Here is a 144179-nt window from a genome sequence, read left to right on the forward strand (position 1 = left end):
CTGCAAACCACCACAGGCCCCTCACCCAGGCCGTCCCATGCCCCAAGGGAACCCCCACCCTGATCTGGGACACCCTTCAGGGCAAACCAGCTGGCTCCCACCCATGCACCAGGCCTCTATCCTATCTAATAAAAGAGTAATATGCAGATTGACCATCACTCCAACACACAAGATGGCTGCCCCCATGTGGTCAAAGATCCTGCTCCCATGTGGACACAAGATGGCCACCACAAGATGGCCAGCAGGGGAGGGCAGTTGGGAGGGACCAGACCTGCAAGAGAGGGCAGTTGGGGGCGATCAGGCTAGCAGGGGAGGGCAGTTAGGGGTGACCAGGCTGGAAGAGGAGGAAAGTTGGGGGCAAACAGGCTGGCAGGGCAGCAGTTAGACATCAATCAGGCTGGCAGGGGAGTGGTTAGGGGGTGATCAGGCTGGCAGGCAGAAGTGGTTAAGGGCAATCAGGAAGGCAGGCAGGCGAGCAGTTGGGAGCCAGCAGTCCTGGATTGTGAGAGGGATGTCCAGCTGCCCGTTTAGGTGGGATCGGGCCTAAATGGGCAGTCGAACATCCCTCGAGGGGTCCCAGATTGGAGAGGGTGCAGGCTGGGCTGAGGGACACCCCGTGCCCTGTGCACGAATTTCGTGCACCGGGCCTCTAGTATATGTATAAAATCCTAAGCGACCGTTATGACTGAACAACTGGAACAACTGGGTGACCAGCTGGTAGCTATGACGCACACTGACCCAGACCTTGCTGTTGAGGCCCTGACAGACCCAAATCTGGTTCACCCACACCCCGGACCCAGACAGGAGGGAGGAGGGAGCCCAGTTCCTCACAGAATTGGCTGTTGGTTAGCTTGCTGCTGGGGCCCTAACAGCCCCGAATCTAGCTCACCTGCACCCCGGACCCAGACAGAAGGGCAGAGGGAGCCCAATTCCTTGTGGAATTGGCCGTGGGTTAGCTTGCTCTGGGGCCAACCTCCCACAGTCCCTCGCCCTGGCTGGCTGGCACCCCCATCAGCCCTGATCACCGGCCTGGCCGAGGGACCTCACCCGTGCACGAATTCGTGCACCAGGCCTCATATATATAACTTTATGCCTTTATGATTTGCTGTGTAAAACTTCTTGCCCTGCTACTTTAAGTAAGAAATTCACAGTAAAGATCTATATTCTGCTCTTTCCAATGTGGGAGTCAGTAGCCATATGTGGCTGTTGAGCCCTTAAAGTGTGGCTGGTTCATGAGATGTGTGGTAAGTGTATCATACACACTGGATTGCAAAGACTTGGTATGCACAGGAGAATGTAAAATATCTCACCAGTGATCGTATAAATTGAATACTCATTGAAACAATAATAATTTTAATATATTGGGTTAAAGTATATTAAAATTAATTTTACCTGTTCCTTTTTATTTAAAAAAAATGTGGTTACCAGAAAACTTAAAACTGCCAAGGTGGCTCACATTATGCTTCTATTGGACAGCACTGATCTGCACCATTCTTCAGGGCTTCTGGAGTTAGGTTTGTGTCTATTGTGGATTGATATGGGGGTGCCACAGGGTTGTGCAAGCAGACATACACAGCCATGTCTATTGATGGCCAAAATGGAAGGGAGGGTCAGACTTGATGTATCTCAGGCCCCAAAGTCTTGCCAGCAGCCTTTGGGAAGTATGCGTGTGTGCTGCAGACATTCAGAAAGATGCAGAATCAGAGAAACATCTGGGAGAAATGGTGCCTGGCTTAAATATATTAAAAGGAGACCAGGTCTTCCCGTAAGAAACCTTGGAGGGCAAGGATTGGAAACAAACAGTGAGGATCAGGAGACTGCAGCCTTCTCTTGGGCGTACCCACCCGGGTTATTATGCCTCAGTGAGAATGCCTGGGAGGGAGGAGAGAGAGGGAAAGAAGGCAAAAAAGAGGAGAATGGGAGAGAACGAAGGAAACACAGAACTAAATTGAGAAAAACAGCTTGGCAAGACTAGATATGGCTCATGTGGTTTCTAATAGATCTTGTGAGTTTGAAACAGCCTGAGAAATAACCCCTCCATGGAAAGAAATCCCCTATAAAAGCACCACAAGCTAAAGGAAAACTCGGCTTTCCTGAGTGTCCAGTAGCAGCAGTCTCGAGTTTCCTTTTTTTGAAGCTGCCCTACTCTTGGTTAAGACGGGATTGAGGAGACAGGAGCATTTGCATACGTGATGAGATAAAGTGGCTCAGGAGGTCCTCAAGGTCTGGACATTTCCTTTCGCCCTCTTCATCGCAGGTCAGGGTGTCTGGTCTGAAGGCATCCCTGGCTACATCCCCGGTATGGTATTGTTATTCAGAATTGTAAGTAACTTAACTATCCAGAGCATAATTGGGCCCTTGCACTAACCAGAATAGCATCCTTCATTTCACTTTAAGGCAAGAAAAGACACACATTCTAAAGTTAATAGAAACACGTAGAACCCTTGAACAGAGTTCGGCCTCTGCACTGAGTCTGAGCAAATTCAGTGCAGTTTCTTATCCTGTAACTCCTGTGCCTATGGAACTGGGCAACGAAACGAATGTTCTGAAAAATGACCTGAGGCACCGCAAGGGTTTGAAGTGCCTCACAAATCATCAAAGAGAGATTAAATTATGTCCCGTCCTTCCCAAAGCCAAAAAGTGAACTAATCATATCTTCTAGAAATAGTTGCTCCGGGAGCTAAAACTAAAAACATGGCAGTGTTTAACCCCACATCCACGTAACCAAAAGGCCCCGCTCTTAAAGTTTTTCAGTTCGGTGAGGGTTCTTTTGCTTGTGTGTGTGAGATATCCTCTGAGGCAAAAGTTAACTCACACCAGCGGCATTGGTCTACCTGGGACTAACTAGAAATGCAAATTCTCAGGTTCCACCCCAAACCCACTGAAAGGAATCACATTTTAGCAATATCTCCAGGGCATTCATGGGCACAGTGAAGTTTGAAGCACTGGCCTAGGGGAGTGACAATCTCTTGGAAAAGGAGGAACCCCTTTTCCCTGAACAAGACCTCTGCGCACCACAACAATTTCTTCAATACGTATTTTATGTTCTAGGCCAGGGGTGGGGAACGTGGGTCCTGCAGGTTATATAAGGCCCTCAGGCTGGATGTTCCTCACCCCTGCAAGAGCTTTACATTAACATCTCATTTAATAGTCCCACGGAGGCAGAATAAAAATTAATCCCATTTTACAGATATGGAAACTGAGATACAAAACCATTAAGCAATTTGCCCAAACCCACGAACACTACGTAGTTAAACTAGGATTCACATTTAGGCTGCCATTTGCTGGCCTTATGTGACAGGACATTATTTAGCCTTTCATACTGAGGTGTTGAGGTCTGACCACCATGAGTTTTCTTTATCTTCTCTAGAAGGCCTGGAGTTTCCTGCTTGAAATTCCCACAGAATCTAGATGGTGAATTGACTTCCCAAAGTCACTCTAATAGCAGAGTCCTGGCTGGAGTACAGGCCTTCTGACATTTCACCTTATGTGTTACAATAAAAAGAAAATACCAGAAAGAAAACGGAGGTTATAAAGTTGATCTGAAATGCCATCTTTCAGAAGTAATCTATATGAAATCAGGAGGTTTACTCTTTAAAAAAAAAAAAAAAAAATATATATATATATATATATATATATATATATATATATATATATATATATATTGATTTCAGAGAGCAAGGGAGAGGGAGAGAGAGAGAGAAACATCAATGATGAGAGAATCATTGATCTGCTGCCTCCTGCAAACACCCTACTGGGGATCAAGCCTGCAATCCAGGCATGTGCCTTTGACCGGAATTGAATCCTGGACTCTTCAGTATGCAGGCCGACACTCCATCCATTGAGCCAAATCAGCTACAGCATGAAGTTTACTATTATATGATTCAGGATAGCTCAACTAAAGGTGGGGAGAGGAGGGATACAGTGACATGCCTCCTTCCACCCATCAGAGTCTCACATTACACCCATTCTCTGTTCTGTTCTTTTCCTTTCCACGGATGAGGATCTCTCTGCTTGCAGGGAATAAAAATGGCCACTCCAGTCCTGATTTGATAACATCCTTCAGTTCACACGTCAACAATCATGTGAGCATGGTTTGTATCTCTTACTTCCAATTCTCTAGTCCGAGAAATACAGGCTATTAACTGGCTCCTCACATCAATCAGCCAAAATCAAGTTGTAATTAATACAGCCAGAAAGTCCCCCTTTTTGGTAGTGATTATGGGTGAGTTAATTCCATATAATGGATTGTGTACTAGGCAACCATGTCCAAATGTGTCTTCTACAATTTTTAATATAAAAATGAGATCATCCCTCCTGTAACTATTTTTTTCCACTTAATATTTTGCCAATATACTTCCCTATCTATAAACACTACTGTACCTCATCATTGTAGTACCCATTGTATGCATCTGCCTGTTTGCTCAACCATTTATTATTGCTGGTTATTCTTTCCTCCGGGTATTAGACAATATGGTCGATGTTGTTATAAGCAGCCTTGTCATAAATCTGTGCCCAGTCTTAATCATTTTTTAGGATAGATTCTTAAAAAGCAAAATTGTTTGGTTAAGGAGCTTGAACATTGTTAAAGCTTTAGAAATATATACCTTCTGGAAAAGCTGTACCTGTTCATACTCCTACCAGCAATGTAAAGTGCTTGTCTTCCCACACCCTCCCCAGACCTGGGAGTTATTCTTTCTTATCTTTATCAATTTGATAGGCAAAACCCAAGCCTATTGTTCTTTTAATTTCTATTCTTTTACTGAGGTAGAAGAATTTTTCATGTTCATTGGCCTTTTGTATTTCTTCTTGTGCAACATACTTCTTTTTAAAAACTCAACTGAACTTTACACGTGAAAAATATTTCAGCATTTGTCATTAGTTGTCTACTTGATCCTTACTTTAGTTGCAACTTGTGACTTATTTTATTTGATTACCCCCACATAAAGATAAACCCCATTACATTGTCTCCCTTAGGATACTATTATTTGAGTCTTTTGTTTGTTTTTTAAAATCTTTATTGTTGAAAGTATTACATATGTCCCCCTTCTTCCCCCCGTTGACCCCTTCTAGCCTGTCTCCTTCCCCTTCCCCAGGTTTTCACCACCCTATTGTCTATGTCCATGGGTTATGTATATATGAATACAATTTCTTTGGTTAATCTCTTCCCACCCATGCATCCATCCCCACCTTCCCTCTGAGATTCCTCAATCTGTTCCATGCTTCTGTGTTATTTGAGTCTTAAAACAACACATAAGGATAAGCCTTTAGTTTGTTATACATCACTGTCCCATCAAATCTTTGTAGGGATATTCTAGAAGTGGGGAATTGATCTTCCAAGTGGTGTGATAAAATGCCTGGACACCCATGTAGGTTGGAATGGTGGTGTTGGGGTGAAGTGAGAGTGTGAGAGGTGTCAAGTTGATCCACTCCCAAGGCAGCTGAAGTTCTTAAAGGAAGAGAGTTTTTCTTACCACCCTGGTCTCAGGAAAAGGGAGAGAAATCTGTATGGGAAGTTGACTGCTTCTTTTTAATCCTTGCTTTACATCTAGCATTGAAAGGATGGACCCCTGTCTCCTGTTAAAGTTGAAGTGTGGGTAATTTTGAGTCTCCTCACAATTATTTCCTGAGATTTTTAAGTGATTCCAGATAGAAGACTCCCCAGATATCAGGTTGAGGAGAGATTAGGCTCACGGAGAATCACAGGCGGAAGCATTTTGAGGAATGCACGGTGGTAGAGCTTGGCTGCACAGTGCAGATGCCCTTCTGTGTAGGCGGTAGCCTCTGTGATTTGCTTCAGTGGGGTTTCCCAGGCTCCTCTTATGATAAAGACCATCTGATGCATTTACTAAAAATAGACATTCTCGTGCTCCACTTCATCCAAGACCCACTAATTTAGACTCTTCAGGAGAGGGTCTGATGATTCTACACCAGGGAAGTTTGGAAAATACCAATTTAAAAGGTCTGTGGGAAGGCCTCTTATAGGAGTCAGCTTTTAGGATGTCCATGCAGCCTATAAGATCCTCACCAACACAACTCTCCACCCCTAGGTAGGACCCTAGCATTGATGTGTGAACTATGTCACCCCTAAGTCCTTGGCCATGCTGGGAGCCAGGCTGTACCAGTCAGATGATCTCTCCACAAACTAAAAAAACAATAACAAACAAACAAAAATACACTACACTTTACTAGACCCTTTAGGTCAAAGGTCAATTGAAGTTAACAGGTCTTCTATTTTTAAAATGCAAATTCTTCTGGAAAGATTAAGGCTATCAAACATTTATAACAATATAAATTACTTCAACCCGATTGGTGCAAACTGAGGGAATAGTAGTATTATTTGTAGGGAAAATTTGGTCAGTGGACTGAGTCACAGTAATGGTTTTAGAGACCAATCGGGGAGTGAGAAGATTGGATGTTATTTCTATGTGATATGTACACGTTTTCTCCTTGCGATAGTGAGTGTGCAAGCATTTTCTATTTCAGCTGATCTGTCCACCATCTGTGACATAGCGTGGATGTCAACATGGCATTTAGGATCTGTCAGATTGTTTTTGTTGCTGTAAATAATACCTGATTAGGATTCTGGAATCAAAGTTTAAAAGCATGGATGGGTTATTTGAAGATAACTCCATGTACTCAGTTGATCGATACAGTGTTCATTCACCTAGTTAATACATTGAACATTATATGTTTAGGCCTTGTTCATCACACAAGGACAAGACAAATTCCTCCACAGAGATTTGGCAACGGTTCCCTAACTCTTAGGGCTGCATGCATATCTCATCTGTGTATCTTGATCCTTTGTCCCTTTTTGTTCATGATTAAAGGGCTTATGGACTCTTCCAGGAAGTTGTCTCAGTGTTCCATTATTATCACAATTTCTAGACTTTCCTACAGAGTCAAAAAGTTATTAAAAGCTTACCTTTTGGTTCCTGAAATTTCTCTTCTGCCTTCTAGACATTTAGTCCTTTTTGACTTTATTATCTTTGTTTCCCTCACTCTTCTCCTCTTTATTACTTCACTAGAGGCCCGGTGCATGAAATTTGTGCAAGGGAGGGGGGTCCCTCAGCCCGGCCTGCACCCTCTCGCAATTTGGGACCCCTCGGGAGATGTCTGACTGCTGGTTTAGGCCTGCAGAATTGGGCCTAAACTGGCAGTCAGACATCCCTCCCGCAATCCGGGACTGCTGGCTCCTAACCGCTCACCTACCTGCCTGCCTGATCACCCCTAACAACTCACCTGACTGCCTGATTGTCCCTAACTGCTTGCCTGCCTGCCTGATCACCCCTAACCACTCACCTGCCTGCTTGATCACCCCTAACCCCTCTGCCTGCCTGCCTGATTGCCCCTAACCACTCACCTGCCTGCTTGATTGCCTCTAACTGCTCACCTGCCTGCCTGATAGCCCCTAGCCACTCGCCTGCCTGCCTGATTGCCCCTAACTGCCTCTATGTTGGCCCCTGCTGTGGTGACTTCATCCAGAAGGTCGTTTGGCTGTCTGATCTAATTAGCATATTACACTTTTATTATTATAGATATGTGAAGCATGTGAGAGGGGAGATTTTATTATCTCCCAGGAAGGCTTGCTATTGAACAGGGAAATACCTGACTTCCCAGAAAAAGGTTCTTTACATTGCTCTTCTTTAAAGAAAGCCTGAAAAACTTAGAAGGAGTTGAAGCCACTGAACTTTGAAGATGTTGGCAAACCTTTTAGGATCTGATACATCCCTGCCTTTAACCTTTTATTGCCATGTCAATGATTCATTTCATCATTTTAAGGGCTTCCCTTCCTGTGCCAGGGAGATAATTTTGAATTTCACTCTAAAATCCCCCAGAAAGCTAAAAGTATGAGCTTAGTCTGGGTTGTTTGATGCAATTACCATTTTGTTGGACGATCTGTGTGATACATTTAGAAAAGGAATGTCTGAGGGCTGGTCTTGGAAGCCCACTCCTAGATCCCTGGCTGAGTTTACAGGGAAAACACACTGCAAGGAGGACATGGCTAATCTCTTGGAGCCAAAAGGACCCCGAGGCTGCGTTTGGCCTGAGAATGGCTGGCTGTGGGCCCCTGACACTGAGTGGTTCTTCTGCTGTGGCTTGGGAAGGCATGTGAAAATGAAACTTAGAAAATCTGTGCTTCATGATACCTTCTTGATGTGGGGTGAACATATGCAGAGATTTGCATGTATAATAAATTCCTTTTTAGTAACCCCATGTAGATTTTCAGGATATTTTGCAGATGTGAACTCCCAATTCTCACTACATCTGTGCATTATTTTTCTAATAGATGGCTGGGCGAACATAAAGAGAGGCAATGACTTGTCTGAGATCACCAAGTTAGTGCAGTAGGCAGAGCTGACAGACTGATTAACCGTGCCCCATCCCTTGCCCAGCCAGTCTACCCCCACACTTTATCTTCCATGACAACTGCCATTCATAGTTCCTGAGGATAGCGGAAATTCAAATGCAGATGAAGGAAAAAGAAATCGTTTCAATCCAGTGTTCTCTTAACATTTAATTCCAAACCTATGCTGTTGGATTAGCAGCACCCTCGTGATTTAATAGCGTCATGATTAAATCAAGTCTAAAGACAAAAAGGATATGTACAGCATAGTAACACTAATGCATATTTGGGGAGAAAACTACCGACTCAAGTGCAATATACATTTATTTCAGCCACATGAACTATAGTGGCTGCTATTTGTTTCTTTCTGTTCACTCGGGGATTAAATTGAGTTTAAGCAGCCTGGAACAGTTTGATGACTCATTTTTCAGCCACGGAAGGTGCCAGGTGTCCTGCCTTCAGAATCTGACAGCCTATCTGTGAATCCACAACTGAGATACTTTGGCTCTTTTCAGGCCAATCTACAGACTGATTTATGCTAGACTTGGCAGTGACTTGAGAATCAGAATGATGCAGAGCTAAGAACATGAGCTTTGGAGTCAAATGGTCTTAGGTTCCAAATCTGCCACTTCATAATGGTGTGATTGGGAACTCCCTGCGCAGTCTCTTTCAGGTGATGATTAAACAGCATATGACAGGTGGATAATAATAATGATAGTAGTAATAATGATAATTATTAAAGCAGCTATCATTAAGTGAGTGCCTGCTACACACCAACCACTGTGCCAAGTGTTCTCACTTAATCTTTGCAACAGTAGGAGGGAGGTACTACTAATTGATGTATACCTAACCAACATCAGTTGCTTTCTTCCTTGGCTGAGCAAGGATTTACTGAGTGCTGGTTACATGCAGACATTGTACTAGGTGCTGGTGATTCACGGTCAGATAGGCCATAATCCTAGGGGGATGGGGAGAGAAGACAAAGGAAATACAAAGACAATGGCTATCCAGAGCATGATGGCAGCAAATGGAGAAGAGACTATAAAACAGACTGGAGTCAGGAAATGCTGAATCCCTGCGTAGCCAGACTCTGAGTTCAAGTCCAGTGCCCTCTACTAACCCCTGCTTCCTGGAAGGGTATCTTCCTAAGACAAGGCTCTGTGAAGCTTCTTCCCAAGAAAAGGATTACTTTAAGAAAAAAACACAACATGTTGATGGTGAAAGTTTTCAGATTCATAAAAAAACTGAAAATAGAACAATAGACCCCTTTGCCAATCCCCCAGAGCTGACAGTTACCCACATTTTGCCACATGAGCTATGTGAAAAGGACACTGTCATTGGGGGGGACACATACATGGGATCCTCTCCTCTCTCTTTGTCATAGTGACACTCCCTGATTCTAACAGGGGTGTGAGTAGATCCTGTGATCCAACCTCCATCACTGCTGGAGTAAAACAGCCCATACATATGCTGGAGGAGCATCTCCTTTTGAACCAAAAGAAAGCATTCTTAGCGCTGTAATCAGATTTGCATTCTACATATATGGTGCCTTTTTTTTTTTTTTACATTGTTCGTAATGCCTGGTTTGGTGAACAATGCCTTAAATCATCATGTGGTCAGTGTAGTATGGACAGCTTTAACAAATGGATTAGACACAATGGGCATCTTAGTTAAGATGCTGGCCCTCATCAGGTAACTGTTGTCACCCACATCTATTGCTTGATAACCATCTGGTGAATGCTAGATCTGATTGTGAAAATAGATATAGACTTTGTCTTTTTTCTCTCCTTTTTCTCCTTCAGTCTCCATCCCAGGAGAGGAGTCTGTGTCAGATAGCATGCCCTGAGTGGTGATTCTGAAGGCAGGGGGAAAAATAATAGTGCTTAGACTACTAAACCATGGAATTTATTTGTGATGCATTTTTTAATTTTTTTTTTTTTTGGATTACAAAAGATTTGATTGAGTTTATGAAACAAGAGTAAGTCATTTCTGGAAGGGAAATCCTTTTTAGCATTCAGTAAAGAGATCTACTGAAGTTTACTAGGATTAGATAGAATAGGGCTGCTTTTGTTAAAAAAGAAGTGACAGGAGGAAGCGTTTTGGATTGTCAGACAGGAGTCTTAAGTTCAAGTCCCAGGCTATACTTTTGATGAGCTAGGCATTTGGCAAGGCATTTTACTTATACCGCCGAATCTCTGTTTCCTTACTTATAAAATATGCAAGATCTTTTAGTCTCTGATATTTTGTGATTTTTAAGAGGCTTTAATGCAATGCAGTGGTTAAAAGCAGAGTCTTTTAAAATCATATAAAGCTGGGTTTTAGGCCTGTGTCAGCTGCTTGTTAGCTGTGTGATCTTGCAAAACTCAGGCTTTCTGTTCTCCATTTTTGTCATCTGTAAAACTAGTACAACAGTAATAGCTGCAGCCCAAACTTCTTGTAAGATTAGCATAATGACTGGCACATTTATACTCTCGATAAATGGCATCTATTATAAGTATGTCTTCTTGTTACCCTTAATACCATATTCTACCTAAGCAAATAGAGATACTGGCAGAAAAACAAAGCTTTTGACAAAATTTTATAGAAAAAATGAAGCAAAATACTGGTCCTCAGGTAACATTATTTTCAAAAGTGCTTTGCTCTGATGTCATGCTAACATACATGAGGAAACGATGCATTAATAGCTCAGTGCCAAGTCTATGGTTTATTTCTAATTTCATTCAGCATTCACTGAATGTCTTCTGGGTTCTTGACATTCTACTGGCTTCGAAGATAACAAGGCAAATATGACATCTTTCTTGCTATTACAGGGCTTACAGTAGAGAGGGCAGAAGTGGACTTAAACCGTATTGTCACATTACCTTGTTCACCAGGTCTTTCTTTCCTTGTGCTTTGTGGAAATCTACTCAAATTTGGAACTCAGAGGCTGGTGCCAGTTTTTAAGGTTGCCCCAAAGTCAGATTTCTCTGTGATCGCCTTTGGTTCAGATGTGTCACTGCTTATATTCTCAGTCCACACAACTTCAGATCTCCCGTGTTGAAGTTTAAAATTGGTAGAATTGTTCTCTTTCAAATAAAGAGTTTATTTGAAAAAGTATTTGGGATAAACTGGGGGAATGTGCAGATGTTTGTACAGTTTTTTGAAACAAGCATGCAAACAAACAAAAGGAGAGGGAGCCATTGGGTTCCACTTTAAAAAATAAAATCTGGTTAAGTAATACTGAGCACTCACTATGTGTAAAAATCAATTAATCCTCACAACAGCCATAGTAAGTGGATTCTAGGATCATTTTGCTGGTGAGGAAAACCAAGGGACAGATAGGTTGAGTAATTTGCCAGTCAGACAGCCAGTACATGGCTAAATTGGGATTTAATCTCTTGCAATCTGACCAGAATCAGGCTCATATCCAGTAGTTTCTGAATGGCGTGAGATACTGGTAGGCTCTTGCCAGGTAGCTCAGTTGATTAGAACATCATCCTGATACACGAAAGTTTCAGGTTCAATCCCCGGTCAGGTCACATACAAGAAGCAACCAATGAATGAATAAATAAGTGGAATAACAAATTATTGCTTCTCTCTTCTCTCTCTCTTTTTCATTCTTTCTCTCTCTCTCTAAAATCAATTAAAAAGATACTTGTAATAATTTTCTATTGTTTTATTAAATATTGAACTCAAGAAAATTAAATCACAGCAGACTGCAAATATAATTCAAACTTTTATTAAATGTCAGAATATTGGATCATTGGATGCATTTCTCTTCTGGGCAATTATCCAGGTTTGAAGCATATATTTTCGTATTTGCTGCTATGATTATTGCAGTGAGTTATAGTGACAAATCAGATTACACAGTGAGAAGAATCTCATTACTGACACACACTCTGAGGAGGACACCTTTTGATCTTGGTATGTGAGTTCAGATGTTGCCTTATAACCAGCAGGCCTTCTCCAAGCCTGAGTATTTCTTTTGAACTACCTGCTCTGTTGAGAGAGCTGTCATTTCACTTGGAACTGGTGAGTCCTGAAAGGGAAATTTATCCTTTTTTCCTTCACCAAGGTGCATGCCCACTGTAAATAAATGCTCTTGGTTTGTGAGTAAACCTGTAGATCCTATCTGAACAATTTTCTGTTTAGTTTGGAAAACCTAAAATTGCTAATTATTCCACCATTTTTTCTTCTGGTCCCGGACTTAGTCTCGGGCAGAGGTCAGAGCTATTGGGGTCGACAAATTGGGGCGCCCACCAGGTGGGAACGTCGTAGTGAGGCCTTGACAAAGGTTGCCCAGGGTTGCGGGGAGTCGGGAAGTAAAAGCTCTTTTTTCTGTTGGTCTTACTATATTACAAAGAGTAGTCTTTAAGTCTTTGTCTCCCCCAAGACATCCACACCACTTACTTCTTGTACCTCTCTTTCTTCTCCTGACGTTGTCCTCCCTGACTCCTTAAAGCTGGATTTTAAATGGTCCCAATTCCCACCTCACGTTCACTTCACTTCCAAAATCAATTCTGGCAGGAAGTGTATCAGCCTCGCTTTGAAATTAGTTCACACCTCCAGTCTGGGTGTCCAGGGACAGGCCACAAAGGCTAGGCTCTGGTGTCGGCTCTGAGTGCTTCCTCATCGCCCAGTACCAAGCAGCAACCTCCTGCCTGACATCACCGCTGAGCCTGCCCTAGGAATCTCTTGCTACTGGGTTCCTCCCTTTGGGCTGGAGTTCCACGTGGCCACAAACTCTGACCTGTGCCTGACTTCATTATGGCCTTGGGTGATTATGCCTCAAGACTGACTCTCACTGCCGAGAGCCAAGGGCCAAGTGTACCCGTAAGCTGGGAAGGTTGGGCTGGATGCTCTGTTGCCTTTGGGAGAAGTTACAGGAGTGAGTTCTGAAGTCAGGCTCGAGGGACCACGATGCTCACAATTCTAGAAAAGTAGTTTAAGCATCACCAAATGAGGGAGAAGAAATGCCATCAGCCTAGAGGTGAAGGGGTGGGTTGCTGTACAAAAGAACAGGTGCCCAGAGGTGCCCAGATTGAAACTGGGGCTGAAATGAATGGTTGGCGAGCACAGAAGACAGTTAGAGATCTGGCAGGAGGAAGGGAGGGGTGGGGTGGGGTGGGGTAGGGTGGAGATGAGTGGGAAGAGTGAATCTTGCAGGCCTTTGACCCTTTACATGTGGGCAAGTGTGCACCTGTCAGCCTGGACTCAGGATCGTCACGTTTGCAGCTGGCCCTGCTTGTACTCTGGCTCACGATGCCCATTCCTGCCTGCCCTTTGCTGCCAAGGTCTCAGCGAGCCTCTTGCCTGCCAGAGTCTGGGCTCTGTCCCATTTTCAGTTTAATAGAATTGATGTTACCCAGTGCTCCCAGGACACATGGCATTGCTGTGTTTGGCTCTGGCCCTGATTTCAACAGCAGGGAAAAAGAAAAGAGGGCTGCCAACACGGCCATTTCCTTCGACCGTAAGTCCCACTGAGCCTCCTGCTGCTTAGGAGCGACAAGCCTGAAAAGATTCTGAGTAGGATTTCTGAATTAAAATGTTTTGTTTTATGTTGTCTATCAGAGAACGTAGGTAGCAGAGGGATGAGATGATCTTTAATTGAATTCAGCAAGTGTTTATTAAATGTCTAGTATTTATCTGAATTACTTACATCTATAACCCTATTAGAGAAGTCACAGAGGCAAAAATAATATAAAATGTGGTTCCAAACTTCAAGGGTATACCCAAAAGTCATTATAACTTACAATCATCTAATGCATATGAAATGTAACTCGTATTTCAATATGGTTCAAAGATGTTGGTATACCATGACTCCAGTTTTGCCAACTGAAAAGAAACCACACAGAGAACCTTTTATATATTTTTTGTATGAATTTTTTTCTTTCTTTATTGATTAACGTATTACATATGTGTCCTTATTCCCCCATTGCCTCCCCCTCCTCTCATGCCCTCACCCTGCTGGTGTCTGTGTGAGAACCTTTGTTTTAGTCTTACTTTCCAGCATCAGTCTTTACAAGAACTCTAACTTTAAGCTCTAAAGTTCAATGATTCCTTACACACACACACACACACACACACACACACACACACACACACACACACTTCTAATAAGTCGTATCGGCCATAAAGCTGGCCAATGAATAGCTACTGACTAGCTGGATGATCAGGCCATACATTGCTTGGCAAATTGGATCAAGTCACAGAAAAGTGGTCTCCGATAAAGCGAATGATTGAACATAATTTACTTTCTCATAGTGAGAGGCTCTATTTAATTTTCACACCCCTGTGTCTGATGTCTTTTCATGAAGTATTGTAGCCTACTTTTCAAAACTTCCCTGCTGGTGAAAGACATGCCTTTATTTTTTAATACATTCTTAATTTCCGATCTATTGGAATAAACCAGGCCTGTGGGAAAGAAATGCATCGCATGGATACACTTTGTGAAGGTAAACACACAGAGGCATTCTGCTTTCTGTTAATTAATGACAGCTATGCCAAGCTTTTATAGGAAACCAATTTTGCTTTGAACACCAGGGAGATCTCTGAACATAAGGAACATTTCAATTTAGAAAAACTATAGCAGGGCCAAAAGTCCAAACGTAACAGGTGAATTACAGTTGGTCTAGAAAACTGGATGCATCGGAACTAGCCCATGAATGTTCAGTAAATACAAATGGGCTCCTGAAAATATTTTCTTGAAGCTGAAGACTACTCCAGAAGTGGGGAATTGTTCCAGCATTTTCCCAGGCATTAGAGTTCAGACAAATAAGCTTGGACTGTGGAAGCTGAGAGGTTGGAGTTGGAGCAGCCCGCGGGGTAGAAGTGTGCCGTGGGCTGATGCGTGGTCGATATTCTCTGTCTCCAAATAGACTGAGTCTGACATTTTCGCAGAATGCGAGTTTTGTCTTCCTCTTCTTTTTATTCGTTAGAGAGTTACTTATGAATGCACACTAACTGTGACACGACCTCCGTGGTATATTTAAAGCAACCTAGGCTAGTGCTGTCAAAAGTTTCCTTGTACACACAGATGCCACAAGTCAGCAGGAATGCGGAGTTGGACAGGGTGAGAGGCAAACGATGTGAGGGCTGAGTCATTCTGCAGAGCCTGCTAGATAACCCCTCTTATGCAACGGGTTCTATTCTAGTGCCATTACCGACTCTGCACCATCTAGACTGCATCTGCCGTGGGCTTGTACATAATTGTCTGCCTGGAGGCGCAGTGGGTGGGAAAAGACTGATAAAAGTCAGGCAGGACAGTTTCTTAAAATGAAAACAAATGTCTGGGTTCTCTGAACCCTCCCAAAGGTATCTACCCTCTGACTTCCAGGAATCAATTCTACAGAAATGCTCAAACACGTGTCCACTAATACATAACAATGAAGTTAATTATCGCACCGCATATAAGAATGATAAATTGGAAACAACCTAAATGGGAGGGGGCCATAATGATGATTCATTCATGCAACGGAATATTATATAAATGGAAAAACAGCCAGACAGTTCTCCATAGATAAAGTTGTCCATCATAGATTGCTGAGGCAGAAACATTAAATTATGTATATAAAATATGATCCCATTCCTCTGTGATGAAAACTGTGTATGTAGCCTAGCTGGTGTTGCTTAGTGGTTGAGCATTGACCTATAAACCAGGCGGTGATGGTTCAATTCCTGGTCAGGGCACATGCCTGGGTTATGGGCTCGATCCCCAGTGTGGGGTGTGCAGGAGGCAGCCAATCGATGATTCTCTCTCATCATTGATGTTTCTATCTCTCCCTCCCTCTCCCTTCCTCTCTGACATCAATAAAATGTATTTTTTAAAAACTGTGTATGTAACAGTGCTACCTTTGGGGTTTGGAGTTGGGGAAGTTGAGGGAAGGATCTGGCTTTCCATGTTTATGTTACTGGGAAGTTTGCAATTAACATGTGTTACTTCTGTAGCTAAATATATATTTGCAAAAGGAGATAAAATAATTTAAACGCTTTCCAGTCAAGATTCCCACAGTAATTCTGGGATTACACAGTAGCCAAAAGGAATAAATCCATAATTACAAGCAGAGGTTCTCTAGGAGCTCTAGGCTATTGGATGAAACTTTTTTTCCAAGTATATTTCTAGGGTGTGTGTTCTGTCTTCTGAAAGAAAGTAGGACTATAAGTCAGAATTGTTTATCGGGGGCTCCTTTATTCTAGTGGCTTAATGATACGATTAATAATATACATTATTCATTTTCTATTTTGTAGTTTACAAAGCACTTTTTGCTTGAATCTTGAATAATACAACAAAGCTGTGAAGGGGTACTATTATCCTCATTTTCGGGAAAAGTAATTGAGGTTTAGGGAAATTAGTCGACGTGCTCTAAATCACACAACTAGTTGGGGCAGAACTGCAGTAGAAGGCAGATAGGGATTCCATCCCCAGTGAGCCATTAATTCTAGATAAATTACTGTTTTTCTAGGTCTCAGGATCCTCAACTATAAAAACTGGGATGGGGAAGTTTTCTAAGGATAAAAGTATGCAATTATTTAAATGAAACCTTTTAGGCACTTCCTATTCCCCCCTCTAACCCCCTCCCCCCCACTGAACTTTGGACCAATTCCATGATGTATTTAAAATGCTTACGTTGTCACTAAAAAAACAAACAAAACTTAGGTTGTAAAGACAGGGCAGACATTCTTTCTTTTAGCACATTTAGGTGTAAGGTAAGAGTCTGTATTTTTGTGGAGTGATTTAAAGGACAAATTATTGCAGATTGGTTGAAAGGAACCCAAGGTGATATGGTCACATCATTCCTGCGGTGGCACAGACAGGAAACCGGGAAGCTCCCGGACATTGTCCATCTGTACTAACTCGGGTGGCCATGGCCCACCAGAGGTGAACTGCGGTTCTTTTTTCCTGGCCTTGGTAGTTCAGCTTGCTTATATAAAGATTCCATTTTAATTAGAGAGATGGCTTTACGCAGATCTAGTTGGTACGTGGTAGATCTAAAACGTTTGCCAAATAGCTGAATTTGCAGTGTGAATATTTGGCAATGGGTAAATTGAGGAAAAAAAAAAAAAAGGCTTTTCTTATGACATCATGTAGGCCAGGCGTCCTCAAACTATGGCCCGAGGGCCACATGCGGGTGTTTTTGCCATTTTGTTTTTTTACTTCAAAATAAGATATGTGCAGTGTGCATAGGAATTTGTTCATAGTTTTTTTTTTAAACTATAGTCCGGCCCTCCAATGGTCTGAGGGACAGTGAACTGGCCCCCTGTTTAAAAAGTTTGAGGACCCCTGATAGGCTTTCTTAGTACCATCTCCCAAACAGCTAAATCCTAATCTTTAATCAACACAATTTTCTTGAACCTACACCCACAGAGCTGTGTTTCAGATGTTTAAGAGGTTTAGTTTGTATTCAGGTATGCTAAGGCCCATAGATCAAGACATGGCTGTCGTGGGAAAGATAGTTTGTTACTCACAGTTCCCAAGGGGAGGGCCCTGCCATGCCTTGGGGTGGATGTGGAGCATATAGGGCAGCACCAGGATCAGCCAGAAGCTAAAGGGAGCAAAGGGAAAACCTGGGCAAGAGTCCTTGTTGTGGTTTCCAGGAAAGACACAGGTGAGGCAGGGATACAAGTTTAGGATTGGCTAGTTTGAATAATACCAGTGGGTTCTGGGGAATAGGGACTGTCTATTGGGCGGTATATAGCTCTTAAAGCAGGGCGATGCGGGCTCAGGATGTGAAAGCTCAGTAAAGGACCGGGTTGGACTGGGATCCGGATTGGTTGGTTTGCATATGAAAGGTGTGCTCCCCGGAGAGTTCTGTACCATCTCTAGGAATTGATTAGCCATGGGAAGGGCAGTCAGCCCCTCCAGAGTCAAAGGCCCTAGATGTCAAAGCATCAGAATAAAAAGACATGCTTAATACTGGCGAATATAAACGCAGTTAGCCTTAAAAGAAAGCAAAGAATTGGCAAGCAGGAGAGTTAATAAAAATTGGATTGCCCTGACTGGTTTGGCTCAGTGGATAGAGCATCGGCCTGCAGATTCAAGGGTCCCAGGTTCGATTCCGGTCAAGGGCATGTACCTTGGTTGCGGGCACATCCCCAGTAGGGGGTGTGCAGGAGGCAGCTGGTCAGTGTTTTCTCTCTCATTGATGTTTCTAACTCTCTATCCTTCTCCCTTCCTCTCTGTAAAAAATTAATAAAATATATATATTTTTAAAAATTGGATATATAACCTATTAGTCTGTATAATATTATGTGAACTAACATATTAGACTTTCACTGCAGATCACTGGTTTGGCATTAATAAGTATGGGAACATTTATATGTCTTTTTTCCCTCCAAAATCACTAGATTACTTTATCATTTGAAACAGTTTATTTTATTTTTTTCGGTTTTCCTGAAATTAAGCTATACAATTACCAGGTGGCAGTGCGTTCTTAATGGTGGGATTTTCTAGCCCCTCCCATCATACCTTCATATGTATAAACATATATAAGTCACTTGTCCAGTTGAGAAGCAGTGTATATTTACAAATGTGTATAAATGGGTGCAAGTTTATGTAAACACTCAAGTTTCATTGCCTACCTTTCTTTAAGGGACAGAAAGATGCCATGGAATTTCAACAAAAACGCATCTTACAATTGAAAAAGATATATCACATTATTGCCCCTCCAACCCCACCCCATGCCTGCCCCTTCCCTTGTTTAGTTAGAGAGAAAAGGTCCCTGAAAAATGTCTTTCATTTTTTTCAGGAATGATTTATGTTAAGATATCATTGAGATCAATAGATTTGTTTGCTATACCTTAAGCAAGTTCCATCAAAAATTAGACAATTGAACATTGGTTTTGTTTTTACAATGAATGATGATTGATTGCCGTTGACTCTGTTCTCTTCTCTATACAAGTGCCTGGGTGGGGACATCCTCCTAACACCAGTGAGGCAGGGCAAGCTACAGGCTGCCACCAATGCTTTCTTCTTGGGCTGGACTCTACAAAGCACTAGGGCACTGAACTGCTTCTTGGCCTGTGTGCCAAGGATTTCCTTCCATGCAGGATGGGCAAGACAAGGCTTATATACAAAAACATTTTTTAATACCTATACCCATTTGCTTGTTCAACTTGAGAAGCAATAGGTCTCTCTGCTGAAAGGTTCCGAATTAACCCTTTATTTATTTCTGATACATTTTTATTGATTTCAGAGAGGAAGGAAGAGGGAGAGAGAGATAGAAACATCAATGATGAGAGAGAATCATTGATCAGCTGCCTCCTGCATGCTATCCCCTGTCATGACTTCCTGGTTCATAGGTCAATGCTCAACCATCTGAGCCACACATGCTGGCCCAAGTTAACCTTTAGACATAACTGATTTCTTTCTCTCATGACCTCATGCAATTCCTCCCAAACCCTACTCAGATCTCCTCTCAGAATGGTGTTAATTAGATACATGTAGTTCAACTTCTAAAAACTAATGTACTTTTTTCTTATCAGAACATCATTAACAAGGGGAATAAGACCCAATGCTGGGGCAACAGAGACTGGGGCAGGTGTAACTCAGCTTCAGTTGAACCCTCTATGTTCTATGCTTAAACCTCAATGGTGTTCTTGACACCTTTCACTTTTATGATCCTAAGAATATAAACATTCTTCAGTTTCTCCCTTTTGTGTGTGTTTGTTTTGGCTGTTTCTACATAAAGCATTCATGACTTCTCCACATTCCCCTAAATTTATTAACTTAGCTCCTTTTATTTCTACTAGTTAACCTTGATGTCTTTTTTTCCTCCTGTACAATAAATCCCTCCTCTGATCAATATGCTCACTCAGTATGTACCTGCCTTATAAGTAACTCTCAGAGAACTTGGTGTTGGTTTTTTTTGTCGGAGTCCATCTTCAGAGCCCAAAGGCGATCTCTAGGGCCTTGATAACTTGGGCTCAGGTAAGTAGGGCGATAGCTACATATGCTTCATTCTGTTAGCTGCCAGGTGGAAATTCATTCTGATTGAATTCAAAGTGAAGATGAGAGAAAAAAACACAGTCTTCTCAGCTCATTGTTACAGGAAACAGCTCCTGGTTCTGCACACATCTGAAGAACGCACGGAAGGCACCTTTCCTGTGACTGTAACAGACACAATCATTTGCACTCGGGCTTCTCTGTGGCTTCCTGGAGCATCCACCGCAGTCATTTCTATTCCTGGATGGCAGATAGAGTAGCACCTTGGGCGAGGGAAGAGTGCCCGGCTGAACTAAATGCCTTAAGAAAGAGAAAGCCTGGAGTTCAGGAGGATTGGCTCAGACATTCACTCTCCAGCTGTCAGGAATTTTAATTGTCATATCTTTTGGAACTCAGTAGACCCTTAGAGCATGATTAAAGAGGGAGGAGGGGAAGTAGTGGGGAGCTGTCTGGGAAAGGAAGCAGTTTAACCACTGTATTTGTTTCCGATTGTTGCTATAACAAATTACCACCACCTCAGGGACTTACAACAAGACAATTTATTATCTTATAGTTCTGTAGGTCAGAAGTTCAAAATTAGTCTCACTGGGCTAAAGCCAAGACATTGGCAGGGTTGAATTCCTTTCTAAAAGCTCTAGGGGAGAATCTGTTTCCTTGCCTTTTCTAGTTTCTAGAGGCTCCTGTATTCCTCAGCTTACTTCCTCTATTTTCAAAGCCAGCAACAGTGCATCTCTTTGTACACCTCTCTCTGACTATAGCCAGGGAGGTTCTCTATTTGATTTCCTTATATGTAGAATCTAATGAACAAAATAAACTGATGAACAAAATGGAACAGACTGACAGAGGTGGGGAGGTGGGGAGGTGGGGATGGGAGGGACTGAATAAAAGAAGGTGAAGAAATTAGCCAAAGAACATATATGCATAGCCCATGGACACAGACAACAGTGTGGTGATGGCCAGAGGGAGGGGGGGATGGGGTCTGGGTGGAGGTAGGTAAAGGGTGGGGGATGAGGGACATCTGTAATAGTGTCAACAATAAAATAATAATAAACAAACAAATAAATAAGTGCTTCAGATTAGATTGGACGTACATGGATAATCCAGTATAATCTCCTCATTTCAAAATTGTTAATCACATTTGCATAGTTCCTTTTGCCATTCTATATAATAAAATGCTAATATGCAAATTGACTGAACGGTGGAATGACCAGTCGCTATGATGTGCACTGACCACCAGGGGGCAGATGCTCAATGCAGGAGCTATCCCCTAGTGGTCAGTGTGCTCCCACAGGGGGCGTACCACTCAGCCAGAAGCTGGGCTCAAGGCTGGCAAGCACAGTGGCGGTGGCGGGAGCCTCTCCCGCCTCCACGGCAGCACTAAGGACTGGGAGAGGGCTGACGGACACCCCCCTCCACCGCCCCCCACCTCCCCACCCCACCACCACCAGTGTACAAATGTCATGCACTGGGCCTCTAGTATAAAATAACATTTTCACCAGTTGAGAAATTAGGGGAATTATTCTATCCTACCACAAGCACAAAGTTGATATCCTCACTGAGATAGAAAATAGAAACTTCTACATTTAGACCTATCTTTTTTGTTTCCCTCATATCTAACGAGATATTCATAGATTTTCTTTTTAATTGTCTATTTGACATCAAATCAGTCTGTGACAAATGAAATTTGATTAAAGGCAAATAATAACATTAATGATACCATAATTTTTCTTTATTCAAATTATTACTTTAATTTCAGTTTTAGGGGTAACTTTGGTCTTTTCTTCTCTGTGTCTCTTCTTCAAACATACATGAACTTCCTCTTTAAAAAAAATTTTTTTTTTTTATCTTCCTGACCTCTCTAGGTATAGAATGAGTCCTCTCCTTTATTTGACTGCCAAAGTTTTCAAGAAATTAATCAACATGTATTACCTTTTATCCCCCTCACCTTCTATTCATCCCTCAGACATTGGAAGTTTGATGTGTCCTAATCTCTCTATTGGCACTGACCTGCTGAAGGTCCCAGGGGTCATGTCACTGAGGCCCCATCTCTTCCTTCTGCTGCCAGTTGGATGTCCCTGTAATTCTCAGTACACTGACCAGGCCCATCTTAAAACTCCCCATTGCTGCCTTGTGTGGCTCTCCTGATTCACTCACAACATGCTGCCAGCCCCTGGTTCCCCATCCTCCTGGTAGCCCTGGCCTCCACACATGGCCTCTGCTCTTCTTTTCTACACTAACTTTCACAGACTTCTCTACATAGTTGCCTCTATGTGGATACCTACCAAATCTACTTTCCTAACTATCTGGTGTTAGCTTAAATTTACAAATTTGTCCACTCTTCTGATTTATTTACATACTTGCTTATATGAAGGTTATTTATTTATTTTATTTTTTTGTCAACAAATCCGCCATCATCTTAGTCATCTTGTCTGGATCTCCAGCATTTGTGTCTGACTCTTTTTTCCCCCTTTAGTTGACCTATTCACTATTTTCATTCAAACTGTTTCTGGCAGCTTTTCCTTTCCTTCCAATGCTGCCAACATGGCTCTCATCATCCAGGCCTGAGTGATCTGAAGTTCTCCTCACCAATTACCTTATCACCACTGCTAGATTAATTCCCAATCTCTCTTCTATTACGTCATTCTTCTTTTCTTCATTGCCTAAGACCCAATATTGTTTAAACTCTCTGCAGTCTGAATCAAATCAATATTTCCAAATTTATCCTAAACTTTTCAAACTCTCCGTGCTTACTGTCTTATGAACATGGCTTGTTCATTACTATCTCTGGGTTCACATGGTTTTCCATTCCTGAAATACTTTCTTTCTCTCTACCAATTTGCTCTCATAAATCTTTCAAAGCTCAAGTTCCAATTTCCCCAATCAATGCTTTTTGGCCATCTCTACTTATAAGATTTTTCCTTCCTTTGAACACATTAACATTTGCTGCACACATTATAAACTAGCAGAGAATTTCTAGAAGGTCCAGTCATCCACCCACCCAACTTCCTGCAACTGTCACAATTCCTCAATCCTTTCCACTGTTACTACAGAGAAACTCTGCCTAAGACAACTTCTCCTTTACCAGATCCCTTCGCTCTTGCCCATTCACAAAAGACCTCCACCTTGCTAAATTCAATGCTTAATTCTCATTTCTTACTTTGCTTGACCAATCAGAAACTTAGAGATCTTGATGACTCTCTCCTATTTGAAATCCTTTCTTCACTTGGCTTCTAGGACTCCCATCTCTCTGGCCACTCCCCCTCAACTTCTTTTGCTGGTTCCTACTCATCTCCTACATCTCAACTAGTAGCAGTTCCATGTCTCAGTCCTTGGCCCTCTTTTCTTTTCTACAAACAGTTACTCCCTGGGTGACAACATCCAGTCTCATCGTTTAAGTACCATTTATATGTAGATTCTGTTGGCTCTCAAATTTATACCTTTAGCCTGAACTTCTACCCTGCCCACTCAGCATCTCCACTTAAGATATACAATAGGCACTTTAAATCTAGAGCACCCCAACTGAGCTATTGTATTTTATAGAGCCTTCCCCCCATGAAAGATACTCTATCCAGACCCCTTTTTTCCTCTCTCACCACACATTGTACACATCAGAAAATCTTGTTGGCTCTACTTTTAATATCTATCCAGAATCCAAACCACTGTTGTCACTCCACTATTATCATCTGAGCTCTGCCATCTCTGTATAAATGATGCAAATAACAGTAAGAGTGTAGGCCCTGGAGTCACATCTTGTACGCTTCAATCCCCCATCTGACACTTCCTAAGAGTATAACCTTGGGCAAGTTACTTATCCTCTCTATGCTTCAGTTTCCTCATTTGTAAAATAATAATAATAATAATAATAATAATAATAATAATAATACCACTATGATTGTTACAAGGATTAAGTGAGAAAAACATAAAGAGCTTAGTAGAGTGCCTGGCAAAAGTATGTGATCAGCAGTAGAGTGCCTGGCAAAAGTACTCAGCAAATGTGATCAGCAAATGTTAGCCACATGCTATTATTCTATGAAGCTATAAAAACTCCATGATAATAGGTGGAAACTAGTAGACAAGAAGATCGGGGAAATGTGAAATGGCCATTCTCCTAAGCATAAGCCATCCAAATCTTTCAATACCCAAACCCACACTGAACCAGGTATGGAATTATCTTTCCAACCCATTCTGATTTGTGCCTACTGCTTACTATGTTGCTTATTTTGCACAGCTTTTACTTATAGATTTAGAGAATAATACAGTTGACCCTTGAAGAACCCAAGAGTTAGGGGCACCAACCCCTGAGCAGTCAAAAATTCACATATAACTTTTGACTCCCCCAAAAGTTAACTACAGTTATCCCTTGATATCAACCAGGGATTGGTTCTAGCACTCCTGTAGATACCAAAATCTGCAGGTGCTCAAGTCCCTTGTATAAAATGACATAGAACAATGCATACAGTTGATCCTCTTCATCCACAAACTCTTAACTGTGGATGCAAAATACTATTTTCAATTTGTGATTGGTTGAACCTGCAGGTGCAAGAACCAGGGATAAGGAAGGCCATCTGTATATTTATGGGGGAAAAAAATTCCCATTGTTTTCAAACTTGTATTGTTCAAGGGTCAACTATAGTGTAGCTCACATTTATTGATTATGTATTATTTGCTATTGTCACCTCTTTTTCCTTTGTCTTAGGAGTAATTTCTATAGCTCCTCTTCTCCAAACTTCCTTTCAAGTCCCAGGAACCTCAGACAGTCTTCTTCCTGATTCTGGCTATCTTCTGGGCTGACCTCCCGCTTTCAGGATTCTATATTGAGTTTGCTGTCATTGTTACAAATATAATATTTAAACGAGTGCTCTATAAACCCAGTTAACAATACTGGTGTGAGAGCTGTTTTAAGTTTTCACTTTATTGACACAAAGAAACTGAGTTTCTTGGCAAAAGTGGTTAATCTGGAATAGAAAAGGGTAAACTGCTGAGTGAGAATGGAAAAAGCAAGTAATTAAAACTATACCCTGCCCTGGCTGGTTTGGCTCAGTGGATAGAGTGTTAGCCCATGGACTAAAGGGTCTTGGGTTCAATTCTTGGTCAAGTGCACATACCTAGGTTGCAGGTTCAATCCCTGGCCCTGGTCAGGGCACAAATGGGAGGCAACCAATCAATGTTTCTCTCTCTCTCTCTCTCTCCCCTCCCTCCTACCTTACACACTCTCTGAAAGTCAATGGAAAAAATATCCTTACTCCTCAGGTGAGGAATTAAAAAAACACAACGTAAAACCATGCCCACAAAATGTAGGACAAAAAGAGTCAGACAGCTTCCAGAAAAGGAAATTGAGAAACTAAAGAATTTCCCTAAATATCCAGAAAGTAACCTCTTGAAATTAGGATGAAACGTCAATGTTTAAAACTCTGAGGATTTATTTAGGCTACATACAAGGATCCTTAGGAGAAAATCCCTGTTTGTTGTACTTTTGTTTCAGCAGGATTCATAAGGGCATATGGTGATCTGGTTGGAAAACACTAAGAGACATCTCCCCCACTGCCAGCCCCTTCTCTGACCAGCCACTCACATAATCTAAGGCTCTTGATCACATACAGATTGCAGACACCAGATAAATTAGGCAGATGGAACTCATACATCAAAGCCACCTACTTGGATTCCTTTTTGGCCATTGGTGCATTTCCTCTCTCTCTCTCTCTTTTAATTAGCCTCATAAATCTGACCCTGACAAGGTCCTACCTCTCCATACCAATAGTGGAGGTGAGATGGTAATTTGTCCTCAAGCTTTCATTTACTTCTCCACTTGAGTGGCTGTCAATGCCATGTGGCACCCATTCATTACAGGGGCTCAGGTGCAGCTGTGGGGAGGTGTGTGCCAAGTCCTGCCAAACTGGATACTCCTTCCAAAAGAGCAGGATGGTTCTCCAAGCACTGTGCACATCAGATGATCACACTCCACAGGGCCTGCTGAAATCCTGGCATGCTGAGAGCTGTAAACAACATAACACATTGTTATGTATTCTTCAGAGTATTGGACTTATATTGGCTATTCACATACTGATGAACGATTACCTGGACTCAAGTAATTTTTCAAGAGGTTTATCCAAATCAAGAATTAAAGATAAAAAACAGAGTTGTCCAGGTTGGGGGCCTTGCTGTGATGGGGGACCTGTGTTGAATTCATCATTTTTAGGGACATCTGACTCAATCTTTGTCTCCTGGTCTTGACAATGGGAATCTGGAATGTTGACCTAGCTCATGTGGGTAAAGTTGGGGTTTCTCATTATTCCTGGAGAGCTGCCTTCTATGTTCTAGTAGCTGCATCTTGGCTGAGTCTTGGGTCATTCCTGAGTCTTTCCCTTTTCTCCCTGCCCTTTTTCTTCTGTCCTGTAGATGCTGTCCACAGTTGGCTTAGCGTCCCCTTATCCTCTCAGGGCTTCCCCAACCCCTTGCACGGGGAGGACGGGGAGGGGAAGGTCAGGAACTCCCTATATCCCCCTAACAGGATTTGCATCCCCCAAAATGCAGTAACTATGAGCGGGCATTTTCTGCACAGGCTTTTCTATCTAGTCCATTTAAAGTCCTTGAGAAATGGAGATACCTCATCGCACTCTGACAGCTTATTTCGGCTATTCACAAAGCAGTATTAAACCTCTTTTTATGGGCTCCTAACAGCCTATTGAGAGAGCATAATGGTTTCTCATACTTTAGAATGCCCACCATTCCACCAATACTATAGACAATTTATGTTTTTAGGGGCCTGATGGTAGGCCTCCATGCTTTCATTAGGGCATAATTCTTGGGAGAATAATGTTTTGTACTGCACCTGAGATCATGGCTGGCACATATGAGCAGTCACCAGATATTGTTGGTGATGATAAATGACAGCAATGACAACAGCTGCCATTTATATATGGAGCACTTATATGCCAGCCTTTACGGTCACTCTGAGCTAAGTGCTCTACATTGATTCTCACAGAGACTTTAAGAAGGATATTATTGCTCTTATCCCCATTTCACAGACAAGAAAGCAGAGGCTTGGAGAGACTAAGTAAATCCCTCTCCCCACACTAAAATTTGAACCAAACTCTCTATGACTCCACATCCCAGACTTTATATTGTCTTGTCGCTGTCATTATTGCATATCATTAGACTCCCCTGTCCTGGCTTTGGGTACATGCATTTTCTTGGTTTTCCTCCTACCTTCCTTCCCAATCTCCTCTTAAGTACTTGAGTGCCTCAGAGCCTGCCTTGACCTGAACCTCTTCGTTTTCTAGCTACACTTTCCCCTAAGCAATCTCATCTAGTCCCGTGAATTTAAATATCAAGATACATATAACACCTTTACGCTGACATCTCTAAAATCTAATCTTCATTCCAGACTGCTTCCCTCCCTCTCAGTTTCATCAGTCCAATTGAGATTTCTAAATGGCATCTCAAAATTAAGTTCAAAACAGAGTTTCTTTTTTACTTCTCCTCCAAGCACGTTCCACTTGTCAGTGCATGATACCACCATGCAAGCACTCAGACCAGAAGTGTAGGCCTGGTTCTTCATTTCTCCTTTCCCTTAGGAGGTGAAGGCACAGTAGTTCTGATTTCGATCTCTACTCTTCTCTGTTTCTGCTGCAGGTTCTTTAGTCTAAACCAGTGCTCGGCAAACCGCGGCTCGCGAGCCACATGAGGCTCTTTGGCCCCTTGAGTGTGGCTCTTCCACAAAATTCCACGGCCTGGGGGAGTCTATTTTGAAGCAGTGGCATTAGAAGAAGTTTAAGTTTAAAAAATCTGGCTCTCAAAAGAAGTTTCAATCATTGTACTGTTGATATTTGGCCCTGTTGACTAATGAGTTTGCCGACCACTGGTCTAAACGATTAATACCCCTGTCTGGACTATTACAGCAGATCTCCTGACTGGTGTTCCTGCTTTCCACCCCTAGTCTCAATTCATTTTTCACATAGTCTTCTGAGTGACATTTAAAACATGACTCAACTCATTCCCTTCCCCTGCTTAAAACTCTTCAAAGGTTTTCTTTCGACTAAAGTCCAAACTCCATCAGATGGCCTTCAAGACCGTGTGTGATCTGGCCATTGGCTGACTCTGCCATGCAATCTCATACCACTTGCTGCCTCACTCACTGCTCTCTGCTTGTGGTGGCCTCTTTTCAGTTCCCAGTGGCACAAAGCTCTTCCATGTCTCAGGACCTTTGTCCTGGAGGTTTTCGCTGCCTGGAGTAGAACTCCCTGGCCCATGAGTGCTCAAAGGTTAGTTGAACAACTGAGAATAGTAGATTGCCTCTCCTTATATGAATAATATAAATAATAAGCACATTGAAAAATGTTATTATCTGCCGAAACCGGTTTGGCTCAGTGGATAGAGCGTCAGCCTGCAGACTGAAAGGTCCCAGGTTTGATTCCGGTCAAGGGCATGTACATTGGTTGCGGGCACATCCCCGGTAGGGGGTGTGCAGGAGGCAGCTGGTCGATGTTTCTCTCTCATCGATGTTTCTAGCTCTCTATCCCTCTCCCTTCCTCTCTCTAAAAAAATCAATAAAATATATATTTTAAAAAATGTCAAAAAAAAAGAAAAATGTTATCAACTTATTTAGCCATTTGTATTGATGACATTTAAATTATATGGGCTTAACATAATTAAGCAATGAGTTTTCTAAAGCACGTTTATATGTTTACATGAATGGAGTAGGGAAGAGAAGGGAGCAGGAGTGGGAATGGGAGGAAACATAATTAGCATGCGATAATCATGAATCATTAATCCTGTGAGACAGATGTTAATGTCCCTGTTCTTCAGAACCCAGGTGATTAGAAGAGGTTAGGTAAGTAACTGGCTGAGGGCGAGCAGGTCAGAGGCAATGGGTCTGGAATTTACAGGTGGTCTGACTCCAGCAAACAGGTGTGGTCCCCAAGTCCCGGTGCCTTGGAGCAGACCCAGCTGAGAGATGAGGTTTGAGGGTGAGAAAAAGGACCCATAGCTGGAAACACTGGCTTTTTTGTTCACATGGGAAGCATCACTGGCTGCTGTGAGTTGGAGAGACTGGACATCTTAGTTATATCCCGTTCTGCCTTGCTTGTCAAACATGGCCTGTAGGAGCTGAATCAGGTCCCAACTTCAAAACCCAGTATCCATACACACAGATAAGGTGGGAATACAGTGAGGTATGACAATTAATAAGCCGCCATCTGCTAAACATCACACTCTGAGTGGGACTTAACATGGTTATGGGTTTCTTTGAACATTTTTTTTTTTCACCATATGTGCTTGAAGTCTCTAAAAAGGAAACAGCTTAATCCAGGAATGTGAAAAAGAATGGTGACATTCTGTAGTGTGTCAGTGAAATGAGAAACTTATCAGGCACTGTCTATTTCGGGGGTTTTGTGGTATTTTATGGTTCCAGGCTTCCAGTTAGTGACAAAATGGCTCTGCCAAGATGACTGAGCACATGTGTGGGGTGGAGAAGAGCACTGTGGTAGGTGCTACTTCTAAAAGTTCCTTTTGGCTTTGCCCTGGACTGATTTTGACACACATCCAGAAAATGCCCCTTTTCCTCCAAAGCCTAACGGAAATAACATCTAATCTGCTTGGCTTACACACGTTCTTCCTGATGGATAGTATCTCTCTGTTGCATTGTGTTGGCACCTCTGTGCTAGCACTCATCCCAGGCCATCCCTCTTTTAGCCTCTTGCATTTCTACCTTCCTCCTCCACTAACCCACAGCTCCTGAGGGCACAAACCATGCTTTGTGTCATCTTTGCGTAATTCAGTGGGACTTAGCACAATCCCTTACACTGGAGGTGCTCAATATACTTTGTTGAATTAAAAAATAAAATTATTTTAGGAAAACAATTTAGAATCATGACTGTAACACAACATTCCTCAATTATTTATAGATATGACACTCTGTAGATCAAGAACATAATGGACTATATTTTTACCTTAAATGCTAAAAAAAAATTACCAAGAAAAAAAATCTCCACTCATTGTGAAAGCCAGTGGTTTAGGTTAAATTGCATTGAGTAAATTTTGTGGAATCCAAATGTTTGAAATAAAGAGTGATGTTGCTTTTGGTCTTGGTACTGGGGCAAAGGGTGAAAGCCTTTTAGAATATTCATAGTTAGCTTAGCATAGGTATGTCAATAAATCATGGCCATAGCTCTCTGATGATCAGATCTCTCTCTCTCTATCTCTCTCTCTCAACATTTTTATAGAGAAGTATTATTTAAAAACTTCCTGACTGTAAAGAGAAATACAATGAATGTCATAAAGCACCTATATATTATGGTAAGTGTGTTTAGAGCAGGCAGAGTGTTTTGTTTCCTAAATATTTAAACATAGCCAACACATTAGTTGGGATGTTAAAATGCTATGGGAATACTGACAGCAACAAAGAAGGACTTTGGAGCAAGATAGTAGATAATTCTCTCTAACCTAGAAAGGAGAGTGGAAGATGAGGGATTACATAATCAAAGTAACATTTGAAGAAGATGCATTTGGCCACAGTATACAGGATAACTGCACGCAGGGTTGCTCCTGGGAGGGTGGGGACCAAGGAGGAAGCTGCAATAGGAATGCAGATGTGAGGTGAGAGAGGCATAGTGACAGCAAGTAGTAGACACATAGAGGAAAATTTGGCCATTAACGACACGTCAAAGAAAACCCCCCCACGACTGTGAATGTGATAGATATTTCTAAAATAGTGAGTCTGAGTGACTTGAATGATTTGTCAGTACATAGGGAGGGGTAGCTGAACCACAGGGAAATATGAGTTTACTTTTGGACATGTTGAGTTCAATCATACAGTGAGACTCCTAAATGGAAATTCTCTGGCTCCATCCTGTCATTTTAGGACATTGTTGTTCTCGGAGGGATGCATGGGGGATATCAGATCTGGAGACGGCAAAGAGATATTTAAGACAACTGAAGGGCAAGCTAAGTTTGAAAACGTTGAGGTCACAGCACAGCCACAGCTGAGAGACATGCTACAGTGTTCTGGCTGGATATTTGATCTCACAGCATGCTGCCTCCCTGCCAGGCTAAAAGCCCTCGTACATTGACTGTATTCTCGCCTAGACTTCTGTTTCTACTCATCTATAAGTACTTAGCTTGTAGTCAGGCATTAGAACATGACAACTTTAGAATATTTTAAATGTAGGGGGGGAAAAATCCTTATTTTACAGTGGCCCAAAATATTGAAGCCTCCAAATTTGCGAGGTAGACATGTAAATCAAAGAGTTAATATTCTGACGTAATGACAATATGCCTGACCTAATCCTCCTGGTAAAGTTTAATTCATCCTTCAAGAACTCAAAGGTCTCTAAGCAACTGCTTGACACCCCCCAACAGTTAATTTTTTTCATTGTCCATAGTCCCACAACTCTTGGTTCTTATTTCTACTAGAGCACATAGAACAGTCTGTGTGTCTATGGGTTGCCACTAGACTGGGAGCATCCCGAAGATGGGAACTATTTATCTGTGTACTCCCCACTTCCCTCACACAGTGGGGGTTAGGGGGTGGCATTTCATTGTTGGAAATACCCAAAAGAGAAATCTTAAGGACACGGATGGAGCAATGTGCAGTTGCCGTAGCAAAGCCTGTGTACGCATCATATGTCACATCCCTGCTGATGGCGTTAATGCTGCACCAGCAGAGGCAGTGCGCTCATTACATGCTGCTGGCCCATATTTGTAATGTGTGACATTTTTTAATGAAATACTGTCAAGGGTAATTCATCATATAGTAACTTTTGGATTATATGCTGAGGCTGGTCTTACACATAGACAGACACGCTGAACTTCGAGGATAATGCTGTTTTCAAAGGAGGGTATGATCCAAAGGTTCTGGCTAGGAAAATGCGGCTGAACATTATGCTCTTTTAAGTTCATCAGATGTGCCTGAAAAAGAGGTTTCCTTTTGCCTACTCCAGTTCAAGACGGGGTCGTTGTGTAAAGAGAATCAGGTGACTCTGAAATGTGGCAGACTATTTCTCTCCTGCAGAACATCAGTGTTTGAAAAGGGAGTGAAGGCTTGCTGAAGGTTTGTAATCACTTTATCTCAAAAGACATTTTAAAAAAATGAAAGGACACATGACAACTTGAGTGAATTTCAGATGTCAACTGTTAAAGGTATTCTCTCTGCGTATCCACAAAGATCTAGGATTTTACACATATTATAGAGAATAAGTAAAAGGAAGTTTTAAGTCTCATCATTTTTGTGTTAAGTCCAGATAAGACGCCTTTGATGAGCTTAGCATTTCCTTTTAAGGGAGAGCTTATAGGTGAGAGGAGCACTAAAATTATAATTCTTTGTCTTCCTTAATTAGACTGGAGCTTACCACAGATCTTGCTGAAGCTGTGAGAAAATCCAAGCAATAATTCACATTGTCAGGTCAGCAGAAATGGGCACGGGGGTCCAATATGACTGAAAGATTTGCTTAAGTGATCTATCTATTAACTGCACAGCTCAGAAGGGGTACAAATCTTCATTGGAAATACACCCTCTGAGGGTACTGAGTACAAACAGCGATGAAAAAAAATCTGAGCAAGATTCTTATACCACCTTTGCAGATGTCATTCTAGAGGAACTATATAAATCACATTAATACCAATTGATGTGGGGGCACTAATTAATAAGCCCCATTAAATGGTGGAGTAATGACATTTAGCATCTAATGACTGCCTCATAATCTTTTGATCATTAATATTTCATAGCATAAGAACACAAGAATTGGCATCCCTGGGTTCACGCAGCACGGCTGCCCAGTCTCTGACATGGCCCCCAGGGGACTAAGTGGCACAAGGACTAAGGGTATCGCACCTCTGTCGTGAGAATGCACAACAGAAGCAATTAACTCTTTCAGTGCCCTGGGTCCTAACATTTCCTCATTTTAGAAACTGTGCATCTGCCTGCCAGTCTCAGAATTAACATCTGTGACTACTGCGTGCCCTGAAGACCAGGAGGGAGCTGACATGGGGGACTTGGGTGTGTAGCCTTGCTTTGTTGTTGACCCTCCCAGCTCATGCAAGACACCTGCACCGGAGAAAAAGCATTACTTGGATTTATTACCAGGGCTTTCTTTATTCAGAGGCAATAATCACCTCACAGAGCAGGTGCCATAGCAAGGGTTTATTGATCCGCTGCCCTCCTAGAAATTCCAGGAGGATGCCACTCTGGCAGGAGATGGAGATGGTTAAGGAAAAAGGAGTCCTTCTCTGAGCAGGCTGCAGTGAAGTGGAAGAAACTCTCTGGCCATGGGCTTACCACTCAGAAGAGGGGCTGGAGCAGAGAGAACTGGGAGCTTGCAATGGGCACGTGAGAGGGAAGGAGGAAGGCGACAGAGCTGCCACGGGCGGGAGAAAGGGTCTTCAGCTCCAGATCAAGCTTCCAAAGAGTTAAAGACTACCAAGCAGCCCGACCTGGGTGGGATTTGCTTCTGGGTATAAAGCAGGGAGGGCACTGATCAAAATCAAGTGGGACAAGTGACAAGGCTGAGTCTGATGTTGGTGGATGTCTTGGACAGGAGGCAGGCGGTGTGCTCAGCCAGTCCAGGGCAGGGACCAAAAGGGACGCGGAGCCGGCAAAAAAGAGGGACAGATGGGAGGAGAAAAGAGGGAAAGAGTTGAAGAAAAGTAAGGGGAAAGTAGGAACCGGGGTAAGGGGAGAGAGGAGGCTCTGAGAGAGCAACGTGAGGGCGGCGAGGAGGGATTAAGAAGGGAAGGGGGATCCCTGGAGAGAAGGGCCCACAGTTCGATCCGGAGGCGGGGAGAGGGGCGCGGGGCGCGAGCGCGGGGTGGGGCGGGGCGCGGAGAGTGAGAAGAGGGGCTGGGGGGGCGGGGGGAGGGCAAGAAAGTGCGATCGCACGGCGGGGGCAGGAGGGGGCGAGGATTCCGGGCCGGGAAGGGGCCGGGAGGCTGGCGGGGAGGAGAGAGAAGAAGGGGAAGAGGGGGACGCGGGGCCAGCAGCCGGGTGGGCGGGGAGGCGGCGGGAGGGAGCGCGGAGGAGAGCCGAGGCCAAGTGCATTGTGTCTGGCGGCGGCGCGCGAGCCCACCGGCGGCGGCGGCGGGGCTGCGGCGGGGCGGGAAGCCATGGAGCCGCGGGCGCTCGTCACGGCGCTCAGCCTCGGCCTCAGCCTCTGCTCCCTGGGGCTGCTCGTCACGGCCATCTTCACCGACCACTGGTACGAGACGGACCCCCGGCGCCACAAAGAGAGCTGCGAGCGCGGCCGCGCCGGCGCCGACCCCCCGGACCAGAAGAACCGCCTGATGCCGCTGTCGCACCTGCCGCTCCGGGACGCGCCCCCGCTGGGGCGCCGCCTGCTCCCGGGCCGCCCCGGGCGCGCGGACCCCGAGCCCTGGCGCTCGCTGCTGGGGCTCGGCGGGCTGGACGCCGAGTGCGGCCGGCCGCTCTTCGCCACCTACTCCGGCCTCTGGAGGAAGTGCTACTTCCTGGGCATCGACCGGGACATCGACACCCTCGTCCTGAAAGGTGAGCGCCGGGCGCGCCTCGCTCCCTGGGCGCGGGCAGTGGCGCCCGCGGCGGCTCCCCTGGGGCGCGCCGGCCCCCCGGGGCCACCTCCCTTCCGCGCCCCAGCCCCCGGGCTCCGCTCCCCGGCACCTTCCTTCCTCCTTCCCTGCCGCCTCCTCTCTCTGTCCTTTCCCCTGTCCTCCCCGTTTCTCCTGTCTTCTCCCACTCGCGCACTTCATTCTTCCCGCAACTCTCTTCTTTCCTCCCCCTCCTGTTCTTCCCTTTCCCCTTTCCCTCAAGTCCGTGCTTGAGCCCCCTCACCCCCCGCCTTTCTCCGCTGCTTTCCTTCCCTCGCCTCCCGAGTCCCCTCCCCCCCCCTCCTCCCTCTCCCGGGTCCTGCACACCTGCCTCACTTGGAACGCGTGTCCTTTGCCCTGAAGCCCCCCCCCCCCCCCCCCGGGCTCCCTGTAGGCTCCTTCCCTCAACTTGTGCTTCCCTTTCGGGAACGCTGTTGGAGGGAAAGTGGTGCAGACCTGGGAGGAGGGGGAGAGGGGCTCTTTCTGGTATGGAGCTGGTGCTGGTGGCAGAAGGAACTGATGTGGTAGCTGGCGGGCTCAGGGGGAGCAGAGGAGGCCTGAGGAACCTTCCCCCCAAACCCCCTTCAATTGCCGGGGTTCTTAGGGATTCGACCTCAAATAACATCCTCGAGGCACTGGTGGAACTCAGCCGAACGCAGATCGGACAGCTACTTTTCCCCCCCGCCTCGGTGGTGACACTGTACACCATCCTCAGTGTCTAGACGCACGCGGGTGAGGAGAGGAGAGGAGAGGACCTGCCCACACCCCCGAAAGTAGAGCTTCCAGGATCTGCGCGTGCAATCTCTGCAGCATCACTCTCTTTCACTTGCGTGCCAGCTTCGTAAGGCTGTGTCAGTCGCTGTTTTGTCATTTGGCCCCGAGTTGGAGAGCATCCGTTTGCTCCTCTGGCATCTATGCAACACCTGGGTCCTATGCATGGAGTCACATATTTTAAAAAATAATCTCATTTATTCAAGGTGACAATCCTATTGGGGAAGCTCATTTCCAATTTTCAGAGCTCCGGCCTTAATACATTTGTTAGAGATGCAATAAATAAGTAAATACATAAACCTTTCTCTTGGACTAGCAAAAAAAAAAAAAAAGAAAAGAAAAGAAAAGAAAAAGTCTAAAATCAGTACATGTTTGTATTTAGTAGCCATTCAGGAAAACAAATGAACAGACTAGTGTTGAATTCCACTTTGGAATGGAATTGCTTAGAACGGAGGAGGTTAATAATATTTTGGCCTTCTGAATCTTGTTAGTTGGCATAGTCTTCATTTCTCAAATGTGTTGACTTCCTGCTTCCCATGGCTAGCTCAGCTGGGGGCTGCCATCTGAAACCTGCCTGCTCCTGGAGGGACTCCAGCGCTTTGGGGGATCACACACAGTCACCTTCCTTTGGAAAGTGCTCCTCTTTCTTTCCTCTCCTAACTTGCATCCACATCTGATTTCTCCTCATGAAGATGCTGCATAATTAATTCTGATAGTAGCATAGCACATGAACAAACTGTAAGCGCTGGATTTGGAGGCTCAGCTACGGAATGCTCATTTAGGCAAGGCCATTTAGAAAGAGAATCAGTGTCGTCTGTCTTTGGAAATGACAGAGCTGCGTTTCCTCACACTCTTTCTGTGCCTAGAGTATTTGGTTGCAAGTAGATTGGATATAGAGTAATGCCTGTACCCTCAGGGCAGAGTCCAGCCCAACTGCAGGAGAGGGACCCCTCCAGGACCCGGCACAGTCCCCGCCTCTGCAGGGGCCCTGGCTCGCTGAGGTGCTTAGCTCCTGGGGAGTCCAGAATCAAATAATCCTAGAGACAGAGGGACTTTAGAGGTCATTGAATTCAACCTTCCATCCGTTGTTCAAACTCCCTTCCTCTACCATCTTTCTGACAAACGGTTGTCTAGCCTAGTGCTTCCATAAGACAGAATTTATATACTTTATAGTATTGATGGTGTGTAGCCAATCCTGTGTGCAGAACACTGAAAAGTCCTAGTTTGTAATCAGAAGACATGGGCTCAATTGCTGGCTCTGCTGTTCAGTGGCAGTATAGCCTCCAACAGGTGGCCAGGCCTCCTTGGTCTTCGGTCCTTGTCTATAGGATTAGGAAGGCTGTCTGTTCTTTAGGGCACTTTGTAGTTCTGAAAGCTATCGTTGTTGTAATAATAACAATGTAAACTTAGCTTCTTGGGAAATTAATGAGCTGTCATTATTAAGACATGAGGAGTTTGGAGAAAATGGCAAGACATCAGTACATTATGGAATCCTAATTTGTTGTTTGGGAGATGGCCAAAAATGCCTCAAGGAGTTTCAACATAGCGACTAACCTACCTTAGGCTAACTAAGTCTAAGATTTAGGTAACCTAAGTCTTCTGGATCTCAGGTTCATCTGTGAAGTGAATGGATAAAATGAGCAGCTTTAAAATTATGCGAATAATTTGAGAAAGGCAAATGTTGCTGATATTTCCCTTTCTCAAACAGATGATTTTGGCACCTGTATTAGGTAAACAGTATCACCTTTGTTTTGACGTCTGGCATTAGTGGCTGTGGTATGAATTTCTTTAAATGAGTCATATAGAATTAGAAATTGACATCACATCCAATTGAAAAGTTGGATAAGTAGGGTCTCAAGTTCCATTCTTATTTTCTTCTCTGAATTACCTTGTTTATGAGTCCTAATATTTAGAAATTTTAATAATAGGAATTCAAAAAAAATAGACTCAGATGGCAGAGTGGGGAGGGGTGGGAAAGGGCTTCAAGAACCACCTGGCAGAGCTAGTGAGCTCTTGAGATAAAAGGAGAGCAGCCTTTCCTTATTTGGACTCAGAGGGCAACGCCAGGAGGTGAGTGGACATTGCAGAGGAAAATGCAGAGTTGATACTATGGAAAACATTCTCACAATTGGAATTGGTTGCATTTCTTGTTACTGGAGGCAAGTATTTTTGAGAGATGTATAGTAGAGGAGATACAAATAGTCAATATGGACAGTGAGAGGTTAGTTTAGAAAGAAAATGTGGAGACTCTATAGTCTTAATCCACTTGAGAGAAATCACATGAGCCAGAAAAGCATTGATATTAATGGGATAAATACAGTAGTTGGGAAAAATCACCAAATCCTGATTGTTAGCCTTTCATTATGATTCCTGTTCACTTCTAGCCCAGAGTGACCCTCGAAGGCCTAGACTGGGCCTTCACCCAGGACCTTCAATGAGAATAGAGGTGAAGTTATTGATAAACACATAAAGAACCAAGACTAGAACCCATAGTCACTCTACCAGGCTGACTTTTGGTGCTAAGGAAGCTTTGCTGGTCCGAGTAAGGACTGTCTCTGACAAAAATGCAAATGAAGTTATCCTCTACTCAGCGATAAAAGGGTAGGAAAGTTGAGGGAGCCTAGTGGTAGGAACTTGAGAGAATGGACTTTGGAGCCGCAGGCCCCTTAGCGCTTCCGGGGCTGTCAGGGGTTTGAAAGAAGCCTTTATAAGTAAAAGCTACAGAAAGGCAGACAAGTAGGAAGGTGGTATGGATTGTATAAGGAGTCTAGGATATGAGAGGAGGTGACCTAAAGTTAGGTTCTTTATTCCACATCACTCCCCTATCCTAGAGGTCGGCTTAACATTAAATTATGGCCTTACCTTTATGAAATTCTGTAAAATGGGGCTGAAAATACTTATTTATTCATTCACTCAATTTGGTTACTCAACAAATATATATTGAGTGTCAGGAATTGTTCTAGGCATAAAAGATACAGGAATGAACAGAATGGATACAAATCCCTGCCCTCATCGAATTTATGTCAGGTAGTGGAGTTATTGTACAGTAACTACTCTTAGTAGGTTATTGGGTGAGCACTTTGGGGAGGCTGCTAGCATTGGTAGGCAAATGACAGAAAATACAGTGCAAAACGATGGAGCGCTTTGGGGGACGCTCAGTCATTCTGTTCCAAGTGCAATTCTTATGTTTAAACTACTGGATAAACAGTAAAATAAGAGGACAGATGGAAAGAGACTCAGATGGAAACATTATATAATGCTTCTTTCAGTTACTGAAAACACTGACTTTAATAAATAAACATTGATGAGACTAGTGAGTAGAGGAGAAATTAATTCTGAATAGGAATTTGTCATTGAAATTTATTAAAAGTTCCAACTGTTCTTGCTAGCCTTAATATTAGACTTTAAAAATTTTTTAATTAAAATTTTTCATTAAAACAATTAACATTACTTTTCAAATATATGTACCTTATTTATGTAATTCAAATTTTAATATTACATATTGCTTGCAATAAACAAAAGGAAAATTAATGCTGTAGTAATTTGTTTTTATGAAATTTAAAATGAAAGCATTCCAGAAATGTGAAAATTGTAATTCTGTATGCCTAATGTTAACTCGTATAAGTCATTTGGGATTGAATTCTTGAAACTTGAAATAAAACATGTCCTTGTAGTTTCGGAAGCATTTTTCCTCTAATGAGATAAACGGAGATGTCAAAGACAGTGGGACATAAATACTTTGTCATTTTGCTCTCTGCAAGAAAAAGAAAGGGAAATTGGTAGGAATTTACTGGGTCTGCTCTTCACTCTGCCAATGATTTATCTGTTTCCCCTGTTGCTTATTTTCCATGAAATTAATAGGCTGTACAGGACCCACCAAGTTCTACCTGACACAGAAATAGATTGATGATTTTCTTCAACTCATTTGTAGACCAAAGTATCATTTGTGTTGGAATAATTATCTTCTAAGAACAGATCTATCTGAGAGGCTAGGCACTGTTTCTCCTTTCTGACCCCCTCGTTCATGTACTGTTCTCTAACCTTCTCTTGGACCAGAAGATGTTGCTGACAAAGGTGCTGGGAATATCATTAAGACTTCCTTTTTATTTCTTTACTTCTTACGGCAAGTGGTCTCTGAAATTATTATTATTTTTAATACATATATTTAATTGATTTTAGAGAGGAAGGGGAGAGAGAGATAGAAACATCAATGATGAGAATCACTGATCAGCTGCCTCCCACATGCCCCCTATTGGAAATCGAGCCCACAACCCAGGCATATGCCCTGACTGGGAATTGAACTGTGACCTCCTGGTTCATAGGTAGATACTCAACCACTGAGGCACACCAGAAGGGCTCTCTGAAATCATTTTGAATATCATTTATCATGTTTAATTTATATTTATTCATTTTTAAATCATGTGCTTAGACTGTGCTAACAGAGACATCATTAAACAGAAACAAAAGCAAATTTTGAAGGGATGTGGTCATAAATAGATATAAATGGCAGTTCAACTATTTCACCCCTCATTCCAAAGGATTGCTTGTGTACTCTCGGGCAGGTACACACTTTGAAGATGGCTTCTCTCACTGCTTATTAGAAGAACCAAGTTTCTCATCTGAGCGGAGGGAGGAGTGATTGTTCCTATCATGGCTGAAATTTATAGTGGGTCCCCCAGTGCACTGTTACATCACACACATTTATCTTGCACCGGGGAGAGAAGAAGATGCATTTTATTTCTGTATCCTTTCTGACATTAGACACAGCATAAATGAACCCTTGTCATTTAAACAACTGCCAGCTCATAGTACAAATGATTAGATTTGTAGTTTTGTCCCGCAGTGTTTTGAGGCTCACTATACCCACGTGTGATACTCGGTGTTTCAACACATTCTGTTGTTACCACTCCTGAAGGTTATGTTGAACAGAAATTAAATTCTTCCTTGCCGATTCTGTGCTCAGAAGACAATACTTGCTCCCATTCTTTCCATCTGAACACAAGAATTGTCTTTTAAAAGTAATTCATAAACACAAAAGTGAATGGTGCTTTAAGTGGTTTGTGATCTCAATTGCCAGAATAAATGACATTTGTATCCTGCATGTTTCATGGATAACACTCAACCATGGCCTTGAGGGGAAAAGAAGAAGAGTTTTTGCTATGTCATAGAAAGTTCACATCCAATTATACCCAAGTTGCTATGTGTTTTTTTCCCTTAGCTACTGATTTTTCTCCTTCAAAGCTCAAAAAAGAGCCCTCAAACTCCATCAGGCAGACTGCTCATAATTGCAAGTGTTCTTGATTGCCATAGACGATAAGCTTTTGTTGGGGGAGCATCTGGATGTTACATTCCATTGAAGGAATGACCCAGACTCCCAATGTCAATGCAAAGTGGGAGACCAGAAGGAGTGGGAACGTTGAAGGAATTTAGGCTGGTCATAGGGTTTTCCCACTAGTGACCGAGAATGAACTCTCCTTCCGTCTTTGAGTACACCTGCAGTATACCCTAGATTACTGATCTGTGACCTCTGACACGCAAGCCCTGACCTCGAGATGGACTATCTCCTTATTTCCTGAGCTTGTCTTTCTGTGCCCACCTATGTTTCAGGGACAATCCACTCTCCTTTTTTAATACTCAATTGTGTGAACATCTGGGGCTCTTTTTCTTGTATTTTTTTTTTTTTTTTTTGCTGGTTAAAAAGAATAAAAATAATCAGATTTGGTCAAGCTCCTCAATTCCCACTCTCTTGCAAAAACAACTGGTGAAATGGAAGGAAATAGACAACCAAACTGGAGGATTGGCAAATAATACAAATAGCAAATATACCTATGTTGGAGTAAAACATTAGCTCAATGTTTTGGAGGCAATTCAGATGAGATCATTTTAACCATGTAGACGTGCTTTAAGTTAAAAAAAATTGTTTTTCTACAGTTATTACTTTTTTAAAACCATCACACCATTGATATACAGCTTAGCACAACTGGTTGTAAAGATTGTTATCAAAATAAAGGGATTTGTAAATAGAAAATGGTCTTTATCTTCAAAACCTGGTAAAATTCATGACAGTTCATTTTTCCCCCCTGCTCTTTTATAGTGTTTCCCTGTGGTTTAAAGTGATTGCAGTGATTAATCTGTTTTACAGCAAGTTTTAACTAAAAGGAAGTAACTGAACTTGGAGCATGAGCGAGCCAGCATGAAGCTGACAGCCTTTGTTTGCTGCAGAGTACCGGGAAACTGCATGCTGCACTCCATCTTTCTTGTGACTCAGCCAGATAAGCTGATTGCAGACCAAACAATAATGTCATGGGGACACCCATCAGGGAATTCATTAGCAAGTGAAAAAAGGGGAACACTGCAAACCAGATTTTAGTTCCCATTATTTGAATTACTGACAACACACTGAATTATTTTCTATAACTTGCAGGCTGTCCCCCAGTGCTTAGACTTTTTAATATTTTGTTCATTGGTATAAAAAAATCAATCAATTCATTCCTCCTCGAAGGACCTAAAGGATGTAATATGCTCCCTTTGGGTTCTCCAAGTTATTTGACACTATGCAGGTAGACAGGGAAGAGATTCCAGAAATACAAGTGTATAGGTAATTCTAGAAGGCTTAACCGTCCCTTTAGAACAGGTCGCTCAACTACAAATTAACACTGATGCTTCCATCTGCCTTGCCGACAAGCACTGATTTGCAGATTTAGGGTCTATAACATCTGAACAGGTAGGGTAAGGGGAATTGGGGGGAGGGAGAGGCTATACTTGATTTGGATCTCTTAGGGCTGCATTTTAAGGAATTTTTGTTTGGCATAGGGGATGCGAGTATTTGCTTCACTCAACCAACCCATGTTACTACTGGGTGTTGGAAAAGAAATGTTTTTGAAAATAAGAGGCTGCTTAGTGAAAAACATGGGTGCTCTGTCCTTCTGGTCCATGGGGTTGTACTTCCCCTGACCACACCCAGAGCAGTGAGGAAGGGTGTCTGAGTAGGCGGCAGAGGGCTGTTGGTCAATTTGAGTTTGAATGCCATTTCTTCTCACAACTTTGAAAGCTGCTTCTAGTAATGGGTACAGTTGTCATGGGATTTTAAGTATGTGCATCCTGTTAAATGGCACTCCAATGAAATTATCCTGAAAAACAACAGATCATTTTCCATGTGATTGAAAAATTATGGAGCAGATCATCAGAGTGACAATTTGACATAGAAGATAAACTGTTGCGGGGGGAAGAAACAAAAAATATAATGGCCAATGGGAATAATTGAGTCTAGGCCAGTTGGAGCTCAGTATTTGTTTTATGGCATTGATATTTAAAAATCACTTATCTCAGGTGATTTAATCCTTAGTATCTAACATATTGTAGGAAAAACTTTTGTTTGGTGTTCAGAGAGCCAGGGTAGGCCTGACCAGGTAGCTGAGGTTGTTAGAGCATCGTCCAAATATGCCAAGGATGTGGGTTTTATCCCTGGTCAGGGCACATATAAGAAACAACCAATGAATTCATAAATAAGTAGAACAACAAATCGATGTGCCCCGTCCCTCCCCTCTAAAATAAAATTTAAAAAAATGCAGACAGCAGGGGTATTGACTGAAGGAACCTAAAACTAACAAGTACTAGCGAATAAAAACTAAGCTGAACTAAAGAGTGACAGGAAAAACAACAACAACTACTCACACGGACATTTCTGAAAAATGCTATCTTTATGTTCAGGTGTTTGAAATAAACCAAAAGACACAAGGAAACTGTTTACTATTCAGCAATAAAAGATAAAATACAGCCAGAAGATGTCCACCAAAGAAGCATCGAAGTCATGTTATATTTCTTTATTTTCTCAAGGGTTACTTACCTTTTCTTCCTGAAACTTAAATTGGTAGGAGGAAAATGGGTAAGCATAGATAAAATCAAAGAGTTATGAGTGATCCTTACCTGATTTTAATTTTTAAGACAGAGTCTATCATTTGGACAGGGACGGCCCTTGAATCTTGCACAGAAGAGGCTTAGAGACAGCAGTCTGATGGGCAGTGTGGATGGGACTTTATCCAGACTGTGTATTTTTTTAGGGGTGCGGGTTGTAAGGGGAGCTGATGGGTATTGTGAGTATGGGTGCTTCACCACCCGAAGTCATCCCCAGGTACCATTGATTTGGAAAACTGGAAGCTATAAAAATAACATTACCTATTAGACTTCTGATCCCAACATACCTGATTTGCAGGCGGCGGGGTGGGGGGGGGGGGCGCTTTAATGATAGGGGAAATCATAAAAGGTCACAATTCTGTATGCCCTCCAAACGTGACAGAGTTACTGAACTAACTATGTACGAGAGGCATTAAACAGAGTAGTTCAGTAATATTTTGATGATGCCATGAGGGAAATTGCTTCTTACTAATAGGCTCCAGATTTTCATTTTGGAAATTTGTGGCATGGGTGTTCTTTAAGAGCATGTTTTTATTTCTAAATTATCACAGAGTTCTTGCTTTAGCACTCTTCTAGTTCTGCTTGCAGGTTGAAATGGTAGACTTGTTTTCTTCCTGCTCCCCTCCCTCCCCCCCAGGTATTCTGTATATGTAGTTTTCTGGAGTTGTTATTATTTCTGGAAAAGCCAGGTACAGCAGCATTTCTGGTTAGGTATGAAACCTTATCATTTGGGTTGTGGGTCTAACTTTTTAACTGCAATTAATAAAGTGCTTGATAAACACTTACCCACTCATGTGGGTGAGTTTATCAGTGAAAGATCTTTTAATGCCAAATAACAGAAAACCCAAATGAAAATGGACTTACCAGGACAATGTATTATCTCCCATAACAAGCAGTCTGGAGGAGGCCTGCTCTCAGGCTGATTCAAGATGCAGTGCTGTTGGGCTTCAGGAGTCCTAACGTGGGTGATTTGCCTTCAGGCTTGTCTCTTCCTGTTCGCAGCAGTGCCGTGAGCCACTGCCTCACACAGCAACAGTGCAAAGGCTAGGAAGCCAGTGAGGCCATGCCCCCTTCTCCCCCCCCCCCGCCCCCCCCCCCACACACTCTTTTTTGTGAACCTTTTTTACAATGAATGTAATTTCCCAGAAGTCTCCCAGCAAACATCCCATTGGTCAGATTTATGTCACATGACCACTCCTAAACCAATCCCTGACAAGTGGAATGGAATCATCGTAATTCCCTCATCCCAATCCAGCTTCCCTCCCAGTGCTGGGGAAGGGCCCTGTTCTCCCAGGAAGCCCTTGGCTGGCTGCCTGACACCTGAACAAAGTCTGGTTTCTGGGGGCTAAGGAAGGGAAGCATGCCTATTGCGCACAGAACCCTGGTGCTGCTGCTGCAGGGAAGTCCTCCTGGCCGCCCTGTCCTTCCTGTGTGATTCCGTAGGTAAAAACAGGACTGAGAGGAGAACCCAGATTGCCGGCAACCTGTTCCACATTTACTATGTTCTCTCTCCACATCCTGCCCTGATCCAGGGGAGGAAAAACCTATTTTTCCCTCTATACTCCCAGGTTCCCCGGCTGGAACCCTGTACTTTAGACCGACAAAAGGCAGATTAACAAGAGGAAAATAAGACACATGGACAGGGGAGCACTCGGAGATGAGTACCTCGAAGAGGTGGTTAAAGCGTGGGCTTTTATGGCATCTTAACGAAAGACCAATACATTTTTAGAGAAGTGACAACACAAAGGAAAAGGACTTTGAGTGTCCAGGGCTGGCCAATTTGGGGAAGGTAAATCTACGGGGGAAACTAACGGTAGAGGTAAGGGTGAATTTTAGCAATGTTTTTATGTGGATTCCGCTGGTACTCTCTCAGGGCTGATAAAGGTCTAGAGTGGTCTCCAATGATTAACTTCTATCTTTGCTCTTAGAGAGGGGAGGTGGGGCGCCTTTTCAAATTTATGCCCTGCTTTTTAGCCAAGTAGGAGTGGGGCAGAGAGCTTTTTGTACCTACTTCTCAATCGCTTTCAGCTCACAATAACGCTTATGTCAAAGTGGCCTATTTGGGGGTGGCATGTTCTGCTACCCTTCATGGGTACGTGGACGTTCCCTGAAAGTCCTGTGCTTTGCCTTTGTGACTCTGTGATCTCTAGTGACCCAGAGGCTGCATGGCTGTTTCTAAGGAGGCTTATTTATAATTGTACTTTTAAATGGAATGTAAATTGTCCTAAACTGTGCATTTTAAGGGATATCAATGAACTCTAAGATTTGGTAGTGCAGTTCCTGTAAATTTCATACACCCTGGTCTGGTGAGCTCAGGGCTTTAGCACTTCCCAGCTGCACATCCAATGTCCCCAGACCTTCAGGGGCAGGGCAGTGCACTCCAGGGCCAGCTTCATGGAAATCATTATTCTGAACATGTCCTCCCCCCCCCCCCCCCACCATCAAGCCAGTTTATAAAATCTGTTTACACCCCAATAAGACTTGTTTTGGTTTTTTTGTAGGAAAACAAGAGTGACAATACCATATTTCAGTCCCATCCCTTGTCTGGTAACTGAGTGACCATCATTATGACTTCCAAGTGCACCTGTAACTGCAACAACTTTGAGATAGAACATTAGCACATCGCTCTTTGCTATTGCCCGATGTGTGGACAGAGGCGCATATTCCAAATCTGAGAAACTAACCAATTCTAGCTGGAAGAAAAGCCACTTCACTTGTGTCTGTATTGGGCTTGAACAATACTTGAAATTTCTGTAAAGAACTGTGTTTGCTTTCGAAATTACAACCCTGGAAGGCCACCTGAGGAAGTGGTTGTTTAGCAGTGTCTGATTCTGTGTTTGGAGCAGGGGGATGGAGGGGGAGGGCATTAAGATGAAGCCCAGACATCTCAGCAGGAATGTTCATGTTAGACCAGTCCAGGGCGCCTCACGTTTCCTGATGGGACCTCCGTTTGAAACTGAGAGGCCTATTTATTAAAGCTTGATGCCTCTTTAGAGCAGGGTTATCACAGAAGAAAACAATCTGAACTGTTGCAGATGGGCTGAGCAAGCAGGATTTTAGCACAGAAGCCTCGGAAGATGGTGTAGAGCCACAAGGGATGTGGGTGGACATATATTTGGGCCACCAGATTGCATGCCAATTTGAAGGTTCAAATAGAAAAAAAAAAAAAAAACACCAAGAAGAAAACAAGAGAGCAGGCAGGAAAGAAAGGAAAGCAGGAAGGAGCAAATGAGCAACTATTTGGTGGATATTTGGGGCACCATTTCTATGGGCTCTTATTTCTTTAACATCTATTCAGTACATTTATATTTCTAAAATACAATCAGATCCTTCCTTTTATTATAAATCTACCTGACGGTTTCCTCAGTAAGTTAAACAAAGGATTACCAAATGATCGAGCGATTCCATCCCTAGGAATATACCTAAAAGAATGGAAAACAGAAACTCAATGTCTACATAAATGTTCATAGCATCACTGTTCACATTAGCCAACAGGTGGATACAACCCAGATGTCCAGCAACAGGTGAATGGATAAATCAAGTGTGGTATATCCGTAGAATGGAACATTATTCACCCATAAAAAGGAGTGATGTGCTGACACATGCTACAACATGGATGAGGCTTGAAAACATTATACTAAGTGGAAGAAGCCAGACACCAAAGGCAATGTGTTATAAGATTCCATTTATAGGAATATCCAGAATGGACCAATCCATAGAGACAGAAAACAAGGAGGGAGGAATGGGAAGTGACTGCTTAATGGGTACAAGGTTTTCTTTGGGGTTGATAAAAATGTTCTGAAAATAGAAAGTGGGAATGGCTGCACAGTGCACTAAATAAAATTGAATTGTACACTTTAAAATGGCTAAAAGGGTAAAAAAAAATCTCTAATGGTCTCCCGCTGCTTACAGCTACAAGTCTAAATTTCTCAACAGGTCATAAAATAGCCTTCACTGTGTGGCTATAGCTACCTTTCTGGTTATATACACCAGTCACTTTTCCATGACATCTAGGATCAGGCTACACCAGCCCATTTGCCATTCCCTCAGAGCATATACCCTTCATTCACTCTCTATGACATTGTGTGTCCTATTTCTTATGCCTGGAATACCGCCCCCCCCCCCCCCCCGCTTGTCCATCTGAGCACTCTTCCTTGAAAGCTTAGTTCTATTGTTATTTTCTCTCTAAATTTCCTTGACTCTCTCCTTAGCCCCTCATCCCTGCAGAATTAATTGCTTTATTAGCTGGGATCCCAGTGTGCCTTATATGTACTTCTATTACAGTATTTTCTACATTGTACTGTGGTTTGTTTTCTTATCCATTTTTCTCCCTTAAGGCCAGGGACAGATGCTAGTATCAGACACATGGCTATCTTTCTATAGATTGGCTGCTGAAAAAATTACATTGGATTGATTCAAATCACAGTCATATCTAGTCCATTTTCTTCTCACTCACTTCAGTTTTTGGTTCAATTCCAGGGCAAGGAGTAGACAGAATTATTCTGTTTTCAAAGAGTAGGCCATTAATAATTAATGCAAAAAAGACAAAGTGCTTGGCATTTGAAAAAAAGTAGCAATAATAGTAGAAATAAAAAAAACACTTGGGTATACTTTTAGTTTTGAAGTATTAAAAAAATCGGTGTAAAATTAGCAGAGTGCTTCTTAATGGGGGATTTTCCTCCTACAGTGTTCTGAATCCTTAACTAAAGGATTATATTCTGACTGAGCTTTTCTTGTCTTCCTGCTTATCTCCATAGGAAGTCCCTGCCTTGAAGGAACTGCTCCTTTGTCTCTCTTCTCTCACAAGCCCTAACAGGGTGGTTTTTCAAATACTAGTAACTCAATACATAGGTGATGTTTTGTCAAGTTCATTCTAAGTATTTTCATGTGCCGTCTTGGCATATTAAATATTCCCTATTTTCAATGAAATGGTTGCAGTTCCAATGGCATCCTTTGGTCAGGGAGCAGCATCCCTGGGATGGCTGCTGGGAGCCTCCGGTAGCTGTCCTTCCTCGGCTCTTCCCTGAGCTGTTCTGCGGTGTCAGCCTTGTTTGGGGGGGTTGGAGGGGCGTGGAGAGGGGGGCTCTCCTACGCTGAGAAAGCCTGCAGAGTCACATGGGGAGCCAGAGTGCTCTTCAGACTCTTCCAACAGAGCCAGCTCTCCAAGAGACCTGTGACTTGGCTGGCATTCTGAAGTGATCTCCCTCCCAGCACGTTTATTTTGCAGTTTATTGAGGTGACGGAAATCAGCAGACTGGGGGCATCTTCTTCCCTCCGCTATGAACTAGCTCCGTGACCTTGGGCACGTCCCCTCCCCTCTCCAGATCTTCATTTTTCTCATTTGTAAATATAGAGGCTGGATCCGTGTAACCTGTTGGGTCTCTGGCAGCATTAACCAGCTGTAATTATAGGATGCCCAGAAAACAGCAGCTTAATTAACTCTGCAAAATGTAAGGAGAGTAAAAGGTCAGTTCTCTGTAGGAGCAGGTAAGCATTAGCACCGTCCAAGTTTGAGAGTCCTTTCCTGTTTTCAGATTGTTCACCCACATGCCTTTCCTTTGCCCTTTCAAATGTGACATGATTTCTTATTGCTAATTTTCTTTTTCATTTCCTGAGGGTTTCCAAGGAGAAAGCAGGACTCTCTACATTATTCCAGCAATTCTCTTCTGTGGGAGCAAGGTTTGCCATTTAGTTGGAAGGACTCAACTGTATAATTTTTTTTCTTCTTAGATGATTTCCCAGGGAATCGGTAATAGTAAGTTATGTCTGGTTTTAGGAACTGGAGTTCGAGTTTATAATGGAGAGCAAAAAGGAGTACCCTTTAGAAAATTGCATAGTATAATTTACATTTTGCCGTACTTGCTCATTTTAAATTTCTTTGAAGAAGTTTTGAAAAGATCTTGATGAAAGAAAGAAATATACTTTTTTTGTTACTACAGGAAAAATTTCTAGGTTTGTTTCTTCTTTCCTTCATGAGAGTATTTAATACGCATAATCTACGTGAGGCAAATGTGAAGTCTTCAATTATGTGTCATGCTTCATTTTGCTCAAAAGTTTTGGAGATGTGCCTTCTGAAGGTAATAATCCATTAGAAGTTATATTTGATCACTTTCTTTTAATTTGTGTTGTGAATCTTGATTATTCATTTCAGTTTCTTCTTTGTTTCCTTAAATGGTATTTTAGGCGGCTTGCCCCATAGTGTAATTGGCATAATAGTTAATTTCATTGAAAGCCCTCTTTAAAAAATTTGAACATGCTATGACTTTCTTGACCCCAAATCTCCTCCTTTATGCAGAGGGAAGGATTTAACCCAGGTAGCCTTTTCAGTCATCGCTGGTGATAATTATCATGTTAGATCTGTTGCTCAACTTCTGATTCTTGAGAGGACCAGCTGTTTTTACTTAAGTCTCTCCACACAAAGCGGAGATTCAGTAGACAAGTCAGTCATCTGCATCATCCCCATCAAGGTTGGGCTGGTGCTTACTGAGAGAGCAAGAGTGTGACTCTCAGAAGACAGACTGAATAGGGTCAAGGTTTTGAGCCTTTGCCTGTCATAAGCATTTTGGTCATTTGGAAAGCTTATTTAGAAGATTATCTAAGAGAAGGAAATAAACATATTTAAAGAAGGTTAACTAACCTACACTGAACAGTGATGGGAAAGATGGGGAGAGGCAACTCCATGGAGAATGAGAGGAGAACATCACATTAATGGCCTTAACTTTGGTCTCTTGATATGGAATATATTTCTTACAAAGTTTCTTCATTCTCTAGGGATTTGTTTGTTTGCTTCCTTTTACAAACAGTAATAATAGGGAAGAGCCTTACAAAGTCCATGGGAGATTATGAACTAGGGAAGTGAAATTACTCTGGAGTGGCCATATGAGCAGGAGTGCAATACTCATGGAATATAAGAAAAAGCACCTTAAATGCACACAGCACATTGCTTCCACATAACTCAAACCAGTTTTTACAAAGAGGAAAAGGAGCCCTGCTCCATGACTAAGCATGTGTGATGGAGGAGAATAACATGGAGACTGCTGGTAATTACCATTTTTGTACAGAGGGTCATGTGTCCATGTGGTAGGGTGGGGGGACATGAGGCACCCTGGGCACCAGGAGCTGCAGGCCTGGTCCTGGCTCTTCGTGCTACAGATAGGAGCTTGGCAAGTCATTTAAACCTCTCTAGATCTCAGTTTCTCATTGTAAAAGTGAAAGGTCAGACTTCACGATTTCTAAGAATTTTCCAAATGATTACATTTATGATTTACTTAGAGCATCGGAAAGTAAAGGGTGAGTTTTCCAGATAGCTAAAACCTACCTTTCTCTGTGTCAAAACGTGTCATTGCCTGAGGCCTCTGGGGTGTTCTTCTGTGTTGCAATAAGCACAGTATCAAAGAACATGGCACTTCCGATTCACCAAATGATGTCAAGTTTGTGACCATCTTTACTAGAGGAGAAAAGGAGAGAGCAGGGTAAGAATGACTTTGCCTAAGGGACTACAAGAAGGCTCAGAAATAGAGAGGGGTCACCAGGAGGGCAGATGGGCGTGTCTATGAGAGTGCCCGGGTGATTGACAGGCACAGCCAGGTCTCATTTGCAGGGCATCCCACTCAGTCATCCTGTTCATGGCCTTGGCAGACTTTCCCATAACAGCCTATTACTCCCTCCTTTAGAAAAAGCAGATACAGGGGATTGGCTGTAGCAAGGCTCAGTTAGAACCCATGGACGCTGAACTTCTAGTTAATTGTTATCCTATTGATCCTCAGGGCCACTGGCAGTAGATTAAGAACATGCACATTGGTTATTCATTTTCTGTGTATTTACATGTAAATGCCACTTTATTGACTTGCAAAATACAGTATTGTCCATTTCAGCATAAATTTGGACACTGACTAATTTGCACTTGTTTAATCTGCAAGCTTGGCAATTTGGGGAAGCCTCCCACCTCCTCCTTTCTTCCTCCCCATAGTCTCACCTCACCCATGCAACAAAGCCAAGAATGGTATTTTAGGCTATAAAAACACCACTAGATTCCTCTCTAAGCTTTTCTGAAGTTTTAAAATAAGTAAATAAAAATAAGTATCACATAGGCCAGTCTCCCAGAGGGGCCATCTTTGCTGTGCTTTCTGGGTTCACATGGAAGAAAAGCCTTGTGCTCTCCTGTAACCACAGCTCCCTTGTCCAGGAGGGGGACAGGAGCTCATCCAGACAGGAGGGAGCCAGGAGGGCCTAATATCCGTAGCTGCGGCCTCACCCAGGATTGTGTTTATTCAGCTCTTGAGGGTGGTGGCAAGATGTGGGGAAATGGCCAGTAAGTAAAGAAGCAGGGCTGTGTGTACTACGGCTTTTGGCATGGGGGTGAAGCGTGCCACGACTATCCTCTCTTTGCACACCATCACCATGGGTGAGGATGGGCAGGCACAGGTGGAAGCGGCTTCTGCTTTCTTCCCTTCTCATGCTGGTTCCTCTTTGCTCCTAGAAAAATGTTGTCATGATTGAGCTCGGGATTCTGGAATTACAGCCCACATAGCAGCGTAGCCTGCGGCCTTATTTATCCACGGCTGTGGATTGACTTCTTTTTTATTGATCTAGGCCGATAATCAGGCAGTCTGTTGGGCTGTCTCTAATTATTTTGGCTCTCTTAATTATGGGATTGTGCATGATCCGTTCTGTTCAAATAATTTCTCAGCAAAAAGAATTGACCCAGCTGAGGAGTGCGCGCACCCACCCAGTTCCTATCTGCTCTGCCTTAGCCCTTTGTGTCATGTTAAATGAATCATTTTGCTTCCCTGTTTTCCATTCTCCTCTCTGTGAACACAGAGAGAATGATATTTATCTTGTGGCTTAAGATTTGGGGTCACTAAATATCAGGCACTAGCAAAATATGAAATTGTTGCTATCAGTTCGGTAGGGCCATTCACGCCGACTTAATGTAGTTCAAATCTTTATTTTTTCCTAATTATGAACTTTCATACATACATGCTCATTGTCGAAAATGCAGAAAACTGCAGAGAAGAAAACAAAAATCATCTAGAACCCTGCAAATTAGTTCTATAACCCTGTTAAAAGTTTGATTTATTTTCATCCAGTCTTTATGCAAATATATACACAAGCACTTATTTGAGACAATACGATATATGCTGCTTTGAATCTAGGATTGATCCAAAAGAATTTTCCAATTTTAATCATGTAACCACTTGCATAATATTTTAACTGGGGATGCATAGCCTTCTAGTTAACAAATCTTTCCTGCTTCCATATCTCCTCATAGGCCTTTTTTCTCCCCCCCCCCCCCCCCCCCGCCCCCAACTGACAGAACATCTATCCGAAATGAAACTTGATCTTATCACTTCTCTGCTAAACCCTTCTGTGGCTCCTGATAACTTCCTGGATGAGGCCTTGTAGTGTAGGGGAAGGGGCTCTTCCTGCCTGGTCTCTGCCCGCCTTCCCTCTTAGAGCTTTAGTTCTTGCCACTTTCCCTTTCATACTTTATATACCTGCGTCAGCCATACCAACCTCCTGCCCCCCAGTCCCTGTGAACACTCCTTCTATACCTTCCCTTTTGCTGTTCTTCTGTCTGGAATGCCCCCTCCTTCCCCAAACACCTCCCACCTCCTGCCCCAGACCTGGCTGACGACTCAAATTTCAAATTCAGAGGCCTTCTCCGACCCCCTCACTGGGAACCCTGCTCTCAGGGATTGCTGTTCAGGAGGCTGTGGTCTGCTTGATCCCCATCACTTCACTGACTTCCAGCCCTCTCCAGTCTGTTCTCCACCCTGGGGCAAGAGTGAAGTGTCTTACGTGTGTTTGTTTTTAAAATCAATTTTGATCATGTCTTCTCCTAGCTAACCATCTGTGGTGACTTCCATTGAGGCTCGCAAGAGACCAAGTCTCACCCTACCTTCAGTCCCTGTGTGGTCTATTCCTCATTTCCCTCTCTAGCACACATCTTCCCTGACACCCCCTCATGCTCTGTCCCCCAGTTCTGCAGGCCTTCCTCTTCAAAGCCCCGTACCTGCCCTTCGTCCTCAAGGACAATCCTGTACATCCGAGGGACTTCTGCCTTCTTGGACCGCCTCCTGTTCTGTGGTCTCCTTTCCGTCAGACCTATAATTTTACATCTAATATTGCTGTTATTTCAATAACGCCACTGCCCTTCACTAGACTCTGCACTCTCTGAGGGCAGAGAGTTCGTGTTCATTCGATTTGTAGGTGGGACTGGATGGGGGGAAATCACAAAATCCAATAACTGAGGCTAGACAAGCAATCAGGCTGGAGAAGACCAGTTAGTTCAAGTGGGGGGATACAGGAAGCCGGACTAAAGGTGATCAGGCATAAAGAGTGCCTGGTCTCTCAGGGTCCTTGCAGTATCATTTGAAATGAATATCGCCAGCCCCATTTTACAGATTAACTGAGAGAGAATTTCATAAAGGTGGCCATGGGAGGGCCACAATTTAATGTTAAACCAAACCTCCAGGATAGGGAGGTGATGTGGAATGAAGAACACGCTGGTCCAGGCTGTTTGTTAGGAGGTGGTGGGCCTCCTGGCGTGGGGCTGGTAGAGGCCCACATGTTCACTTGCCGGTCTCAGGGTGTAGGTTGGCAGCTGGTAGGCTCAGTGTGTGGCCTTACACCAGCCAGGCAGCCAAGTGGTGCAGCCGGAAGCAGACAGCACTGCGGAGGCTGACTTCAGCTCTGCACATGTGTGCTCCTGCTAACGAACGGCGCTCCCTGACACCGTTTGCGTGGCTCTGCACAAGTGGGCACAGCTGCTGGCCGGAGTGCCAAGGTCCGCAGAGGGCACTGTGCTCAGCCCCCAGCAGTCACCAGGTGCTCAGACTTCAGAAAACCCGGGTACTTGAGCCCTGCAAGGAAATGGAGGTGCCCTTTGCCTGCTAGTCCAGGGCTTTTTAAGTTACTCCCAGAGTTGGCCTGGGACCGTGGGATACCCTGGAACCGTGGTCGGCAAACTCATTCGTCAACAGAGCCAAATATCAACAGTACAACGATGGAAATTTCTTTTGAGAGCCTGATTTTTTTAAACTTAAACTTCTTCTAACGCCACTTCTTCAAAATAGACTCACCCAAGCCGTGGTATTTTGTGGAAGAGCCACACTCAAGGGGCCAAAGAGCCCCATGTGGCTCTCGAGCCGCAGTTTGCCGACCACAGCCCTGGAACATCAGATATCTAGCCCCAGGCTTTGAAAACCAAACAAAGCAAAACAAAAGTCACTGGTGAAAGAGAATAATCCATAAAGGATGTTGCCAGAGAGCTTAAAAGAATTTCTTCAGAAGTTTCTTAAATTAGATTGTTTCTTTTAATTACCTAGTTATCCTTCGGAAACTTGGAACAGTCCCATTTCTTATCAACATATTCCTTGTCAATTATGCACAGGCTCAGGCTTATGGTGCCGAGGGTGATGCTTAAGTACAAGGCAGCTGGAAGTTTTTCCCCTTGGGTTGAGGGGAGTGATAAGAATGCTAATGTGCTGTGCTGGGCTGAGCTGGTGGCACCGAGCCTGGGGGCAGGATGGGGAGCCGATGGGGGGGCCCTGGAGGGGCAGCTGGGGCAGGGCCGCTACCCCACAAGGTGAATGGGCGCTGGGTGAATCTTTAATTTTTGTGATTCTGTCTGCCCTCGGTTCTTTGCACTGTATCCCCAAATAGCTGATTTAAGTGATGCTTAGTAAAACTGCTTATTTGCACTTTCTCTTCTTTCTGCTCAGTTGCCTATATCATTCGTGCTGCTGGATGTAAAATTAGGGCTGGGAAACATTGTGTGGGCTCTTTCTGATGAGATGTGGGCTGAGATGTGGTGGTGGTGGTGGTGGTGTGTGTGTTATAAGATGCAATGAGCGGTCGTACAGTAGAGCTCTGAACTATATGCAAGTTACCTCGTTCTCTCTTTGTCCTCCAACAAGGGTGTGATAAGCACAGGTGGTAAACAGAAAGAGGATTACAGCTCCCCTTCCTGCTGTCATTGGAACCGGCCCAGGAGTACATTTGTATTTCAGGCTCAAGCACCTGATGGTTATTTTGACTGTTTGAACTATGTGGTTAGGTTAGTAGGAAGAATGGGGACTTCAGTGTATATGCAGGTGGTGGGTGGGTGGGACAGGTTCTTTCCCCACGCATAGAGAGATCTCCACCAGAGATGGCAGCTCCACTTGGTCAACGGTGAGGTTTCCCCTTCCTATCCTCACTTGAGGGTTAACCACTCCCCCACGCCACCCCACCCCCAACCTGCCATCTGGGGCTCATGTGTGTCCAGGGGCCCTGGGGTTACAGAGAGGGGGAATCTCTTCCCCTTGTGTCCTCTCCCCGCTCCATTCTTCCAGCACCTTCTTCTCTTTCCAGAGCCTTTCCTCTGCCCCTTCTGGTTTTCCTTGGCCTCCGCCAGGGATTTAGGCACCTGAAAACCTGTTCAGCCAGCAGGAAAGGAAATGCATCCAAAGCTTTGGACCCTGCTTTCCTGGAGTCTGTTTCTGCTTCCTGGTGGGTGGAGGGCAATGAGCACTGGAAATCCACAGACTAATATGATAGAAGCAATGCCACATGTCAATCCTCGCCTGCCTGCTCTGTCCTTGTCCATTTAAAGGGACTCATTAGGCATGATCAGATACAGTCATAGTGATTCTCATCTGACAAAGTCTGTGAAGATAGCTGCGAATTGGTTTTTGGAGGCAGATGCAAGTTCAATGCCAGCTCAGTCACTTGTTAGCCGTGGGACTTCAGGCAGACTATTGAACCTCTCTGAGCCTGTTTCCTCCTCTGTAAAACAGAGGTAATGACAGAACCTGCCTCATGGGAGGAAATGGGCGTAAAGCTCTCAGCATAGAGTCCGGCATGTGGCACGCCCTCAGCAGGTTATCATTACTATTCAGATCAGCGGTCGCCAACCGGTGGTCCGGGGACCACTGATGGTCCATGAGGTCCGAAAGGTTGGTGACCGCTGATGTAGATCACTCAAGTGGTCGGTGCCTTGTTTTCCTTCTATGTAAAAAGGGAAGAATGTCTGCCTTTTGTAACTTATAGAATGTGTGAGAAGGCACTTTGAATACAGCCTAAGAAGCCATGTAATAAATAAGAGTGTGATTATCCTTTTTCCTAGAACTACACTAACGCAATTCTGGCGGTCTCAAAAGTGTGCTTATCTGCCGCAGATTTCTGTCATGATTTAGCAATGCCCGTGGAGCTGTTGGAGGAAGCCGGGCACATGGGAAATAGTGATAAAGGCTGCCAGAGACAGAGGGCCCTGCCCCTGAATCTTTTGCAGCTGCTACAAATGGCTTTGGGATCTGGCTTCTTCCTGCCATAAGGTTCTTGCCACTGGAAGGTGGTGAGTGCCGTTCTCTGCTCTTGTTGGAGTGAATTCTTGGTCACCCATCCAGTTTGGCAATTTCACTTCTTGTCTCTGGTACCTATCAGACCACCTAATCATGAGAGAGTAAGCTGAAGAAGCTAAAGAAAATGAAATTCGGACTTGTCAGTTTAGCTTGATGATGGCTGAGCCTTTATCTTGACTTAGAAAAAGTAGAGAATATTGTTTAAAATCCGTTTATATATATATTTTTTAAAATGGATTTCCATAACCTGTCAACGCCCAGGGGTACGACTCTATCAATTATGGAGCCAGCTACCACACAGGCTCTCTCTTTAGCTCCTGCAGGGTGTTTTAAAGGGGCTCCCAGTTTCCATTTATCTTGATATGTATCTGTGACACATCCCCTCATAAATCCAGCAGCCCATCTGGTGAAGGGGACACGGGAACATTGTTCACAGTCGCAAATGTGTTTACGTTTTTTTCACAGTCTGAGCAGCGCCATTGCCCTTGCCTATATTTTCATGCGTTAGCTCTGCCAAACATTGCTTTCCCAATCTCTACATACAGGGGTAATTAGTCAATTCAATGTGATCCAGGGCTCATTCTCATAAAGGGCGCAAACTTCTGATAGTGCCACTCAATTAGCAGGATTCTATCAAGACACCTGGAAGGGGCTGACAGTGCATTGTTTTTAAGGACAATTTGCCCAGAACACTGCCAGCCCATTCTGAACGGGGCAGCCTTTCTCCACTAAGTTGCTCTTTTTTGAGTATTTGGGAAATTGCTAACTCCATCAGTGTTTATAGGCCATCAAGGTACAGGTGGGACACCCCTCCCCATCTCTCTCCCTCCCTTCTTCCCATTTCAGAGTTAGTTTGTTTTTGTTTTTGTGGTGTCATATTCTAGATGCGGAAAGTATGTCCTCTGTCTAAAAGGCACTTGCTAAATAAATGTTTGTTGAACAAATGAATAAATGAATGCGTGAAAGAGAATAAATGATTGACTTTTGATGGCAAAAAGTAGTGGTTGAGACTTGGCAACTTACTTCCTCCCAAATGCTGAAGATGAGGATGAAATTACAAGTACAGTTGACCCGTGAACAACTCAGATTTGAACTGCTCAGGTCCACTTATATGTGGGTTTCCCCCTCCCCGCTCCGCCCCGCCGCCCCATATGTACATTTGGCCCTGCAACCCATGGGTTTCCCATCTGCAAATGCAACCAGCCTTAGATCGAAAACAGTATTTTCACATTCACAAACATGGGTTCCCAACTGCAGGTGGAAAATACTGTTTTCCCTTGGGTCCGAGGTTGTTTGACTCAGGGATTTGAAAGGCCCATGGAGAGTCAACAGTTAAGAGGATTTTCAAATGGGAGGGGATCGGAGCCCTAACCTCCCCTCCATGCCCCCCCCCCACACACACACACAACATTGTTCGAAGGTCAACTGTACATTCGGTCCTCATGACAATTCTGTGAGCTTGTTATTACCCTTATTTTACAAACATGGAAATGCAGGCTCAGAGTGGTTGAGTTTAGTGCTCTAAGTCACACCGCTGGTTTCAAAGCCAATATTCTAGTTTATACCCTTGCCTGCTGCTTCTTATACACACATATTACATGCAGGGGGAAAAAAAAACAAACCATATTGCCAAGTTTCTTTCTGTTTGAGGGTATACAGGCTTAACATTTTGATTAAAAAAACAGCCTATATTCACTGATGGTCACATTCACTGAAAAAGTCATGCTGGAGAGAGAGGAAAGCTTAGATTTGCTTCCCACGCTGACTAGATGCCTCCCTGAATCCAGGAGATTTGAACATCAGGTGTGTATTAACAGCAGCTTTAGACCCATGTGCGATTAAGACAGCTTTTGTTCAGACTGTATCGATTCTCTGAGGTCAGCATGTTGTGACCAGACCGAAAGTAACCAACAGCCACTGTGGGTCTGTCCCTGTAACTTGGTATCCCCTGTGGGAAGGAAATAACACAGTGTGTTGTGGTTGAGCATCCACTGAGTCGATGGCTGTATTCGATTTCACATGGGTTGGGGCTGAGGGAACAAGGTACGGGACAGGGTGTCCGTTCCTGTCTGTGTCTGCCTCCCACGGAAGGAATGACATTATCCAATGCCATAATTATACCCCCTTCCCCACATTGGCAACTTTGAGATGGAGACAAAAGAAGAGGAATTGCCTCCACACTGTGGTTCTCCCATCTCCAGCTAGAGAGGGAAGGTAAAAGGAAGGAGAAAATAATAATGGGAATAATAATGGGGAGGGAGGAAGAAGCAGAGAGCAAGCTGCCGGGCTGAAATCCCCCATAGGCCACATAAAATCGCATCCTCTCCAGTGAAGAATACCCATCCCAACAGCTGTGTCACCGACTGTATGTGCCGGGATGGTTCTGAGAAGCAGAGAATCTCTGGTTTTAAATCTTTTATTATGTTTTAGTGTAGATACCCAAAAAAGTACATTAAAGGAAAAGTAAAACTTAACTCAGGGAAACCAGTGGTCATCCAGAGAAGAGAGAATGAATGCAGATACTAAAGCTCCACATTACTAAGAAGCTGATTTCTGCATTAGTAATACGAGACAGTTACCGACAATTCTCGAACAAGATAATATATTGTGGAGAGAGAATCTAAATAAAGAATGACTTTCACATCTTTCAGGTACTTCCTATACCCAAAAGTCTTGCTTTTCACTGCTTTTACTTGAACACCTTCTCCTGGAAATCTCTTCTTTCGTACAATAGCCACCAGCCACATGAGACCACTGAGCACCTGAAATGTGACTTGTCCAAGAGACGTGCTGTAAGTGGAAAACACACACTCAATTTCGAAGACCTCGTATGAAAAAGGGATATAGACTATCTCAACAATTTTCAAAATATCGATTGCATGTTAAATGAAAACATATGAAAGCTAATCTCACTTGTTTTTTTTGGTGTGACATTTCGAATATCTAAATGTGCCTTGCACTGTATTTCTACCGGACAGTGCCATCCTAGAGGTACTCATTTTGTACCTCTCGCCTTTCATTTCTGGAGTCTTGATGATGGGGCTTCAGGACTCATTTCAGCCATTTGAGGCTTAAAAGACAGCACTAAGCCTATTATACATCGACTGCACTTAGTTTATTTATTTTAAGTGTGGGCTGTTCACACCCATGAAAGGAGATGATGAGGACAACCTTTTCTTTTGCCTGCTTAGCACCGGATTCCTCTGAAATCACATCTTTCTGACCAGAACATGGCAGCTACTTAGCCCTGTGACCCCCACGATTGATCTTTCCTTTTAAACTGGGGGGGTGTGCAGTCAGAGCTGGTGGGAAAAGAGTTCTTTACTCTTCGGCCCACGGGTCAGTTCTGGAATTCCCAGTGGCCTTTGAAATGTTTAGGAAACTGTTCACTGACCCTTCCATCTGCTGGAGAACCCGGAGCCTCGGTTACCCTGCTGTTGTCAGCAACTGTTGTTGACATGTCTCTGAACTGTCACGAACCCAGGAAAAGGTCACGGGCTCAACTCTTAAGGAGTTTGGGAAATCCAAAGGGAGGCCAACTTTCTGATCTATGAGGAAATGACCAAGCCTGAGTACCCAAGCCAGAAGGTGTGGCTCAGCCTCAAAGAGCAAACTCAAGCCAGAGAAGAGAGAAGCTGCATGGCTGCTGTGTTTGGGGAGAGTTTTTTGAATGTAGGCAGCGGCCTGGAGGGACAGTAGGTTTTGGATTGTCCTAAGGCAGTGGTTCTCAACCTTTCTAATGCCGCGACCCTTTAATACAGTTCCTCATGTTGTGGTGACCCCCAACCATAAAATTATTTTTGTTGCTACTTCATAACTGTAATTTTGCTACTGTTATGAATCGTAATGTAAATATCTGTGTTTTCCGATGGTCTTAGGCGACCCTGCTAGCAGTTCTCAACCTGTGGGTCGTGACCCACAGGTTGAGAACTGCTGCTGTAGAGAGCCTAAGACCATCGGAAAACACAGATATTTACATTACGATTCATAACAGTAGCAAAATTACAGTTATGAAGTAGCAACGAAAATAATTTTATGGTTGGGGGTCACCACAACATGAGGAACTGTATTAAAGTGTCGCGGCATTAGAAAGGTTGAGAACCACTGTTCTAAGGTGTGGGTGTAGGTAGAGGAAGAAATGGGCACCACCTGGCCAGGGCAGGGGTCTGGGAGGTGTGGGGTAGCTCCTGGGATCAGTCACAAGTAAGTGTAAGTGAGATGGGGGGCAGGGACAGATGCTAGGTACCTGGAGCCTGGGTTTGATTCAGGGGGAAGCCAATGGTGTGTTCTTGAATAGGGGTGAGACAGAGCTGGACGATGCAAACCCAGGCTTACTGCTCCCAGGGACCAGCAGAGAAGTCCCCATCTTCTCTTTGCCTAAGTGTGGAAACTGGCACATTGGCAGGACATTAAACTATGTAATGAACCATTATGTAGCCCCTACTCTGTGGCACTTTATTTTTAAATAAACACATAATTCTAAAATAAATACATAATCACATCATGGCGAGAAAACTATTTCCCACTTATAGTAGCCAATTTAAAGAAACATGCGAAGTTAATGATACTGTACAAGGCAGGTGGATATTGTAAAGCCTAACGGTTCTCACGCTGCACGTAGCAGATGAGTGACTGAGGCTCCAGAGGCCCCCCCGTCTGCACACAGCAGGTTTATGAAGCAGAGGCAATGCAAGGTGGTCAGAGGGTGGAGAGAACAGTGGCAAGGAGGCCAGTTGGCCGACTTCCAGGAGTGAGCATGGAGAGGAAACAGGAGAGGCGTCGGTTGGGCCATTGTTCAGGCAGCTGTTGCAGGTGTCTGCCTGGGTTCATCTGTGATGCCCATTTCAGGTGCAGACTCCTCGTGTGTGGCAATGGCTCTGCACAGAGAACGTGGGCAGGTCCCAAGAGCTAACGCATGATTGAAAGCTGCCATTTATTTGACAGTGGACCACACCCTATGAACTAAGTCCTTGAATTACCCTCTTTCATTCCTCACAATAACCCTGTACAGTGTCTGCCATTATTCCCCGCTCTTTTCCAGATGAGGGGGCTGAGGCTCCGAGAGGTTACATTTGCCCAAAGCCACACAGCTGGGACTCAAACCCAAGTTCGTCTGACTGCAAGGCCCTTCGCTAGCGCATCTGCTGCCTCCTTCTTGATTGGCACTAACGACATTTTACGGCACGTCCTGTTTCTCACATTTCTCCCTCATTTAACCTGGAATATGGGTTTCTATGACGAAGCTTGGAATTGGATTCATCTCTCTAAGCACCAGAAACAACAGCCATTCTCCAGCCCATAAACCCCGTTCCTAACCCCTGTGCAGCATATTAATAGATCTGATTCTATGGTTAATATCGTCATTAAAGTGGCTCTCCTTGGCCCTTTAAGAAGCTCATTAATCACTAAATATAGACCACAACTCGTTCTTTTCCACCCTCCGCATGTTGCTCCCCCCCATTGTGTGATGCCATCTGGTGCTATGAGATCATGCTTTTTGTGTTCCTTTTCAGAGATCCAGATTCATTGCTCTCTAAACCCGGAAAGCCAGTTAATTCCAACTGCACGCCTGGCTTTGAAAAAATTTGAATCTAATGCCTCCTTGTGGACTTTCACAGTATCACTCTTGACCGTAACATCGCATGGAACTTCTGTCTTTACCACCATCCCGGTACCTGTGTACGCTCCGTCTTTTTATCAGAAGGACCTAATTTGTCTTTGATAAGCCAGCAAGAAACTACAGGTCTTTTCCTGTGTGATTTGTGTTAAGCTTTCATGTGTCAGTTGTGCGTGTGTGCTGGAGGAAGCCAGACCTTAATCATACACTTTCCCCTTGTAATCTGTTAGACTTTCGGCTATGACAATGGAACAAGCTTTTCAGAACAAGGAAATAAAACGGCAAATGGCAGGCCTCTGACACTGCTGCTGATCTGTCCTTCACTCCCACTTTCCCTTCTAATTCTGCCCGAACTCTCTAATCGGCTCCAAGGGAGGGGAGCATCAGGGCTGTAGAACATTTTCTTGCAAACTCAGCTGAGGAGCCCTGGGCTCACCACCAGACTCCCAGCCTTAGGGGTCTGTGAGGACTGCTTGTTACTACTGTCCAGGGCAGACCTTGCCACTCTCCCCACCTCCTTTCTCTTCTCACTCCAGGGGATCCTGGCAGTTTAAATTTAGCCTGGGGGCCTGGTGGGGAAGGAACAGTAACGTGGTGATATGTGCACTGCTTACTTCATTCCTGGCACCGGCTGGACTCCCCTAGGGGAAGGGGGGAGGGGGACTGGGCAGGCTGCTCCCTTCCTTTCTGCTACTCTCCCTGCCCACTGGGATCGAGCCTGTTCCCAGCAAGGGTCAGAGGAGGCGATGGGCCCTGAGGATATTTGCAATGATATAAAAGGGACCCACACACTTCCTTCCCTAGCACAGGAGTTGTTCCAGAGCCAGCCCTTCTGAGTCTAGAGCAATTTCTCCCCAGTCCACATCCCATCACCAGCATTAAGTATTGTACTTACCGAAATTCCACTGATTATTTTGCATTTATAAGGATTTTTTTTTTAAACAGCTGCCAGGATTAAAGGATGAACATTCACTCACATCTCTTTTAAAATTAATCTAATCAGATTGCATTTATATCAACAACTGACCAAGATGATTTACAATGGAAGAAGGAAGTCCTGTTGTGTTTTAATTTGAAGGGAGGGTAGATACTTTTATAGGATTCAGAAGGCTTTAGGGGGAAAATAGTCCCATATTAAGTTATGCAGTAAAAGTATGGGTTGGAAGGGAGGACAGTAGAAGGTACTAGAAGTAATGGATACGCTTGCCCATTTCAAAATATTGTGCCTCGGGCAGGGAATTTTTCAATATCACCCTTTCTCCCAGGACCCAGAGTTCGGGTCAGTGAAATTCATGTGTAGGAATTACATCAGGTGGCCTGGGGTTAAAGAGGCTCTTGCGGTCGCCTGAAGACCTAATCACCACCTCAGCGGCCTAGCAGAAGGTTGTCTTGATAGAAAAATGTCTCTGGTTTCCAAAAACACACACTTCCTAGTGAACTTTTTGATGCAACCCATTTGAGAGTTAGGGGTTGGACCAGATTCAGACCTATGCAATTTATCTGTGTTAACTTCCTGTTTCAAGCTGATTTCTCCCAACCATCTGTATACTTTTAGGCCATTTCCCCTTGAGGAGTTTTGCATTTAGTTAACACAAACTCAGTGTTGACATGCAATAAAAGGAGTTTAGATCTTTATCCAATTGAATACATTCAAAAGTGAAACGTGGAGTTTTTTTTTTTTAAGGTAGCACACTGTAAAAGAAAGAAAAGAAAGAAAGAAAGAAAGAAAGAAAGAAAGAAAGAAAGAAAGAAAGAAAGAAAGACGATTTAAAAAAATTATTTCATGTTTTAGGTTTTTACTGCTCTGACTGGCCTCTATTAATGAAAATAATCAAGACACTCCGACGCCCTCCCCCATCCCACTCAGTCTGGAAGACGCTATTCGGCCTCGGGCCTCCAGAACTCCATTACAGATGCAACTACTAAATCACTTCTCTTGTTTGCCTCAAGGTATTGCGCAGCGGTGCACGGCGATCAAGTACCACTTTTCTCAGCCAATCCGCTTACGAAACATTCCTTTCAATTTAACGAAGACAATACAGCAAGATGAATGGCATCTGCTTCGTGAGTATTTCTGGTCAAGGGCCAGAGAGAAAATGGTGTCTTTCTGAACAACAAGTATTCGTAGGCTTGGACGGAAAGATGTTGTGTTGATCCTACGTGGGCCTCGGGGCCAACTCGACTTGGTCAGAGAGACTCAGGGAGTCGTTTCCCTGTGCCGTGGTCACGCCTCGGTGACACATCAAATGTGTGGAAACCAGGCCTAAGGGCTTCGTAAGACAGGGCAGCATGCGTGGGCCCTGGTGGCTTCCTGAGTCCTTTCTCTACCGAGTCATCAGGAATAAGCACCTGCAGGTAGCGGGCCACTTGTCTTAGTACACCAGAGAGGTTACACCTTAGGTCCTGTTTTTGCTTGGCTTCTACGCTATTCATTGTAGCTGCTGTGTCTATCTCAGACCTTGGTGTTTCTGCTGCACTATTTTTATGAGCGTATGTCATAAGCTTCTCAGAGGGTGTCTGTTACCTCTACATTTCAATGGCAGATGCTGCCCTTTTTCACTGTTAGGAAAACGCGAAACCCTAGAAAGGATCATGCAGCGTGATGCGTAAGAGGGCTGATGTTTCCTTGAAAACTGTTGCTCTGTGCTGCCTGGTGAGAGATAACTCGGGAAAGCAAAAACGAACGCATCTAACAGTGGGGTGTGCCCCTCATCCTAGCTCCAGGTGTGCACAGACCTGTTGCCTGGCCCCAAGGGCTGCAGACCTATCTTCGGGACCTATTGTTTTAAGAAGCTAACGATTTAAAAAATTGGCTTTGTTAAAAAAAAAAAAAAGGCAGAGGGAAGGAAGGAAGAAAACAGAAAGACGCAAAGCTAGCAGGACAGTCTGAGTGCTGCTTTAGGGTAGCAATCAGAGTGGAAAGGGGTCCGGGTACCTGTAGACAGTCCGTCCCTTGGTTTTGCCTAGAAGGTGGGGGAGGGGCTGTGTTCCTGGCCCAGTGATCACAATTGTGTTTTTGTGATAGATGAAACCTGACAGTTGTGGACACAGTGGGAATAGTCCCTCCTTAACCGGGGGCAGTGAGTGCTTGGATGGCAGGGCCTATGTTTAAGGGGGGGAGGATGGCTATGAGCAGATGTCTCCTATGTGCTCTTTGGGCCCTATATCAGTCACCACAATGGCCTTCACTTTCTCCAATCCTTTTTGAAAATAGGCAGGAATCGATAAATGGAAAAGAAAGTAGCTGGCATCCGTGGTGCTCAGGTGAAACCGTATTTCACTATAACTCGCTATTCAGGCTCTTTCTCCAAAGTCAGATTAATCACAGCCATTGCCATGGTGGAAACCTGCATTTCTATTGCGCTTGTAAAGATAATAAAGATATTTTGCACACCTACCTTGCTCTCAGTGTACCAAGTGACTTGCTATCTGTTATCCAAGTTGACCCTGGCGCTGTCCTCTGCTCTCTTCTCTACTTGGTATGGACTTCTCCACAGACTCGCAGAGGGTAACGCCGACCCCTCGGGGTGTTACACCCCATCTGTCCTCTTATGAAATGGGAAGAAAGTGCCCGAAACCTCGATCGTGTAGGCCCTGAGCCTGTCTGTGCAGCTTATTAATTTTCATAACATACACAAAGCTCTTCTTTCTCTAATTTTCAAGGACCCTCCTTCTGCTTATTATTTTGGATGTCTGTTTGTGTTTCGAGATTAGATTTGAGAAGAATCACCGCCGGCTTCCTGGGCATGGCCGTGGCTGTCCTGCTCTGTGGCTGCATCGTGGCCACGGTCAGCTTCTTCTGGGAGGAGAGCCTGACCCAGCACGTGGCCGGCCTCCTGTTCCTCATGACAGGTGCGTGAGCCCCTCAGACGCCTCTCCCGGCCAAAGTGAGGCTGCCCTGGAAGCCGCTGGCTTCCCTTTGTTATCTCTTCATTTATTCTGTGTTCACTCGTGAGAAAAGTGGCCCGAAGAAGGTTTGTTTGGCATTGGTGGGTAATACAGAATTTAAAGAAACAACAGTGTTCAAAATGCACCCCCAATTTCTTCATTGTGGCCCATTCGAAGGTTGGATGGAAATATCTTGGGTTTGAACTCCATACGAGTCAGCTCTGATTTTTCTATCCCATTTTTGTATACTGTACCCCAGCCCTGGCCAGACTCTCGGCAAACAAGGAGCCCTGAGGAGAGAGAGGGTCAGTGAGGGGCACAGCCCATCCCCCCAGGCTGAAAGTCAACTCCGATGACACCCCTTAGTGATGGAGTCATCGGGGTCATGTTTCGACACAAAACCTTCATTCATTTCATCCTACACGTGGTTTCTGAGGACTCACTATGTACCACACACTGCTCTAGGTACTAGAGACACACAATGAACTAGGCAGACAAAATCCCTCTCCATTTTTGTTGTGGGGAGAGATAAACTATTTATGAGAGTGATAAAAGCTAGGAAGAAAATAAACAGGGTGGAATAGGGGAACCCGGAAGGCCTTGCCGAGGCAGCGATTTCTGAGCTGAATTGTGAGGAGCACCGTTGATCGGGAGGGTGTTGCAGCTGAGGAGAGTGGGGGTGGGCGGGTGTATTTTGCACCACAGAAAGCAGACTGGTGTGGCTGGGGGCAGGGAAAGAAAGGGGAGGATCACATGAGAAGCAGGCGGTGGCTTGGATTTAATTTGTCGGTGATGGAAGCCACCAGAAGGTTTTAAGCAGAGGAGTGACTTGATCTTAAAGCAGGAGATTGGAAGGGGTGGAGGGTGGAGGTGGATACATAACTATGGCTTTTTTGATTAGCAGGAGAAGGACATTTTTGTCTAAAAAGGAGTCAGGATCTAAGTTGATGGTGAACACTGAGTGCAAGGAAGAAATCTTTCGTCTGTTCCTTATCCTATATCCTATATAATAAAGAGCTAATATGCTAATTAGACTGAACAGCAGAACGACCATCCAGACGACCAACCGTCCGGACAACCTTCAGGATGAAGCAGGGGTTGTGAGGGCCAAGCCCCTTGCATGAATTTCATGCATCGGGCCTCTAGTTATAGAATAAGAGGGCTAGGACAGCAAAGAATCACAAAAAAATTAGTGCATGCATGATTCGTGAATGCCAAATTAAGAGTTTCACGAAGGATGCTCAGTATTAGAACTAGTATTACTCTAGATAAGTGGCCATCTATAATAATAAAAGCATAATATGCAAATCAACTGAACGGCTGAACAGCAGAATGACCGTCCGGACGTCCTTCTGGACGACCTTCCAGTCGAAGCTGGGGCTGCAGCATGGGGTCGAGGCAGCCGCTGCTGCTGTGAGGGAGGGATCGAGGCACCGCCCCTGCTGGGAAGGCCTACTCTTGCACGAATTTCGCTTATTTCTATTAACCTGGAGTTCTGTTACTCAAGTGACCACAACTGGGTTTTCTAGCACTTCTCAGGGTAGTGGTCACCCACGCAAGCCTTGTTAACTGGAGGCGGCAGCGCCCCTCTGTGGCTGACACTGGTTTCTTTCGGTCTGTCTTCCAGGGCTGACAGGTAGGTGGCGCTTTGCTTTCTGGTGTGCTCGACCAATCAGCCCAGGAAACTCCCACCTGCCCCTTTTCCCGCCCTGTCAGTAATGGGGGTCATCATGTCAACATCCTGACTGAGCATTCAGAAGTCACGTGGCCCCTGAGTAGTTGTGAGCAGAAAACCAATTTAGGTTTTCCCGATTTTGTTGAATACACAGCAGAGCACAGGAGGCTAAAATTCTAGCTCCTGCGGTTTTGGAGGAGGACTTGAACCCTCAAGACTACTCATCAGGTGCCTGCCTGAGGGATTCGTTTAAAGTCCAAATTGTAGACTAAGTGGGCCAGGACAACAAAGAATCAGCGGCCCGTGCTGCCCAGAGAATTCCTTTATGCCTCTGCTGGGGCTCACTGGTCATAAAAAATCCTCCCCATTTTCCTCCCTCCCTTTATTAGCTGAGCCCCCATTTTCCTGACTCTTGTCCCCATATACATGAAATAAATGCAAATTCACCCCCCCTCCCACCCCCCAGCCCTGGGCGGGCCCACATCACATCCCCTGGTCAGGAAAATGAGAGAAGCTGTGGATGACAAAAGCCTGAGTAGGAGTCCAGGAATACCTCGTTTTATTGTCCGTCACTTTATTGTACTTCACGGAGGTTGCTTTTCTTATAAATTGAAGGCAAGACCCTCTCCTGGCAAAGATTATGATTCACTTGATTGTGACACTCACTTTATTGCGGTGGTCAGGAACTAACCCGCAATATCTCAGAGGTATGCCTGCAGTTTTTAAAGGACACTCTTAATGTGGTTAATACATGAATAATTTAGCATATAAAACAACTGTTAGCAATAAAATAAATCACAGGGACCTAAAAACCAGGCCCAGTGGATTTTCCTTGGGAGACTGAGGGGCTGGTTTGGTATTAAATGAAAGAAGGGTAGGAGTTCAGTGTTGGGTTGGCTCAGAGGAGAGCTAGGAGCCAAGTTTCCTGAGCTGGCTCCACCTGTCCCTGGCTCAGCCCTTCTTTCTGATCCACATGTCACCTGTAACTTGGGGCCAGACTAGCTCAGGGATTCTCAGGCTTTGTTACGGAAAGCCCCTGTGTGATTGTTAAATAAAAACAAAACAACAGTCACAATAATAAAAATCCGTAACAACCAAAACAACAACAACGAACTTAGAAACTTGAAGTTTGATTGTCATTCCCGAAGGACAAAGAGACACAACACAACATTGTTTTCCTTCTTGTGCTTTTGGTTGCCCAAACAACATTTTTGGAATAAAGGAAAAATTCACTTATAGATCCCATCCCCTAAAAAATTAGATTGTTTAATTATTTTTCTTGCTCATGAGTTTGCCTCATTAGAGAGAGAGAGAGAGCGAGAAAGAGAAACATTTGTGACCATCATCACATGGAAAGTATTTAGTCTTCTGGGCTACCATGTACCATCATACCCTCACCATTCCCCATGTCGCTACATCGTCCTCTACTCAGTGATTAATAGCTGGGTGTTCTTCCATGAAGTGGCTATGCTGTGTTGTAGTCATCTGTTTCTTTACTGTGGGATTCATGGAGGTTTGTTTTATTTTGCTACTACAAATGCCTCTTTGTTACCTTTGTTTTGGTTTTTTTTTTCCATTTTTTTTAATTAATGTATTATATGTGTACATATCTTCCCATTGCCCCCCCACCCCACCCCACTCCCATACACGTCCTTTGTTACCTTTGTAAACACCAACATAACTATGTGAATCCACTGCAGAAGATACATTAGTGGCAGCAGGACAGGAGAGCCCTAAGGGTTAAAAGAAAAAATTGATTTTAATTAAGCAGAAGTGTCTTCAGCAGCCCTTGTCAGAATCACGCCCACAGATTTTTGATGCTAAACTTAGCCCCTTCTAATGTGCTGGCGTCTTCATTTTCCACCTGAACTTATTAGCCAGACCTTCAATGAGGAACATCAGCGATGTGACAGTTTGAGACCTTCCTCCTTCTGCCTAGTGCTTACAGACAGGCCTTGATTCCCCACACGTGGAACAGCAGTGCTGCCGACTGTCCGTTCTCCCCGGGGAGCCAGGTTCTCTCCCCCTCCCTCTTTCCTGGGGCCTCTCAGGGGGTGCTGCAGAAGGACCAGGGCCAGGCCTCACATCCCCCAAGGGCTGCAAATGTAGCCCTTTGGCTTCATGTCCTGTGAGGCGACACACGCGGTCACAGAGGCATCAGAGGACGGAGGGGATAAGACACTCACCTTCTAGCTGTGACCTGCTGCCCGTCATTAGAACACACTGCTTCCAGGGCACCGGGAAGCAATATTTCCATCAACGTCAAATGATGCCTTCCATTCGGTAGCCATAGTCATATTATTATGGGAATACATTGTTATAAATATAAATATTTTAAAGGCTTAATTTGTTCAATGCAAACATTTTTTTAATTTTTCAAATACAGTTATATTCCATATTATTTTGTATTGGCTTCAGGTGTACAGTATAGTGTTTAGACAATCATATGCTTTACAGAGTGTTTCCCCCAGTACTTCCAGTGTCCACCTGGCCCCATACATAGTTATGACAATATTAGTGGCTATATTTCCTCTCTTATACTTTCTATCCCAAGACTATTTTGTAACTACCAGTTTGTACTTCTTAATACCTTCACCTTTTTCACCCATTCCCCAACCCTCCTCCCTTTTGGCAACATCAGGCTGTTCTCTGTATCTATGAGTGTTTCCATTTCAATGCCAACATTTTTCAATACAATTTTTTAAAAATACGTTTTTATTGGTTTTTAGAGAGAGAGGAAGGGAGCGGGATAGAGAGAAACATCAATGAGAGAGAAACATCATCGATAGGGTGCCTCCTGCATACTCCCTACTGGGGATCAAGCCCCAGATGCCATCATGTGTCTTGACCGGGAATCACTGGTGACCGCTTGGTTCATGGGTTAATGCTCAACCATTGAGCCACACCGGCCAGGCTAAATACAACTTTTGTATCTTGTTGTAGGGTCCTTATTATCTTCTAATGTACTGGTCCTGCCTTGATGGGGGTCTCATTGCTCACCTGGTCCATTTTATGCCATGAGTGGCCACAGTGACAGCAGATAAAGGGGAGACAAGAGCCCAGGCGGACCCAGCAAAGCTCAGGAACAATTAAAACCCCAATTAGGCTATTCATTGCTTTGCTTCAATGTATTCAAATAATAATAATAATAATTTAAAAAGACTAATGCATTCAAATAAAAAAAGACTTGGCCATAATGCATTCAAATAAAAAAAAGACTTGGCCACCTGGCTGTATTGAATTATCTAGGTTATCCGTTGATTATGACTTAAAACTACAAGTCCTCAATGCCTTATCTGAAACCCTTGGGGCCCGGTAGGTTTTGGAATTCCGGATGTTAAAGTTTTCCTTGAGAAAGGGAACATGGTGCATATATTATCTAACACCTTCAGCAAGGTCTGTAATCAAATACATTAACATGTCTGCAGCAAAACATACCCTGAGCTGGATCGATGTGGACTATAAATAGCCTATGTCCCATCAGGTCAGGCTTTGCCTTTAAATGAGATTGCTGCCATCTTTCAGGAACAGGGTGAGAGTTTGGGGATTTAATAATTGCAGACTGTGGATTTTTATTTACGTTTGTGAGGGTTTTTTTGTAAAGTTTTGTCTGTCTCTATTACTCCTACCCAGTCATTCAATCCATGTGAAAAGTAGCATGAGGCATTTTTTTTTTTCTTCTGGAAATTGCAAAGAGACCAGGATGATGGGCAGGTCATTCTTTGAAGAAAGGGGGTGGGGAGGGAGGGGAGGAGGGCAGGGGAGCCAATGTTTATGCCTTTGGGCATTGCAGTTATGTTATTTATCAAGCAGGCTAACCAGGGTGAAGTAACTTCTTCTTCTTTCAGCCTTTTAAGCACATCAAAGGAGGATGGTCCAAAGAATGCGCCCAGTTACCCTAATTACATCTTACCAGCTGGCCACAGGCACCATGAAGATTTTAGGGAGGGAAATTAGGTTGATGATCTGGGATGGCCGCATAAATTTTCTCTGTCTCGACCCGAAAATATCCCTTCCAGCCCTATAATCTTGTGATATCATGGTATTTTCTAATTAAGAATATTGGCAGAAACCCTCTTAATATTTTATAAGAAGATGAGCTGCATGCAGGGCTTTTCAGAACCAGTAATTATTCACCCTTTTGAAGATGCTCTCGGCAATAGCCAGGACTGAGCTTGGGACTTCCCTCCCTGGGCGCCACCAGCTGAGCTGAACAGTATCCGTGGTAGCCACAGGTCACTCCCAGCTGGTCAGGGGAGAAGGAAAAGGGAAGGAAAAACCTCCGAGAAGAATGGAGGAGAGGCAGCTTCTCTCCTCATGGGTTTTAGGAAGGGCCATTAGATTTGGAACTTCAGAATGCAGGGGCGATACCTTATCTTCTCATGCCCCTGTCCCATGAACTAGATTGCTACTGACAAAAAGGCAGCATTATTTAAAACTAGAGGCCCGATGCACGAAATTCATGCAAGGGGCTCAGCCCTCCCAGCCCCGGCTTCATAAGGAAGGACATCTGGAAGGTCGTTTGGCTATCCGGTCTAATTAGCATATTATGATTTTTTTATTTTAATCATAGATATGGAACCAAAATGGAATTCCACGGTATAAAAATTGGCCTAGGACTAACAATCCAGGTACAACAAAGATGTTTAAACAACACTTTTTCTTGGTGCCTTTTAAGTTAGATGGTTTTATTTTTACTTTTTAAAATACCTAGAATGGGTCAGGCCTCTTTTTACAAAAGCTTTGGACACAACGCTTTGTCTAGTCTCCGTACCTTTCCTTGTAGTATTTCAAACACAGTCCTGCCCATCCCACAAATGACATATGTGGGAACTTCTTAGAGATGTGAGCCTCTAAAAAGGAGGAACTCTCAGATATACTCTTTTGTTAATCTTGGCTTTCCTCTCATTCAGAGCAACTTCAAGGACACCTTGGAAAGATGAAACAATGTCACTAAAGACCAGCCTGTGGGGGCATTTGTGGGACGGGGGAAGGACAGATGGAGGCATATTTGTGGGCTCATGGTAACCCTTTCTACCACTGTCAGCTGAGTGAGTAAGGCCTCAGAAAATAAAGCAGGTTTTCATCAAGGTTTGAGGAGTGCCCTATTCCAAAAAGAACTTAAATGGAACAGAACTGCATATAATATTTTATGATAAAATAAACACAACTAAGTCATAAAAATACGACGAGCAATCAGGTTTGCAAGCATGATGGACCCAAGGGTGCGCTTAGTAGCAAAAAAGCATGCCATAAAGTCCCCGACTTTTGCCCGTGGTGGGCCCCTGATTTAGTTTTAGGGAGTTTCAGCTTTCTGGCAACTCAGTCCAAGAAAGACATTTTATTAGTGCCACGTTCACCGTGTCCATGAAGTAAGCACAAACCAGGTGCCCAGGGAGAGCACCACCACTCCGGACGCGGAAGGCGGAGAAAACCAGCCTCCGTGACGCCTGCAGGTTGGATGGTTTCTGATCATCCCTTTCTGCTCAGTGTGAGCTAGAGGTGTTCTGCTAAACTTCATTTCACCAAACGCAATTTTATGGAGTTGGCAGGGGAGAGGCGCTAAAAAAATCAACGTTTAGTGCAAAGTCAAAGGGAGTCAATACAGAAAGAAAATCCGTGACAATCTATTTTTTATTTAGGTGCATATTACCAGATACTAGATTCCCTAGGACGTTTTTGGAACTACGCCACATTTTGGAATAACTGAATTACAGAAATTTGACAGTGTAAGGGACTTCAGTAACCAGCTCCCCACCACTCCTCTTTTTTCCTAGATGAAGAAATGAAGGCTCAGCGAGGCTAGGTAATTTCAAGGTTGCACAGTGATTAGCAGTGGATCTGGGGACCAGAAAATGCATTTCCTGCATCTCAGCCTATTGCATTTGGACATCAAAGGATGTTTAAAAGTCTAAGTTTGGACTCAAGCTTTCAGAGGTCATTAAAACCATGTTACTTGTAAAAAGACTTTTTTTTTTAATCCTCACACAAGGATATATATTTTTTATTGATTTTTATTTTACATTTATTTATTTATTTATTTATTTATTTATTTTGCGAGAGGGGAAGGAAGAGAGAGAGAGGGAGAGAGAGAGAGAGAGAAACATAGATGTGAGAGAGACATCGATTGGTTGCCTCCCTTATGAGCCCTGACCGGGGATCAAACCTGCAACCTAGGTATGTACCCTGTACAGGAATCGAACCCACAACCTTTTGGTGTATGGCACAGTGCTCCAATCACATGAGCCACCCAACCAGGGCAAAAAGCTTTGTTTTAAGCATTCAGCTGGGTGCAGATAGTTAAATGCAGAATGGAGCTGCTTTTCCTGCAAACAGGTCATTTTTCTATTATTATCTTGTACCTGTTGAAGATCAGATTTTTTCTAACTGCCTTATTGGTCTATTCCCAGAATTGGTTAGAAGGACCTTGTTATATATAAACACTGTCTTTGTGTTGGTGCCAGGGAGAACATTCTTGTAGATGTAAGAACATTTGCTCTTCACAAGATTTGAAAAGAGCAGAGGAGTATTCTTTTTTTTTGCCGGGTTCATTCCTTTATGAAAGAATTATTTCTATGATGATCTTTCTTTGGAGAACTCAAAGTGACATGTTTGCCTTTATATTCCGGAGCAAGGACTCGGAAGACAAGATTTTATCCTTTGTAGAAAAGCAATCACTTTAGAGTTTAAAAACAGAATTAGGCCGAGTAGAAAATATCAAATTATCTCAGATCATGCATCCTTTTAATTGAAAACATTTCTTTTCTAAATGAACATTTGGAAAAGGATTCAGGCAATGTGCTCTTACATGATTTGAGTGGAGGCAGAATTGCAGCACTTAAAAAATTGCATTCAGGTCATCTTTATTTCTTCCCTATTGCTGCCGGCTCTGAGTTTATTTTTCTGGTAGTGTTTCTGATCCCCAAAGCTCTGTTTAAAAGGGGGCATTTTCTTATTCCCAAATCTGTGCCTCTGTTTTCCTATGGAGAGGCTGCATAGGTCCCTAAAGTCACCAAAACAATTTCTCAGCAAATAAGTGTGACCTCCACTGTACGCAGCATAAACCAAAGAATGAAGGAGAGCCGTGTAAGACTGGGACCAAAGTGGGCATTCCCATAGGTCAGTGGGGACCAGATTTGGTTTTTATTGCCCATTTTCAGCTCAGCAACAGTCTCATTCTGATCCCCTGCCCACCCAAAGGAGGATCCTTGGGGGTCCATTGTGGTGGAATAGGAGCATCACTTGAATACTTAAAAGCCCGTGTTTGGGGGATTTTTATCAGAGTCTCGATTTTAGTGGAAGGACATGTGTTGGTATAAAAAAGTAAAATTTCAGGTCTGTCCATTTATATCATCCAAATCGCCTACATTTGGAGTGGTTGAAGTATATGACCTGCTTACTCAGCTATTTTTACATCATTTCCAATTTCCTGGATTTAATTATATTATCTAAAAGTTTTTAGTCATTCATTAAACACACACACACACACACACACACACACACATCCCCACATGATTTGTGGAGGCCCTAGTATGTGCCAGGCTGTGTAACTTAAGAAATGATTTAGCACTTGTAAAAATTAATTTAAAGTATTATTTACAGGCAACATGACAAGCACGAATGCTGGTGGTAATTCAAAGAGAAAGCAGGCTTTGTAGGATGATTGCAGCTATATAAAAATGGGGCAGCCCTAACCAGTTTGGCTCAGTGGATGGAGCGTCGGCCTGCGGACTGAAGGGTCCCAGGTTCGATTCTGGCCAAGGGCATATGCCCGGGTAGTGGGCTCAATCCCCAGTAGGGGGCGTGCAGGAGGCAGCCAATCAATGATGCTCTCTCATCATTGATGTTTCTATCTCTCCCTCTCCCTTCCTCTCTGAAATCAATGAAGAAATATATATATGTAAATAAATAAACAAATAAATAAATAAAATAAAAATGGGGTATGGAACAAGGGAAATGAAAACTTTTACATTAGGTTTGAGTGGTTATGGAAGAGTTTTAAAAATAATTACAATTTTTATTAACTTAAACAAATGTAAATTTAAATATACATACCATTCAAGCAAGATAATTCTGAATAATTCAAGTTATTAGAATTCTCCCCTGTGTTCTTCATTCCTGTATCTACAATGCCTAGCCTACAGTCTGGCACATAAAGGTTTTGCCAATCTTTGCCGAATGAAGTAATTCAGGTCCAAAAAAATTATAGATCCTTTCTTAATTTGGAGTGATCGCCTCCTCTGTTGGTCTGATTTTCACAAAGGCCAGTCTGGCATTTGCCTTGCATGTAGCCGGCAACACTGTCACTGATCCTTCGTTCCCTTTGTATTATTTACAGGGATATTTTGCACCATTTCCCTCTGCACTTACGCTGCCAGCATCTCCTATGATTTGCACCGCCTCCCGAAGCTGATTTACAGCCTGCCCGACGACGTGGAACACGGCTACAGCTGGTCCATCTTCTGCGCCTGGTGCAGCTTAGGCTTCATTGTGGCAGCTGGAGGGCTCTGCATCGCTTACCCATTTATTAGCCGGACCAAGATGGCACAGCTCAAGTCTGGCAGGGACTCCACGGTATGACTGTCCACGCTCAAGTTCACCGCTCGGTGGCCCGTCCACAGGGCAGACGACTCCTGAGGGGAACGGAGTGGAGTTGGCGCATCAGGATCCCAAGCACAAAGCGGTCTTTTACATTCCAACCTGTTGCCTGCCAGCCGTTTCTGGATGACTGATACAAACCTCCCCACCTTCCTAAGGACAAGACTACTGTGGATTCAAGTGCTTTAATGACTACGTATGCTTTGACTGTGAGGAATAGGGAGCCAGTGCCATGGGACACGTCTAGGTTTTAGACCAAGAGGAGGTTGTAGTGGAAGAACTTGTATGATTGCCACTTATCGCAGAAAGCTTGTATATAACAATTACCTGAGGGTCATTTCTATTTGCAAAAGGATTCATCACAAAGCAAGTATAGTTTTCTTGTCATTGGACCGTGCTTGTTAAATTTTCATACAGCCTCTTCAGAACTTGTCCTGATGGTGTCTCGTTGTGTCAGCACCAAATGTCTGTGGACGTTCCTTGTCACAGGAGCATTCTTCTTCTGTTGCCTTATTTATTTTTTAATTGAAGTCTCTTCTCCGTCTTTGTACTGGAATCAAAACCATCAGGAAAACAGATCAGCTGTGTTAAGAGCTATTTGGTGACACTATGCAGTATTGTTTGAAGTCCTGTCTGTTGTCCACCCGCGGTCTCTTTACGTTAACTGATTTCTGCATTAAATGACTGCCCCCTTGTTAATCTGGGCGTGTTTTCCGGTCTTTCAGCCGTGGCAGCACGTTTCCCAGCCGAACAGACAGATGAGAACCTTGTTTTAATAAGACCGTCACTAAGCCTTTCTAATCACTCCATTTCGATTAGGTTGGCCATTGTGGCTTATCTTTTGTATGTAGCAACCACACACTTGCTATGGAAAAAAGATACCATTAAAATATTTTTAAAGTATATTTTTTATTGAGTTCAGAGAGGCAGGGAGAGGGAGAGAGAGATAGAAACATCCATGATGAGAATCATGGATTGTCCGCCTCCTGCAAGCCCCCTACTGGGGATGGAGCCCAAAACCTGGGCATGTGCCCTGAACAGGAATTGAACTGTGATTTCCTGGTTCATAGGTCAACACTCAACCCATTCAGTCACACCAGCCGGGCTGATAAAATTTTTTTTAAACCTTTCCATATTATTTTAAATCGCGCTCCCCCCCCCCCCCACCCCCCTCTCTCTCCCTTTCTCTTTACCATCTGCCTGGTAGTTAGCCAGTATTGAGGATACAAGGTCTCTGTCTTTCTCTCTGGACCACCTAGGCCAGTAGATTTCAACCCTGGCTGCCCATCAGAGTCATCTATTCCTTCAATTGCACCTACACTGGACCCCCCCCCCCCCCAGACCAATCGACTCAGAATGTCTGCAGCTGGGCTTGAGTGTTATTGAAAAAACATCGCACGTCATTCTGACGTGCAGGTGGGATTGAGAGCCACTGTCCTGCCCCACGGCGGCAGTAACCGTCTCAGCCGCTAACATTTATTTACCTCTTACGATGTGCCAGTAACGGGGCTTTGTTTATTCCAGGCGTACCTTCGTGTAATCCTCTCCATCTCTAAGGTAGGTACTCTCATTCCATTTTCCTAGCAAGGAAGCTGAGGATCAGACGCAGAATGCTTGCTTCATTTGTTTCCTCCGTCCTTCCCCTACGTGTGGATGTAGGACAAACGGTTTAAATCCTTCCATTGTGTTTCCTTATCTTTAACTGGAAGGGTGGGCACTAGCTCACTTCTAAGCTTTTCCTCTTAACTCCAACATGATCCTCCATTCTATACACAATGTGTAATAAAAATGCTCTTTAAAATAGGAGAAAATGCCATATCCAGATGTAAGACACTCTGCGTTTTTAATTTCAGAAAAGATACAGTTTTCCTTCTTTTCAGACACTGATTCGGTTCTCATAAAAGGTAACGATCATCTACCCCCCTTCCCCTGACAAATAAAGCCTGATTTTCAAGTGACAGTGTTTGGAAGAGGTTAGATGACCCCAGAGACTACACGAGCGCTCGCTAAGGCCTGTGGGTATGATCCCTGGCCATCTTGCAGGCTGTTTAATAAACCCGTCCCTGGGTGAGATCAGAGATACACAGCACGGAGCAGTTATTTTTATTTATGACTTATATGGGAAATTCTCAAAGCAGGAGAGCTGTGTCTTTGAAGTCGTCTTTGCAGATCCCCATAGAAGATGTCGAGACTCTTGAACATTTATATTCCAACCACCAAAGCAGTGTCTGAGTGACTGACTTTTGAAGTGTCTGAGAAGCTTCCTAGGGGCTGGGGGTGAGAATGGAAGAAAGCCTCGGAGGGACAGGAGGTTGGAGGGTTCACGCACCAGAAAGCTTTGCCCAGAAGCGGGGAGAGTTCAGTTAGGATTCAAACGTGCGCTGGCGAGAACAGAGCCTCGCCGCCTTCCAGCCAGAGCGAGCTCCCAGCGAGGAGCGGCGTGCCCACGGTTTCTGCCTTTCTATTTACACTGTCAGGAAGTGCGATCAGAGGTTGCCAAAGCCTAGCGTTCGGCCCCCCAGTCCTTGGGCTGCTCTTAGGGTTATTTTCTTAATTAGCTTTCGAATGAAGACGATTGAAATGGCCGCTGCAGTCCTGCGTGGGGCAGAATAATTTATTGAGACGATTTGTTTTTCTCCTTCTGTTCTCTCTGTCCCACCGCTAGTTGCATGCCTGTAGCCAGACTGTATTTCTTTGCCTCAGGGTTGTTTATTTTTGCACGACAGAAAGCAGAGGCAGCTGCGCTCATTGCAGTGAGGATACAGCGGGTCTGGGAGGGAGGCCAGGCCAGAGGACTGACTGTGGGCGAGCGGAGTTCAAGGGCATCCCAGAGACTGGAAAGAGAAAAGGGTGGCAACCCCGTGACTAGGTGGGCCTCACGCCCTGTGATGTGACCGTGTCCGTGAGGCAGGATAGTTAGATGCTAGGAGAATGTTTGACGAGTCAGAAAAGGGAAACGGAGACAGGTGGTTGGACAAATGGGGCCAGACAAGTCAAACAATTGACAGCCAGTTAGGAAATCACAAGATCTCATCTTCCCTAAACCAAGGACACTTGAGAGCAACTAATTTGCACTTCTCCTCCCTAACCAGAGCGTAAATAGCTTAAATCACCCAGTCAGGGACATAGATAACAGAGACCTAATTAGTACCATTCGTGGCAGCCAAACCCACGGACTGATAAAGACAGGGGAGGGGGGGGCGGGGGGGGGGCGGGGGATAACAAAACAAAACAAAATAGAACCAAACAAATTCAAGATACAGGCAGAGCTGACCAGAAAATGACCCTGGCCCCTCTATGCACGCATTTTGGTACATCAACATATAATTTAAAAACACACCTGGAAAACTGATGAATAATCTGCTGAGACCACCCTCCCCCACCTCCCCCCCGCCTCCCTAGGGTTCCTGCCCAAAAAAGAGAGAGAAAAGCCTTAAAGGATGTCAGTGTGGGCTGTCTCGGGAGCATGCCCACGCCTTTTCTTTCTCCTAAACTCTAAGGGTCCCCACGAGACTTGCAACCAGGGGAGCAATGGGCAGTGGTAGCTTGTCCCGGGCTAACCCCCCGAACCTGTCCACCAGGCCCCTTTTCTCTGACGTTTCTAGAGAGCCAAAGCAGCCCCGCCTAGGCTCTCTCGTGTGGCTTCTTCTCTCTCAGGCCCTTCCTTGGTTTCACTCTCCCCGCTTTAATAAAGGCACTCTCCACATCACCTGGACTCCTGTTGTAAAATCTTTCCAGCACAAAGTCAAGAACCTACACATCGCAGGCCAGCCCGAGGCATACCCGCTCTGGGCCTGGTCCCTTTCTGGGGACGTCAGGACCTCAGAGAGAATGGCTGTGTGGGGTGCCCAGGGATGCTGGGCTTTTGGTACAAGGGCTCTCATGCCCCAGCAGTGAACAGTGGGTTGGGGCGGACCAAGCCTTGGAATAAAGGGTTTCTCAGTGATAGCCAGCCTGACCCTCAGAAGGCCCAGAGACATTGACACAACTGTGCGTGTGTGTCCTTAATGATAATTGAGGGCAAATTCCCCCAGTGCTGCAAGATAGAGCTTCGACTAGAAAGTGGATTTACAGAACGCCTGGGATTGTAAACTAAGAATCGTGTCCACCTGCCATATATAGACAACATTTACCAAAAAAAAAAAAAAAAAAAAAAGAGGGCTTTCCAATAGACCCACAGGCCCCTCCTTTTCACAATGTCGTTCTTGGTTTGTTTGCAATGTTAGAACCATTGCTGCCTACTCTGAGGGAACCCTCCCACCTCCTTCTTTGGAGCACCATGGACCCTTGAGAGTCCAGAGTCCTGGATGTGGGAAACCTACATAGAATGTCATTTCTTTTTTTTTTTTTTTTTTTTTTAAATTTCTTTATTGATTAAGGTGTCACATATTTGTCCTCATCCCCCCATTCCCATCCCACACCCCTCCCCTTGGATGCCCCAACCCTCTGTTGAACTTAAGCATTGGTTAGGCTCATATGCATGCACACAAGACCTTTGGTTGATCTCTCCCCCCTCCCCCCACCCTCCCCTATCCTCCCTCTGAGGCCCGATAGTCCGATCGATGCCTCCTTGTTTCTGGTTCTGTTCTTGTTCATCAGTCTATGTTGTTCATCATTTCCCCTAGATGAGCGAAATCATGTGTCACTATAGATATACTTATAAGAATTGAATGTGCGACGAGCAATAATAGTTATGCTGACAGGCAAATGAATCAGTCTGTAGTGAGTTTCTTTCTGGACCAACAGTTCTTTTGAGACCCAATATCAATGTCCACCGGTTCCCTGTGAGTACATGTCGGCACTGACCCCTCAGCTCTGGATGGTGGACAAATGGTGGTAATGCAGGTCCGACTCCCTCTGGTTTGGTCTCGGCTGGACCCAGGGGCACTGCTTCACCCGGATCCAGGGGCCCACGGCCTCGCCCGGACCCGGGGCCAGGCTCACCCGGATCCAGGGGCCCGCGGCCTCGCCCGGGCCCGGGGCCCAGGGCTCACCCGGCTCCAGGGGCCCGCGGCCTCGCCCGGGCCCGGGGCCCAGGGCTCACCCGGCTCCAGGGGCCCGCGGCCTCGCCCGGGCCCGGGGCCCAGGGCTCACCCGGCTCCAGGGGCCCGCGGCCTCGCCCGGGCCCGGGGCCCAGGGCTCACCCGGCTCCAGGGGCCCGCGGCCTCGCCCGGGCCCGGGGCCCAGGGCTCACCCGGCTCCAGGGGCCCGCGGCCTCGCCCGGGCCCGGGGCCCAGGGCTCACCCGGCTCCAGGGGCCCGCAGCCTCGCCCGGGCCCGGGGCCCAGGGCTCACCCGGCTCCAGGGGCCCGCGGCCTCGCCCCGGCCCGGGGCCCAGGGCTCACCCGGCTCCAGGGGCCCGCGGCCTCGCCCCGGCCCGGGGCCCAGGGCTCACCCGGCTCCAGGGGCCCGCGGCCTCGCCCCGGCCCGGGGCCCAGGGCTCACCCGGCTCCAGGGGCCCGCGGCCTCGCCCCGACCCGGGGCTAGAATGTCATTTCTCCATAAAAGTTACTATACCTTTCAACAAATATCTACTGAATGCCTACCTTGTGCCAGTAGGAAACATCCAAAAAGCAAAACAGACAAGAGTTCTTGCCCTAGTGAAGTTTATTCTAATATAAAATGCACTAAAGTACAAGTGGAAAATGAGATCTTTCAAGCCCTAAATGTTTTCATGAATCCAGGATTCAAGTAAATTGACAGAGTGAAATGTTTCTTTTGAATGACATTTTCATTGGCTGTACATTTTATTTCACATATCCTCAGCAACATAAAGAGTACATGAACTTTTTTTTTTTTACTCTCTTAAAGACTTCCCATTTGAAACTTAAGCCTGAGAACGACAAAGGTATACTGCACAGGTAAGCCTCAGTTACCTGAGCGGAAGGTGAAGAGGAACATGGGGTCCTGGAGGCTCAGGAGGCCACAAGGTAAAGATCAACAACCCAATGGAGGCCAGTGCACGCGGATGCGAATGCTGCCTCATCGCTGCCTCCAGGGCGTTGCTCAGGCTGTCCCTGCTGCTGGGGCCGCCCACTTCTCTGCCTGGCTCATGCTGACTTTCCCTTGTGCCTCAGCTTCAGCACAACCCCCCTGGAAGCCTGCCTTGAACATGCTACACTATATCCTAATCACCTGTTCACCCCTAACGGGATCAAAGACCCTTGGAAGGTGGAAACTCCCTTGTTCATATATTGTCTCCAGAGCTTCGCCCTGGAAACCAGTAGGTGCTCAGACATCTTTGTGGAACAAGTGCATGAATTCAGAGTCACAAAGATAAACTCTCCTCTTCCCTGGGCAGAACTCACTCCCTTAGCACCAATTTTAGGGAGCCTATAAAAAAATATACAGTAGTAAAATAGGCTAAATGGAATGAGAATATAGCTTGGTAAGCAAGTAAGCTCCGTTGGAATAATTAAAGGGGCTATTAACCCAAACTAACCCAGATATAACTTGAAATGTGTTATGAACTGAGCACTATGGAACATTTATTTGATGGCTCAAACAGCATTAAGTTAGTAACCCCAGTGTGGTTTTACACCTCAATTGAGAAGCTTTCCCATTTATGTTCGGGTATGTTTTAAATCTCTAATTGGAATTCTGAAAGGACTGCTTCAAAAATGACTGCCTTTAAATGCAGAAAGCTCTACTGACCAAGAACTCATTTAAATTGAATTATTTGAATTTCTCCGGGCCCCTGTCCTTTGACCAGAAAGAGAGGAAGTTCTCCTTGCTGCAGGGCAATCACCAAGGCTCCAAGATGCTCAGGGCACCCCATTGCATACCGGGAACATGGCTAGCCAATATATTTCCTCTCTATATACAACCTATATTTTGCCAGCCTTCAAAGCAAGATTTCTAATTGTTCTTGAAACTATTGGAATATGTCTTCTTGAAGCTTCCGAGAGGAAAACAAATTGCTTGGCTATAACATAAGATAATTTTCTGTCTTTATTGCCTAATTTCCCCCCATTAGCATGTAAGTTTTGTAAAATACTCTCTGCTATATGTAAGGCTTTGGGCTACTTGTGGGTTGCCTTTGGTGCTCTCCTAGAGTCTCTCTACAGACAGAAACTCAGAGACCATGGGGATGGAGTGGAGAGAGCAGGGGCAGTGGAACAGGTGAGGTTGCCAAGATAGGTCGAGCCTTGCTGACTGCTGTAAGAAAGCTGGGTTTTATTCTGGCAATAGAAAGCAGTGAAAGTGTTTAAAGAAGGACCATGATGTCATCTGATTTCCACTTTAAGAAAGTCAATGTTGCCTGACTGGTGTGGCTCGGTGGTTGAGAGTTGACCCATGAACCAGGAGGTCACAGTTTAATTTATGGTCAGGGCACATGCCTGGGTTGTGGGCTTTATTCCAAGTAGGGAACATGTAGTAGGTACCTGATTTTTGAATCTCTCTCATCATTGATGTTTCTCTCTCTCTCCCTCTCCTTTCCTCTCTCTGACATAAAAAAATCCTATATAATAGAAGGGTGATATGCAAATTGACCGAACAGCAGAACGACCGGTCAGTATGATGCGTGCTGACCACCAGGGGGCAGATGCTCAACGCAGGAGCTGCCCCCAGCCCACAGGCTCCAATCGCCAGATTGGGGCCTGCCAGCCCAACGTCTCAGCCAACCTCTCGGTCCCTTCCCTCGGGTGGCAGGCTCTGATCGCCCAATGGTGAATGGGGAACCAGAGGTGGGTAGTGGCAGACGCAGGCGGTGCCAGGCCAAGGCCCCTGCCCCACCGGTTGCCCCACACACAGAGGGCGACCGGCAGTGGGGGGCAGGGCTGGTGAGTGGGTGGGAATGGCCAACCTCTCGATCCCTCCTCCCAGCCAGCAGGCTCCGATCGCCTGATGGGGAGTGGGGAACAGGGATAGGTGGCGGCGGGGGTGGGGGAGGGGGCAGGGCCGGCTTCTGGCAGCCGGGGAAGATGGCCCTGATCGCAGGCCAGGCCTAGGGACTATACCTGTGCACGAATTTCATGCGCTGGGCCTCTAGTATACATATATATTTTTTAAAAAAGAATGTCATTGTTGCACTGGATAGAGAATGGATTGGAAGAAGACAAGAATGGAGGTAAACAAGCTAGGTAGGAAGAGGGTGTTATAGAAATCCAGACAACACAACTGGACTGAGAAGGTAGAGAGGAAGTGGAGAGAAGAGGGCGGATATATTTTCTAGATGGAATTGACAAGACCTGCTGGAAAATTAGAGGGAGAGATGGGGAGAAGGGTAGGGGCATGATTTAAAATGACAACTAAGCAATTTTTAGAGTTAGGTTATTTACTAAGGCAATTATGGCTCTTGTATAAAAGAGGGGATAAGATAACTTGAAAAAAAAAAGGAAAAAATATTGAGTTTCATGGTAAATTCAGTGTCTCATAGGATGACATTTATCCTTTACTGAGTGGAGCTCAGGTTGAAAAGCTGTAGTTGAGAATATGGTCCAATGATCCCAATGCTCCTTCTCTCTAACTTTTCCAACTGCCAGCCTCACCCTCTTTGGTTTCTAGTTGTTTTCCAGAAGCTACCTCTACCAGGGTTGGCAAATAGGATTCAGCTTGAATGTGAATTTGGTCAGTTACTGGTGACTGGGAAGATTTCAGCCCAGGCCTGGGGGAAAGAATGTAGTAATTATGAGTTAATGGGAAAGGCAAATGTCACTCATGGCCCACCCCCAGCTTAAATCCCACCAGCTAGACTATTGTCTGCTTTCATTAAGCCCCAATCATGTCTTAGGGCTGGTGTTGCCAACACTCACAAAATGCACAGACCACTTGCCTTATGATCTGCTTCACTTGCAAGGCCAAGACTCTGATGATGCCACCACGGTGATCATGGGCTGTGAGGGTGCAGGAACTATACCCTCAGGCTCTTTAGGAAATGCTCTATCTGTGGAGTGCCGTCCTCTGGGAATTCTGGGAAGTGCATTGAAGCCTTGCTATAAGGGCTCATGGGGGCCTTGTTAAATCTTGTCCCAGACAAGGAGGGCTGGGACTCGTGCTCCCAGACCACAATAGGGCCCTCACAGTCACAACCAGAAGTCAAGCTCAGGACCTTTAGTCCTTGAATCATAAAACACCTTTTATTTGTATCCCCAAGGCTTTGCCCGTCAGTCATGTTGACTGTGATGATAGCACAAATACTTGCTTTAGAAAGTTGGCCGTGACTGAACTAAACTTCACTCAGCTGCGTGGCTTCAGTGGGCCTCAAACTCATCCCTCACAGGTAATTCACAACACATCTTATCACACCTGTTGAAGCTGTTAAACATAAGAATGCAAGAGGAATCCAGAGACCGGCATTAATTGTTAAGGTCTTTTCATTTCTCCCTAACCCTTAGTTTTCCATGTTAGTTCTAGACTCTATTGGGTGCTCAAAACAAACACACAACACGCACCTCTCTATTAAAGCAGTTGATTCTAAGAGGATGGTGCGAGAGTCCCATTCCTATCAATTCCAAGTCTCCTTCATTCTTGTAAAGGTTAGATACAAAGAAATGGAAAAGAAAGCCCTCTTTCTCAAGTCCTCTCTCCAGTTCTGTCCCTCGGCATGTGATGAAAAGCCCAAGGGACTGACTCTGAGTTTCCTCTGTGACTCTCCCAAGCCACGCTCTTTACACACACCCCTACTTTATGGGTGGAGAACTAAGGCTCAGAGAGGTTAAATAACCTTCCCTCCGGCACTCAGTGGCAGAGCCAAGGTTTGGATTCTGGCCTGTTCACTCCAATCGCTCCACTTTCTCGGGTAAAAGGTACGGATCACTTACCTGAGACCCAGGAAAAATACCAATAGTGCATTTTAAAACAATATCTGAGCTTATTTCTCAAAATCGTATATATCTAGATAGCTTCATATTCCTCTTCATTTTTCATGGTTCCCCTTGGAAGTTACTGCTCTGCAGTTTGTAATCAAGCTGCTATGTTTCTAAACCGGAGCACACACGGCCCTTTGGAATTCTGTAAAGAATGCCAGACCTGTTTTTATAAGCACAGAACCTCTCCTTATGTGGCTGACCTTCAGGAGACCCCGTACTCTGCAGTAGCCTAAAGGGATGACAGCAATTTTAATTAACTTCTTGGCACTCCCCCTCCAGAGCATTTTAAGAAATTCCCATGTCACCAGGGCTGCTGAAAGATTAATATTTAAGTGGGTAGGTCTTCCTTACTTTGCCCTGTGAAAGCATTCCCGTTGGCTTTTAAAAAACTATTAAATGAAAGCTATTATTAAAAAAAAAAAAAGGAGGCTAGATCACTTTGTGGTTAGAGAGAGAATGAGAACTCAGAGACTCATGGGTTTTAGTCCTGGTTAGTGACTGTCCTCCTGCGTGGCCCTGGAAGTCAATCATCTCTTCCTAATCTCTGGAGACATCATGGCTGATGTGCCTTCCGGGGGTGTTGGCGATCACCCTACATTTAAAAAGCCCACAAAATGCTTTGAACACCTCTATATAAACTTCCTATTTTTTCCTCCAATTTGCACAAGAATTAATTTTTTTTTTAAAAAAAAGCACTATGTAAATTACACAATGTAATAAAGCCATCTGATGTTGAGTCCATGCAAGGGCATCTTCCCAGTTTTTTTGTTATGCATCAAGGAGACTACTTCATTTTATATTTTCTCTTTGAGAGATGGATTGCTAATGCAGTGACTTCAGAACAAAACAAAACAAAACCTCAAGACAGGGAGGTATCTGAAGGTTCTGACTGTCATTCCTGTCAACAATGGAGGTCACTGAGACTGAGCATTAACCAGGGTCTCTCAGCCTGTCTCTAACAAGGTGTCTAACTCCCCAGCCGATGCGCTAACCAGGGTTTGAGGTCGGCATAAATGAGTAAGTACCTGTACGCCTGCAAACATATCAATGGAGCAGCAGCCCCTGCTTTATGTGCCTCTGCTGTGACTACAGTAAATCACTCGCATGCCAACATGTCTCTCACATAAAATGGACCCGGGAATTGAAACTAAACCAACTGTGAAAAGTAAACCGGGGGAGATAAAACACGTGATTAATGCAGTATTGATTTAAAGAATGAGCCAGTTCTTAAAGAATTTTCCCAATAAACTAACAGTTTAAAGGGTGTTCACAGGAGTGGAGAATGGTTTTTAAGAGAACTGAAGTTAAAGTGAGCTGGAGTAAGGCTGCTCAGGGGTAGAGAGCCACCTGGAGCCACATGGGACCACATGGAGCAGGACTCGTGGACTCCCTCGCACAAACTTATCAAAAAACCCCCACAGAAAAACAGGTGCTTCAAGAAGCCAGATGAGTGAAGAATGAAACGGGTTAAGCTGAAATTGAGTACAATTCCACTAGTTTTTAAAGCAATCTAAGTTTTTAGACCCAATCTGTGGGTCTGTGATATGCCTACACAATCACAAAGGGTGTCACAGAAAATGTCAAGCTTTTACCTAGTAATGACTGAGCAACTGGTTCTCTGTGGCTTGATTCCATAGGTTTCAATGTCACAAAGGAAAAAAGGGAAAGGAAATCTTCCATTGGGGATTAACAGTTGAAAATGTTTTATTTTTTCCTTTGTGACACTGGAATGCATAAATTGGATCAAAACGAGAGGGAACTCAGTCTAGCATCCTGGGACTTCCTGCCTCTGTTCGTTTGGTTGGCAGGAGACCATGAGAAGTCATCTGCATGTGGTCATTTGTGTATCTGACCTAGACTGAGTGCCTAGTATGTGCCAGAGACTGACTTCAGTGCAGGGGACAGTCAGTGAGCAAACCAAGAAAGCCATTCCCCTTAAGAGCTAACATTGTAATGCAAAGAGACAGACAATAAGCAGACGTTTGTGGTGCTAGAGGGAGAAATGGAGACCTCTAGAATAGCATGTGAAGGGTGAGGGGATAGCTCGTTTAGATAGGCGGGCCAGGGATGGCCTTGCTAACAGGGGACATTGGAGCAGAGAGCCTGAGCAATGCAGGTGTGTGGAAAAGTGTCCAGGGGAAAGGGGACAACAAGGACCAAGGCCTGATTATGGGTCTGAACTGTGTATATTCCATGGTCAGCAAGGGGGCAGAACAAAAGGGAGAGTGTCAGAGATGAAATTAGAGGGGGATCAAGATTGGAGGATTTTGAGCAGGAAAGTGATACGACTTACAGAAAAACAATAACTAAAAATCCTCTGGCCCACTGAATTAGTTTTCCCCGGTTCCCATGTTAAGACCCAGTGTTAGGGTTTTGGCTGGTGACGTGGGCTATGAAAGAATTCACAACTGAGAGAAGAGATAGATTCAGAGAGGAAGTTTATTTTACTTTCCCCAAAGGGAGAAGGCCTGTGCATTGCTAATCAATACAAGGGCAAGAAAACAAAGGGCAGCTTCCCCTTTTAAGCCCTGGTTGTTGCTAAGCAACAAGGAAGGGACGGGAACCCTGGGCTGCAGTTGAGCAGACATCAGGGGGGGTTGTCTTGAAAAGTTTGTTTGCTTTGTAGGAAACAGTCCAGGAAGATGTCCTAGGGAGGCATCTTACCAGTGTTTTTCCCAAGCCTGTAAAACATGCTTAGAGCAAAAGTTATGAAGAGTTCAAAGGAGGCTTGTTTGAAGGGGAGAGGGAAGGGAACTTTTTGCTAACTAGAGACTCCTTGGTGTGAATTATCCCTGAGATGTAAAAACAGCAGGGGAAAGGGGAATGCAAGAATGTAGCCTTGAAAGTGGCTTGTCTTGTCTTGCAGTTTGAACAGAGGGGCTGTTTGAGCCAGAGAAGCTAACAATCTTGGGGTTTAATTACCAGGTGCTTGTGGAAGGCCTCAGCGAAGAAAGAAAGGCCCTTTTTTTCTGTTCTAACACCCAGAGTCCAGGACTGGGCATTTGGGACCCCTTGGCAGAATACATGGTTAATATGCATGCTCCTCCAAGCTGAACTCAGTCTCAAACAGTACAGACAGCTCAAGAGTAGGAGTCACAAAAGGGCAGCCAGAGGGATGACCATTAAAAGGTAGAAATAAAGTGTAAGAGACAGGGGGGCAGGCAGAAAGGGGACCCAGAGTAATTGCTCTCATTTGTCACACCCCTGAGAAGGCAGTTCCTGCTGAAGGAACTTGATGAAAACTGACAATATTAAATGACTGGCACTCAGGTGGCAAACTTATACTTCCGATCTCTTGATTCTCTCGAATGAGCCTGTCTGATTTAAAGCTAAGCTCTTCAAGTACCTAGGCAAGTTTTCAGTTGTTTCTTTAAACTCCCAAGTCCCTTACTTTTTACTCTTATTTTCCTGGGCTCTGCTCATCTTTCTCTGTCAAGCTTTTTTTTTTTATTTTTGAGAGGGGTTTCATCCCTCCACTTCCAGAAGTCAGAAGTAATCCTATCTCTCACATACTTGGACTTCCGACTGGCACCTTCCCATCCCTGCTTTACTCTTCCTAAAAAGCCAACACAGCAGCATTTCCAGCAAGACCAGTTTACTAAGGAGCATTCCCAGAGCCTGACACATAGCAAGTATTCAGTAAATGCTTGATAGCTGAATGAATGAAAGAGTAAATGAATGAGTGAAAGAATGAGAGAATTGAAAAGGCCAGAAATGCTAGGGGAAAGTGGTATTTGTATAATAAGCATAAAAATACTTACCTGAGATTTCTCAGTTACCAGGATATCTTTCTGAAGACCTTGCATCTCACCTAATTTTAGCCCAAAGGCCTTCTTGCACAGCTCCTTGAACAATTATATTTCTCTGGTATCTAAGTGAGGGGCTCCTCTTGAAAATCCATGTATTTTGAATCCTTGATGAGAGTTAGCATTCTTATGGAGAAAGTCACTGTCTCCTTGACAGCTATCTCCAGCGTGACTTTCTTCCGAGTGTCCCTTTGATTCACTGTCCTCAGATCGGCAGCCATTGGTTCTCTTCTAACAGGAGCTGGTTTTAATTAGTTTGAAAAATACTAATTGTTCTTATGTGTCACACACACCTGGTGCCAAAGGAAAAATATTATAAACTACTCCAACTATAAGATAACCTTAAATTTTGGAAAATTGTCCCAAAGCTTTTTTGTCTTATGCACTTGATACTGAAGATATTCCAGCCGAAACTAAAACCATGACTTAATTCTATGAAATACACTGAGATAATTAGAACCACTGCCTCTAATGATCTCCACGACTGTCATTTGAGTCACTGAAGAAACATGTTTTTCTACCTGCCGTTTGCTGCCTCTTGGTTACATACACAAAGGTGTTCATCCCCGTACATATTATTTCTTCTTGAATATGTAAGGCTTAGACACAGAATTAAAAGAAAAATGTATTGTTCAAAGTCTTTGTAAGGCCAAAAAATTAAAAGTACTTTGGAGGGGACACTCCATGGAGCATGAAATAGGCCTGCACAATAGGAGTGTGCTTCAGTAACCCAGGTGTGCGGGACAGGGTGTCCAGTTACAATGAACAGAATCTACTCCAGGAAGTTTAGCAACAAAGGGGTTGATTTAAAAATATGTTAAGATGTTCAAGAGGGCCAGCACACTAGTCTGGGTGGCTATCTGAGCAGAAACACCATCCAACCATATGACCCATTGCAGCCTCTGCTAGGCACTCACACCATAGCGTGCACCATTGATGGTGAGCCCTAAATGCTGCTCTGTCCCTGCTGACCCGAAGGCCAGATGCTTTGGCCGTCACCTTCCAGAAAGTAGGTCCTATGGTGCCCACTTAGACGTGATCTGGTAATAGGTGATCTGGCAACAGGTACCCACCCCTCCCACTTTCACCCATTGGCCCTTTATTCTGACTTTGAGAGAAAGAGCACCATCTATTGGTCGCTGGGTCATAGTACACCTAGCATCTTGTAGGGAGGCATCTCACCCTCAAGGAATTCTCTCTCTGCTGGCACAATAAATGGAGTGCTTAATGGGCTGTTCCACCAAGCCACAGGGCCCTCTGTTCCAGGCAAGCCTGTCTATTGTCTCACATCACTGTAGGTGAACTCTGGTGAGACGCATTGTTGCGTGGAAAGAAATGATAGTGAATAAGGCCATTTGGTAAGTCCATGAAAGGTGTTGCTGACCTGAGAATCCAAATCAAGAAAGAGTAGTTTTTCCAGTGAGGACAAATCATTGCCCTCTCCACAGGGAAGAGTCTCCACTACAATTTCCCTCCTGGATGTGGTGTTATAACAAGTCTCAGAGTTAGTTACTGCTGCTGAAAATTAACCAGCCTTGGTGAGGAGAAGTCCTTATTGGGCCAAAGCATTCTCTCTGTCCCTGAAACCATGGCCACTTTGTTCATGAGGCCACTGAGCGAGGGTGGCTGGGGAAAGGGAAAGACACAGGCAGGCAGTCTTCTTCCTGCACACTCAGACCTCCCCCACAGTGGGAACTCTTAACAATTCCAGGTGGACACAAATATCCTTCCATACTTGGGCCTGAGATGTCCATCCATAGTCCTCTTCCTCAGACATCCTTTATGTTGCTGACCATCCTTTCAGACAGGTAGCTAGTGTCCATGACATGGGGAGCATCCGCCTCTCAGACCTTCTCTCCTTCAGCAAAGTGTACCGTGTGGAGTTCTCCCTGGGAAGGTTTCATTTCCCCACGGTCCCTCAGCTCGTGGGGCCAAAATTCCCCAGCAGTTAAATTCCAGCAAAACTTGCAGAGCTATCTGTAAACCAGATTTGACTTTTTACCTCCTTGGCAAACTACTCATTGGGAATTCCCCGTGAGACAATGGTCGTGAGGGAGGGTAGCACTGAGGCGGGCAGGAGGCACATCGCAGGATACCATGCTGACTCCTCCAGCACATCACCAGGACCCTAAGGGCACCTGGAGCTCAGTGCTGACATACTCCATTTCCACCTGAAGAGGGCGTGCTGCAGGGCTGGGCCCACTGAACTTTTGGCTTGGTAGATCAAATCACTCCCAGTTCAAGATGGGTAGTTTAGTGTCCTGGGGTCAAGCCCTCAGAAGCAAGCCCCAGGAGCAGGTCAAGGATTAGTATTTCCAAAAGGAGAATAATTACTTGCATAAGAGCGCTTGGCTTTGCTCCAAAAGCTGAGGCTGCAGCTGTACTTCCTCTATTAGGACTCGCTGCAGGCTCCACACGGCATTCATGGTCAGCCACGGGCATTCTGAGACCTCCCGGGTCATTAAGGGCAAAAATGCAGAGCTGCTTACAATGGGCCTGGACCAGCTGGAGAGCCCTCTCTGGCCCAGGCCTCCATTAAAAGGAACTGAGTCAGAGCAGCAAACCCAAAGGTGACATAGGTTGATTTTCAAATGCCAGAGTTCCATCAAGCATCTGCAGTAGCACTAAGAGCTGCAGTTCCTACAAAGATACGGTATTGCTTTTGTTTGGCTATGTTGGGTTGCGAGCAAAGCCTTAAGGAGGTTGACCTTGACCCTCCAATCATGGACACCCTTCCTCTATGGGTCGGAAGCTACCGTGGGGATTCTGCAATTGCCGAGGGGAGCTGTTCCCACTTAGACTCAGGAACTGGGGAAATTACCACATAATTTTTCACTGAGAAAATGGAAGCAGTCAGAAGAGAACTTGCAGTCTACCTTCACCACATCTGCCCACCTTCCAGCATCTGCTCCCATTTGTGGTCTGTTCTACAATGCATGTTTCTGTAATGTTAACGCATATATTACGGCTCAGTCGGGGGATGATGTCACTGTAATGTGGAAATTGGGTGGGTTCATAAGTGACTTTTCCTCCCAGCACAATTAAGGTTTTGTGCTACCAGATAAGAGCAGCTGAATGTGAAGGATGTCAGTGGAATAATTCAAATGAACAAGTTATTGAATAGGTACTTTACACGATGCCTATTCACCGCATCTTCCTCTTCTTGGGTCAGGGTGGCCACAGGTTCGGTCTTGGAAGTGCTTATAGTACAACTTCAGCAGCGTCTACCCTTCCATCAGATTCTATCAAGCTGTCTTTGCCCCTTTCTTGGGAGTGAAATTATTTACTGATGTATTTATTATAAATATATCTGTTTTTAAATAATTATGGTAATTGGTGTTTTTGTTAGTACGAAGGTTGCCAAGTTAGGTAGATTTAGAACAGTCAGCTCCAACCTGATTTTTTCCATAAATTGTTATTTTTAGTGCATGAATTTGAGAATAAAAAATTTTCAGGAGCACATTTATCATGTTATTGCAGAAATGCCTGTATACTGCCTTCCCACTCGTAACCATGGAGAAATTACTCATGCTCTTATCGAAAGCTTATTCCTTCTTGTGCAGACTGTGTTCTTCTTACTCAAGGACACTTCTCCAGCATTTATCCTTTTTTCCTACTTCATCAGTTTTCATCTTTCCTGGAACAGTCTTGTCAACATTTAAAAAAAAAAAATCATTGTCTTGATTCCACACACTACCAACATACTACCTCCATTTTCTCCCCTTTTAGCAAAACTAGGTGAAAGAGTTGTCCATACTCCCTCCAGCTCTTTTCCTGTTTTGTTAAGCCTAATCAGGTCTGGTTTTGTTTCTTCTCCCCTCCACCAAAACTCCCATTGGCAGGAATGTCTTTCCCATTGTTTAAGCCGATGGTCAATTTCCTGTCCTTATATGACTTGGATAGCTGGCAGTATTTAATAGCTCATCACTGTCTCTACCATATCCCTTGTTCATTTGCCTTCCAGGCAACCATTCTTGTTTTCCTCCTGTCTCAATCATTCCTCCTCTGCTCCCAAGCTCTTAGTGTTGGAGACTCCCCTTTCTCTCTCCCACATAGTCCTGGGGTGATCCCATTCAGCTTCATGGCACCTACGTGCTGAAAATCCCCAAATTTGTATCTCCAGAGCAGACTTTTTCTTAAACTGCATGCTCATATATTCAATTGCCTACTCAACATCTCCACTTGGTGTAATACACATCTCAAAATAGCAATTCTAAAACTATTCTTCTGACATTTCTCACCTAACCTGTCCTTCTTGTGGCCTTTTCCCTCTCATTTGGTGCAAACTCCATTGTTCCAGGAGTTTGGCCAAAATTTTGCAGTCGTTTCTGTCTCTTCTCCATCGATCACACCACATACACATCAGATCTTGTTGGTTCTACCTTGAAAATACATTCAGAATCCAGCCGCCTCTCACACCTTTATTGCTACCGCCCTGGGGCAAGCTACTGTTTTCCCTTGCCTGGATTATTGCAAAAACCTCTCAACTGGCCTCTCTACTTCTACTCTTGCCCCTCTACAATCAATTCACAATACAGCAGTCATAGTGATCCTGTAAAATGTATGTTCGATTGCTACCTGTTCAAAACTCTCCAGTGGCTTTGAGTCAAAGTAAAAATAACATCCTTCAAGGCCTTATAGAATCTAACCTGCCATCCCCAACTGCCACTCGCGTGGTCTTTAAGCTCTCGTTCTCCAGCTCACTCATCTACTGCAGCCACATTTGCCTCTCTCCTGTTTCTTCTTCTCAAGTAGTGAACACAAGACTGCATTTCATTTAAGTAAGAGTGAGGTAACAGTTTATTCATTAGTTTAGAAAATAAAGCAAACTATTTTCTTACCATGTTGGAGGATATTGGCTTAATTCGGATTGTTATTATTCCCATTGACGTTTCACATGAGTCATATAACATACAAAATGTATTGCACATAACATTTTCATTCCAGTAGAGAAAAAAAAATTATAGGTTCAAAAATCAAGTTTGATATCAAAAGAATTAACATAAAAATACAAAGTTTAAGAGTATTTTAGTTTAATTATGTACTCACTGTTCTTTGTCAGAAACATTAAGCCCTTTAAAGCCAAACTTATTAAAATCCTGTGTCCAGCAGCCACGCCCCCTGGACCTGTCGACTGGTTACTCTGTGGCACTATCAGGACCCTAGAGGCAACCACTCTCTGTAGGGCTGACATGTAAGGCCTTGAACTTGGCTCACAGTATCTAGCCTGCTACAGTCCAGAAGAAGATGACTTCTTATATTTGTATATAAATGCATCTGTTTTCCCAAGGCTAACTTTGTAGCATTCCACCGGCACCAAGGAGCCAAATGGTGGCATTTTATGTAAGCATTCCTGGTGATTGGCTGCAAATGAAGATGACACTGTCTCTGATATGCCAGTTTTTCCTTCAAGAATCAAGCATTTTTCAACTCCAGGTTCATCGGAGTGGCTGCCTTTGGAATTCAAAGGGAAGCCGCTCCCTTCACAGTCTTGGAGGCGCCTACGGTGATCTTCACTAAGCAACAGTACAATGGTCCCGCCAACATGAAGCACTCTGTGACAAAAAATACTGGTATGAGCATTTCCTCCTTTTCAGATAATAAACAATACCACTTTATTTAAAATATTTGGTGTTTTTAATTTAAAATTTAATTTTATTTAAATACAGGGATTTTGATAATTAGGCAGTATCTTCCACAATGCATATTCATTATAGTAATTATGGAATCACTAGTACAAATCTGCTTTAATTATCTATTTTTACTCTACTTAAAAGGCAAGCCTCAAAGTAATTTATAATAATATTCTAATAAATGACTGTACAAAAGGAAAGGCAAATGAAAAAGTCCTAAGGAATCAGCATATATTAAAGGCAATGGGCTGATGGCAGAAGAAAACCACCAGGAAAGCAAGACATGAACAAAGATTGGCAAAAGGGAAGACCTTGAAATATCAGCTTGTTGAGGAGAATTAATTTACTCAATCCTCTGGCCAAAGTCTGTATAGTACTTATGTGGAAAAAGTCATGAATGACATACAGTCCTCTGAGTTGCTAAAGAGATTACTGAACGGTAGGGGAGAGGCCAGCAAAGAGTGGGTCCCAAACCTACAGTGCGAGTTAAAGGATAAGCAGGTGAGCCAGGCCAAGTGACAACTAGGGGCTGGAGTGAGGGAGGGTGTTAGAGGCAGAGAAAGCATCAGAGACAGGGAGGAGTAAAGAGGAGGCGGCACTGACAGTAGTTTGGCATGAGGGTGAATAAGAGGGTGATGGGAGGAGGAGGGAGGAAAAGAATTCTGTTTGAATATCAGTGTGGATTCTAGTTGGCAGCTGGATAAACAGCCTGGAGGTAATGAGAAAGACCAGGCTCGAGGAGGAGATTTTTGAGTTCTCCACAGTAAATGGTAGATAAAGCCATAATGGTGGGTAAGATCATCTGAAGTGGCAATGCACAGTGAGAAGAGAAAAGGGGCCAAGGAATAGAGGCTTAATAAGGAAGGATAGAGGGGGAGAGCCCATGAAATACAACCCGAGGGGAAATCTAGACAAAAGTAATGTTATGGAAGCCAAAGTAGTTCAAGAAGGGAATGGTCTCCACAGTGTCAAATGCTACAGGACTAAAAAGTGACTATGGTTATAACAAGTCACCAGTGAACCCGGAGAGAACAATCTGACTTGAGGGCAGGAGCAGGTGCTGGTCTGCTGGAACCAGGAGGGGACTGGAAGGTGAAGAGCAGAGATGTCAAGTACAGACCACTGTCAAGCAGTTTGGCTGTGTAGGTAAGGAACCAGCGTGACAGCTAGAGAACCGAGAGTTACGGAGGATCTCCACACACCCAGCAGAGATGTCAGGACAGTCAGAAATCCAGATAAGTCTGTCTCTAAACGACACCACATCTACATCACTCCCATGCTCAAATCCAGCTGCACTACTGCAACAATCTCCTTTCCACTCTCGTTGCTCCTCCCACTCTCCCTTCCCAGTTTCCACATAGAAAACAAAAGTAAATGCCTGCTAACTCTCTCTTCCACTATACTGCAAATAAATTCTAAACGCCTACACGATCTGACCCTCACCTACCTTTGCCACTCTATTGCCTGCTTGCTTCCCTTTGCTCACTACGGTCTGAGCAATTGAACTTCCTTTCAGTTGCTCAAACTCAATAAGCTTTTTCTCATCCTAGAACATTTGACCTTGTTGGTCAGTCTGCACTTAACACTCATTCCCTTGTGTGCTTTCTCATTATTGAGGTCCCAGAGTTCAACTACCATGTCCTTGGAGAGCCCTCCCTCACTATCTACCTAAAGTAGCCACTGCTTTTCTCTCAGTCATAAACTTCTGATTTAAAACCTTAGAAAATTAAGCTACAAAAACTCTAGGATATTACTAAAATGCAATCAAATCTTAACTGAAGAGCTATAATGTATTTTGGTGAAATGCCCAATAGCTCAAAATTATTGAAATAAATTCCACACCTTACCTTTCCATTTCTTGTAGAATGCTTTTGATGTCTTTCCCTAACTTAAACTTTTTCCCGAATGGGATGTCAGAAATAATAATATCGACACTTTCTGAAGGCAATGGCAATTCTGAAATACAGAAATCAGAGAATACTATTAAGTAAGTTCAAGTATTTACAACCTGAAGATGACAAAATTAAAATATGCAGGATTATTTTTGCATATTAAATAAAATTTAGGTTAGCTGGTATTATGTATAAGAAATTACAAGTTTCTAAAAGGATCTCAGAATCACTGAAGGTAAATGGTACAGCAATTATGTTCTGTTCTTTGGTTTTTCAGGTATAATAAAATATAAGTTAAGCAGAATTTTAAATTAACCAGAAAATTCAATTCTCTAAACATAGTACATGATTAGAAAATTGCCAGACAGATCCAAGAAGAAATCCATTAAATTGTCTAGAAAAACCTTTTACAAAATTATATTCTATAACTTTCATTTCCCTTTCATAGTTATATATAAAATTATGCATGTATAGATCTTTTTATTTTTAAGGGAGATGAGCCATAACTTTCATTGAAATTTATTTTATTTTATTTTGGAGAATGAGATTCTTTAATTCAGTTGCTTCATCAAAAGAATTTAGATGATAATCTATATATATAAAAGGCTAAGTGGCCAACCGTCTGTCCAGTACATATGACATGCACTGGCAATTTAAAAATAAATGTTGACTCACTCATATTAAAATAGTTTGTATTTTAATTTTATAATACTATATTATATATACTATTTTGATATGTAATTTAAAAAAATATATATATCTTACTGATTTTTTACAGAGAGGAAGGGAGAGGGATAGAGAGTTAGAAACATCGATGAATCAGCTGCCTCTTGCACACTCCCTATTGGGTATGTGCCCGCAACCAAGGTACATGCCCTTTCTTGACTGGAATCGAACCTGGGACCCTTGAGTGCAGGCTGATGCTCTCTACTGAGTCAAACCGGTTAGGGCTTGACATGTAATTTTTTGCAGTAACATAATTACTGCATGAGTCTTTCTTCTAATTAATTTCCTTTCAATGTACACGAATCCGTGCACTGGGTCACTAGTATAAGATAAATAGATAGGGCACAAAACACTTTTTTCAAAAGTAATACATTATATTTATATTACAGATGAAAATTTCTCCATGTGTTATGAACATTTAAAGCTATGTGATGATAAATGTTTGAATTTAACACAAAAAAAGACAAAATAATTTTAAATGTTTTAATAAGAAATCCTAGGCATATAGGTTTAAGGCATACTGTTTTATTATGGTTTATTTAAAACATCTCTTAGTATGGCCACAGAGAATTTGCCTGACTGCTAAAGGGCTTAGTAAATATGGACCTAATAAAATATGCTAGGTTTAGCATCTATGAAGAATATATTTTACCAAGTTATTTCACCAGGAATAGTCAAACACTTTGTATTATGAGTACGTTGATTATAGCCATATTTATTTTATTTTTAGCTTTCACTGAATTTTTAAAGGGAATCCAAAATGTTAAGAGTATCTACTTAAGCCCTAAGCCTAAATAATCAATAATCAACAAGTTGAAGATTATCACTAAATAAAATTAAAGTGTTTGATTATGAAATCTAAATTTCTTTCTCATCTTTACATTTTTGTCTCAGAAATGAGATTATCATATGGCAATACACCCAATCTTAACTTCCATATTTTCTGAGGATACTTTTCACTTTCTACTTATTTGACTTCCCACTCATTTTTATGTACAAGAGAAAACTTGGAATTGAGAATGAGCAGACTTTCCACCAAAGACTGAAGCCTGCATTTCCCTGGCTGGAGCTGAATCACTGGCGACCTCTCACTGGAGCAGAGCAGAGCAGATGAGCGCAGCGCGGCCTGGCCCCGGGGCAGCCTCACAGCCATGCTGTTTCCACAGCGGCTGCAGCACTATCCAGCTGCTCCACAGCAGTGCTGCTTTCCAGTGGAGTTGTTTGCACTAAACTACTGCTTCTCCACACCCCAAATTGTGGATTCCTGTTGGCATTTGAATTGGCACAAATGGCCTTCAGCTGACATTCCATGACTCCCAACTCAGGGCTCTGAAGTGACAACCAATTTCCTGACACCGTCCTGAAACCAACTCCTCTGGCGCCTCAACAACCCCTGTGCTCAAGCTGTCTTCCTGGTGGCACCTAAGGATCTCAAGAACTGTGCATTGCGACTAACTGAACTGAACTTGAGACTAATTCAATCTTTATAACATCCTAAATAATTATTATCATCATCATCCCTAAAATTCAGAGAGGTTAAATGTTGCTTTCAAGGTGAGACAGCCTTTGAATGGGAACGCCTGGGGTGAAGGCCAAATTATCTAATGCTGGCCTGTCCTAGCTGGGAATGTGACTCAAGGCCAACATGGCGGTAGGTCTTGCTGGGATGGAGTTTCCCAATGCTCCAGTGTAATTCCTGCACAGATGTTCAGGTCAACAGAAGCATCCCAGCCCCATAAGTTGGGGAATCCATCACTCCCTGTCATAACTATACCTGCGTGCCACAATTAACTCACACACTCAGTATTCCCATAAGGGAAGACAGCCATTAATTCTGCCCTTGAGAGTCTCACATTCTAGAGTCTCATCCTCTCATTGGACTCTACCCAAGACTGAAGGCTTCTAAACAACTGTCATTCCAATAGCTCTCTCCTCCTGTCTTTGCATCTACAAATAGTGAGGGCTTGCATGAGGCTGAAAAAGGGGTTTATCCAGAGGAATAAAGGTATTTACATATGTTCATTTTCCCAAGTGCTTAATAAGCATATTTAATATCTTACCTATAACAGAGACTTTAAGTAACTCAATTTTACCCGTGAGGCCTGCAGCTTTCAGGTTGTCACATGCACCTTGTAACTGTGAGTCGCTGACATCAGCGCCCACATAGTACACATCCTATGGGAAAGAAATTATGATTTTAAGCATAAATAAAACCATCAGATGTTTCCTGTAAAGAAAACTTATTGCCATTTTCTCAAATAATGAAAGTGAAGTCAATAGATTTATTCATTCAGGTTGAAACAAATTTATAGTATTTCTTTAAAATGATACTCAATAGCAAAAATTTTAAAATCTATTAACAATATTTTACAGTTACAAATGCCTAAAGAATTTAGGAATTAGCATAATGTCATGACTAATTATTAAGATTACTCATATCTTGCTAAATTTGTCATACTATTTAAAAAAAATAACACAGCAATTTAATTAACCCTTCATAAGCCATTTGACAATAGTAAATAGTGACTCATATAATTAAAATAATCCCCAAAAGATAATTACTTATAAATAATTGGTAACTAAACATACAAATACCAATTAAAGTGAAGATATTTCTTAGTTTACCAAAGTTTAGAATTTACCGGCCATTCTTTAGCTGCTTCCAGAAGTATTGTACCGAGTCCACACATTGGATCTAAAACAAAGGCACCGGCCTATAGACAGAAATATTGATTTGGTATTATTAAGTCTAATAGGCATCATAAAAGAAAGCTAACATTGGAGGAATCAATCTTTTAAGAGTAAAGATTCCTTTTCACACTTTAGGAATTTCAGGTAGTTCAAGCCCTAAGGCAAGTATATGCTTGGCATGTTTAAAGATTAGAAAGGAGACCAGTATGGCCAAAGCACACTGAGTGAGAGGGAAAAAGTGGCGATCATATCAAAGAGGTTGGCAGGTGATTCCATCAAGATGGGCTGGTTTCTGCTGCCTGTAGCAACAATGTGCAAACCTTAGAGGTCTAAACACCATATAACCTCATGTTACATGCCCACCGTAAGGCACCGGGGGCTTCGGCTCCTTTCTCTGGAAGCCAAATTGACAAAGTGGGCACCATTTGGAGCACTGCTATCACTGTGGCAGAAGGAAAAACGTATGGCAAATTATGGGTTAGGCCTTAAAGGTGCCATCTACAAGTGACACACATGTCTACCAACATTTAACTGACTAAAGCATGTCAGTCACATGACACACCCAATTTTAAGGGCCCAGGAAAGTGCTATCCTATCTGCACCTGGGAAGAGAACAGGAAATCTGGAGAAAAAAACTAATCATTCCCACCCTGGGTGGTCACAGGTCAGATCTGGTAGACACTGTAAGGATTCTGATTCTCTTCTGAAGGATGGGGAACTATTAGAGAGTTCTGAGCAGAGAAGTAACATAACATTACATTTCACAGGGATCATTCTAGATGATCTGTTGAGAATAGAACAGAAGGGTATGAGTGTTATCAGGGAGGCCGGTTAAGGGAGCCAGGAGATGACAGCAGCTTAAATTAAGAGTGGTTGCCCTGGCTGGTGTTGTACAGTGGTTAGAGTGGCGGCCTGTGCACCAAAGGGTTGTGGGTTTGATTTCCAGTCAAGGGCATGTACCTGGGTTGCAGGTTCAATTCCCAACCTCAGTTGGAGTGTGTTCAGGAGGCAACCAATCGATGTGTCTCTTTCACATAGATGTTTCTCTCTCTCTCTTCCCTCCCCGCTTCCTCCCTCCCTTCCACTCTCTAAAAATCAATGGAAAAATATCCAGGGGTGAGGATTAACAACAATAACAAAAAAGAGTGGTATTGGTGGAAGTGGGAAGAGTAGTCGGTTGGATTCTGGATATATTTTAAAGGTGGAGCCAATAGGTTAGATCAGATGTGGAATGTTAAAGTATGACAACAGTCTGAAATGAGTAAAGCTTTGACCGGTGCAACTGGAAGAGCAGAGGTGCCTGTTACTGAGGAGGGAAGAAATGGGGAGGAGAAGCTTCAAAGGAGACAAGAGCACATGACGCCTTCAGCGAGAGGAGAAACCAGAGTGATCTTCCTGAAACCAACTGGAAAGAACCACTTCAAGAAGGAGGGAGCTGAAGGTGTCAGAGTGCTGGTAGTTCTGGGCATGTTAGTTTTGAGATACTCCTAGATCAACTATAGAGACCAAGTGACTCACTGGACACATGAGTCTGGAGTTCAGGGGAGAGGTTCAGGCTACAGATATACATTTGGGAGCATCAGTGTTAGTTTACTGATGGCACTTAAAGCACCAGAGCTGGTTGAGTCATCCAGGAGGAGGGAGAAGTTAAAAAAGAAAGTCTATGGGTTGGATCCTGGCGAGCTCTTAAGTAAACTAGTAGTAGACGTTTGGTAGATGAAGATGCAGCGATGCATGCGGAGAGCTGCACATGCTCATGTAGGAGGAGAAACCAGAGTGATCTTCCCGAAACCAACTGGAAAGAACCACTTCAAGAAGGAGGGAGCTGAAGGCGTCAGAGTGCTGGTAGGCTAAGTGTGAGATGAGCGGTCGCAGGGGAGTGCTGTTGAAAGCCTAATGGAAGTGGGCACAAGAGAGAATGGGAAGAAAAGAGGGAGAGACAGCAAGTATGGACAACTAGTTTTATGAGTTTTTCCGTAAAAGGAAACAGAACAGGGGTGGTAGCTAAAGGAGCATGTGGCTTCAGGAGAAGAATTTTTTCAAGTTGCAAGGTATTATATAGCAAGTGTTCCCACTGATGTAGAATGACCCAGTAGAGAGAAAGTCCTAATATAGGTAAGAGGGACCAAAATCCAGTCCACAAGTAATGGAGTGAGACAAGGGCAATGTATGTGGGCACAGATACTGGTTCGCTGGTAGATTTGGTGAGGAGAACATGTTGAAGTTCACTTCTAATTCTAGTATTTAAGTCATCTAAGAATCAGGAGAGTTAAAAGCGTGAGCAAGGAAATGACTGTAATGGTAGAACATAAAATCCAAGCTGTGAGGGGAAAAGAGGGCAGGTGGTAAGTAATGGGCAGGGGTGGGTCAAATGACTGGAGGTCCAAGAGGTTAAAGAACTATGTAGGGTGCTGGAGGATGTGAACAGGAAAGAGAGATGGTTAAGAGCAGGACTCATGAAATTGAGGTTTTGGGGAGGCATTCCCTTCTGGGTATAAGAAGGTCTAGGATGCGACGAAGGCAGGTCATTAGAGATAGGAAGCCAAGACCTTGAGGGGCCAGGTTCCAAAGTGGATACTGGGATCATAGAGAATTACTAGTATAACAGGAATAAGGTCTCCTACTCTTACAGAAATGACAGGAAGAGACCCATTTGTAACTGCAATAACCTGATGCATGTGCCTCAGAGGCACTGAGAGCTTTTAGGCAAAAGGAACGAGCAAGCAGGACACCTACCCCACCTCCAGGCCCAGTGGTCCCTCGATATGTCTACAGAGGAAGCAGAATGCTCAGTGGATGGTCAGGTGTCAGTCAAAGCCAGAGGGTACCTGATGGAAAGAAACAAAATGTCCTGAGAGAGCAAGAAAGAGAGAAAAAATTTCAGAAGCAGAAAACAGAGTAGTTTAAGGTTAAAGTCACTAATGCAAAGCAGTTGAGGTAATAATTAAATAATGAGAAAAAGTGCCTGAGCTAGAGAAATAATATATTTTTTAATAATCATTAGCTATTCCAAATAAGTATTACAACTATATTACTATAATAGCTAATATTTATACACTTTCTCATGTTAGGCACTGTTGAAATCACTTGATAAATGCTAATTCATTTGATTCTCACATGACTTTATGAAATTTTTCTTTTCATTTTGCAAATGAGAAGCTGAGGAACAAAGATGTTAAGTGTATTGCCCAAGGTTTCCCTGACAGTAAGTGGTGGAACCAGAATTAGAACCCAGGCAGTCAGGCTCACCGAGTTAGGGCTGAATAGAAAAGGCATTTATAGCAGTATATCCTGGTTCTATTCCTGAACTTTATAGGACTAAAGAGGAAAGTCTTATGAAGTTCTGAGTAGAAAGAACAAGGTAGCTATAAAGGAAAAGAAAACCATATTGGCACGGACAACTCAGCTGTAACACGGGAAGCTAAAAGACAATGGACAGCACCTATCGACATCCGAGAGAAAAGGACTCCAACTCAAGCCAAGATGGGCATAGCTACCAGGATGAAAGGGAACATCTGAGATATATAGACATTCAGATAGTAAATTATTAAAATACCACATGTGAGGAAAATACCTAAGCCAAGACCTTAACCAAGCGATAAACAAACCCGAGCAGAGACCTCAAATGGGAAAGACAATGTGAAGACCCATGGTAAGGAGTGATACACCTTGCAATATATCTTTGTGTATTTGCACAGAAATATGTGTTTCCTACATACAATTCTATCTTAATAATGAAGGATAGGCTGTGTAATATAAGGGCTAAATAAGAACTTTTGAAACAGAAGGGATATACTGTAAGGGAAATCTGATATATGATAAATAATTCAGTTCAATCTAGTAGCTGGGGGTTGGGAGTGAAAGAAGATGAAATCTTTCAAAGGTCTCACTGCAGGGAGGAGTAAAGGTGGGCCAGGAGGAGAGAAAACAGTACTCTAGAGGTCTCATCTTATAACAGGAACAAGGGGAAGACTAGAATGTCCTGGTGGTAAAAACTGTCTTCGCAGAGGAAGGAGTAGATACCTTGCTTTAAAATAACAGCAGAGTGCTATGTGTTTAATTAAGAGAGCTGGGAAAGGGGACCATTCGTGGACTAGACAAAAAAGTAAAATCTCCAACCTCAGGGAGAACAATGAAATGATTACAAGTAACTTGATCAAGCTAGCAAAAATAAAAAGAGTAAACTGTAACTAGTTATAAGCAGAGTAAAATAGGAGAAATACAATCGAGTGTGTCTGTCATTATACTGAGTTCTCTCGACAGCCAGAGACCATCAGAGTGTGTTTGTAAAAACTCACTGAAAGCAAAGTTGAAAATAAGGGAGGGTAAAAGATATATTAGGCAAATGCAGGGATAAAGAAAGGAGTGAAAACATTAATAACACATGATAAAATTTAGGTTTTTACTCACTATTTGAGATAAAGAAAACCTGTGTAACAATAAAAAGGTATAACTCATGATGAAGCAATAGCAGACTGTGTACACCAAACTACTGAACAAGGCAACCATTAATAAAAATGCAAAAACTTAAGAAAAAGTATCAATGAGATTTCAAATACCTTCCAAAAGTAAGCAGATAGTAAAATAGTAAGCAAAGATAGCGAGGACATTGACTACAAAATAAATTTTTTTCTATGTCCATGGAACACTTATAAAAATTGATCAAGATTTGGTCACAGGAGAAAAACTTTTAAATTTTAAGAAGTAGAGGTTTTTCAGCCCACGTCATTGTAACACAAAATATTAGGAAGAATAAAATGTGGCTGTCTTTTAACCCAGCTTTTTCATAGTCAAAATACTCTCAGTTCAACAATATTTAAAAACATATCACTGCAGAACTTCGTAAATGTAATGGCAATGACAAACACAAACAAACAAACAAAACTAGCAAAAGAAAAAGGTAAAAGAAAACAACAACAACAACAAAAGCAATCAATCAAAATGTCCATAAATAAGACTGTGTAAGTTAATTACGGAAAGAACCTCACTAATGTATTAACAAGAATGAAGACATTTTCCTTACCTTAATTTCAGCGACAGAGGCCATTGCCCATGCTATGGTAGACCTCAGTCCCGCTGTCCTGATGTAAGCTCTGCTGGCTAAAGAAACCCTACAAAGGAAAAAGAACCTGATGCTAGAGCCAATACTACTGTAAGTTAAAGAAGAACCTGATATAAAGAAAAATGATTAGCCTGTCCATGTCTGTGAATTATCTCACCATGTTCATGCAACACACACTGAAGTATTCTCTGAGTTGGGAGTATTTAACCCTCTTACAGAAATACCTTCTCTAGTTGGCACCTTGTTTAACCAGCTAGTGTGGTACTTTAGAAAGGTCAAGTTTTTAAATAACAGCAATTTAAACTCTATTGTGTTTATTTTATAAAAATGTTATCATATATGAGGGGGATTTTTCTAAAATGTTTTAGTAGTTCCCGGTTTCCCATATGGAAGTGACCTTTTGTGTGCTCATCAGGAATCATCAAGAAGCACGTGCTGTTTTGTGATAGGGAAGTAGTATAGGCAGGACTGGATGGATACTAACACTTGAAATAGTTTTCTGTAAAAAGTCCCTTTTGTAAGTTTGTTTTTTGTTCATTAGCATCTCTCTCAAAAGATGAAATGAAGCATGACATTGCACTGTCTGCATGAAGCAGACATCTCCCAAATGAGTTCTCTGGTCTCATTATCTACCACTGCATACTTCATCCTCCACCTCATCAATGCTATCAGTGTTTCCAGATTTGATAAAAATTTTCAAAATATTATTTCTATGGTGTCTAATGCAATGAATAAATTCCTTAAAAATTTGAATGCACTTTCCTATTTCATTTATATAATTTGTTGGTAAGACATGACTATTTGATTTTGAGGATTAGTGCTTGGTTGTTTTGGGGGTAGGCTTGTTCCAAAACCACTAAGAGGCTCTTCTCCAAACATTATACAAAGTCACGGTGTTCTCCAAACCCTGTGTCATTTTATAAAATGATAAAATGTCTTTTGTCATTTTATTTCTGATCTGTCTTTGACTTTGTTACCCTGTTTTGTATGCATTTATGGTAAACCTCTTAAAATGTTACAATTACATGAGGTATCTCTTTCAAATAAAACAGTATAATTGTATATTTACTGTTACAATAAAGAAATTCTGCAGGTAAACCCATGGGAGTTTGTTTTTTTAAAGGTTTTTCAGAAAATAATTCACATTGCAGACAGTATTATAGCCATAGATTTGGAATCTGGAATATAAACTTTGCAGGTGAAATGACTAGGAAATATTTTGATCAATGAATCTTGATACTACAGTCTAGGCTGGGCAACTGTCTTGCTACAAAACATATTAAAACCAGAATTGAGAGATTGTTTTTCACTCTTAGATACCAAAATAGACTTGGTATGGAAAACTGTCTTTGTCCATATACAGGGTATCCCAAAAAATGTATATATGCTTTAATAGCTGATAGCCCAATTTTGAAATAAAATATATTTTAATAAACACTGCCTTTATAATTATTCAAAGTGTGCATATACATTTTTGGGGGACACCCTATATATTGCTAAGTGCCTTTCTAAGTAAGCACCAGGGATTTATGTAGAACCTCTGAAAGTTTTGACAATTATTATATATATTTTTACCAAAAGAGGTTTTATTTTATGGGAGCCAACCCTATTAACATGTGACCAAAGTAAATGTTTTTATTTTTCGTAAACCTGGAAAAATTATCTGCTGTTACTTCAACAAAAGGGTCCAAAATTATTTAGGGGGAGAAATTATTCAGAAATAAATTCCTTGAAAATAAAAATACTTCTCCACTTTCATCGAATCTGGCTAATGTGTTCAATCATAAAAGTAAATGTAGTTTTGATACTCCTCTCCACATATATGTGTTTCATCTTTATTATCTTATATATTATCTATTACCAAGATGAAGACGCTCTTATCTACATTTATAGTCTAGACTTGTCATCTGAATCCCAGATCTTAATTTTTAAATGTGTGTTTGGACACTTTTTACCTAGAGTACTGCCAATTCAACATGTGTAAACTGAGCACACTCCTTTCCCTGTATTTGATATCTTGATACATTTCTTCATTTTCTCGGGCCACTTACCTTCTGTATATTGCGTATCTTAATCTAAATCTCCAGCCTAGACTTGTCACCGGAACTCCTGAGCTATGACTTAAATATCTACTCAATAGACATCTTTCACTGAATACACTACTTTCCCTACATTGTCTATCTCAGTGACTGATACCAGTATCTACTAGTTGTCCAAATCAGGTATCTGGCAATTATTCTAGGCCCCTTCACTTTTTTATGGAATTCATGCCCTCCTTTTTGTGACACAGTTCAGCTCTTCATCATTTATTGCCTGAACTATTGTAAGAGTTTAAACCTCCTTTTTCTTTTCATTTCCCCTTCATTAAAAAATGTAATTTCCTTAGTAATATCTCAAAAATCACAAATCTGATCACATCACTCTGCTGCTTCATATTCTTACTGCTTTTAGAATAAAATCCAAGTTGCTCAGCATGGCTTACAAGACACTTCATGACTTGCTTCTAATTGCTCAGTCTCATTTTCCACCACCCTCCTCACGTATTCCCTGTCCCATCTGTACTGAGACCTCTGGCCGTCCCCACATAACGCAAGCTTTCTCTGCCTCCAGGCCTTTGCAAGTCTTTGCTTATAAGGTCCTTTCCTTCTCTGGTCCAGGTGGGGAACTCCTCCTTAGTGTTCTCCACTTAAGTGACTCATTAAATGAGTCTCTTTTATGTTCGTTTGCTTACCATCCTCCATCAGAGTTAGGTCCTCTTTTCTAACTCTAGCCAAGCATTTTTCACCAACCTTTGTTCTTCCACTAAATTGAATTCCTTGAACTTAATAACCATCTTCCTATTAAATTCCTTGAACTTAATAACCATCTTCCTGAATGTTGATAACTAGCACAGTGCTTAGCATATAATAAGTATTCATTAGACATTTCAACTGAAATTAACTGAATAAATTAATCTTACTCTAATGTCTCTCCCTTTCTTCCCTAGTTACCGATCTGTTTCAGAAATAAGTTGAAATTTATTCAACACTTACTGTAGCCTAGAAATAGTACCAAGCATTTTTATGCAGGTTATCTCATTTAATCCCAACCACAAAGCAAATGAAGTAGGTACTATTACCTTCCTGCTTTTATAGCAGAGGAATATGATAATCTGCCCAAACTTGCAGTTAATCTGTTGAGAAGGTAGACCTGAAGTCCACAGTTCTTATTCACTATGCTATACATGTACAGTATGGCATAGCTGTATATAGTTAATGTTCAAAGTGAATTTTAAGAATTGTGCAGTACTTTTTATTTTAATTAAAATTCCAAGATGCAAAGAGACTAAAAATTTTAGCTTAAACAAGGGCCTGTGAAAATCATTTAATAATAGAAATAATTAGATATAATTTTCAGTCTGAATCATGCAATCAGTGGATTATTGTGATAAATTCTTTCACAGCTCTACTGGTCAGATCAAATCATACCACTAAGCTCCATGGAAACACTTTACTGGCTAAAGTAAAGAACTCACAAGCTTTGCCTTTAGCCCCCTCTGTTGTACCAATGTTTCATACTATACATGAAAAGCATAAAGTTCTTAATTTTAAAAACTCTCCTAAAGGATAAATCTGAAGTTTAGAATATAAATACCTGAACACAGGAATTCCCATGACAGAGTAAATGTCATTTAGATGTATAAATATCTGAAAGAACAAATACATAAGTTAGAATAGAACAGAAAATGCATTACTAAATTATTGATAATTTGAAATTTTCTATTTTGAATCTATATAAACTATGTTTTTAATAAAAAATCCCAAGGCCTTATTTGTCATATATGGAAAAATGTTTCACACTATTTTTCTCGAGCAGAGATAAAATAAATTTTAAGTACATTTCATTGAAAAATTTTGAGGTTAATTATGTATGCAAGTTATATGGAGATTCATGTTATGAAGAACTCGAGATCCACTTTCTTCCTAAAGATTCTCTGAATTATCATAACTGAATCGGACTTTTCAGCATTTGGAGTTAGAGATTTCCTAAATCCATCCTAATTCTAACCTCAATAAGAGTTGAGGCCACACAGGACTACCACAGGCTACATACTATTAGTGTGACAGCAAGCTTTCTTCAGGTCAAATATATTGTAGACAAGGGTGACCTTTTCTCTCTCTACTATCTGTAGGTGAGTTTCTTCCTCTCTTTCTTCGTCAAACCATGAAGTTCTTAAATGTCTCAAGTTATAATTAGTAGCCCAAATAAACTTTAAAAGTTAGAATCTTACTTTTGTAATCTGATGAAGTTTATGGAATATTCTAATTCTGCTGTTTGACCTCAAGAGCATTTAAACCACAATACTTTCACTCCCAGATTACTTTTATATATATGCAGTTTAATCAGGATTATTCCAATATTGATAAATTTTCATCAAGAAAAAAAAGATCTGAAATGAATTCCCTTTAGTCAATTTAATTCCTTGATCATCACAGCTAAAGTTTCCAATTTTTTGTATTATTCAACTTTAGCAAAATTATTTATTGAGATTAATTCTATTTAAAATTTATAGTAAAGATATACTGTTATTTTTGTATTTCAAATGTTATTAAGAATAGCTTCTCTCTCTATGAATTTTTTTCTATTAATTTCACATAGTAAAATTTGTTAAGATTTGATTCTTCTGTCAATTTTGGTCACACATTTTACTGTGTGATTTTTGTGTTGCCAATTTTGTTTTGTGTTGATTATTTTTATCAATAATAGCTAACATTAATTGCATTAAGTGGATGATAGGGATTCAATTAACTATATTTATTCATGAGCTAAACTATGGAAAAGTGTAATTCTGAGACAGGGAGATAATCAAAAGGAAGACGAAGAGGAGGAAACCAGAGAGCAGAAAGGGGAGATGAAAGGAGGACAGACTCTTATGTCAGAATATTCTGGGGTCAAAGTATTTTACGTGACAGGTATAAAAGAAATACACCAGGCATTACTTTTTAAAAGTGAAAAACATATTAAAAAATAAAACAACACAAAGTGTTCCATTTTGGCTAGCAATTACTTCATTTACAGGTATATAACAATGAATTTACAAATGAATGGTGAAAATGACGATTCTCAAAAAAACAGTGAAGATTATTTTTTATAACTTGTATTTATTTCATGTGTTTTATTTTGTTCCAATTAACAGTGTAACCTCATCAATTTTTAAAAATAGAGAAACAGAAAAGAAAAACATAATCCCACAACCCGAACAAAGCCATAATTAACATAATTATCTGCACTGTTCTATACAAGAAAAAAATCAGACTGCTAGATCCATGCAGACATGCTTTTTGAAACGCTAAAGCAAAATTGAAAAGTACAATAGATTAGTTTTGACATTGTCTTTAAAGAATTAGGTTATAAGCATATAAAATAAAATAAACATTCATTACCTCTAAGTTCGGATTCCTCAAATCTGCTTTCCATCCAAACTGTTTCATAAGAGCAATTCCAATTATTCTTCCTACTTCCTGGAAAAGCATCAAGTTATAGAAAAGATAAAAATATTATAAATGAAAAATTTAAGTATCCTATATAATAAAAGCGTAGTATGCTTTGTCCCCTACACTGGGAGTTCGTCCGGGAGTTCGACCAGCGGGCGAGACCTGGGGGCACGGCCAGCCAGGGGAAGGGAGGGAGGCCCTGGCTGGAAGCCAGCAGCCACTAGGAACCCTACCAGTGCACGAATTTCGTGCACTGGGCCTCTAGTAAGATATAAGATTTTCCTAACAGTCAGTAGGAAAGTCAAGGCAGACAACCCAATGGTAATTTAGAATTACAATATTAAATTATAATATTAAAATATTACACCCTCTTTCATCCCCTCACCCCCAACAACATTCTATGGCATTAATATCTACTTATGTGCAATCTCTTATTCTTGTGATTTTAGAGACATGAAATAACCAAATCATGACCTGATAAAGCCATTCTGGGTTTTAGGAAATGGATGCAAACTGAAAGATTAATTTATCTACTGCAAGCCTATATATTTAAAAATGGCCAGTTCGGTAACATTAGACTCGGACTTTAGGGTTTGATTTTAAGGTTGGACAAAGAACCCAGACCTATGGGTATATGCCTTTTATATCGCTGAACTTTGTAAGGGTCACTAATATGGGTTTTTTAAAGAAACTGTTTGTAGTGTTCACCCTCTCATAGAGTTGAGACCTTGAGTGTATTTATGTGTGGGTTCTAGTGATAATCACACCTATAGGGCTTGGTGCAGAGTAATCACTCAATAAACAGAACTGAACTGAAGAGAAACCCAAAAAGCTTAAGACCATGATATCAGGATTTCCAAATGCAAGATACCTGTGAGTTTAAGAAAACTTAGTAAGTCAAGGAGGTCAGTACATGGCATACGATTCCTATTAAGACTCCGAGATAAAGTTAAAATGGAAAATGCGTTTTTAAAGAGATTTAATTATTATATTAGGCCAAGTTATCTGCCTGAGCCGAGTTATCTATTCTGTGGAAGGTTTTGGTCTCATTTTCAATCGAAGGAGTAGTTAATTCATCTAGAAAACAGAAACCCCCTGTGGAGGTAAGCGTACCTGTGCAGAAAGGGTCTTTGCAATGGCTCCACTGCAGCGACAAGAAACTCTGAAGGTCCAGTCATTCCGGTTAAGAATTTCTCCTGCTTTTGCTACATCCTTCTGAAGTTCTTCTTCACATTTCTCTCTCTCAGTGAGAGAATCTCCTCGCTCCAGGGTTTCCTCTTCTATTGGCTTTTCCAGCTGGCATTCCCTATTCTCTTGTGTCTCTTGCATTTGTTCTGCTTTTAATTTCTTAGCAATAATGCTGTCATGTTCTCCCATTTTTCTTTTGAGTGGGTTAGCATCTCCTTGAGAAAGTTTTTTCTTTTTTGCATCAAGTTCAAGAAGATTTTTCCAAATCGAAATGGCATCCAACCAACTTTCAGGATCATCATTTATAAATCTTTGCATTTCATAAAATATTTTTCCTAAATAAATAAAATTTCAGTTTATCCTATATTGAAGCTTTAACGACAGTATATTATATTCATCACCCCTAAATGCCATTATTTTTATTTTTATTTTATTTATTTTTAAAAAATATTTTATTGATCTTCCACAGAGAGGAAGGGAGAGGGATAGAGAGCTAGAAACATTGATGAGAGAGAAACATCGACCAGTTGCCTCCTGCATACCCACTACCAGGGATGTGCCCGCAACCAAGGTACATGCCCTTGACCGGAATCGAACCTGGGACCCTTCAGTCCACAGACCGACGCTCTATCCACTGAGCCAAACCGGCTTCGGCGCCATTATTTTTATTTTTATAAAATAAGTTTTTTAAAACTACATGAAGAATGACTTCACTTTCGTATGGAATTTATATCATTTAATATAAGAATATTGTGCCAAATAGGTTCATTCTTATATTCTATACCAAACATCAAAACCATTTAAAAATTCCTATAGAATTACCTGTATCATTCATATAGAAAGATCATTTGTCCTATGATAATATATATATCTCTTTTTTAAAAAATATATTTTATTGATTTTTTACAGAGAGGAAGAGAGAGGGATAGAGAGTTAGAAACATCGATGAGAGAGAAACATCAATCAGCTGCCTCTTGCACACCCCCTACTGGGGATGTGCCCGCAACCAAGGTACATGCCCTTGACCGGAATCGAACCTGGGACCCTTGAGTCCGCAGGCCAACGCTCTATCCACTGAGCCAAACCGGTTTCGGCTATATGTAGCTCTTTAATATAAGCATGCCCTAGAATGCATATCAATCTTTGAAATAATGCTAATCTTGCCTATAAAATTAAGTTGGGAAAAAAATAGAATTACAAAACACAGAGCTCAGAAACAGAGCAACTACATTTTGAGACTATTTCAGACCATACAGTATTGGCACACATCACAAAAGGAGTTTCCATAAAGGAACACTTCAGGTACACAGCCCATTCATAACTTACTCAAAATAATGTAATCTTTTCTTGACGAACAAGGGTCATTAAGATGACTCAAGAGCCATTACTGTATTTCTCTAATAATGAGAATGTGTGGACTATTGGAATGAAATGATATTGATCCCACAATATAACATCTTAGTATTTGCTTTATTTTTTTCTGCCATGTCTTGATTTCTTGCCATTTGTATCTTCCTTGATACAATTTATTATAGACTATACGCTTACATGATCTCATGCATAATCAGCAATCAAAATGAAGTTTAAGGCAATGTGTAATCCAGCAGTGTCTGGCCCTTATTTGTTGCTTTTATCAAGATCCTTAAGCATATTTATAAAAACAGAAAATCTCTTAAGCCCCCTTTAATTCTAATTCTTTATAAATGGTTAACAGTTTATTCAAACATCTAAGATCCCTAAAACAGGATATTTTACTACACAGTATTTTTTCAATTATATCACTCATTAGTTAAAGTTTACAAGGTGGTAGTTTTGAACAATTTATTAAGACAATGCATTTTGGATTCTTACATGTCCTAAATCTAAATTAATGCAACTGACCATATACATAACTGTAGAGAAGGTATCTGATCAGAATTCGCAAAGATGAAATGTGACGTAGGACACTAAAATCTTAGTAAGACAGGCAGCAGATTGTAAAAAGAAGAGACACAATTAGGTGGTAATACAATGAGGTGATGATATTCAGAAAATATAGAAAAATACATAACTAATGATCCCCAATATAGGAATGAATCTTAAAAATGTCAAATGGCTACTTATTAATTATCAAGCAGAAAATTCTGGAGTACATACTAGTATATTGTGTGGGTATACACCATACCTTTACTTACAGAAGAAACATTAAATGGAAACTGCTTTTTAATCAGCAAAAATAATCTTTCTGCGGATTTTAATGTTTTCAGCATATTCAAGTCAGAACCGGTGGTGAAAAAAACTTTTCCTGAAATATATTCAACCTAGAGATATAAAAAATAGATATTGACTTAGTCTAGTGTAGAGGAAGAACCATCCCCCCTCCCCCCCGCCAATGAATTAAAATAGAACATCTAGATTAACAATAGAAATGACCATTTCTGAAGTATCTAGTATTTATCAGACACTGGTTTAGGCATTCTGAATATATTTTTTCCCCTCAGCCTTACAACAATTCTCTAAGGTAGACTTTATTACCCCCATTTTACAGATTAGGAACCTGAGGCTTAGGTAGGTTAAAAATTTTGTATAAAGTCACGCAGTCAGTGACCAAGACCATAATCTTATTATGTTATGCTACCATTTGCAAACTGTGCATGTGTATATGCATGTGCACACACTACTAGAAAAATAGAACACAAAATACTCAGTAATTATATTGCCAAATCTCACAGTATTTGAAAGTGGGCAAAGAAAAGGTATAATGGCTAGGACAAATTAGGTGTCCGGCCCAAGGTTAACATGTCAGTGGGTATTTATTAAACACCTACTGTGTGGTATACCAGAAGCAAATATCCTAAAGATGGATAACAATACTCTGACATACAAATTAAAATGTAAAATTTGTAAGACAGTAACGTGAATTAAACCCAGAAGAAAGTGAAAAAGTTTCAGTGTAATAAACTTCACAATAAGCTGTATGCATGGTATGTAACACTGAATATGAAAGCCATCATTAGTAAAAGTCTTGAAGAAAAATCTTACAAGATCTGGGAAGAGGGATTCTAAGGAAAGAACAAAGGGCAAAATGCAGAGGTGGGATGACAACCTGGCTGAAGGAAACCGTAAGTTAGCATGGCAACATGTGCTGTGTTATGCTGATTGAGTGTCAGGTGGATGGATGGTGTGGCTCGGGCCAGCCTGATAAATGGTCATGAAATGGAGTACCACAGATGGTAATGGTCAAACATTATAGACTTTTGATGAAAACTGACAGCACCAAATTAGTTGGTAGGAAAAAAATTACTTTGGAAGAAGCATAAAGGACTGAGTGTAGATGTGATGCTGGAGGGAGAAGCAGATTAGTGAGGTAGAAATAATGGGACACTTGGCTGTGGGAACTGAAAAATGGATGGAAGCAAGAAATATGCATCAAACAGAAATAGGCTTTGGAGATAGGGTAGATATGTGGTAAAGGTGTACTTTTTATCAGGGAAGAAAAGAAAATGAAGAGCACTGACTATAGGGAGTCTTATGCGGTATGGCAAATGGTGCTCAATATCCATGGAACCCTAAACCTTTTGGGGTCAACCCAACTCCCTTAATTCAGGATGGATGTGGATTGTCCTGAAATTCTCCTTTTAGCAGTGGCTAGGGGCTGACTACATGGTTATAACTCATCTCTAGAACTGAAGCACCAGGGAATTTGGGGTACCCATGTGTTTAGGCAGCTCCCATTCAGTGGGAAGCTGAACTCTAAGTACTTCTGTTTTTTTGATCTGACATGGTCTAGTTAAGCTTTTGGGATGGTAGTGTCTGGGTTTAACATTCTAGCTTGAAGAGGAATCTCTGCTGAGGAAGCCCTAGGTTGACACCAATTAAAACTCAAATACTTCTGGTTATAAGTTTAACAAGTTCTGGGAACCTAATGAACAGCATGGTTATTGGTTCAGATCCCATTTCCAGGCATATCTACCTTTAAAACTGAGTAACAAAATATGAAAATTCCCAAGTCTCTTGGCATTTAATTTTTCTCAACGCCAAAGGTTTTCCCCTATAATATGGTGAATGTTGTTGCTGTGATTAAAATACATTTCCACCCCCCAACCTCTTTTTGTCTGTAAAGATGAATGCCCAGCCAGTGTGGCTCAATGGTTGAGCATCAACCCATGAATCAGATCAGTTTGGGGCTCATGCTGGGGTTGCAGTCTTGATCCCCACTAGGGGGCGTGCAGGAGGCAGCTGATGGATGTTTGGCTTTCATCATTTGATATTTCCATCTCTCTACCCATCTCCCTCTCCCTCTCTCTGAAATCAATAAAAATGTGTGTGTGTGTGTGTGTGTGTGTGTGTATAGATAGGTAGATAGGGAACAAGCAGAGAGGGTCTTTCTTTTTTCTGACATACCCAGATTGGGTCAAGCCTTCTATCTTTCATACCAAGAACTCTAAGTTAATATTTTTAAAACAAATTAGTGAAGCATTATGTCATGGTCACAGAGAGTGGTCAAGGACTGGAGCCAGGAGTCAGCCTGCCTGACAGCTTGGGTTCGAATCCCAGCTCTGCCATTTTCTGTTACATGCTTTGAATAATGTATTGCATTTACCTATGCTTTATTGCCCTTTTCTGTTAAATGTGAAGCCTACCTCCCAGGGTTGTTGTGAAAATTAAACAAGTGAATACAGAGTAAGTACCTAAGAACAGGTGCCTGACATACATGAAATGCTTAATGTCAGCAGTTGTTACTATATTGCTTTCTAGATTAGCTACATCAGACACTATCAAAGGCTGTGATCAAATCCACAAGTGGCAGGTCGTCTAGTAAGACTGATGACATTTCCATGACCTCCTCTCACCCCACCCCCGCACGGCAGAAACTGCTTCTGTGGGCTTCCCACAGGAGAGGAGCTGCTGGAATCGTCCATTCCAGCTCTCCTTTTCCAAGAACCCATCATGTGCACTCTCATATTACCCATCAGGATAGGAGGGGTTCCGTTACATCTTTTTCCTCTGCTTTCAAGAAACCAGCTCAGCCTATTCTAAAATGAACCAAAACTGATGTTTAGAACCTTGTTCACTAAAATGAACAACTTATAAATACCGAAACTATTAACTTTCTCTGAAAATCGGGCTGGGGCCTCAGAGTACTGTATTTCTGTAGCTACTATTTTACTGTGTGTTCAAGGTGCGCTTTTTATCATTGAACCCTCCCAACAACATATAAAGTAAGTACCATCACCGGCAGGAAACTGAAAAGAATCAGGAATCTGAACCTGCAGATGATTTGCATTAAAAGGGTGGAGAAAGGATGCTAACGCTGACAGGTCTAATTCTAATTACACTATCACACGTTTTCTGTTCAAGAATCCAGGACATAACTTGTTCCAACCCCTTTTTAAAAAAACGTCAGCCGTGAGTGATGTGCGGTAACAGACGTGCAGGGGAACACGACGGGGGTCCTTTCCAGCAGGAATTACAGGACCGGCCAGTGCAACTCCCAGGACCGGGGCCGGGGCCGCGGCGCGTGTGCGGCGGAGAGCAGGGGTCGCGTCGCTTTCCCGGGTCTAAGTCGGACCCGGCGGGGCGGGGTGCAGCGGCGGGGCCTCCCTCTTCCCTCCGGGGCGCAGCGAGGCCCACTCACCTGCGTGGCCTGCAGCCGCACCCGCACCTCCCGCATCAGGAAGGGCTCCAAGCCGCGGCCCGCGGTGCAGAAGAAGCGGGCGCCCGCTGCGGGTCCTGATGGGGGATCTGCGGGCCCCGCTGCCGCCGCCGCCGCCGCCATGGCTGCTGGGACGGCCTCGCGGGCAGGGTCACGTGGCCTCGGGCGCGCGCGCGCGCGCGGCGCAGTCGGGGGTCACGTGGCCTCGGGCGCGCGCGCGCGCGGCCCCGCGCTCTCTAGGGGGTTAGACGGGCGGGTGGAGCTCGAGGCCCGCGGGGCAGAGGGAGCCCAAGTGAGTCACCGTGGTTAGCTGCTTGGAACCTCCTTGGAGAGGCCTCTGGAACGATCCAGAACCCCAGGTGGAAGGGAGAGAATTGATCATCCAAGCCATCCGTCTTATTTTTCAGATTGAGGAAGTTGATGCCAAGAAACAGCGAGTTTCGGGCACAGGAGAGGCAGGAACCTGTTGGTAGACATCTTGACACCTGGTATACTGAACCATCTCCATTCCTCCCACCTTCCTCTCCTCTTCATCCCTCCGCACTGCTCTCCTCTCCTAAGGAGCCTTGCTCTGTCTTGACCAAGAATTGGGCCAGAGCTGGGAACCCCCAGGACCACGAGCAGAAATCCCCGCTCTCCAACCAAATGTCTTTTTTTTTTTTTTCCGCCCGCCCGCCCCCCTCCAACCAAATGTCTTGATGTTCATGGAACAGGTCACCGTTCTTGCATGACTTATTTAACCATCAAGGAAACGAATGCACCATCCAGTTTGGGCAACCTGATTTGATTGGGTCTCCTAACAGTATTTCAAGGTGGTTTTTTCCTTTTAGCTCTGAATTTTTAATTGGCAGTGGAAATATGTCTTGGGAAGAATAGAATCCATATATTACAAAAGGAGCACCATTTGTTGCGTTATCGGTTTAATATGATTTTGAGCCCATTTGTTTATGACAGGTAAATTGTTTTAATCCACTTGTTTATGATGAGACCAAAAAAAGTTGCGTTTAGAAGTAAAGTTTTTTTTATTAAGGTATTACATATGTGTCCTTATACCCCCCCCACATTGCCCCCCACCCCCACCCCATTCCGGTACATGCCCTCACCCTAGAAGTAAAGTTTTTTTGATATGAGGATGAAGTAAGTTGTGTCAGGATGTCATCGTCTCATCCGTTGTCTTTGAGAAGCACTCAGCTAAGCTGCTGAGGGGCCCCTATGGGGCCTTGTCCATAAAAACATGTGGAGAAGCAACTAAGGCAAGAGGACATTTAGACGATAAATATAGTTGACCCTTGAAAAACGGGGGTGGGGAGGGTACGGGTTAGGGGCACTGACCCCTGCACAGTCAAGAATGTGTATAACTTCTGACTCCCCCGAAGCTTAACTACAGTTGGCCCTTCGCATCCAAGACTTCAAACAGTGTTTTCTACCTGAGGTTGGGAACTGCGGTTGGGAATGGGAAAATACTGATGCCACCGATGGGAAACTTGAGAATACAAGGGAGAACTGTATTTATGGAAAAAAACCCATGCCCTAACTGGTTTGGCTCAGTGGATAGAGCGTCGGCCTGCGGACTGAAGGGTGTCCCAGGTTCGATTCCGGTCCAGGGCATGTACCTTGGTTGCGGGCACATCCCCAGTAGGGGGTGTGCAGGAGGCAGCTGATCGATGTTTCTCTCTCATCGATGTTTCTAGCTCTCTCCCCCTCTCCCTTCCTCTCTGTAAAAATCAATAAAATATATTTTTTTAAAAAGAAAGAAAAAGAAAAAAACCCACGTGTAAAGTGGATCATGCAGTTCAAACCCGTGTTGTTCAAGGTCAACTGTACTGAGACTTTGTGAGGACCATTTGAGTTTTGGTTTGAGCAAGGTGACGCTTCCCTAACCTTAAAACTCTCTGAAGATCTTTGGGGGCAGTTGCTCCTGTGTTGGTGAGGTGAGTCCTTCTAGAATGGAAGCATGTGTCTTCCTGTATTTATTCCCTAGCAACATGCTCTAGCAACAGGCAGCATTCTGTTTGAGCTGGCAGCTGGAGATGAGCTCTTGGTTGGTTGCCTTTTCTCCTGACGTGCCTCCTCGTGTAAAAAGTGCCTCCTCATGTTAAATGTGAACACTATTCCTTCATCTCCCCTTGCCTGGATCAATACTGTGCTTACTCTATCATTTGTTTGGAGTATGTTATTTCTTTACTAGTAGCCCGTTTGCACGAAGATTCGTGCAATAGACCTTCATTCACCTGGCTGCCTGCACCAGTTTTCTGCCGGCACCAGGGACCCAGGCCTTGGCTGTGGCCACCGCCTTCTGCCTTTTTCAGGGTCGGGGCTTGGCCCCGGGCGGTGGCCTTGGGCTCGGGGGCACCCAACATCCTTGCTAAGGATCGCAGGAGCCGACCCCCAGTGGTTTCCTGCGATCCGTGCAGGCTGCCCACTGGTGCCCAAGGCCTGGAAAGCCTCCGCCCCTGGGACCCCCAGGAGGGGCGGGAGGGGCTGGGCCATGCCCCCCCAGGTGGCCGATAGACCCCCGGACCCCCGGGAGGGGCGGGAGGGGCAGGACCATGCCCTCCCAGGTGGACGATCAACCCCGGGACCCCCGGGAGGGGTGGGAGGGGCAGGGCCACGCCCTCCCAGGTGGACGATCAACCCCGGGACCCGCGGGAGGGGCGGGAGGGGGGGCAGGGGCCGGACACACCCCCCTAGGTGGCCGATCGCCCCAGGCACCCCCAGGATCAGCGGCATGGGCCCGGCCACACCCCCTGGGGTGCCGATCGCCCCAGGCACCCCCGGGAGCGGCGGCATGGGCCCGGCCACTTGGCACCGCCATCTTGAACTTCTCAACGGCGGATATGCCACCCGGAGTCCCGCCCCCAGCCTCCTGCCGGCCCAATCGTGGGCATAGCGGAGGTGCGGTCAATTTGCATGTTTCTCTATTATAAGGTAAGATTGGCTTGTTAAAGAGAGATTATGCTGTATAGTATTTTATAATTTCCACAGATAAATTGCCAGCAAAGAATCAGTTTCTAGGTATAATTTTTAAAAAATATTTTTTATTGATTTCAGAGAGGAAGGGGGAGGGAGGGAGGGAGGGAGGAAGGGAGAGAGTGAGGGAGAAAGGGAGAGAGAGAGAGAGAGGAGAGAGAGAGAGAGAGAGAGAGAGAGAGAGAGAGAGAAACATTAATGATGAGAGAGAATCATTGATCGGCTGTCTCCCGCATGCCCCTCACCGGGGACCGAGCCCGCAATGCAGGCATGTGCCCCTGACCGGAATCAAACCTGGGACCCTCTATTCCGCAGGCCGATGCTCTATCCACTGACCCAAACCCACCAGGGCTCTAGGTATAACTTTACTGCCTCCAAAACAAAACAGCATTAAATTAGCTCTAGTCATATGAATAAATAGAAACCATTAAATGAATGATGATCTTTCTGGCAAGTGCTTCCCATGTACTTTCCCCTCCCCACCCTCTCCCCAGCATCATGGTCTATGGGACAGTATCATGAAAATTTTTATGGAGTCATGAAGCAAGAGCTTTTCAAAGACTCAGTCCTAAGACTTCTCAGATCCTTTCGTTTTGGTGAAATCCTTTCTTGTTTTGCCTCCAGACTTATGTTCTCTTTCTCTTAGCAGTTGCCATAGCTCATTACAATTTCTCTCTACTTGGGGGTTCCTGACTCTCAGGTCTGTCTGGGGAGACCCATGAAATCTCCTGAGTACATCCTACATTCTGTACCCAATATGGTAAACATGCAGACATAAGGTATCCCATTGAGTTCAACAAATACTGGACACCACTTTGCCACACACCCATGAAGTCTTAAGGATACAAAGATAAGTATGCAAGGTTCTGGACTTCAAGGGGCTTAGAGGATGGTGAGATTGATTTATCAAGGATGTATGCAGGATGTGTGGCAGCACAAAAAAGGCGGCAGGGAGAGCTTCCTGAAGAAAATCACTCCTGTGCTAAGTGTGGAAGAATGTATAAGAGTTCAATGACTCATGGGAATGGTGGTGGAGGGGTTGTAGTAGTGGTGTAGTGTTTTAAGAAGAAAGAACAACAGATGTTAGTGTGTGTGTGTGTGTGTGTGTGTGTGTGTGTGTGTGTGTGGTGGGGGGAGGGAGGAGGCAGGAAGGCGACAAGAGCAGCTAGGTGTTATTAGAGCATAAATTATAAGTTGAGAAGTAGAGGTGGGTAGGGAGCAGGTTATCGCAGTACTGCCCAAGGTGGATGAAGAAATTATTTCTCCAGCCGAGGGCTGGTCAGCAACATTCTCTCGGGGACAGAACCAAGGCTGAGTCCAAGGCTGCAGTCCTCCAACCAATCTTCCCCTCATACTTCCCCTATCCTTTTCCCTTCTGTTGTCTGTCCCCCTCCAGGAGCTGACAGTAAGGTCAGGGGTTACTCTTCCTTCACTTGGGCGGGTCAAGTGCATTTGCTCAGCTTGGACCCTGCTTCAGCACAGCACTTCCAAGAATGCCTTTTACACACTGCTTGAGATGAGATGAAATAGGTAGAGTTTTGCCTTTTTAGGGAGAAAATAATTGAGTTTCTGTGAGGAGAGTTGCTTCAAATTCTCTCCCCATTAATCAAATACTCTGTCTTCCATCATTTCTGCTGCTTATTAAAAAATAGAGGCCCGGTGCACAAAATTTATGCATGGGTCGGGTCCATAGGCCTGGCTGGCAATCAGGGCTGATCAGGGCTTTCCTTCCTTCAACTGCCCCCTGGTGGTCAGCACACATCATAGTGAGCAGTTGAACTCCCAGCTGGTTGAACCCCCGAGGGGACAATTTGCATATTAGCCTTTTATTATATAGGATTATCTCTACTGAAAAGAACCATTGATCCCTACAGATGTTTAGCATAATCAGTTAAATTTTGCTGTTTGGATAATAGTGCATATTCAACATGTAGGAAGTTGGAGATAGACTTACTTTTAAGTAAGGTGTTTTAGGAATTCAGAGCAAAGATCTCTTCCTATTTTGGTGTAATTGACAGTTTCTTTAGTTCTTAAAAGCATTTGATGTATATACTTAGATATTAAAGTACAAATGATTTAGATTGTTAGATCTTTGAGGAAGGGATGACCTCACTCCCCGGGACATTCCTAGAGAGCACACTGGCTTGCCTGTGGAAGGCTCTCAGTAAATGTATGCTGAATTGAATGGGATATAATCAAAAGGAAGTTCACTCACTAAAGAAGCCCCCCTCAGATAGGAGGCATTGCTATAACCACCATATCAGCAGGGGCCTTTGTGATCCAGATACGGAGATAAGGGTAGAATACTGAGGCCAGTGGAGGTCATTTAAGGGGATAGGAGGACCCCAAAGAGAAACTTCTTCACAATTTTGCGGTTGAGTGGGTTTGGTGGTGAGCCAGGACCCTTTCTCTCTAGGAAAGCAGGAGCCATTGCTATATACCAACCAATTCAACTGCCAGCTTCTCCAAAATGCCCACTCTTTCCCTCCTCCAAGGCCAGATCTTTGTTTATACCGTTCCCTTTGTTGGGAACCCTTTTCTCTTCCAATTCCTTTCTTTAAGGTAAAGCTCGATGTCACATCTCCCATGATGCTCTCTCCTGCCTTTCTTATACCCTTTTACTTAACTAATATTTCATACCTTTATCATTTTTTATTCATTCATAAATATCTACTGAGGCCATGGCAGTGTGTCAGCTGATATGACAAGGTCCCAGCCTTTGAGAAACTTCCAGTTTAATGGGAGGTAATGGTGATGGTGTTGGATTGCTCAGAGAGACATCTAAAGAATGACAATACAATGTGACCTATGGGAAGGAAAGGAAAGGAAAGCAACTGGGTCTGGCATATAGTAGGTACTTAATAAGGTTGAATAAATGGACTTATTCTGAAGTCGAGTGAGCATTTTCCATGTTTTGACTTCTCATCTTCCTTGGAGCATCTTTGCCAGGAAGGGGCATTCTCTGCCTTCTGAGGCCCACCTCCCCGTGGTCAATATATTGTTTGTAAGCACCATGGAGGTTTCATGGACTCTTGCTCATACAACTCAGCAAATTAACTTGTAAAGAGTAGGATTTTGTACATTTTTTTTTTAGAATTCAGTTGAATTGGGCAAAACCATAGATACAGACACAGAAGTCTGTCAAACATACAATCCAACCAAATCAGTGCAGATTGTGAAAGAAAAAGGAACGTATTTTTATGGCTGCAACTGTAAAAGCAATTTAGGAAAAAGCTACTGGTCACATGCTGATTAAACCACTTATATGCACACAGTAATCACCTTGAATGGTGCTTCTTGAACATGCAATTAAGAAAGAGAAAATTTAGTAGAAAATTATTGCATTGTGGATGTAAATACTGCTTTTAAAGTGATATTTATTCATTAGTGTTAATATCACTGTATTTAAATGTAGCATCAAAATTCAAAAGATGTAATCTTTATGCTTTAATCTAGAGAGACAAGTCAATTGCTTTAGCTATGCAGTGCATGAAATTATTTTGATGTACAAGTAGAGTCTGGTATATCCAGTGCTTTTGGAAAAAATGTGCCATGTATTTAATGTATGTTTTGAAACACTAGGATATTTGATGTGGTTTTATTTATTCAAATATATTTTGAGCCCATAAAACCATATTTATATTTGATAGAGCCTTGTAATGTTCCAGTTGGAAGAGAGTATGGAAATTATTTCTTCAATAAATTTGCTGACTGAACGAATGACTGAATCTACAATTTTCTTCAATTTACTTGAATGAGCTATATTGCTTGAATAAAATAAAGCCATTTTCTTCTTGCACTTATGCTCACCTCACTCAAACTGTTGTTTTAATATTCCTTTTCTCATGTTCCATTTTGTGTGTATATTTACTGTGAATTATATTCCTTTTGATGTTTGCTATTACCTATCTTTCTATTTCTTAGTCTGAAGAAAGCTTCCATTATGTCCAAAACTAGCTAGAATACCCATATTTTGGTATTTCCCCCTTTCAATACTTCTGTAAGCCTTATTGCTTTCTAGTTGATGGTTATTTATTTTGCCTGTGTTTTTTTTTTCTGTGCTAATTGAAAAATATCACCTTGAAACTCAAACAGATGTGATTTGCAAATAAACAAACCCAACCAAGGAACATATTTATTTTCTCAGAAACATATAGTACTGTGTTTTGTATGGTACTTGGCAGAATAGAATCTGAAGGTTTTATTTGAATGTAGGCTTAATTCCATCAACTCTTCTCCCATTGTTGGCATGCAGAGCTGAAAGTGGAACAGTCAAGCTTACTTTATTATATATTCATCTCTATTTTTATTTTTGTTGATGGGTGATAATTCTTTGCTGTCTAAAGGACATTTTGTGCTATTTTGAATAATATATTTTTGCATCCTTGAAAAGTTCTTTCTGATATATAGCCACACATAATCAGGCTTGTCATCCAACAATTTTCTTATTAAAAGTTTGAAATGCAATAATTAAGAATAGACTATTTACATTTAATGCTGTAAGTTTTTTTTTTATAATGGTATGAATTACTTGACTAAACAGAAAAACAGTATAGATACAAAATACAAGCATGCAACTTGCAGCACCAGTTTAGGGCATCATTTGGTTCTTTCATAAAATAGCTTCGGAATAAGACATAGTGCCAGAAATTACTTGGTGCAAGTTGAGCTTCTAGATCACAGATAATATTTGAATCTTTAATCACTCTATTTTGCTTTATTGTCCTGACACTCTAATCAAGTTAGATGATACAGTTCTTCTGCCTCATAAACTTCAAAATTGAAATTAGCCAGGTTGGGGAAAAATAATCTTAAAATCTGGCCTCAGAATTTATTGTAGGTACAAAATAGTCTTTGTTTAAGAAAATTCCTGGATGGAGTTCAATGAGGCTTCAAGTCACTGACCAAGGAAATGTAGAGATAATTAAACTGTTCTGTATAAGATGTCAACAGGACATATAGTGAGGGTGAAAAATCAGATAAGGAAAGGGAGAATGTGGGTCAGGATTGTGGGAAGCTGAGGCTGGGGGCTGTCAGGAGTAAGCAACCAGGGAGAGAAAGAGTGCCTGTGGTGTGGGTGTTAAAGACCTTCTAAGAAGGGTGGTCAATACTCAATTTAAGTTTGTTTCTGGTGCCGTCATACTAAACCCTCTCCAGTGACCCGAACTTTTAGTAAAACAAAGAGACAAAACATAGCTTTGTGATTCAGGTATTTTAGATTTCAAAGAATCAGGGTATCGTGATGTGGAAAAGGGACAGCACCTTCTATGTGGATTGTGGAAATTTTGATCTGAGTAAATTCAACCAAAGCAAGAACTCAGAGAAGAGTTGGTAAGGGAGACCTACATGTATATGTCTATTACCAGGGAATGTGCAAAGAGGGGTGCTGGGTCATCTCTGACAGAGGAGAGGGATACAGGCCAATTTCAGATGAAGTTAATCCAGTTGGGTTCAGCTGAATTTATCCCTCACCTGGAGCAATAGATTTTATATAAACCAAGTGTCTAATATTTAAGTGCTCATTACTTATTGTTGCCAGGTATAGACATTGCAGTCTTGGGGCAACACAGGACAGATTAACTAATGGGGGTTATAATCAGCGGTTAGGCCCAACATTCTCAATTTTATACTTTTGCATGATAATTTTTCTTTTAGTTTTTAAAAGAATCACTTTAAAGTAGTACTAGCTCATGGACTAATCATTAATCAGAATTGCTTAAATCTGTTATCTAGACATTGCATGTAGTCTGTACTAGATGCTGCATTGGTTATTTACATTGGATATAGATTGTAGTGTAGCTTTCTCAGACTTTTTAGGCTGGGAATACTGGAACACACTCTTTAAGTCGACAGCATTTTTCTCACCTGTGGTGGTGAACTTGGCTTCTTTAAGTAATGAGTTCCTGAAGTGGTGAAAGTGTGTGTGGGCCGGCGGGAATGCTGGTACAAACCTTGAGGCTTGTTGTCTGTGGGGTGAAGATAGCAGCTAGTTTTGGAGAATTGGAGTTCCTCGAAGGGGACTTTGACATTGAGTGTCCAGGGAAGGGAGTTGAAGACACATAACAAATACTGAAAACTATTGTTAACCCAACCAATTCAAGATAAAATTGACACCCATATGTTTTAAATGTATGACTCAGTTTTGGTATTTGCTACTTCAAACTGGATATACATAGAATTAAAAACATTCATATACATAACTTGCTTGAAAACTGTCTTAGGTGATAGCTTGATTTGGAAATTCCTTGCTCTTCTTCTTGAAATTATAGTTGTTGTTTTTTACCAGAAGCTGTCAAAATGATATTCAAAAACTTGATGCTCTAGCCAGTTTGGCTCAGTGGATAGAGCGTCAACCTGCAGACTGAAGGGTCCCAGATTTGATCCGGGTCAAGGGCACATAGCTGGGTTGTGGGCTTGATCCCCAGTGGGGGGTGTACAGGAGGCAGCCGATCAATGATTCTCTCTCATCGTTGATGTTTCTATCTTTATCTCTCTCTCCCTCTCCCTTCCTCTCTGAAATCAATAAAAAATATATTTATAAAAAAAAACTTGAAAAAAATCTCAATAATAAGATAAATCTGATGGGAACAGATTCAAGGAAAAAATGGAGAAGACTGGCTGGGCAGAAATGTAATCCAAATTTAATTTACAAGCCTAACTACTAAAAGTGGACTGCAAACTGACCACAAATTAATATATTTATTAAGTGTTATTTAATATAGTATTTTTGACATTCATTACAATAATCTCATTGCTGACATGGATATGAAAGTAGAGAAGTTCAGGGAAAAGAATAAAAAGGACCTAAGGAAAATAAATCTCACGTGAAAGATTGAAAGGAGTTGGAATTGTTTAGCTTGCTGAAATGAGAGAAGGTTAAGGAAAGCCTTAACTAGCTTTAGGTATGTCCTTGAGATTATTAGTGGGATGCTGGCCTGTTTGTAAATAAGACTGGAAAAAGTCAACCCTTTAAAGCCTTTTGAGACTTCTCAGTCCCATGGTCTGATGGCCTGGCATTTTGGCCTCTGATTCCTCTCCCATGAGGGTGCCTTCTGGGTGCCTCCAAGTGCAGCAACTGCTGTTACCATTTGTTGACCACATTCTAAGCAAGGTTGATGTCCCAGGACCAGGCCACAAAGGATGAAATTAAAGGGCAGAGACAGATGGTTACTGAAAAGGGTAGTTGGGCTGTTCAAAGATTTTGATAAATGAAAAAATATCCTTTGTTCTCGCATAAACTCTTTAGTCTTATTTCTCAATTAAACATACTAATAAAGGTTCTTGTAGGAAGTCCAGTGGGAAAACTTCTTCACTAACTACCCCTTGGCTTATTATTATTATTTTTTAAAGAAGAGTCTTTTTCAATGTAATAGGGGGGTAGGGAATGGAGCAAACATGGAAAACCAAAGAGAAGGCTACTCTTGTGCAAAAATATCCATGAAAAGGACACAGTTCACCTTTAGCCAAACTGTAGCCATGTATGGGAATCCTCATGCTCTCTTTAGGGGGACTGATTATCATAAGTGTTTGCTCATAAAAAATTATGTGGAACAAACAAGTTTCTGGAGGTCAGGGCCTTCCAGAGATGTGGTCCAGGTTGGTTGATGTTTTATGGCTGTGTAGTTTCAGCCCCTTTTGGCTTTTTAAGTGAGAGGAGAAAAAAAATGTTCTATTTGGTCTAGTCTGTGTTCTGCTTTCCTCCCTGAGTTATTGTGATGGCCTTCTGGTCTGAAGTTTTATGGCACCAACTGAAAACTCTTTATTTTACCCAGGCTTCAGCATCTGACAGAGCCAAAGCATCCAATCTTACATCCTGGATTAAGTGTGAACCAAAGTGTGATAAAATACAACCTGAGGAACAAATTTAAAAAATAGTAATCATCACTGGAAACATTTTTAATAAGTTTTTTTTCCTGTTTATTCCATGTGATTGCATTAACCCTAGCACTGCCTACAGAAATGAGGTTTTTGTGATATGACATTATTCTTTCCTTCCTTCTCCTTACTGTTCAACAAGCATTTCAATAAATAAATGTCAGAAGGAAATCTACAACTAATTCCAAGTTGCTTGGTGTTGCTTCTATGATTTTAAAAGTCAACACAGCTATAAATTTTGTGCATGGTTAGGCCTAATTCAATAAAAATATTTAGAAACCAAAGAAAATCTTTTCCCTATATGCCATGGGGAAAAGATCAGTAGATGGAGTATTGATGAACTTGTTTTAATTATTTTTCCTTTGGAGTTGATGGTATTTATTTAAATGCAAGTTTTAATTCAACCACTTCAACATTTGGCAAGAACAACGAAACAACTCAAGGTATTAATTTTTCAGAGTTTATTTTGGGGATGTTTTTAATAACAGTCTAAATGAAAATGACCAATTTTGATAATTATTGTTGAGGCTTGATGAGATAATAGGCCAAGTGTATTATGAAGACTTATAGGCACAAGAGAAAAAAAAGTTTAGAAAAAAGATGGGTTTGAAGGTTTTTGATGATCACTTAGGAGGTTCCTACAATTTATATAAAGGGTCTCAGATCACATGAAGCACATGGTACACAACATCAGCCATGAGTCAAATGGTACTATTTATATAAATGATAATATTCCCGATTAGAGATTTCAAACAAAAGAGATTCATAACCTTATAAGAAACTTTACCTTAAATGATGACCATGCTTTAATCTTTCTCTTTAGGCTTTCTTTTTTACCGAGATGGTTGTTCTCTGAGTGAATATTAAAATTAACATGTTCACCTGGAGATATGTAAAGTTAAACTCCTGGCTACCAACCATCATTTTTGTTGCTCTGCTTTTATTTCTGATACCTGTATAAATTGGATCCCCTGCCCTGGCCGGTTTGGCTCAGTGGATAGAGCATCAGCCTGGGGACTGAGCATCCCGGGTTTGATTCTGGTCAAGGGCATGTACCTGGATTGCAGGCTCAATCCCCGGCCCTGGTCGGGGCTCCTGTGGGAGACAACCAATTGATGTGTCTCTCTCACATTGAAGTATCTCTCTCTCTCTGTATTTCCCCCTCCCTTATACTCTCTCTAAAAATTAATGGAAACATATCCTTGGGTGAGGATTAATAAACAAAATGGAATAAATAAAAATAAATTGGATCCCCTAAATTTTGGTGAAGCTTTGTCTGTCTTGAGGTCTGATAACCCTGCCACTATATATCTTCAGTTCTGATTGAAATGAGATATCGCTTTTTGAACAACAGCATCATGGGTACAGTTAGAGTTAGGAGAAAATATCCTTTGCACCTACATTCTTAAAATTGATTTCCTATCAGAGAGGACCTTGGCGCTAACATCTTGCTTTCTGTGGTATTGATCATAAAAACATCTCTACTCTGACCATCATTTGTGATCGTCATTATTAGGAGACATTCACAGAACTAAATCAAAGACAGCCTCCCAAACTTGGATTTCCATGCATTTTGAGTCCATTCCCCCTTCAGTACACATACTCTGCCCTTCCCCTGCCCTCCTCCCCACAATGCTCTTGCTTCTAAACTTGGATATTCTTAGTAAATGAGAGAATAGTGGATAGGAGCAACCTGGACTCTCAAAATACAGCTAGTTCAGCTGCTAAAACAGGAAAACGATGTTTAAAACTGAAAGCAATCTCATAGCACATTGTTTGTGGAGTCATGGTGGTCTCACATTTACCAAAAGATACTATCTGATACATCTACTGAAAACTTCCTATGCACTAGGAACTATGCTCAGTGTTTTCCTTTACATTATCTCACTATTCCCAATGCCTCTATGATCAACTGGGTACTATTATTAACCTCATCTTACAGATCAGGAAATTGAGGCACAGAGTGGTTAACTGACTTTCCCAAGACACACATTGCTAAGGGGCAGAGCTGAGAATGGAATTCTTGCTGCTCTTATACTTCACTCTTTCTCCTTCAAAGGACATGCAGTAGATGTTTTAAGTAACTGTTCATTACATGCTTATTTAAAACTAGAGGCCCCATACACGAAATTCGTGCACGGTGGGGGCGGGGCGGTGTGTGTCCCTCAGCCCAGCCTGCACCCTCTCCAATCTGGAACATCCCTCTCACAATCCAGGACTTCTGGCTCCTAACCACTCGCCTGCCTGCCTGCCTGATTGCCCCTAACCACTCTGCCTGCCAGCCTGATAGCCCCCTAACTGCTCCCCTGTCAGCCTGATTGATGCATAACTGTTCCCCGGCTGGCATGATCATCCCCAATTGCCCTTTCCTGCTGGCCTGATTGCCCCCAACGGCCTTCCCCTGTGGGGCTGAGGAGACTAGGGGACTCCGGTTGGATGAGGCGTGCGGCGCCTGCTGCCCCTCTCCCCCCCACCCCTGCCCCTTAGGGTTGAGGGGACTGGGCGCCACCATCTTGTGGCTGTGGGCGCTGCCATCTTGTAAGGGTGTGATGGTCAATTACCATATTCCCTCTTTATTAGATAGGATGTGTTGGCTAATAGTCACAGTTGCATTGAGACATTTTACTAATGTGTGCATCTGCATTCATTTAAATTAGTACTAAAGATCTGTACATTACTGGCCCATTCAAATGCCCTTTCTTAAGGATTAATTTTCTTCTTTACCTGGTTCTTATGTTTATTTTAGTCTCTAATATTGTGATCGGGGCTATATTTTGGACAGCTGTGTTATTGTGCGAAAAGGATGGAATTAGAGCATTACAGTAATGAGTTTGATGCACTGTTTGGGAGATGTGTAGACTCTCTTCTTTAGGTGTAAAATGCTCTATATATCAGTGGTTGATCTGGTTAATTTCTTTTGGTTTAAATCTTCTATAGCAATTGCTGGGAAACTTTCTTTAAAGGAAAAATCGTAAATATTTTAGACTTAGCAGACCTCACAGTCTCCGTCATAACTTCTCAACTCTACTGTTGTAATGCAAAACCAGCCATAGACGATATGTAAATGAATGAGTCTAGCTGTGTTCCTATAAAAATTTATTTACAAAAATAGGCAGCCAGCCTGCAAGCCATAATTTTCTGACCCATGTTCTATTACGTTATTTGTTATCTACCTGATCTATCAGTTTCTGTAGAGTGTGTTAAAATTGCCAAATAAATTTATTATTTATTTACATCCTTAAAAAACTTGTCAGTTGTTACTTTATAATTTAGAAGAGTAGCAGGAAATAGAGGTTCAGAATGTGAATTAGACAGTCTGAGTGTGTCCTTGTGCCCCTAAATCCTCTGTGTCTCAATTCTCTCCCTTGTAAAATGGGGTTATTTACCCCCTAGCATTGCTGAGGATTAAATGAGTTAATACATGTAAAGCTCTTAGAATACTGCTTGGAATATGATAAGCACTAAATAAAGGGGAAGCATTATTATTATTTGAGATGTTAGGTTCATTTAGGGATATAATCCTTATACCTTTTGATATACTTTTACTCTTTATATAATATTTATGCTTTTCCCTGCTTCTTTTGGCCTTGATGACGCACCTGACATTAAAATTGCTTCTCTGCCTTTCTTTTGTTTCATACTTGCCTATTAAATCCTTTTCCTTCCCTCCATTTTCAACTTTTCTGTATGTGTGTTGCTATAGAAAACTTGTTTTTGCATCTTATTTATTTTTTTAAAATATATTTTATTGATTTTTTACAGAGAGGAAGAGAGAGGGATAGAGAGTTAGAAACATTGATGAGAGAGAAACATCAATCAGCTGCCTCTTGCACACCTCCCACTGGGGATATGCCTGCAACCAAGGTACATGCCCTTGACCAGAATCGAACCCGGGACTCTCCAGTCCGCAGGCCGACGCTCTATCCACTGAGCCAAACTGGTAAGGGCCTTATTTTTGTTTTTAAACCAATATGATACCCTATTTCTTTTTGTTGATTAATTTAAACATTTACATTTAGTTTAGTTATTGTCATTTAGAGTTATTGATACCATCTAATTCATATTATCTCTTTATCATACTCTTATTTGTTTAAGTTATTCCTCCTCTTCTTCCAATGAATAAATCAAATATTCTTATGCTGGTTAGACAGTTATACATATTTTATTTTTATTTATCTAGTGGTTACCTAAAACTCAAGATCTACTCTTATGTTTTATTTTCCCTGTCACAGTTCTTGATTTTATCAATATCTATATCTTCTCCTTGAAGACTGGACTATGAGTCAGAATGCCAGAGTTTGAATCTTGGCACTGCTTTTTATAGGCTGTGTGTCCTTGTATAATTTTCTTAACCTGTCTATCTGTGCCTCAGTTTTCTTATCTGTAAAATGGAGTCTTACTTCTCTCTGACTGCAGCCTCTACTTCCCTCTTCCCTAAAGAAAGATCATTTAGTATCATCTTGTTTTAGTCCTGGATTACGTATGTTTATATTTTTACCCTTGCTCTTTTAGACAAAGTAAACTTTACTGAATTATTCACTCACCCTAACTTCCCTGATAGCTGGCTTTATTTATTTATTTTCTTCCTGTCAGAGTACTTTTTCAGCATAGTTTTCACAGCAGGTATTTGTGTGGTAAATGTTCTGAGGCTTTGCATACGAAGAATAGTCTTATCACTATCTCATATTTATTTATTTATTTCCTTTAAAATTTTTATTGTTGAAACTATTACATATGTCCCCCCTTTCCCCCCCAATGCCCTCCAGCCAACCCCGCCCCTCCTCCCCCCCCCCCCCCCCCGCCGCCCACGCCACACCCCAGGTCCTCACCACCCCATTCATTGTCTGAGTCCATGGGTTATCCATATATGCATACAGTCTTTGGTTGATTACCTCCCTCCTATCCACCCTCCCCTGACTTTCCTCTGAAACTATCTCCTATTTAAACAATAGCTTTACTGGACAAAATTTTAAGTTTAATATTCTTTTCTTGAAGCATTTAAAAAATATTTTCCCATTGTCTGTAGTGTAGCTGTTGAGAAGACTAATAACATGATTTTATTCTTTGTAGTTGAATTGCTCTTCCTTTCTAGAAGTTTTTAGAATTTTTTTTTAGAGTTTGAAGTTGTTTAGTTTTCCCCATTGATGTCTAGATTTTGGATTTTTGTATTCCTTCTCTCTCTTCTGTTTGGCCCTTGGCACTCTATATACCTTCTTAATCTAGGCCTTTCATCTTTAATTGTGGAAAACTGTTAGTCGTTAATTCTTCAAATGTTTACTTCCTTTTGTTTACTCTCCCAGTATACTATTATGCAGATGGTAACACTCACATCTTTAACACATTTTCATAATATCCCACATATATTTCACCTGTTACTTGATCACTGAATCTTTCTGCACACTAGTTTTCACTGTGTCCATACTGCCTTTCATGATTCTTCATTGATTCTTCTTTAAAATTCTTGTTTCTTCATCATGTAACCAATACTTGATTCTTATATTGACTTTAAATTCTTAATGTCCTTCTTCCATTAATTTATCTTGCTTGCTATCTGTTATGGTGTGTTGTCTTTTGCTTTACTAGCACTTACTCTCTTCAAGTGCCACTTTCCTTCTGAGCTTATATTCCCTTAGGGATATTTGCTACCTGGGCTTTTAATAAGTATCCAGATAGAGAATCGAAGCTTGAGCCCTGGTTTGTAGACCTCTTTGTGAGATTTCCATTTTCTCTTCTCTTAAGGTTATAACCACCTTCTGGATCTTCAGGGGGTCTCTTAAGAGTTTTATGTTAGATTTTTAAGTGTATGTGATTCCCTCTGGGTTATTTATCGTTTTGTTTGGTTTGTTTTTACTGTTTTGTTTTGGTTTTTTTAGGGTTGGGTTCAGGAGAGAGAGCTAGCAGCCTGGGCTAGTTCAATGTCATGCCACAAGTATACATTCTTTATACTATTGCCAATTCTCAAGCTGTATCGCTGTGTTTGAAAGGATAGTGTATAGCATGTCTCCTAAACTTCAGTAGTTTTAATAATCACTGCATATTACTATGTACTTGGCCATACCAATCGCTGTTTCTGGAGGCTGCTGACATTAATAGGTAGAATGGCGTGCCTATAGTATATAGACTTGACCCAACTTTCCTTTTCCTGATGGGCCCAGAGGGCCAATGCTTTACTTTCAAGGGTATAATGCATGCCCTTGAATGATGATTCTCTGGTTCTACCTCTAGTAATCCTTACCAGTCTTGATGATTTACTATGGCAGGAAAGTCACATCTTAAAATTTATGTTATTTTAATAAAAAGTTTAAATTGAATTTTACTTTCATTGATTTCCACACAGTCAAAGACTTCATGTCTGCATCATAAATCCTGCACCTGCACCAGATCTGTCCAGCATGATGACCAAGAGCAATTCTGTGCTTTACATTCTCTTGCAATTTCCTACTTTTTGTGCGGAGGTTTGCTTGAGATTTCAACAGGGTATCTTATCACCAGTCTTATGAAGCTCATATAATACAGTATTTATCTTTTGGGAGAAAAAAATGAGATTTAAGCTGTAGATAAAATTAATTTAGTTTCTTAAAAAAGAAATTCCAGTTAAGCTTCTGAATGATAGTTAATTTCGTTGATGAAAAGAGCTGGTGCTAAGTCCTGAGATGACATGTAAAATCTTTCTCTGGAGGTCTTTAAATATAGGATATATCTTTATCTTTCTGAGGTGGCTAGCTTAGGGGTGTTTTTAAAGATGGAAGGATTGAGGTGCTGTCTTTTCTAACTCTATACGAGCCTTTGATTGAACCTACTCTTCAATTTTAGCTGAGAAATGCACCCTTCTAAAAAGTGCTTTTGTGTAACTGATATTTTTCAAGGGGATGTAGGAAAGACAGACATACTAGAAGGAATTATATTTCATCTGAATTTTGTATTAAGCAATACTTCTTCCCTATCTCTCCCAGTGGTTTGTATCTGCTCCTACGATTTATTTTTATCTTAATAATTTCTGGAAATATCTAAGGCACCCTCTTTACTACTCTCTTACCCAGTTATAGGTTTTATAGCTTTCTTAAGATATGCCTTATGTGTGTACTCACTTTCTCCTTCCCTAACCTCTCCTTCTCCCACCCCACAAACACTATGTCGCAATGCCCTAGACTAGAACAATATTTCTATGAGAGTGGCCTGAATTTTCCATGGCTTTATCAGTCATTGAAATGTTCTTGTCCACTCTCTGCCCCCTCACACAGTCCTTTCAGGGGAAAAGGGAATTATTTGCCTGGAAAACTTGGGAATAGGAAGTGGGCACACAGGGGCCCCTCTCCTTTTCTCATGGGACTCAGTTGCTCCCTAAAAGAGTGCATTTTGTTCTGGTTCTCCATGCTGCAAAATTTACAGCATTAAATACCTTCTCAACATATCCTCTAATTACTTTCCTTTTTCCTTCTGAAATTTCTGTGCTATATTCTAGATAGTTTCTTTGCCCTTTCAGTTGACTCATTTTCTCTATCTGTGCCTAATATATTGTTTAAAAATCATCTATTGTATTATTAATTTTAGGCATCATATCATTCAGTTTTATCCATTTTTTCTCTTAGATCCTCAACTTCTTTCATACTAGCTCTTCTCAGCATGAGAAATAGTCTCATCTCTTCCATCTTTACATAATCTTTTTCTCCCATGACCCCTTCTAAATATTGCCCTACTTCTTTGCTTTCCTTTATAACCTTTTTATAAAACATGCTACATTTACTATCTCTACTACATTTATTTTGAGCTGTAGTAGATTCTTTAAGGATAGAAAGACTGCAGAAGAATTTGCCAACTTTATTATTCTGAGACGGGAGCAGGGAAGAGAGAAATAGGCAGCTCTCACTTCCTGCATGTGGTTTGTGGTGCAGGTGGTAATGTGTGGGGAAACCTCAGAGCAGAGGGTAATTGCTTCGTGTGTGTGTGTGTGTGTGTGTGTGTGTGTGTGTGTGTGTGTGTGTGCTTGCAGAGTAGAGACAGGTATTTGTTTCCTATTACTGATGTAAGAAATTGGCACAAACTTAGTGGCTTAAATAGCACAATGTATTATCTTACAGTTCTGGAGGTTAGAAGTCTGAAATGAGTCTCCAAGGGCTAAAATCATGGTGTTGGAAGGCTGCGTTCCTTCTGGAAGTTCCAGGAGGAGAATCCATTTTCTTGCCTTTTCCAGCTTCTGAAGGCTGCCTGCATGCATTCCTTGGCTCATGGTCCTTTTCCTCCATCTTCATAGGCCGGTCAATTTCTTCTCACATCACATCACTCAGAGTCTTCTGCTTCCTGTCTCCACTTTGAAGGATACTATTGATAACATTGAACCCATCTATATAATCCAGGATTATCTTCTCATCTCAAGGTCAGATGATTAGCAACCTTAATTCTATCGGCAACCTTGATTCCCCCTTGTAAGTAACATGTTCTCAGGTTTAGGACATGGACATCTTTGTGGGGCTGGCCCTTCTTCTGCCTATCCTCGGTGCGTAGTCTGGGACAATCTGTATGCCCCTCAGTTTGACACCGTGTGGGAATGACACGTGCAGGCAGTAGTTGTGGAGGGCATTTTCATAGAGTCCTGCAAGTGTGGAGAAAGTAGCCATGTGTTCTCAGTCCTTCCATTACAGAACAGAGATGCTGAGAGAACCAGATGTTCAGACAGGCCTGGGCTCAGGAGGAAGAGGGTCTAGTGGTGAGGACTTCAGAAGAATCAATGGGGCCAGCTACATCTCACAAGCACCAGCCCCACAACTGGGGGTCAGACTAGACCAGCCTCACTGTGAGGGCCACCTGTGAATCATGGGCTCCCTCTAACTGCATGAGTATGTACAAGCCTCACTTGCTCTTAGGTACCATCTTGGAAAAGAGGATGGAGAGACTAGAAATCTGGAATCATTGAGCGTTAACCAAAAGAGACTGAGTTAGACAACAATTAGGCTTCAGTTTTAACTAGATAATTGTTTCCACCATCAGAGGGAATATGGGTCTAGATAAAGATGAACTTAGTTTTGCTGTGGGTATATCTTGTTCCCCCTTCTCCAATATATATAGTAAGCTCTGTGTGAGGGTGCATGTGTTTTACTTAGATTATACTTTTATTTGGTGTGAGCTTGAAATTGCATTGTACTGGTGAGCAAGCTGCAAATGTACTAGTAAGTACATTTGAGGGAGGGCGCGGCTTTGAGATGCCCCTTCTGAACTGCTCCCCGAAGCCCCCACTGTGGTCAGTCCCGCAGCAAATACCAGAGTTCAGAATGCAGTTGTCCCATCATTACTAGCATATGTAAATTGATTTTTTCTATTCATTTTTAATTTTAATTAATTGTTTCAATTATACTTGTTGCAGCTATATCTCTATGCCTACCCCTCCAGGTCCAGGAGCCAACCTGTCACGTGTCTTTAGTCTCCGTTAATCTAGAAAATGTCCTGAACGTTCATTGTCTTTGTCTTTTTTTATGGTGACATTTTCGAGGAGGGTAATTATTTTGTAGAATGTACCTCAATTTAAATTTGTCTGAAATTTCCGCAGGTGTTGATAGAGGTGATATAAATGTTTGGCAGGAAACCACTGAAGTGTTGAATACTTCTTAATGCATTCCATAAGGAGGCACATGATGTCTTTTTGTCCCAGTATTGGAGATATTAGCTTTGATTTCTTAGTTAAGGTGATATAAATATTAAATGACAATGTTCCCTTTTCAATTAACAAGTGGCTTGTGGAAAGACAATTTGAGACGATGTAAACATCCTTTTTGTCTTGAAACTTTCGGCCATGGCAACGACACAGATCATCATATGCATGTACAGAAGCATAATTGTTGCTGTACATTAATACGTCAGAAATGTGTTCTGGAGAGACAGTTTATTTTAACTTAACAACTTGGAGTTAAAGTAATTGAGAGTTCACACTGGAAAATCTATTTATTTCCTACCTCTGGCAATGGGTTGGCTGTGAAGCATACATTTTTTTTTAAAGCTCTGTGTCTAATATTCCAATTCAATAAGATGCTGGTTTGAAATGAAGCTATTTCAGCTAATAACTTTGCATTCTCTGGTGAGATTTATGTTGCAATTTAAGCAGCTGCCTGAAATGCAGTAGAATATGAAATTATTTTAAAAGTGCAGATAGCAAAACCGGTATCAGACGAAAACCTCTTGAAAGTGAAGTATTTTTGCTTTTTTAATAAGGCACAAAAGGATTGAGCTATATAAGACATTAGAAACTTAGGAAATTCCAGCCATAATGATTAATGCTATGGGTCAATCACAGAGTACTAAAAAATACCTCATCGAACATCCTCATTTTCAAATGAGAAAATGCTCAGATATTAATGTTGAAAAAGTTGCCAACATAGTGAAAGCTAATTGTTTTTCCTGTTTTTGTCCTTTCTCCCCCCCCCCCTTTCACTAATGTGTACTTCTAGTTATATTTGGTGTTATGGAGTACATTCGACAGTGTGAAGCTTAACTCAGGTGTCACTCTGTAGCTGACCATCTACTGGAGGGAGAACTGGGTCCTTCCTGGAACACAGATGAAGGCTCAGCTAACTGTGTAGGAAGAGGAGAAGGGAGTTGGAGTTCACCCAAAATAACGAAGGCTGAAAAGAAGTTTGTTAGGTGAGAACCATGAGATCAGTGGGAGGACTTCGCTAGCAGAGGGAATTGCATGTGCAAAGGTAAGATGCAATTTTTAGCCGCCACATGTGAGTGTGGGACCAGCCCATTCCATGGTTCTGAATGATGATGGTTCTGTAGTTTAGTTGTGATTTTGATGTGGTTGTGGGAGGGTTCGAGTACTGCATTTACCTACGCCACCATCTTGACCAGAACTCCTGCTTTTAGTTTATATATTTTTCATATCTTTGCCTTTGGACTTTTAGGTTGTTGGCAGCTGAGTCTATGTCTCCTTAACTTTTGAATATCAGTAGAATCTAATTATGTGTTATTGTTTGATATATTTGTGGAATTGAATCTTTTCACAGTCATCATGCACATCAATTATGACACTTGCTGTCAAAGAAAAATGCTATTAGCGGTTAACATATTATTTAGATTATTTACTTTATTGGTGTCCTGTTTTCTCGCCTTCATTTGTAGTTATCATTTACCAGTGTGTCTCAGTGAATTTACTCACTTAAATTATTAAACCAATAAATTTTAATTTACCTATAATTTTAAGCCCTCCCCTGGCCTAAAGGTGACAACTGCCTTCTCTTAAATAGTAAAGTACAAGCGTTTTTATGATAATCAATCTCTTTTTACTTATTTTCTCAATTATTGTCTGTGTTGTGGATGATTGAAGTTGCCAGAAGTTAAGCTGTTTTTTTTTAAACATTTCATAATAAATGCTTGTGCAAGTGTATTGAATAATGATCATGACATTTTCTTTACAGCCCAATAGACTTTGATTAAATTCCACAAATGTTAATTGGGTGCCTACTACACACAAGCCACTGTGGGTGATAAAGAAATGAATAACACACAGTCCCTGCCAAGTGGGAACTTTTATTCCGTGCAACTACTTGGAGAAGCTCCTATAACTCTTCCCTTTTATACTGCGTTCATGTAGAGGTGAAAGGTAGATGGTAACAGATGGGACTTCTCATTTTATTCATCTTACAGTCCTGATAATCACCAAATGTTACAATTCTGTTTTACATTATAAATCGTTTTCCTGTATCCAAGTCTTATGAAATTATGATTGATTCATTCTTCACAGGTGGTAGCATTGTATAATAGGCCATCATATTCAAATGCAAATTTGGCTAAAAATTGTATTTGCATATGGCATTTATTTTTTAGTGTTAAAAAAAAACATTTTAAAGCCAGACAGTTAAATTGACTGAATTCTTTTCAAAATGTATTGGTCAAACATCAAGGCATAAAAATATTGAGTAAAAATGAATGCTTTTATATGATCCTACTATTTGTAGATTATGCAACAACTATAGATGTTAAGCATACATTCTACCACCTAAAGATGGTGATCTTTATCTAAGTCATAATTATATCCCTCTTATAAAACAACTAATTGCATGTTATAAAACATATAACATGGATATATTTTAATTTATTCTGTTTTTAGTAGGCTGTTTATAATTTTTCAATATTACAAATAAATTGCATTCTAACAGATGTGAGGTGATACCTCATTGTCATTTTAATTTACATCTCTCTGATGATTAGTGACTTTGAGCATTTTTTTCATATATCTCTTGGCCTTCTGTATTTCCACTTTGGAGAAGTGTCTATTTAGGTCCTTTGCCCAATTTTTAACTGGATGTTTGTCTTACTATTGTTAAGTTGTAAGAGTTTCTTATATATTTTGGAAATTAACCCCTTGTCAGATATATCATTGGTAAATATGTTCTCCCATACAGTGGGCTCCCTTTTTATTTTGTTGGTGGTTCCTTTTGCTGTGCAGAAGTTTTTTATTTTGATGTAGTCTCATTTGCTTATTTTCTCCTTAGTTTCCTTTGCCCTAGGACATGTAGCCATAAAAATATTGCTATAAGAGATGTCTGAGATTTTGCTGTCTATGGTTTCTTCTAATATTTTTATGGTGTCATGACTTACATTTAAGTCGTTTATTCATTTTGAGTTTATTCTTGTGTGTGGTGTAAGTTGGTAGTCTAGCTTTATTTTTTGAATGAACCTGTCCAATTTTCCCAACACCATTTATTGAAGAGACTGTCTTTACTCCATTGTATGCTCTTGCTTCCTTCGTCGAATATTAATTGAGCATAATGGGTTGGTTTGATTTCTGGGTTCTTTGTCCTGTTCCATTGGTCTGTATGCCGTTCTTGTGCCAGTACCAGACTGTTTTGAGTACAGAGGCTTTGTAGTATAACTTGATATCTGGCATTGTGATTCCTCCAACTTTGTTCTTCTTTCTTAAGATTGCTGCAGCTATTCTGGGTCTTTTTTGGTTCCATATAAATTTTTGGAGTGTTTGTTCCAGTTCTGTGAAATATGCTATTGGTATTTTAATAGGGATTGCAATGAATCTATAGTCAGAATAGCTATCATCAACAAATCAACCAATAACAAGTGCTGGCAAGGATGTGGAGAAAAGGGAACCCTCGTGCACTGCTGGTGGGAATGCAGACTGGTGCAACCACTGTGGAAAACAGTATGGAGTTTCCTTAAAAAATTAAAAATGAAACTCCCATTTGACTCAATGATCCCACTTCTAGGAATATGTCCTAAGAAACCCGAAACACCAGTCAGAAGGAATATATGCACCCCTATGTTCACAGTAGCACAATTTACACTAAATTCTGGAAACAGCCCAAGTGCCCATCAGTACATGAGTGGATAAAAACTGTGGTACATTTATACCATGGAATTACTATGTGGCTGTAAAAAAGGAGATCTTACCATTTGAAACTCATGGAGGGACATGAAGAGTATTATGCTAAGTGAATTAAGCCAGTTAAAGAAAGATAAGTATCACATGATCGCACTCATATGTGGAATCTAATGAACAAAATAAACTGATGAACAAAATAGATCCAGAGACACAGAAGCATGGAACAGACTAAAGAATTTCAAAGGGAAGGCGGGGTTGGGGTGGGGAGAGGTTAACCAGGGAATTTATATGCATATATGCATAATCCATGGACACAGACAGTAGTGTGATGAAGGCCTGGGAGGGGCAGGTGTGGGGTGGATAGGGTCACAGGTGTGTCTGCCATACCTGGTGCCTGATATTATTGACTGTATTTCCTATTCTGAACTTTACATCCCGGCACTTATCTATGTTATAACTATAAGTTTGCACCTCTTAGTCTCCTTCACCTTTTTGCCCATACTCCCACCTCCCAACCTTCTGGCAACTATCAGTTTTTCTGTATCTTTGAGTGTGTTTGTTTTGTTTGTTCATTTGTTTAGTTTTTTTAGATTCCACACATAAGTGAAATGATATAGCATTTGTCTTGACAACATGGATAGACCTCAGGGTATTATGCTAAATGAGATACAAATTCATCTTTTAGCAACAAGACACTAGTTTGCATATATCAAAATGTTACACAAAATGGCAAGGTTTGAAAAAGTGATAAAACTCAAATTGCAGTGTGAAACCATTGCTCAGAGGAATGTAAATTGGTACAATATTTTAGAAGGTCTATTTAGCAATATATTTAAAAAGTCTTAAAATATGCATATTGTTTTACCCAGAAATTTTATTTTCAGTAAATTTTTCCTAAGAAAATAATCAGAAATGCAGACAAAGATTTACATAGTGTTATGTATAAGGAGGATTGCCTAAGTGCTTAATAAGTTGGGGGATTTTAAAATACATCTGCATAGAGGAATTCTGTTAGCATTAAATTTCATGATGTGGGGAAATGTCCACACTTACACTATTATATTGAAATCTACTGGTGAAACTAGTTGTGCACCAGTGATATTTCTATAAAGGAGAGGAAGGAGAAATTAGGAACTACCAGCCCTAGTAAATGTGGTTTAAGGTAATGTTAATGTAAAAAAAACCATTGAAACCTGTAAAGAATTTTTGTGAGTTTATTTGACCCAAACTGTCGACATATGCCGGGAAGCAGAAACTCAACGAATTGAGGTAATGCTCCGGAGAATGGCGGGTTACATTTGTATTTATACATTGCCATCAAAGGAGGGACGTAGGTGGGTTACATGAAATTCATTGGTGACAGATTAAGGAGGTGGGATAAAGCAAAGCCGGGAAAACCCCTGGGATTGGATAAAAAGTGAAATGATGGACACATACTTAGGTGGGTGCAGGAACAATTAACGAAG

The 144179-nt window shown here is 42.5% G+C and overlaps 2 protein-coding genes across 5 annotated transcripts; one reads left to right on the forward strand and one right to left on the reverse strand.

The window, feature by feature from the left end:
• Nucleotides 1-34278: 34278 nt before the first annotated feature.
• Nucleotides 34279-77618, forward strand: TMEM178A (transmembrane protein 178A). 3 transcript variants are annotated; one of them, XM_079792445.1, is made up of 4 exons: nt 34279-34761; nt 64416-64529; nt 66180-66317; nt 76367-77618. In XM_079792445.1, exons 1-4 carry the CDS (start codon nt 34362-34364, stop codon nt 76606-76608), a joined length of 894 nt encoding a protein of 297 aa, XP_079648571.1. In that variant the 5' UTR covers nt 34279-34361; the 3' UTR covers nt 76609-77618. The 3 variants fall into 3 exon arrangements, with proteins under 3 accessions (XP_079648571.1, XP_079648572.1, XP_079648573.1); XM_079792447.1 differs by having other exon boundaries at nt 34622-34761; nt 66175-66317; XM_079792446.1 differs by lacking the exon at nt 66180-66317.
• A 17340-nt stretch (nt 77619-94958) lies between these two features.
• THUMPD2 (THUMP domain 2 tRNA and snRNA guanosine methyltransferase) lies at nt 94959-118683 on the reverse strand. Of its 2 annotated transcripts, XM_079791817.1 has the most exons (10): nt 118527-118683; nt 115074-115209; nt 112835-113244; nt 111671-111748; nt 109881-109933; nt 106209-106296; nt 101137-101208; nt 100555-100669; nt 97724-97832; nt 94960-95798 (listed from the first exon to the last, which is right to left on the reverse strand). In XM_079791817.1, the coding sequence occupies exons 1-10, from the start codon at nt 118665-118667 to the stop codon at nt 95474-95476; spliced, it is 1527 nt and encodes a 508-aa protein (XP_079647943.1). In that variant the 5' UTR covers nt 118668-118683; the 3' UTR covers nt 94960-95473. The 2 variants fall into 2 exon arrangements, with proteins under 2 accessions (XP_079647944.1, XP_079647943.1); XM_079791818.1 differs by lacking the exon at nt 118527-118683 and having other exon boundaries at nt 94959-95798; nt 115084-115139.
• Between the last annotated feature and the right edge of the window lie 25496 nt (nt 118684-144179).

The sequence above is a fragment of the Cnephaeus nilssonii genome (assembly GCF_951640355.1).
Source record: "Cnephaeus nilssonii genome assembly, chromosome: 15".
In the NCBI taxonomy this organism is placed as follows: Eukaryota; Metazoa; Chordata; class Mammalia; order Chiroptera; family Vespertilionidae; genus Cnephaeus; species Cnephaeus nilssonii.

Bases quoted from the DNA above. Each gene is read 5' to 3' on its own strand.
- TMEM178A (XM_079792445.1), top strand. From the start codon at position 34,362: ATGGAGCCGCGGGCGCTCGTCACGGCGCTCAGCCTCGGCCTCAGCCTC. The intron at 34,762-64,415 runs GTGAGCGCCGGG...GTTTGCCTCAAG, and splicing joins CGACACCCTCGTCCTGAAAG to GTATTGCGCAGCGGTGCACG. The intron at 66,318-76,366 runs GTGCGTGAGCCC...TATTATTTACAG, and splicing joins CCTCCTGTTCCTCATGACAG to GGATATTTTGCACCATTTCC.
- THUMPD2 (XM_079791817.1), bottom strand. From the start codon at position 118,667: ATGGCGGCGGCGGCGGCGGCAGCGGGGCCCGCAGATCCCCCATCAGGA. The intron at 113,245-115,073 runs GTATGGTGTATA...TTATTTATTTAG, and splicing joins TGTTTCTTCTGTAAGTAAAG to GAAAAATATTTTATGAAATG. The intron at 111,749-112,834 runs GTACGCTTACCT...ATGCTTTTCCAG, and splicing joins CAAAGACCCTTTCTGCACAG to GAAGTAGGAAGAATAATTGG.